This window comes from Macaca thibetana, chromosome 2 (assembly GCF_024542745.1).
Source record: "Macaca thibetana thibetana isolate TM-01 chromosome 2, ASM2454274v1, whole genome shotgun sequence".
In the NCBI taxonomy this organism is placed as follows: Eukaryota; Metazoa; Chordata; class Mammalia; order Primates; family Cercopithecidae; genus Macaca; species Macaca thibetana.
Genome location: NC_065579.1, coordinates 43,557,161 through 43,701,339, shown reverse-complemented (window position 1 = coordinate 43,701,339; position 144,179 = coordinate 43,557,161). Strand labels below are relative to the sequence as shown.

Sequence of the window (144,179 nt, the reverse complement as noted above, 5' to 3'; positions counted from 1 at the left end):
ACTTGGGCAGCACTCAAAACCAGAAGAGGTTCAGAGAGCTCTCCCACAGCAGCATGAGCAACTGGCTTTTACCGGCTGAATGCAAAAGTAACGTGACAAAATTACTTGATTGGCTACAGCTGAGCATTTGCTTTATTTGGGTGTAGTTCAAGGGGAGATCCCTAGCTATGTAACAGGCTGGCTAGTTGGCTGCCTGTGATTGGATAAAGATCAGTTTTGTTGTTGTTGTTGTTTTAAAATGGTTATAAGAAATGCCTCCAAGTTAAGTTTTGGTTTAGCTTTGTAAACGCTCCAGGTATATAGACAACCTTAGGATAATGGTCTCCTTCTTATTTGCTTTAACTATAGTAAGCAGTCAATTATGGCTGGATATTATTTTCAGTTATTATTATTATTGTTGAAATATTTCTTGCACTATTCCTCTTCCTCACCCCCAGTCTTACCAGTCCCTCTGTGTCCCTGTTCAACACTGTGTTTGCTGGTGGAGGTGAGCCTGGTGTGGTCTTGGGTGTCACCAAGCTGGGGCAGCCATGCCTTCCTAGGTGCTGTGTATATACAGAGAAAACAGAGACATTTTTTCATCAGAAGGACCTGGGCCTAGCTCAGCTCCACCATTTGCCGACTCTGAATCTTGACCAAATTTCTAAGCCTCCATTTTATTACATGGGCAGACTCAAAGCCTCCATGTAGAAAAACTGTAACTGTGTATAAAGCGTCTGATTCTTAGTGAGCTCAACAAATAGAAGTCCTTATCACTGGAACACGTGAGGAAACACTAAAGCATCAACAAACCGGGTTTGTTGATGTCCTGCCTGATCTCCTGTAGGAAAGGGTAGCAGGGAAACACTGGATGGGGAAGGAGGCCACAAGCCATCATGCACTGAACCACAGCCTCCGTGGGGCATTTGCACTGGCCAAGACTTGGGCACATCATCTATTTATATGGATTTCCTTCCCCATATTCCATGGGCATATGTACCTACTCTGCACACAAATTCCCATCCCCCAGCACCTCCTGCCCCCTTCCCCTGCTCAGATGCATACACACCATTGCGCTTCCTGGAACCCTGGCCTGGCCAAAGAAGCGGGGAAGTCAATGGACATATTTTCCCAGTTGTCTGGCAAGCAATTAGATTGTTTTAGAAGTTCAGGTTGCAGAGGATTCTGGTTCATTATTGTTCGCGGGTGTCTGCTGGCTCCCAGACCCAGGATTTTCTTAAATGCTGCCAGCACACCCACAGGGCTCTAGACAAGCATGGATTTATTTAAAAATAAAACAACTAGTTGAGAGATTTTAAAGAAAGCTTTTATTGTCATCTTACTCCAGTTCATTCATTTAGTTGCAAGGAAACATGCTTCCAACCTTTGGTAAAAAGAGAAGCCAAAAGAATGTTGAAGAAGTCCAAGAAAGTAAGAGCCAGAATGACAATTCAGTCAGTTATCTGTTACAGATGCTGATGATAATTCACCTCCTTGGATGACAGAGGGAGCTGGGCCTCTCCTCACAAGAGAAGGGTCTTCCTGAATGTGCAAGCTTGAGAATCACCAATACCTCCTGCAGAGGCACTAACCGCTGGATCCTAGCTGCTGCGTTCCCTGCCATCAGGCAGATGCTCTCAAAAGGCAGGGTGGCATGGGGGTTAGAACTAGACCTTTGCTTCACCACTTACCAGCTGTGTGACCTTGGGCATTTTCAGTAGAAAATCTCTCAGGATTTCTATTTCCTCATCTTTAAAATGAGCATAAAGTAGTATTGCTTTCATGGGGATATTGTGAGGATTAAATAAAATAATGTGAAGCATTTAGAGTCATGTTTGGAGTAAAAGTGCTCATCAAATATTATCAATAGATATTAGTATTGCTGTTATCATCATCATCATCGTCATCATCATCTCCCCCTGGATTTCTTGGTCTGACACATAGTTGACGTGAGTTGTGGATAATTGAAGGTGAGCTAAGAGTGGATCCCAAGAAGCTTGAGAATTCATGCATGAGCTGGAAGCACTTAAGGTTTATTGCCACAGACAAAGACCACATCTTCCAACACCTGTCTGGCCCTGAATGCCTGGGACAGGAGCATTTTGGTCATTTTTCAATAATCTTTGTAAATGTAATCCCTCTATATATTGGCTATATTTGAGCTGAAGTGGCCCAAAGAGTTCGTGAGGGAAGCAAGAGGAGCAAGTGAAACATTTTTAGGGAGAGAAGAAATTAGAGAGCTTCTATACTTTTCATGCTCCTGCAGTTTGAGGTGTAGAATAGATATTTGTTATTTTTTGGCCATCCAACAACAGGAGCCTCTTCCTGCTTGTAGGTAATGCTCTGTTGTGTGGTGCTTGGTAGGAGACAGGACTCTGCCTCCATCTTCAGAATGGGTAGTGATTGGCTAACCCTTTTCTACTCCCCTGGAGGCTGGGGTATGAGCCTGTGACCTAGGCTCAGCTAACTGGGTATTCCTGCAAAGAATTCTGAAGTTTGAGGAAGTGAAGGCAAGAGACAGGGATGGGTTAGGCAGGGAGCTGAGTCCAGTGGCAGTGCAGTGGTGTGGTGTGGTATTAATGTTGACTGTGTTAGTGAGTGTTAGTTGAGCTCAACTTAACAAGCAGCTACTGAGGGGACAGAGGTGAATGGAGATCAGTTCCCAGCCAGATGGGAAGACAGACAGGCAAGTGAGGAATTGTGAGAATATGCTCAGTGTTGAGAGAGGTGCACAAATGATGCTGGGGGCAGGATGGGGGGAAGGACATGGGAATGGGGGAGTAGAGAAGACCTCTGGGAGCATGGGCCTCAGCTGTGGGGATGAAGAATAGTAGAGTTTGCAGGGAAGTGTGGGGAACAAAAGCAATTCTTTGTGGCTAGAAGTGCAAGTTGGAGTTTCAGGACATAGAGACATAAGCAAAGGTCAGGTCACAGTGAGCTGTATAAGCAGGATGACTGTGTAATTTATCGTCCAAATCAAGGAATTTTGTGTGTGTGTTTGTTAAATCAAACTTTTAGTTTTGAGATAATTGTAGATCCATATGCAGTTGTAAAAAATAATATAGAGACATCCTATGTACCCTTTACTTGGTTTCCCTCAGTGATAATATCACTGAGCAAAGCTATTGTACAATATCTCAACCAGGAAATTAACATTGATATAGTCAAGGTAGAACATTTGCATCACCACAAGCATCCCTCGGGTTGCCCTTGTGTAGCCACACTCACCTTCCTCCTACTCACCCTCTCCTTAACCCCTCACAACTGTTAATCTGTTCTCTATTTCCACAATTTTGACATTTTAAAAATGTCATATGAATGGAGTCATTACCTCGTGTAACGTTCGGATTGGCTTTTTTCATCTAGAATAATTATTTGGAGATTTATCCAGGTTTTTGCATGTCTCCGTGGTTAATTCCTTTGTATTGCTGGGTAATATTCTATGGTATAGATGTGTGACTGTTAAACCATTCACCATTGGGCATCTGGACTGTTTCTAGGTTTTGGCTGCTATGACTACAGCTACTGTAAATATTTATATATAGAGTTTTGTGTAAACATAAGTCTTCATTTCTGGCATAAATGCTAAGGAGTGAAACTACTATGTCTTATGGTAGTTCTGTGCTTAGTTTTTTGAGAAATTACCAAATCATTTTCCATAGTTCAAGGAACTGTACCATTTTACATTTCCACCACCAACAACAGAGGAGCAATCCAGTTCTTCTGGATCCTCACCAGCATTTGGTATTCTCCCCATTTTGGATTTAACCATTTTGATAGCTGTGTAGCGGTTATCTTAGCCTTGTTTTAATTTGAACTTCTTTGATGGCTAATGATGTTGAACAACTTTTCATGTGCTTTTTGTTTGTTTGTTTGTTTGTTTTTGATGGAGCCTTGCTCTGTCGCCCAGGCTGGAGTGCAGTGGCACGATCTCAGCTCACTGCAAGCTCCGCCTCTCCGGTTCACACCATTCTCCTTCCTCAGCCTCCAGAGTAGCTGGTGCCACAGGTGCCCGCCACCATGCCTGGCTAATTTTTTTGTATCTTTTTAGTAGAGACGGGGTTTCACCGTGTTGGCCAGGATGGTCTCGATCTCCTGACCTCGTGATCTGCCCACCTCGGCCTCCCAAAGTGCTGGGATCACAGGCGTGAGTCACAGAGTCTGGCCAACAATTTTCCTTCTTTCTTTTTTTTTTTTTTTTTTTGAGATGGAGTCTCACTCTGTTACCCAGGCTGGAGTGCAGTGATGGGATCTGGGCTCACTGCAACCTCCGCCTCCAGGGTTCAAGCAATTCTCCTGCCTCAGCCTCCCAAGTAGCTGGGATTACAGGCACACCACCATGCCCGACTAATTTGTGTATTTTTAGTAGAGATGGGGTTTCACCATGTTGGCCAGGCTCAGACTCCTCACTTCAGGTGATCTGCCCACCTCAGTACCCCAAAGTTTTGGGATTACAGGCGTGAGCCACTGCGTCTGGCCCTTAACAATTTTTAAGTGTGCAGTTTGTGTTAAGTATATTCACATTGCTGTGCAACTAATGTTCAGAACTTTTTCTTCTTGGAAAACTGAAACTCTGTATCCATTAAACAGCTCCTTCTCCTTTCCCTTCAACCCCAAGCAAGATGGCTGCATGGTCAGGAGTAATGCTCCCTGGGAGGTAGGCACAGGCACTGGGGGAGCCCTGCCCTAGCCCGCTGCTGCTGCCATCCTTGCTGAGTTGCTCCCATGGGGGCCCATTCCTTCCTTATCATCAGCTTTAGATTTACAGTCTGGCATGGAGGCAGCTGACTCAGGGTGGGGCTCAGGCTGGTCCCTCGCTGCTAGGGAAGCTGGGAGAGAGAGCTCCTCTAGTGGGAGGGCCCAATTCATACAGTGGGGGATTCCCCAAATTCAGTTCATGGGAGCTAGGCACCTAGAAAGAATGATGGCTGTCATATCCCTCTCTAGGTGGGATGAAGTCTGCAATCTCTGAATAACCAATTAGGTTGAAACGCTGAAACTTCTGGGAGGAAGAGCATATGAACTGAAAAGTGTGAGGGACAATAATAATTTTTTATTTCTCTATCTATTAAAAAAGTGTGTAGATATTTATTGAACGTCTACTATGTACAGAGTACTGAGTGGACACGGTCCTGTGTTCATCTTTCCATCTTATCAGGAACTGGCCTTCGAATACCTTTCTGCAATTTTCTTGATGCTTATGACTTTCTCTGCCCCTACATAAATCACTGGAATGATCTCTCTTCAGAAAATAGAAATTTCCCTGGTATCCATGGTCCTGTTGAAATTCTGGTCCAATGTCGATTTACATGCACCAAATTATTAAACTCCGTTTATTCAGATTGCCAGTGGACTCCTGGAACATTTTCCTTCATACAGAGGGGAGAATGGGCTTCCTTTCTGTGAACGTTCTAGCATGGAAATCTTACAACAATCAGAGGACACAGACATACCACAGATGTGCAGGTTTTCTGACTCAGAATCAAAATGGAGTCATTTATGTTACAAACAAACAAACAAACCAAAAACTCTGACAAGTAGAGTTAAAAAGGATATAAAGAGAGGGTTTTTATGCACAAGTGCCTGATAATAAAAAGTATCACAAAAGATTCTACAAAAACCAAAACGTTGCACAGAGGTTATCACAACCTTACACAAAAGATAATTCTGCAGGGATATCTGCCTATCAACTGCCTGTCCAAACTCAGAGTGGTGTCACCATTGTTATTGATCCTTGTAGCCAAGGGTGATCATCTCAAAACAATTATGTAATCCTCCTCATTTTTTCTTTAAAACCATTTGTCTTCCCTTACTTTCCTGAAGACACACATAGTTTACAATGGTATGTGTATTCCCATTGCAATACCTTATTCCCAAATAAATATTATTTTTTTTAGAGAGCTCCTCTCTGTTGGTTATTTAGGTTGACAGAGGTAAAGAGTCTGGAGATGTTGGATGCTTGCAAAGTAACAATAAAAAGGAATGAAGACAGAAATGGAATTTGCTAACAGGTGGTCAGTATAAAAATTTGCAATCTTAATTCAGACATGCAAATATGTACCTTATTTTTTCTTGAGTGACTGATAGACTCCCTTTTCAGAAAAAGAACTAAATGTACTAGTTGAAGCCACCTTAGCAGAACTGATTTTAAATGTGTCAATTGAAGATTTAAACTCATCCAATTCAAGACTATTCCACTTCCTCATCAGTTCCTTCCCTCCCAGTGTTACTGGAAAGGGGTCCTGATCTAGACCCCAAGAGAGGGTTCTTGGATCTCATGCAAGAAAGAATTCGGGGTGAGTCCTTTTTCATTTTAATATATGGTTTCCTTTATTTTATGTGCCTTTTCTGTGTTTTCACATTTTTTTTCCCTTATGGGACACACTTTCAATCTTCATTAGCTTTTATTCTTTATATATAAAATTTTGTATATTCTTTTGGTTGAATTCTTTATCTGTTTTATTCTTGTGGGCCTATTTCGGTTTTGTCCACAGTCCTACCTGTCATTTTTATAGTTAGAGGAATTGTCTTGCAACTTTCTAGGTTCTAAGTGAAAGCAGAAATCCTGGCCAGACACAGTGGTTCAAGTCTATAACCTTAGCACTTTAGGAGGCCAAGGCAGGAGGATTGCTTGAGTCCAAGAGTTAGCTTGAGACCAGCTTGGGCAACATAGTGGGACCCCATCTCTACCAAAAAAAAAAAAAATTAGCCAGGCATTGTTGTGTGTGCCTGTAGTCCCAGCTACTCAGGAGGCTGGGGTGGGAGGATGGCTTAAACCCAGCAGGTTGAAGCTGCTGTGAGCTACGAGTGTGCCACTGCACTCCAGCTAGGGTGACAGAGTGAGACCCTGTCTCAAAAAACAAAAAACAAGAAAACCAAAAGGAAAGAAAAGAAATGTTCCAAATATTAGAGTCTCCTTAATCAACTCTAGGTAGGTATAATTTTTATATAATGAGGTGCATCCACTTAAAGTCTACAGTTTCACTTTTTCAGATGTATACACACCAATAAAGCCAGTGCTGCAATCCAGATACAAAACATTTCTATCACCACCCAAAGTTCCTTCATACCCTTTGCATTCCATCATAGCCTCAGGCAATCAGTGACCTGCATTTTGTTATTATAGATTAGCTTATATTTTCTAGAATTTTACATAAATGGAATGATATAGTATATTCTCTTTTGAATATGATTGTCTTCATTCCGCATAGTATTTTTGAAATTCATCCATGTTGCTACATGTTATCAGTAGTCCACTTGTTTTTATTGCTGAGTAGAATTCCATTCTATAGATACACCATATTTTGCTTATTTATTCACTTACTGATGGACATTTGGGTTATTTCCAGTTTGGGAAAAATTTTAAATAAAGGTGCTATATATATTTATGACATGTCTTTCTGTGACTAGGTTTTAGTTTCTCTTGGGAAATTATCTGGGAGTGGAATGGCTGGATTGTATGGTAAATGAATGTTCAAGTTTTAAACATTCATAAAGAATTTCTTAAAGTGGTTTTACCATTTTACATAGCACCAGCAGAGCATAGGAGTTTCCAATACTTCACATCCTAGCTCATACTGGGTATTGTGAGCATTTTTAATTCGCTTTTTAAATTTTAGCTATTCTCATGGTGGCTTTTATTTGCTTTTCCCCCAGACTAATAATATTTAGCATCTTTTTGCGTGCCTAGAATTGCACCGGCTTACTGCCTTAAGAGAGGCTCCAGGACATGGTGCGAAGAGAACAATCCCGAGTGGAGCCTGGTGGTATCTCTGCTTATTTGTAAGTTGCTGAAGTTTCTTTTCTAATGCTTTGTTCATTTTCATGTTGTTTTGAATAACTTTATATTAAATTGTAAACGTTCTTTATATGCTCTGGATACAAGCACTTTTTCAGATCTAAGAATAGAAAATATTTTCTTTGATTCTGTGACTTGCCTTTTTTTAAGCAGTGTATTTTGGAATAAAAGATTTTTATAAAGTCCAACTTATCAACATTTTGCTTTATGTTTCATGCTTTTCTGGCCCCAAGTAACCTTTGCTTATTCCCAGGTTGCAACAATTTTTTCATGTGTTTTCTAATAGAAATTAGTTTTTGTGTATGGCATGAGATAAGAATTGGTTTTTATATTAATATCAAATCACACTAGTGTTATTTGTTGAAAAATCTTACCTTGCTCTATTGAATTGCCTTGGCAATGTTGTTGAAAATCAATTGATCGCTAATTCTTTCAGAAAAAAACGGAGGGCCAGGGACTGGATTGAACTTCCTCTCTGAACCAAAAAACCCCAAACAAACAGAAAAGTATAGACAAGACATATGAAATAAGACACTGTACATCAGGCAACAAAGGACAATGTTCTCTGGAAGACAGAAGAAATACAAGGTGAGGCCTAGAATTGCACCAGCTTACTGCCTTAAGAGAAACTCCAGGACAAGGTGTAAAGAGAGCAATCCCTGGAGCCTGGTGGTATCTCTGCACTTGAGGACATGGAGCTGATAGTCCAGGGAGGCCAAGGTGGCCAGAGTTCACAGGGCAGAGCACTGAAGAGGAGGGAGTGGCACAGAGAAAGAACCTGGTAATGAACAGGGGGATTTCTCTCAAGTACAGATGTACCTCAGAGATATTGTGGGTTCAGTTCCAGGCCCAGCAATAAGGCACATATCACAATAAAGTGAGTTGTACATTTTTTTTGTCTTTCTAGTGTATACAAATGTTTATACTATACCATAGTCTATTATGGTGAGTCACCAACAGACTATGGTAGACTATAAATGTAACATAGCTAGTCACCAGGCTAGCTCACCCATCATCTATTATGGTAGACTATGGTATAATATAAACATAACATTTACACATACTCCACAAATAGCATTATGTCTAAAAAATGTACATGCCTTAATTTAAATATACTTTATTGCTAAAAACTGCTAATGATCATCTTAGTTTTTAAAGAGTTGTAATCTTTTTCCTGGTGGAAGCTCTTGCCTCAATGTTGTTGACTGTTGACTGGTTAGAGTGGTGGTTACTGAAGGTTGGTATGGCCATGGCAATTTCTTAAAATAAGAAAACGGTGGAGTTTGCTGCATGGGTTGACTTTTCTTTTTATGAAAAGTTTCTCTGTCACATGAAATGTTGGTTGATAGCATTTTACCCACAACAGACTTTCTTTCAAATTTGGAGACAATCCTCTCAAACCCTGGGGCTACTTTATCAACTATGTTTACGTAATATCCTAAATCCTTTGTTATCATTTCAACAATATTCACAGCATCTTCACCGGGAGCAGATTCCATCTTAAGAAACCACTTTCTCTATTCACCTGTAAGAAGCAACTCCTCATCTGCTCAAGTTTTATCATGAGGTTGCAGCAATTCAGTCCCATCTTCAGGCTCCACTTCTAATTCTAGTTCTCTTGCTATTTCCATTATATCTGCAGTTACTTCCTCCACTGAAATCTTGAACCCCTCAAAGTCATCCATGACGGTTCGAATTAACTTCTTTCAAACTCCTGTTAATGTTGATATTTGACCTCTTTCCATGAATCATGAATGTTCTTAATGAAATCTAGAATGGTGAATCCTTTCCAGAAGGTTTTCAATTTGCTTTACTTAGATCAATCAAAGGAATCACTATTTATGGCAGCTACAACCTTATGAAATGTATTTCTTAAATAATAAGACTTGAGAGTTATTACTCCTTGATCAGGGCTGCAGAAAGGATGTTGTGTTAGCAGGCATGAAAACAACATTAATCTCCTTGTACATGTTCATCAGAGCTCTTGGTGACCAAGTGCATTGTCAATGAGCAGTAATATTTTGAAAGGATTTTTTTTTTCCTGAGCAGTAGGTCTCAACAGTGGGCTTAAGATACTCATTCAGTAAACCATGCTGGAAACAGTTGTGCTATCATCCAGAAAGAGTAGATTTACCATAATTTTTGAGGGCTCCAGGGTTTTTGCAATGGTAAATGAGCACTAGCTTCAACTTAAAGTCACCAGCTGCATTACCTCCTAACAAGAGACTCAGCCTGTCCTATGAAGCTTTGAAACCAGGCATTGACTTCTCTCTAGCTACGAAAGTCCTAGATGGCATCTTCTTTTAATAGAAGGCTGTTTTGTCTACATTGAAAGTCTGTTGTTTAGTGTAGCCACCTTCATCAATTATCTTAGCTAAATCTTCTGAATAACTTCTTGTCGCTTCTTCAGCGGCACTTCCTACTTCATCTTACAGTTTTATGTTTGGAGATGGCTTTTTTCCTTAAACTTCAGGGACCAATCTCTGCTAGCCTCCAACTTTTCTTCTGCACCTTCCTCATCTCTCTCAGGCTTCATAAAATTAGGTTAGGGCCTTACTTTGGATTAAACTTTGGCTTAAGGAAATGTGGCTGGTTTGATCTTCTATCCAGACCACTCAGACTTCTCCATATTAGCAATAAGCCTGTTTTGCTCTCTTATCATTCATGCATTCACTGACGTAACACTTTTAACTTTCTTCAAGAACTTTTCATTTGCACTTACCACTTGGCTATTTGGTGAAAAAGGCCTAGATTTTTGCCTGTCTTGGCTTTTAGCACAGCTTCTTCACTAAACTTAATTATTTCTGGCTTTTAAAGTGAGAAATGTTAAACACTTAGAAGCCATTGTAAGGTTAATTGCCCTAATTGCAATATTGTTGTTTCTCAGGGAAGAGGGAGGCCTGAGGAAAGACAGAGAGAGAATGGCTGGTCAGTAGAACCATCAGAACACATACATTTATTGATTAAGTTTGCCATCTTATATGGGTGTGGTTCATGGTGTCTCAAAACAATAGTAACATCAAAGATTACTGATCATAGATCTCCATAACAGGTATTAAATTCAGGCACAGTTGGCGTCACTGATGAAATCTATAAAATATTTAAGAAACAAATAGTATTAAAATTATACACAAACTCTTCCAGAAAATTGAAAAGGAGGGAATACTTGCCAACTCATTTTGAGGCCAATACTACCCTTACATAAAACCAGATAAGAGACATTACAAGAGACATTAACTACAGACTAGCATCCCTCACAAACACAAATACAAACTTTAAAACAAAATGTTAGCAAATTAATAAAAATGTGTAAAAAGAGATAACAAATTATTACCAAGTAGGGTTGATCTCAGGAATGCAAGGTTAGTTTAACATGTCACAATTGATTAATGTGATCTTCCCCATTAATAAGCTAACAACAGCCAGGTGTGGTGGCTCATGCCTGTATTCCCAAAATTTGGGGAGGTGGAAAGGTCGGTTGAAGCCAAGAGTTCAAGACCAGCCTGTGCAACATAGTGAGACTCTAGGTCTACAAAAAAAAACTTAAAAGTAGCTGGATGTGGTGGTATGTACCTGTAGTCCTGGCTACTGGGGTAGCTGAGGTGGGAGGATTGCTTGAGTCCAGGAATCTGAGGCTGCAGTGAGCTATAATCCTGTAACTGCACTCCAGACTAGGCAACAGAATGAGAGCCTGTTTCAATAAATAAATAAATAATAAACAAACTAAAAACCAAACCAAACCATATAATCATCTCAGTAAATGCAGAAAAAACATTTGATAAAATCCAATATCCATTCCAGATCAAAACTCAAAACAAACTAGCGTTTCTTCTAAAGGAAATGTTCTCAACTTGTTAAAAGCCTCTATGAAAAACAGCTAACATCTTAGTTAACAGTGAAAGACTGAATACTTATGTCACTAAAATCAGGTATGAAACAAGAATGTCCTCTCACTGCTTCTATTCAACATTGTACTGGAGGGTCTGGCCAATGCAATAAGGCAAGGAAAGGAAATAAAAGACATCTTGATCGGTAATGAAGAAGTAGAGCTGTCCTTATTTGCAGACACCATGATCGATTATGTATAAAAACTAGTGAAATTTACAAAAAGACAATGGAACTAATAAGTAAAAATTTTCTATTATGGCAATGTTGGCAGGATACAAGATCAATATATAAAAATCAATTGGTTTTCTATATGTCAGCAACCAAGAATCCAAAGTAGAAAAATGTTTAAAAATTTACAATGACATCAACAAATATTAGGCTGGTGCAAAAGTAATTGAAGGTTTTTAAAATGTAATGGCAAAAACCACAATTACTTTTACGCCAATTTAATATTAAATTAATATTAAATATCTAGGGGGTGAATCTATCAAAAGAAGTTCAAGGCTTGTCCACTAAAACTACTAAACATGTTTGGGAGAAATTTAAAAAGACCTAAATAAATGGAAAGGTATATATATTTTTTTCCACAAAGTAGAAGACTCCGTAATGTTAAGATGTCAATTCTGTCCACAACTGATCTATAGATGCAATGCACTTTCTACTGAAATTCAAGTAAGTTTTCCTTTTGGGAGATATTGACAAGCTGATTCTACAGTTTATATGGAAATACAAAAGACTTAGAATAGTCAAAATGACTTTCGTAAAGAAGAACAAGGTTGGAGGATTAATACTATCTGATTTCAAGACCTATTGGAAAGCTACAGTAGTCAAGATAGCATAATATTGGCATCAGGAAAAACAAATAAATCAATGGAACAGAATGAAGAGTCCATAAAAAGATCATACACATGGGGACAACTCAGTTTTTACAAAGATGCAAAGGCAATTGGGTGGAGAAAGGATAGTCTTTTCAACAAATGGTGCTGGAATATTTGGATATACACACTCAATAAAAAGACTTTGATCAATTCCTCTAAGGCAAAATGTGCAAAAATTTCCCAAAGTGGATCAAATACCTAAATATAAAACTTAAAGCTATAAAATTTTGGAAGAAAATACAGATGCAAATCTTTGGAATCACGAGTAAGGCAAAGATTTCTCTAATAAGACACCAAAAACAGTCTATAAAAGAACAAATTAATGATCTGGACCTTATCAAAGTAAAAAATTTCTGTTCTTGAAAGACACGGTTAAGAGAATGAAAAGACAAGTCACACACTGGGAGAAAATAAAGCATGTATCTTATAAAGAATATGCAGTCAGAATATGTAAAGAACTCTCAAAACTTAATTAAAAACAAACCAACCAATTAAAAATGGGAAAAAGATTTGAACAGATATTTCAACAGAAAAATATGTATGAGTGGTAAATAAACATATGAAAAGATGCTCAATCTCATTAGTTATTAAGGATCTGCAAATTAAACACTCAATGAAATACCACTTCATACTTAAAACTACGAAGTCTGATCGTATCAAATGTTGGCAAAGATGTGAAGAAACTAAAACCCTTATACACTGTTGGTGGGAATGTAAAATGACACAACTTTGGAAAGCAGTTTGGCAGTTTCCTAAAAAGTTAAACATACACCTCCCGTATTATTCAGCCGTTCCACTCCTAGGTATTTACCCAAGAGAAAAGAAAGTCTATGTTGGAACATTAATGCTCACAGTTGCCTTATTTGTAATGGCCCCAAACCAGAAGCAACCCAAATGCCATCAATGGTGAGCAGATAAACAAATTGTAGTATATCTATGCAATGAAATACTATTCGGTAATAAAAAGGAATTAACTATTGCTACATGTTAAAAACATGGATAATCATGCTGTTATTTATCTGAAAGAATTCAGGTAAAAAAAGAGTACAGAAGAACCAATATGTTCTTTAGCAATCAAAAATGAAAATAACAAGATATTAAACTCAAAGCTTGGACACCAGTTAGTGAAGAACAATTGAAAGCAGAAAATAATTAGGGACTTGGGTATCAAATCAGGGAATTTTATTTTCATTTTCCAAGCTTGGTGAGAAATGGCACGTTGATTAAATCAGTCAGAATCTCCTTGATTATAAATTCATGTGATCATATGTAAATGCTCAACCTTCCAAATCAATTCACCCGCAGAGAATTCTTGTATTATAATTATTATGGGCAATTTCAAACAAGATTAGAACAAAGAGTATAATAAACTATCATGTTCTCATTACTCAGCTTCAACAATTTTCAATTCATTGATAATTCTGGGTTTGTTTGTTTTTTTTTTCCTAGAGACAGAGTCTTGTTCTGTCACTCAGGCTGGAGTGCAGTGGCATCTCTGCTCACTGCAACCTCCGCCTCCTGGGTTCAAGCCATTCTCCTGCCTCTGCCTCCCGAGCACAGCCGCCTGCCACCACGCCTGGCTAATTTTCATAGATTTAGTAGAGACAGGGTTTCACCATGTTGGTCAGGCTAGGCTGGTCTCAAATTCCTGACCTCAGGTGATACACCTGCCTTGGCCTCCGAAGGGCTGGGATTATAGGTGTGAGCCACTGCACCTGGCCGTGACAATTCTGTCTCATCTTTATATGCCCATCCATTCTCCTTGCCCCAGTTCCAAATATCATGCTATTTCATCTGAAAATATGTGTTTGTTTTTCTACAAGAAAAGGATTTTTTTTTTGTCTCTGTTTTGTATTTCTAATAATTCAAATCCAGTCCTGGCAACTTCATCTGAAAATTTTGGAGGAATTGGTGAGGAATATGGGACTGCCTGCACATTGAGAAAAGTGAATTGATTTACCTGCCAGGAGATTTTTTTTTTCTTTTAAGAAAAGGAAAAAGAAAAGGTTTACCTCCTCTGTTTACAAAAAAAAAAAAAAAAAAAAAAGACTGATTTTTCTCTAGCTAGTGGGCAGTGATATCCTGTTTAGCTCTTTGTGAAAATCCCAGAGGCTGTTGTGTAACATTATCTTCATCCACGAAAAGAATGTGCATTTTAGATAAAAATTTGCAATTCTAGAACCTATGGCCTGTGTGCAGTCGGGCTCCTGAGAGCACCCACACTTGCTTTATAGGAGGTCACTTGATCCAGGGAGTCACTGAACAGATGTTGAACTCCTGTGAGTGCTTCTAGGGCGTTAGCTCTGGGAGTTGTTTTCACTAGACAACAGGATTCTTCCTTCTTCCAGATCTTCCAATCTCTCAGCCCCCCTTTCTTTTTTCTGCCGTGGAACCATTTCTTTGCTCAGATGCAGTTACTGCCAAGGGAAACACTGCATTGAGTCCAAAGAATTTCTAGTGAGAAGGTAGTAACTTTTTAAACACAGAAGTTTGGGGATAGTACTCCTCCCTCCTCCTTAAAAAGAAGCTTAGGTGGGCCGGGTGCGTTGGCTCAAGCCTGTAATCCCAGCACTTTGGGAGGCCGAGGCGGGCGGATCACAAGGTCAGGAGATCGAGACCACGGTGAAACCCCGTCTCTACTAAAAATACAAAAAATTAGCCGGGCGCGGTTGTGGGCGCCTGTAGTCCCAGCTACTCGGGAGACTGAGGCAGGAGAATGGTGTGAACCTGGGAGGCGGAGCTTGCAGTGAGCCGAGATCACGCCACTGCACTCCAGCCTGGGCGACAGAGCGAGACTCCGTCCCAAAACAACAACAACAACAACAACTTAGGTGTACTATACATAAACAAAGTACACAAATCCTAAGTACATAGTTTGATACACTTTTATATATGTATGAATTAATATAATCATCACCCAGATAGAAATGTGAAACTTTTCTAGGACCCCAGCAAGCTCCCTCATTCTCATTCCCAAAATCAATAACATGCCTCTCTCCCTCCAGAGTAGCACTATTTTGACTTCCACGATCATAGATAATGTTCGCCTGTTCTTGAATTCACCTAAGTGGAATCATATAATCTTCCATGTGTAGCTTCTTTTATTCAACATTCCATGAGCTTCATCTATGCGGTGTGTAAGCAGTAGTGTGTTTCTTCTGTTGAAAATTGTTGTATCGTATTCCACTGTATGAATATGCCACTATTTATTTTTGTTTTCTACCAGTGATGCCATTTGGATTGTTTCCAATTTGGGAGTGTTAAGAATACTCTCCTTTATCAATTATGTATATTGCAACTATCTTTTCTCAGACTGTGCCTTGCCTTTCACTCTCTTAATGTGATTCTTAATGAAAAGTAGTTATTAATTTCAATGAAGTTCACAATGTTAGTCTTTTTCTTTATTGTTATTGCATTCAATGTTCTGTTGAAGAAAGCCTTGATCACCCCAAAAACATAAAGTTTTTTTTTCCTATGTATTATTCTAGGAGTTTTTTTGTTGTTGCTGTTTTGCTTTTCATGTTTAGGTTTATAATCACTTTCCATTTAGTTTTTGTCTATGGTGTAAGGAAGGGGTGAAGATTCATGTTTTTTCTATATGGATATCCTATTGATCCAGTCCCATTTGTTGAAAACACCGTCTTTTCCCCCACTGAATTGCAGCATCACGATGGACCATGTAAGTGTGGGTCTGTTTCTGGACTCTGTTCTATTCATTGGTCTATTTGTTTTTATGCTTACCCCAGTATCAAACTATCTTAATTATTTTTTTAGTCCATTTTGTGCAGCTGAAACATAATATCTGAGACTGGGTAACTGGTAAGGAATAGAGATTTATTTCTTCCAGTTCTGGACACTGGGAAGTCCAAGGTCAAGGGGCCTGTATCTGGCAGAGGCCTTATTGCTGGATCATCCTATGGCAGAAGGCAGAAGGGCAAGAGAGCACACACCAGAAAAAGAGAGGGAAGGGGGTCAAACTCATCCTTTTATCAGGAAACCACTCCTATGATAACTCACTCATTCTCAAGGTAACAACATTAATCTATCCATGAGGGCTGCCCTCATGACCTAACCACCTTTTAAGGGCCCCATCTCTCAACATTGTTGCGTTGGGAATTATGTTTCTAATACATGAATTTGGGGGACACATTCAAACCATAGCAATGATCATATCTTCATAGTTTTCTCAGGATCTGGTAATGTAAGTTTCCTATTTTGTTTTTCTTTTCTTCATTATTATTATTTTTTAACTTGTATTTCAGGTTTGGGGGTACATATGAAGGTTACATAGGTAAACACATGTCACAGGGGTTTGCTGTGCATATTATTTGATTACCGAGGCCTTAAGCCCAGTACACAATTGTTATCTTTTCTTCTCCTTTTCCTCCTTCCACCTTCCCTGATCAAGTAGACCCCAGTGTCTGTTGTTTCCTTCTTTGTGTTCATAAGTTCTCATAATTTAGCTCCCACTTTTAAGTTAGAACATGTGGTATTTGGTTTTCTGTTCCTGTGCTAGTTTGCTAAGGATAATAGCCTCCAGCTCCATCCATGTTCCCGCAAAAGGCATGATCTCATTCATTTTTATGGCTGCACAGTATTCCATAGTGTGTATGTACCACATTTTCTTTATCCAGTCTACCAATGATGGGCATTTAAGTTGATTGCTTGTCTTTACTATTGTGAATAGTGCTGCAATGAACATTTGCATTCATGTGTCTTTATGGTAGAATAATTTCTATTCCTCTGGATATATACCCAGTAATGGGATTGCTGGACTGAATGGTAGTTTTGCTTTTAGCTCTTTGAGGCATCCCCACACTGCTTCCCCCATGATTGAACTAATTTACACTCCCACCAGCAGTGTATAAGTGTTCCCTTTTCTCTGCAACCTTGCCAGCATCTGGTATTTTTTAATTTTTTTAAATAGCCATTTTGATTGGTGTGAGATGGTATCTTAATGTGATTTTGATTTGCATTTCTCTAATGATCAGTGATATTGAGCTTTTTTTCATATGATTGTTGGCCACATGTATGTCTTCTTTTGAAATGTGTCTGTTCATGTCCTTTGCCTACTTTTTAATGGGGTTGTTTGGATTTTTTCTTATAAATTTGTCTAAGTTCCTTGTAGATAATAGATACTAGACTTTGTCAGATGCAAAGTTTGCAAATATTTTCTCCCATTCTGTAGGGTTGTTTTTTTAACTTTTTTTTTAACTTTTATTTCAGGTTTGGGGGTACATGTGAAGGTTACATGTGTAAACACATGTCACGGGGGTTTTGCAAATATTTTATCCCATTCTATAGGTTTTTAGCTTTTTTAAAAGTTTCATTTCAGGTTTGGGGGTACATGTGAAAGTTACATAGGTAAACACATGTCACAGGGTTTTGCTGTGCATGTTATTTCATTACCCAGGTATTAAGCCCAGTACCAAATCTGTGCTTACTCTGTTGATAGTTTCTTTTGCTGTGCAGAAGCTCTTGAGTTTAATTAAATCTCATTTGTTAATTTTTGCTTTTGTTGTAATTGCTTTCAATGTCTTTGTCATGAAATCTTTGCCCATTCTTATGTTCTGACTGGTATTGCCTAAGTTGTCTTCCAAGATTTTTATAGGTTCGAGTTTCACATTTAAGTCTTTAATCCATCTCAAGTTGATTTTTGTATATGCTGTAAAAAAAGGGGGTCCAGTTTCAATCTTCTGCATATGGCTAGCCCCTTGTACCAGCACCATTTATTGAACAGGGGGTCTTTTCCCCATTGCTCATTTTTGTCAGCTTTGTCAAAGATCAGATGGGCATAGATGTGTGGCCTTATTTCTGGGCTCTCCATTCTGTTCCATTGGTCTATGTGACTGTTTTTGTACCAGTACCACGCTGTTTTGGTTACTGTAGCCTTGTAGTATAGTTTGAAGTCATGTAATGTGATGCCTCCAGCTTTTTCCTTTTTGCTTAGGATTGCCTTCATTATTTGGGTTCTTCTTTGGTTCTATATGAATTTTAAAATAGTTTTTTCTAGTTTTGTGAAGAATGTTATTGGTAGTTTGATAGGAATAGCAATGAATCTGTAAATTGCTTTGGGCAATATAGCCATTTTAATGATATTGATTTTTCCTATCCATGAACATGGGATGCTTATGTCTTCTCTGATTTTTTTGAGCAGAGTGTTGTAATTCTCATTGTAGAGATCTTTCACTTCCCTGGTTAGCTGTATTCCTAGGTATTTTATTCTTTTTTTTTTTTTAATTTATTTATTATTATAATACTTTAAGTTGTAGGGTACATGTGCATAACGTGCAGGTTTGTTACATATGTATACTTGTGCCATGTTGGTGTGCTGCACCCATCAACTCGTCATTTACATCAGGTATAACTCCCAATGCAATCCCTCTCCCCTCCCCCCTCCCCATGATAGGTCCCGGTGTGTGATGTTCCCCTTCCTGAGTCCAAGTGATCTCATTGTTCAGTTCCCACCTATGAGTGAGAACATGCGGTGTTTGGTTTTCTGTTCTTGTGATAGTTTGCTAAGAATGATGGCTTCCAGCTGCATCCATGTCCCTACAAAGGACACAAACTCATCCTTTTTGATGGCTGCATAGTATTCCATGGTGTATATGTGCCACATTTTCTCAATCCAATCTGTCACTGATGGACATTTGGGTTGATTCCAAGTCTTTGCTATTGTGAATAGTGCCGCAATAAACATACGTGTGCATGTGTCTTTATAGCAGCATAATTTATAATCCTTTGGGTATATACCCAGTAATGGGATGGCTGGGTCATATGGTACATCTAGTTCTAGATCCTTGAGGAATCGCCATACTGTTTTCCATAATGGTTGAACTAGTTTACAATCCCACCAACAGTGTAAAAGTGTTCCTATTTCTCCACATCCTCTCCAGCACCTGTTGTTTCCTGACTTTTTAATGATCGCCATTCTAACTGGTGTGAGATGGTATCTCATTGTGGTTTTGATTTGCATTTCTCTGATGGCCAGTGATGATGAGCATTTTTTCATGTGTCTGTTGGCTGTATGAATGTCTTCTTTTGAGAAATGTCTGTTCATATCCTTTGCCCACTTTTTGATGGGGTTGTTTGTTTTTTTCTTGTAAATTTGTTTGAGTTCTTTATAGGTTCTGGATATTAACCCTTTGTCAGATGAGTAGATTGCAAAAATTTTCTCCCATTCTGTAGGTTGCCTGTTCACTCTGATGGTAGTTTCTTTTGCTGTGCAGAAGCTCTTTAGTTTAATGAGATCCCATTTGTCAATTTTGGCTTTTGCTGCCGTTGCTTTTGGTGTTTTAGACATGAAGTCTTTGCCCATGCCTATGTCCTGAATGGTACTACCTAGGTTTTCCTCTAGGATTTTTATGGTATTAGGTCTAACATTTAAGTCTCTAATCCATCTTGAATTAATTTTCGTATAAGGAGTAAGGAAAGGATCCAGTTTCAGCTTTCTACTTATGGCTAGCCAATTTTCCCAGCACCATTTATTAAATAGGGAATCCTTTCCCCATTTCTTGTTTCTCTCAGGTTTGTCAAAGATCAGATGGCTGTAGATGTGTGGTATTATTTCTGAGGACTCTGTTCTGTTCCATTGGTCTATATCTCTGTTTTGGTACCAGTACCATGCTGTTTTGGTTACTGTAGCCTTGTAGTATAGTTTGAAGTCAGGTAGCGTGATGCCTCCAGCTTTGTTCTTTTGACTTAGGATTGTCTTGGAGATGCGGGCTCTTTTTTGGTTCCATATGAACTTTAAAGCAGTTTTTTCCAATTCTGTGAAGAAACTCATTGGTAGCTTGATGGGGATGGCATTGAATCTATAAATTACCTTGGGCAGTATGGCCATTTTCATGATATTGATTCTTCCTATCCATGAGCATGGTATGTTCTTCCATTTGTTTGTGTCCTCTTTGATTTCACTGAGCAGTGGTTTGTAGTTCTCCTTGAAGAGGTCCTTTACATCCCTTGTAAGTTGGATTCCTAGGTATTTTATTCTCTTTGAAGCAATTGTGAATGGAAGTTCATTCCTGATTTGGCTCTCTGTTTGTCTGTTACTGGTGTATAAGAATGCTTGTGATTTTTGCACATTAATTTTGTATCCTGAGACTTTGCTGAAGTTGCTTATCAGCTTAAGGAGATTTTGGGCTGAGACAATGGGGTTTTCTAAATATACAATCATGTCATCTGCAAACAGGGACAATTTGACTTCTTCTTTTCCTAACTGAATACCCTTGATTTCTTTCTCTTGCCTAATTGCCCTAGCCAGAACTTCCAACACTATGTTGAATAGGAGTGGTGAGAGAGGGCATCCCTGTCTTGTGCCAGTTTTCAAAGGGAATTTTTCCAGTTTTTGCCCATTCAGTATGATATTGGCTGTGGGTTTGTCATAAATAGCTCTTATTATTTTGAGGTACGTTCCATCAATACCGAATTTATTGAGCGTTTTTAGCATGAAGGGCTGTTGAATTTTGTCAAAAGCCTTTTCTGCATCTATTGAGATAATCATGTGGTTCTTGTCTTTGGTTCTGTTTATATGCTGGATTATGTTTATTGATTTGCGAATGTTGAACCAGCCTTGCATCCCAGGGATGAAGCCCACTTGATCATGGTGGATAAGCTTTTTGATGTCTTGCTGAATCCGGTTTGCCAGTATTTTATTGAGGATTTTTGCATCGATGTTCATCAGGGATATTGGTCTAAAATTCTCTTTTTTGGTTGTGTCTCTGCTAGGCTTTGGTATCAGGATGATGTTGGCCTCATAAAATGAGTTAGGGAGGATTCCCTCTTTTTCTATTGCTTGGAATAGTTTCAGAAGGAATGGTACCAACTCCTCCTTGTACCCTGTAGAATTCAGCTGTGAATCCATCTGGTCCTGGACTTTTTTTGGTTGGTAGGCTATTAATTATTGCCTCAATTTCAGAGCCTGCTATTGGTCTATTCAGGGATTCAACTTCTTCCTGGTTTAGTCTTGGAAGAGTGTAAGTGTCCAGGAAATTATCCATTTCTTCTAGATTTTCCAGTTTATTTGCGTAGAGGTGTTTATAGTATTCTCTGATGGTAGTTTGTATTTCTGTGGGGTCGGTGGTGATATCCCCTTTATCATTTTTAATTGCGTCGATTTGATTCTTCTCTCTTTTCTTCTTTATTAGTCTTGCTAGTGGTCTGTCAATTTTGTTGATCTTTTCAAAAAACCAACTCCTGGATTCATTGATTTTTTTGGAGAGTTTTTTGTGTCTCTATCTCCTTCAGTTCTGCTCTGATCTTAGTTATTTCTTGCCTTCTGCTAGCTTTCGAATGTGTTTGCTCTTGCTTCTCTAGTTCTTTTAATTGTGATGTTAGAGTGTCAATTTTAGATCTTTCCTGCTTTCTCTTGTGGGCATTTAGTGCTATAAATTTCCCTCTACACACTGCTTTAAATGTGTCCCAGAGATTCTGGTATGTTGTATCTTTGTTCTCATTGGTTTCAAAGAACATCTTTATTTCTGCCTTCATTTCGTTATGTACCCAGGAGACCACAGTGCAATCAAACTAGAACTCAGGACTAAGAAACTCAATCAAAACCGCTCAACTACATGGTATTTTATTCTTTTTGTGACAATTGTGAATGGGACTGTCATTCTTATTTGGCTCTTGGTTTGGCTGTTGTTAGTATAGGGATGCTAGTCATTTTTGCACATTGATTTTTGTATCCTGCAATTTTGCTGGAGTTGTTTGTCAGCAGGAAAAGCTTCTGAGCTGAGACTATGGGGTTTTCTAGATATAGAATCATGTCTTCTGCAAACAGAGATAGTTCGACTTCCTCTCTTCCTATTTGGATGCCCTTTATTTCTTTCTCTTGACTTTGCTCTGGCTAGCACTTCCGATACTATGTTGAATAGTCTGAAATTAGGATTGGAACTCTTTTTTTTTTTTCTATTTTCCATTTGCTTGGTAGGTTTTCCTCCATCCCTTTATTTTGAGCCCATGAGTGACATTAAGTGTGAGACGGGTCTCTTGAAGACAGCATACCATTAGGTCTTGCTTTTTTTTTTTTTTTTTTTTAATTTGGCTTGGTGGCCCACCCCTTCCTCTGGGAGCACTATCCCAAGAGAATTCAAATCTCTGTCTTTTATGTGGGACATTTAGCCTGTTTACATTCAAGGTTGCCATTGATATGTGTGGATTTGATCCTGTCATTGTGCTGTTAACTGGTTATTATGTTGGCTTGTTTGTGTAGTTGTTTTACAGTGATACTGGTCTCCGTGTTTAAGTGTGTTTTTGTATTAGCTGGTAGTGGTGTATCCCTTCTATATTTAGTGCTCCTTTCAAGATCTCTTGCAAGGCAGATATGGCAGTAATGAGTTCCCTCAATGTTTGCTTATCTGAAAAAGATCTTATTTCTTCTTCACTTAGGAAACTTAGTTTGGCTGGATCTAAAATTCTTGGTTGAAGATGTTTTTCTTTAAGAATATTGAATATTGGCCCCCAACCTCTTCTGGCTTCTAGGGTTTCAGCTGAGAGGTTCACTGTTAGCCTGATGGGTTTCCCTTTGTTGGTGACCTACCTTTTCTCCCTAGCTGCTTTTAACATTTTCCCCTCATTTCGACCTTGGAAAATCTGATGATTATGTATCTTGGGGATGAACTTCTTGTGTAGAATTTTGCAGTTCTCTGTATTTTCTGAATTTGACTGCTGGTCTCTCTAGCAAGGTTGGGGAAGTTTTCATGTATGATATCCTGAAATATGCTTTCCAAGTTGTTTGCTTTCTCCTTATCTCTTTCAGGGATGCTAATGATTCATAGATTTGGCCTCTTTACAGAATCCCATACTCCTCGGAGGTTTTGTTAATTCCTTTTTATTCTTTTTTCTTTATTTTTGTCTGACTGTCTTATTTCAGAGAAACAGTCTTGTATCGTGTTAGTCAGCTCTGTTGGACCTATTAGTTTCTTTTATATAGCAACTATTTTGTCCTTTAGCTCTTGTATTGCTTTATCATGATTTTTATTTTCCTTGAATTGGGTTTTGCCATCCTCCTGAATCTCGATGATCTTTGTTCCTATTTATATTCTGAATTCTGTTTCTGTCATCCCAGCCAGTTTGGCCTGGTTAAGAACTCTTGTTGGAGAACTGGTACTGTTGTTTGAAGGACATGTGACACTCTGGCCATTTGAGTTACCAGAGTTCCTGCATTGGTTCTTTCTCATCTCTGCATGTGGGTATTCCTTTGATTGCAGTGTAGATTGAGTATAGTCAATAGACTTTTATTCTGAATGTTTTCACTGGGTCAAGGCTTTGTGCAGGGTCTTTATTTGATGCTGACTTCTTGTCCGTTATTTCAGAGAGTGGTATGTTAGTGAGATATTTTTGGTGTTGAAGCTTTGGGGTGTGATTCAGCAGGTGGCACTCAGGCATATTGGTCAGTTGGTAGACTCTTGCTTGGTTGTGGGGCTCCCCTATGTTTCCTCACAATGGCAGCCATGTCCCCTCTCAATGCTCTGAAAGTGTGGGTTCCTCTCCCCATTGAGTCCTGATTATAGATCATGACTTGGCACTCTTGGGCTGCTCACTTTAGCTCTGGGGCTCTCTCAGTGTTTATGTTTCTTCCCCAACTTGAAGGCAGCAGAGGAAGAGATCTTAGTAGTGGTTGTGGCCGAGGGTCATTTGCTTGTCTCCTGGGAGCTCCACCCCAGAGAGCTTTGGGTCAGCAATTGCTCAGTGCAATCAGCCCAGGATGGAGGGTATGTTTTGGGCTCAAGCAAGGGATTCCCTGTCTGGTGACAAGCAGTGGGAGGTGTGTGGAACCCCTGGGAGACAGATGGGCTTCCTCTGCTTAGGTCGACCGCAGCTTGTTGGAAGTATGAATAAAGCACTTAGGGTCTTTACACCTTCATTAGTCAGAGGATGGCAGGGCAGTTCCACTGCAGAGGCAGTGGCAGAGAGGCTTTCAGTTGTCCCTGGAGGCTCTGTCCGGGGAATTGCTGAGTTGCTAGTGGCTTGATAGCTCTGGCATAGAGTGGCTGGAGGCCCAGGCCTGGAGGACCTGCCTGGTGAGGAGATACGGGAATAGACACCCATGTAACAATCTGGCCACTTTTTCTGTAGGGTCACTCCAGTCCTTAGTCACCTCACATTTTCCAGTATCTGGAGGTATCACCAGTGAAGGCTGCAAAACAGCAAAGATGGCAGCCTGTTCTGCCCTCAGGAAGCTTCATTCCCAAAACGTACAGGCCTATTGCCAGTTCAAAGGCACCTGTAGGAGGTGGCTGGAAACCCTGGTTGGGAGGCCCTGCCTAGTGAGGAGGAATGAGATTGAGGACTCACTTAAGAAAGCAGTCTGGCCACATTTTGGTAGAGCAGCTGTGCAGTGCTGGGGGATCCCTTCTGCCCCCAGTTGCTCACTCTCCAAAGCCTGAAGACTGGATTGGCTAGGTGGCCCAAACAGGAAAGATGGCATTCCACCCGTTCCTCTGGGAGCACTGTCCCAGGAGAATTCAAATCTCTGTCAGATGGTGAACATGGGCAGGGTGGCTGGATACTCGGTTGGGAGGTCCCACCCAGTGAGGAGGAACAGGATCAGGTATCTGCTTAAAGCAGCAGTTTGGTCATGTTTTGGTAGAGCAACTGTGCTGTGGGGAATCCCTTCTGCCCCCCATTGGCTCAGACACTCCAAAGCTTGAAGGCTGGAATGGGTAAGGTGCCCACACAGCAAAGATGGTGTTCCACCCCTCCCCCTAAGAGCTCCTTCTTATGGAGGTGCAATGCCACTACTGGTGGCTGGCTGGAATTCCAAGCCAGTGGGTCTTATCTTGTGAAGTGCTGTGGAAGTGGAGCCTGCAGGCTGTCACTGCTCAGTCCCGTGCATTCAGTCTCTTTCTTAGGGGTATGTACGGGAGTCTAACCTCCCATTTTGTTGGGCCTGCAGCTACTTTTGCTGGAAAGCCCAAGTACCTAAGCCTCCAGGCTCTCCAAGCATGCCTGAATGGCTGCTCTGCCAAGAGTCCACATAGCTCTGTCTGTCAGACTAAAGGCCCTGGTGGAGTGGGTTCACAAGATCTCCTGACCTGAGGGTTGCAAAGATCCATGGGAGAAGTGTGGTTTCCTGGGGTTTCACATTCACTCACCCTTCCCTGGGCAGGGGAGGGTCTCCCTGGCTCTGTGTTGCTCCCGGGTGGGCCACTGTCCTGTCTTTCTTTTGTTCATTCTCCATGGGTCAAGTTGTTTCCTTGATTAGTCCCAGTGCAAGTGTCTGGATGTTTCAATTGAAGGTGTTGTATTTACTCATGTCTTCTGTTCCTCTCCATGAGAGCCACACATACTAGCTTCTTCTAGTTCACCATCTTGGCCTGACATTGTTTTCTTTTCCAATATTGTTACAGCTATTAAGGTCCTTTGCATTTCCAAATGAATTTAGAATCAACTTGTCAATTCCACAAAAAAACCTCAGAAAATTTGTATTGTTATTGCATTGACTCTACAGATTACTTTGGGTAGAACTGACATTTTTAACAATATTGGATTATCCAATTGACACGGTAGAGCCCTCTATTTCTTTAGTTCTTCCATGTCTTTTCCCAATGTTTTGTAATTTTCAGTGTGGAGGTCTTGCACATTTTTCATTAGATTTTTCTATTTTTGTTACTATAAATGGCATTGTTTTACATTTCATTTTCTAATTGTTTATTGTTAATATGTAGAAATACAACTTCTAAAATATTAACCTTGTATTCATATTTTCTAAATTCCCTTATGAATTCTCATAGTTTCCTATATTTTTTCCTATGCATACAATGATGTCATTTGCAAATGATGGTGATTTTCTTTCTTTCCTTCTGATTTTTACACCTTCTAATTTCTTATTTTTGTCTTATTAAACTGCCTAGGGTTTCCAATACAATATTGTGTAGAAGTGGTAATAATGGACAACTTTTCTTGCTACTTATCTCAAAAGGAGGCATTCAATAATTTTTCATTAAATATGGTATTAACTGTAGGTGTTTCATAGATATCCTTTACTAGTTTCAGTAAGTGTATCTCTTCCTAGTTTTATGAAAATTTTTTTCAGAATCATAAACAGGTATTGAATTTTAGCAAATAATTTTTCTACCTCTATTGAGATGGTAATTTTTAAAATTTGGACAATACGATTATATCACTTTTTGATTATTAAGCCAAACTCGTACTCATAAAATAAATCCACTTTGGTCATGATGAAGAGATATATATACTCCTCGGTTTGATTTGCTAACATTTTAAGATCTTTGCATCTCTCTTTTGAACTAGTGTCTCTGGTAATGTTGTGTGCATGCTGGGTGCCCAGGAATAGTTAGAGGTATAAACTCTCATACATGGGTCAGACTCTGTGTAGGTCATTGCTGTGAAAGCTTCATTGAGGCTTGGTTTCCCTCACTCCCATCTACTCTAAGCCAGCTTATCTTCATCACTAATCAAGGGGCATGTCAGAAAAGGGACCATTGTAATGTTAGGCCGAGTGAAATGTGCTCACACTTGGTAGAGTACCCAAACAAGGTCAGAATTAATATGGGATAATCCCAATGTCAGCAGCATAGTAGTATCCTGGAGCCAGCTCATACTGGCTTGCAAACGCTGATGGTTAAAACTTTGGAAATCTTTCAAACTGGCTAGTGATTACAGTCATTATTAAAAATTAAATTATATAAGTGCACAATTAAATAAATTACATTAAAAACAAATACTGAAAACTCATCACTTTTTAATTATGTTACTACATTTCATTATTATCTTTGCTCTTCAGATCATTTACATCTACCATATCTGTATGATTGGAAACACTCTGTGTTGGTTGGCTACTGATCATCTTTTCCCAATCTGCATTCAGTGGCATCACGTTGGAGCTTAAAATTGGCTGTGGTGGGAGTATTTACATTATGGAAAACAGCAAACACTACAAATCAGGGCTTTTTACTTATCCCCAGAGAGATGGTTGTTAAACATTTACAAGCACACCACTGTGGCAGCGCAGCCATCTGCTCTCTCTACTCCTCTTCCCGGCTTAGCATGCATGTGGGATACTTTACATTTACCCGGTTACCTGTCTATGTACCTTTCCTACTAGAGTATAAGCTCTCCAAGGGTGCAGATTTTATATTTGTTTTCTTCATTGTAGTGTCCTCTGCATCAACAGCAGTGCCTCACACATAGCAGGCCCTGAATAAACGTATTGAGAACAAGTGAGTGAATGGTTTGCGAGTGTCCTCACTTCTTTTCTTGCTGGAGTCCTGCATGCACCAAGTCACTAATATCTGTGGACTTGGCCTGTTTGCACCAGCTCTCTTTCCCAGCCCCTACTCCCATGGCCTTCATTTAGGCCCTCCTTCTCTCCCTAGAACCAACAGCCTTTCCCTCAATTTCCCCACCTGTACTCTTGTCTCTGTTTTTTTTTTTTTTTTTTTTAAGATGGAGTCTTGCTCCATCACCCTGGCTGGAGTGCAGTGGCACAATCTTGGCTCACTGCAACCTCTGACTCCCAGGTTCAAGCAATTCTCCTGACTCACCCTCCCAAGTAGCTGGGGTTACAGGTAAGGGCCACCACACCCAGCTACTTTTTGTATTTTTAGTAGAGACAGGGTTTCTCCATGTTGGCCAGGCTGGTCTTGAACTCCTGACCTCAAGTGATCTGCCTGCCTTGGCCTTGCAAAGTGCTGAGATTACAGGCATGAGCCACCATGACCGCTACCCACCTCTACTCCCGCTGACTTGCTAAGCCCCCATCCAAAGACCCTGCATTCCTGCAAAAACACAAACCATACAAAAACGCAAACTGGACCTCATAATTCCCACTTCAAATCCTCTGTCGCTCTTGCAACAGCATTTACAAAATCTAATTCTAGGCTCTGGACCTGCCTCTTTGTGTCACACATTTGGGTTGTACTTTGGAAGAATGTAATTTTGATACTAACCTAAGGCTCTTTGGAGATGCTTCAGATGTTTAGCATCTGATGTTAGGGTGGCAGAGGAGTTCAAAATCCCCCACCCACATTTGAAACAAATTAGCTTTTATCTATTTATGCACTCAAGTTTTGCATATTTGCAATTTTGTTTGTTTATCCTATAGATAAAGTCTGGTGCATATATTCTTCTCTTGACATTCATCCACTCTCCCTCCTCCTCTGTCCTGCTCTGTGGGTAGAAAGCTGACCTCTGTGGATGACACCAATCAGGTTCCCTTGTCTGCTGTGCTCCTGAGTTTCAGCCAGTGGGAGGCACAGACAGGAGATGAGAGGAAGAATAAGAGCAAGTGAGAATATTTATGCCCTGCGTCCTCCTTGCCAGGCTTTGGTTGGCAGTGGCTGTGGCTGTGTTCCTCCATCTAACCTTGCATCTCCTGTTGGGTGGCTCTCTCTTGTAGCTATGGTTTTTTCTTTTCCCAGTTACTGCTCCCTTTTCTTGGCCCTTTGAGCCAAGGGATGCTAATGGTTTTCCCTCCCAGTGTTGCCAGCGCAGGGTTCCTCACACTCAGCTGCTGGTTTCCCTGAACTCTGCCCATACCTCTGTAAATAGTCCCTTTCTTATTGAACTCTCTCTTCAGTCTACCATTTCAGTGTGCTAGCTGTTTCCTCCTAGAACGCTGACCCATACTGTTACGGACTGACTATTTGTGTCCCTCCAAAATTCATGTGTTGAAATCCTAACCCTCAACATAATGGTACTAGGAGGTGGGACCTAATTAGGTTGTGAGAGTGGAGCCTTATGAATAGGATTAGTGCCCTTATAAAAGAGGCCCCAGGGAGCTCTCTTGCTCTCTGCCACGTGAGGACACAATGAGAAGTCAGCAGTCAGCAACCCGCAATGGGGCCCTCACCAGAAACTGACCACGCTGGTACCCTGATCTTGGACTTCCAGCCTCTAAAACTGTGGGGAATATTTACATTCCTGTTGTTTACAAGCTCTGCAGTCTGTGGTACTTTGTCATAGCAATACGAACTTACTAAGACACATCCCAACCCCTTATTCCTGAGTGTGACTTGCAAGGCCCCACCCTTCATCACTGTGTGCCCTCCTCCACTACCCTGTGTAGCTTCTCCTCTGTTGTTTGGGATTCCTCAACACTCCCCACCACACTCTAGGCTTTCCACGCTCCAGCACTTGCTTCTGTTGTGCCTTCTCTCCACTGGCCCTGTTGCCCACCCTGTCAGCAGGCAGTTGACACCTGTTTGCCTGTTGGTCTCCCTGAGGTGTAGGGGCACTCTCGGGCAGCAGGAATGTTCTTGAGCTTGCACAGAACTTGGTACAGAGCCATTTGTTGAATCAGGCAAGTAACAGGCAACTCTTTTTTTTAAATGCCATCACTGTGCAGTAAATCATCAACATATTATCTCCCTTGGATGGAAATCCCCAGGCATAGGAGCAGTGTTACCGAGGCCCCTGGGGCTGGTTGGAGGAAGGGAAATGACTTACCTTGATCCTCCTCCATGGGCTGACGGGGCTGCACTCACCCGGTACCAGGCCTCCTCCCAGGAAAAGAGCCCTGCTTGCTGAAGAGGCAGAGCAGCTGGGGACACTAACACTGCCACCAAGCCAGGCTTGGCTTGTTCATGGCTCATTTTACTCTAAAACCTAGAAGTGCGTGTGCAAAGGGCACAATTTTATAATTATAGCTATATAATGTATAAATACAAATATAAATTACAAATATAATTATAATTATAAGCATATAATTAACTATAATTTATTATTTATTATTGGCCAAATGTGTTACCTGGCCTTAAGAAAGCGAGGTTTGGAAATGCTAGGAACCAAACCACTCACTATCTCGAATTCTCATAATCTCAAATTTTTCTATTCAAAATAGCACATTGAAGACCAAGCCATTCTCAGTCTGCTCTTCACTTCTGATTCTAAGGTTATTCTGATTGCTCAGGACAATGCTGTCCGGAAGATCGCCCCCCAGCACGGGCCTCACAAGTCAGGGAGTGGGTGGGGCTGGAGTCAATTTGTCAAGAATTGTGCAGCATCAGGGCAGGTGTGGCTGGTCCTTTCTCCCCCACGCTCAAGAGCAACCAGCTCAGCATCACTGGAAAGGGGGAAGAAGGGCTGGGAGGGACTCCCTGCCTTTGGACCTGGCCACACTGGGGACTCCCACCACTCAGCATCCCATTGGCTCTGGGAATGCAGGGAGCCTGGGCCAGCATTTTCTGGTCTTGATGTGCATTCTCAAAAACATCAATCACCTCTTCAAGGAGATGACTTAATTAAGCACCTTATCCAGTGGTTCTCAGCCCTAGTTGAGCATAGAACCATCTAGGGAGCTCTAAAAACTGCCATGGCCCAGCCCTACCCCCAGAGGTCCTGATTTAATTGGACTGAAGAAGGGCCTGTGCACTGGGACTTTTTACAAAGTTCCTCAAGGAATTCTAATGTGCAGCCAGACTGTCTAATCACGTCACCCAGCTCATTACAAATAGGCCCTGAGAATTCTTGTCCTTGTCCTCTAGGAGTTCACCATCTAGCCAGGAACACCTGGGTTTCTCTGGTGTCTGAGTAAAGATCCTGGGTGTCTGTGAGCTCCTTGAATATCAGTGGCTGAGGCTGGAGAGACTGCAAGGTCAAATGCAGAGCCAGCAGACTCTCCCCTCCTGTGCCCTCCCTCGCTCGGGGGTGTGTGTGTGTGCACGCGTGTGTGTATGTATGTGTGTGCACGCCTATGTGTGGGTACTTACTACCCACTGATGTATCTTATACCAATAGTCCAGAGAAGCAAACTCAGAAGCCTTAGCGCAGACGCAGGGAGTGAACGGCCTTCAGGCAGGTGGCGGTGAGAGGTCCCAGTGCTGTGTTGTGGGAGGGCTGGACCACAGAGCAGAGGCCTCTTCTCAAGGGACTGGCACTACTCAGCCTTGGCCAACCTCACTATGAAGGAATGTGGGCCTGGCTTTAACACATCTCCCCGGTTTTCAAGAGAAATCTGAAATCTGGATTTTTCTGTTAAATTACTTGATTTTTCTTTGCTAGTCTCAATTTTATTAAAACACACACACACACACACACAAAGTATAACAAAACAAATCTGTAGGCTGGAATGAGATCCAAGCACCCAGAGCTAGAGGCAAGAGTGCACCAATTTTCTTGTGTTCTGGACTAAAACTGGGCATTTCCACTCCTTGTTAGGGACCTGAAGTGTAATGCTGTGTGGTTCCCTGTTCCTCTGTCTTGGCAAATATGTGACCCCTGTTCAGAGGCTGTGGCTGGGACCAAGGCCCTGGGGACAGAGACAGCTGCCCTGGCACACATCAACTGCCATACAATGGGGTTACTTGCTACCTGCTGCCACTTCTGTAACACTGTGAGATGAAATATTTGTTTCCTAGTGAAAGATAACCCACACAGGAGCCAGCTGCTAGTGTAGATGACAGAGGAGGAAAGCAAGGGAAAAAGGGTGGCTTTACTCAGAAGATGGGAATGTCAGATGGGGTAGAGCGAGCTAGGGTCCTCGTGGGGATCATCAGATCTGTGGGGGACGGTGCCACCATACGCTCTATTCGTAGACAATTACAAAGTGACTAGCAGGACTGGTTTGGCAAGTGCCCCTGCTGGAAATGGGTCATGGAGAGGCCAAACTTTAGAGAATGTGCCAAGCATGGAGGGGGCTGGATCCGGGTTATAATGTACTCTGGCACTAGGGGGCGAGCTCCCAGGATGTCTACTGGGGACAGGCCCTTGGTCGTGTGTGTGTCTGTGTGTGGGCGCACTTGCACACCTGCAGGGAGCACAATTGCGCGAGCAAGCCCGGAGGTATGTGGGGCTCACATACACGGGGACGCTGAGCTGCAGTTTGGGTGGGAGTGGCGGCACAGGGGCCTCCTTTCCTCAGCTCAACTCACTGGGCTTGGGAGTTCCCACTTTGAGTAGGCTGGGAGAGCCAGAAGTTCCCCTCGACCTGGAGATCCAAGCCCTTTCAGGTATTTGGCTCCCTCTCATTTCTTCAGTACTCAGCATCTTCCCAGAGGACACCCCCCAATCACCCTCAATTATTGGGTCCCTTCTGCTCCCCCGCTGTAGCCCACCCGCTGCTCATCTCCACCCTCTGACGTCATCTGTTTCTTTGCTTGTGTGTCCTGTCTCTCCCTTAGAATGTGAGCTCTGATATGGCAGGGCCAGATTTCCTTATTCATGTCCTCGTAATAGTGCTGGGTGCATGAAAAATGCCTCATAAATACCTGGGAAAAGGTGAGGGAATGAAAGGGCAAGAGATCCGGGAGGCCCCAAGGCCAGGTTCTTGGCTCTGGGAGGATCCTCCCCTCCCTGCTCCTCCTTGCAGTTTCCCATGGTCATCCCAGCTGCTGAGGCACCTCCACCCACCCCTCCATCTTCGCTGAGCCCATGTGTCTGCTCTGGGCTGTGTGGGAAGGAGCAGGCAGAGGCCCCACCCGTCAAACGTCCATAGATCCCTGGGCAGGTGAGACCACAGGGCAGAGGATCTCAAGTCCCAGTACTCAGGAGAGGGTCCTGGGCCCCGGGAGTGGCATCCTCAGGCCAGGACATGAAGAGCTGAATTCTCAGAGGAGGCAGAGATGGGGGGAGTGGTTAAAGAGGGCTTCCTGGAGGGCCACTGTAAGCCAGATCCTGGAGAGGGTAAAGACGGGGAGGACATTGTTGGGGTGAGGGAAACCACATAAGTGAGGCTTGGAAGCCAAGATAAGGCAGATGCATCTAAGCTGGAAAGCGGGTGCTGAGATGGGGACTCCGTGAGCTGGGAGAGGAAGAGTCCCCAGTTACTGGCTACCTGGCTCAGCCAGCATAGTGTGCACAGAAGGAAGTGACTTCCCCAAGGTCACAGCACAAAAACGATGAAGCTGGGACTCAAACCCAGGCTTCCTACACACAAAGCCACAAAGCCTTAATGCCACAGCCACAGGAAGCTGCCCCTGGCAAACAAAATGACTGAAAGCTGCCTGATGCAGAGCCCAGCCCTGAGGTCAGAGCTGGGAACATTGCCCCTGGGGGCAGGTGCAAGTTTGGTCTCTTGGTGGTCCTCAGGAAGGTTGTCTGCCCTTAAAAGTCTGGAGAGTGCCTCTTCCTCCAGGAAGCCTTCCCTTCATACTCTACTCTCATCCACCCCGCTTCATGAGCTCCTTCTCACTTTATTATGCTGTACTACACGTCTCTGGGGATGAGACATATCAGCCTGGGGGCTGGGTCCCTGGAAATTGGCATAGTGCGTGCTGTTGGCTGGTACTGCTGAGTGAATGCTATGCCAGTCCTTACCCAGACCCCATACTGACTCTAACTCCTGAACTGCTACCAGCCCAGAGCCTGGCCTTACTTCACACTCACCTTCAGCAATTGGCACTGCTCCTTGATGACAATATACGTTCATCACAGTCACATCCAGCCCCACCTCCAGTCCACTTGGAAACTGGTGTTCCATTGGGTTTGCCCTCCCTGACCCTAAGCCCCTTTGCAGGGCCACCCCTTGGCTCTGGCAACAGGAGGCTGAGTTGTTTTTCCACCATTAAGGTCAGCTTTGCATGGACCCAGGACACAGGCACATTCTCTTGTCCAGGGCAGGCCTTTGCAAAATAGCTGCAGTTTGGGCTCAAGCAGGGACCACAAGTCAGACGAGACAAGAAATGTGTAAAGAGGGAGTCACGTGCCTGGCTTCTATGGGTCTGCGGAAGGACCAGGCAGGCTGATGGAAGAAGCTCTCAGGGTCCCTCCCCAGACAACATTTAATACGCAGCTGAAGGACTGAATGACAAACTTTATTAGAAACGCTCCTCATTCATCAGTCAAATTCACATTAAGATGGGGGAAGTGGGGGGGTGGGTAGGGAGAGGCAGTGCTGTCTGGAGCTCTGATATCCCACCGCTGTGATGATTTCCAGTTAAAAATGAGTCTGGGCAGAGAGTGTCTGAAACATATAAGAGGTGGCGGCGGAGGCAGCAGCAGCATTCCTGCGAGAGGACCAGGCTCGGAGCGGGTGGAGAATGTGTCTCCCATATCCACCCTTCCAGTCACAAGGCCGCCCCCACAGACCTCAGCTGATAAATAAACAGCACATCACACACACATTTGAAACAGGAAACAGACTCGTACAAGTCTCCTGAAGTGAAAAAATAATTTCCTCAAATAAAGCTTTGTGACAGCCATGCTGTGCCCTGAATGGACGATGCCCAGAGACCCTGACACTCCAGGAAGGCCCCCCAACCCAGGACACATCAGACTTGGGTGTCACCATGCCCCCGGTTCCCCCGTTCCCCTGTTAGCACCTTTGGACTAAGTACTGTCCTCTCCGCATTCCTCTTTTAAAATGCAAATGCTACTTAAAATAATGGTAAGGATATGCTCTTCCCTGGGGCGAACCAGTCAGACTCCTCTTCCCTGAAGAGAGGTGTCTGGGCATCCAGAGAACTGTGAGTCAGTGGCTGGGAAGCGGGGCACGTGGAAAGGGGTAGGTAAACAACGTTCAAAGAGGTAAGCCGGAGGGTGTCTCCACACTGCACTGTCCACTTGCCAGGTCTGCGGTTGGGCCTCCTGGGAACAGTCCCTCAAAGTGGCACAAAGTCCTAAAATTGCATGACAATCCTGCTGCCCTGGCAAGGGGTGTGGGCCAGGAGGGGCACAGCGTCAGGCTGCTTTCATCATTCATTATTCAGAGGCAATTTTCTCCCTGCACTGGCTAATTTCTCCCTGGCCCTGTCTGCAACAGGGTAAGCAATAGAAAGTCTCCTGCCTAAATGTTTTATTCATTCTCTTGAATAAGGAAACAGGCTCTCTGATCAATACAGTGGCTGCTGTGTCCTGGTTGGTGGCAGGATTTCCAGCAGGTGCAGACTCCAGGCTCTCTGTGGCTCCGAAGGAGGTGTCTGACTCGGGAGGGCTGCCTCGAGGGCAGTAGATACTGTTGGCAACAGACCTTTCGTTTCCAAAGTTGATACCACATCCTGGTCTTTGAAAGAACTGAGTGTCCTGGGGAGCCGGAGGAAGGGTGGATCCTTTCCCCTATGTGCCACGGGACTGTGAATGACAGGCGGGCCGGGCCCTGCGTTGTGTGTCTGTGCTGCCTGTCAGGCCCGGCTCACTGGTACTGCAGATAGTTTTTGAGAGACTGAGGCAAGGGCAGGGAGCTGATGTCCCGCAGGCGCTGGCGGCCCAGGGCCGAGCGGACGGATCTCCGGCACAGGTCCATCAGTGGCAGGGGCTCCGCTGCAACGAGAGGGAAGCAGTTAGAATGTGCCCCGCGCCGTCCTGGCACCTTCTCATCCCAGCCCCCGCTGCACGACGCCTCCTGCCCGCTCCTCTGAACTGACCTTCAGGGCCGATGGCTTCTCCTCTGAGAAGATTTCTCTGGTTACATAAGCTGAAAGCGTAGAGCAGTGTTCATCAGACCGTGGAATGCAACCAGTGAGACTAAAGAGTCACAAAATCAATTCAGTGGGTGGTGACCAGCAATAATTTTTTTTTTTAAAAAAAGAGAAAATGGGAGCAATACCCATAGAAAGGATAAATGTTGTTTCATGAAAGCCTTGTCTCTGATGTAGGTGTTTAGTGTGTCTTAATGTGAAAAGGACTTCTCACTGCAGGCCATGATGGAAAATGTTTAAAAGCTGCTGGCCTTGGGTGGATCTGCAGAGGGGTTTCCTCTACAAACCAGTTAGATTCTGAGAGGCTGGCTGCCTGGAATGCCTGTGAACCCTGAAACTTCCCCTATAGCTTTCCTTGATGGTCAGCAGCAGGTTGCATTTTCTTCCAGCACCTAGCTCTGGAAAAATTTGTAAGTTAAAATCCATAAATAATGGAACCCCGGGACATAGGACCAGTTAAACCAAGTTTAACTAGGTCTATTGCAGACACCTTTAGTAAGATCTTATTCTGGTCCAAGCCCTATGATTAGCCCTGGGGAAACAGGGATAACTAAGCTAACACCAGAGGCAGCTCTGAAAGAGGGTGGGGGTGGAGTGGGAGGTGGAGGCTCATGATCTGGGATTTTAAATACGTGAATCATTTTAATAGAGTATAATATATGCAATAATTCCTAAATATACAGGTACAGAAACTGGGAATTTCTTACATAGAAGAGCTGTTTGAAAGCTTCAAAGAGAAGACATATGATGGGGTTTTGAAGAGTGAATAGGAGTGTTAAAGACACATGAGGGTGGAGAAGGTATCCTAGGCAGAGAGAACAGGCAAAGGCAAAAGAGGAATACAACAGGACAGGCTGGAAGTTTGTGGGGAGAGGAACAGCGCTGATCAGTTAGTACCAGCTGGAAGGAAGATGATGATGGTGGTCACATGGCATCTGGTATGGTTTATACAGGCCTGGTTTCCCCAATCCTACAGGCTGGAAGCCTGAACCTGCATCTTAATACTTTTTTTGGTAATAGAACAAATGATATTTCATAAATGTCCTATAATATACTAAGATACAATAAAACTGTTGAGTGGTGAATACTAACACAAGAACTGTGATAGGAATAGTACCACAGAGAAAGGCCCTCTACAGATCCACCCGAGGCCTGCAGCTTTCAAACATTTTTTATCACGACCTGCAGTGAGAAGTACTTTTTACATGGGAATGTAGTCAAGAGTCAAGAATATGTTTTACAGGAATTTTTATTTACCTGAGCTGCACAGTTAATAAAGGGAGCCATTAAAATGAAAGTGGGGCTCGGGGCACATGCTTTGGAAGCTGTGCACAAGAGTACATCCAGCTCTCCTTCACTTGAGGCCAGATCCCAAGGCTATCTGCAGGGAGCACTAGTGGCTTCAAACACTCACCTCTGTATCCTCTTTCTAAAACAATTATTTATTATTTTTATTGTATAATTCCACTTGTACAAAACCTCCAGAACAGTCAAATATGGAGACAGTATATTGATCCTCATAGAAAACGAGGCTGGACAGGGGAAGCCCAGCCATGCCCTATTTTCCAGGCCCAGAAGGCTGATTGCTCACCTCCAGTCACCCAATCACTGTGCCTAGGCCAACATTTGACAACCCTCCCTCAGGGTGTCCCCATCTCTCCTCCAGCAACACCCTTGTACCCAGTTCTCCCACTCCCTGTCCCCCATCTGGCATCAGGAAAACTGAGCTGTTAAAATTTCAAAATCATTGGCAGACCTTAAGAGATTTTCTTATCACTTTAACACCCTAGGCACATAAAGTCCAAAATGCTTAGCCTTGTCAGCAAACCCAACTCCTTGTGTGTTGCCTGCCCAATTAGGGGCTGAAGAGGACAGATGCCTTTTATCTTCATCTCTCTGCAGTCATTGAAATCAATCTAGAGTCTAAATTCCAAAGGGAGAAAGAAAAGGAGTTCAGAGTACGTTGCTAGCTCTAAATGTGAAATATAAATCATCTCTCCTCACTTCTGAGGGGAGAGTAAACTGACAATCCCAAAGTGCACAGAGAAAGTCCTTGAGTTCCTGCCCCCACTGTGGAACGTTAAGAGCTCAGAGAATGCCCAGCATTGGCTGTGCCCATTCCCTTGGCTCTTCTTTCTCACCTCCCCTGGCTTTGAGGCTTTTCTTAGAACTACCAAATGTCAAAGCTTGGAAATAATCACCTAGATAGGAAGTGAAGCACAGAATTTTCCAGTATGGGAACTATTCTTAGAACTATTTTTTGACCAAAGTTAAAACTGAAAAAGAATCACTATTCACAAAGGTGAATATCCAAATGGCCGATAAACATATGTAAAAGTGCTTAACTTCATGAATCATCAGGAAAGTAGAAATTAATACCATAATATGACTCTGCTACATACCAACAAGGAAGACTAAAATGATGATTTCCTCTTTCCTGTGATGCCTGAGACTGAAGTCTGGAGTGATGAAGACCTCTGATAGGATCTGCTTAGAAGTTGTCAAATATTTAGCCAAAATTCATACCCAGAGTTAACTGCACAGCCTGTCCTCCAATCCAAGTTTGCTCAAACAGCTGTGATGATTCCAAGATTGTCTATGCAGACTCAACTGATGAACAAATAAATGTCCCTGACACTGTTAGGAGCTATTAATTTGGTCTTTTCTAAAAATAGGCTTTTCTTCTACTTTTTATTGTCTACTTATATTTAATTTATATATTAATGTAAAAATGAGGACTCATATGTTTGTCTATTTCTAAATTTGTATTCAGTCTGTAACCCTCAGATGTAATTAACCTAATGAAAAGAAGTGGCAAGCCACTGCAAATTCTGTGAGACAGGAAAAGAACTCTGGTGCTCTCTTGAAAGCGCCACCTCCTGGCTGGAGGCCAACCAACTCAGGACATTACAGCAACTCACGACAGAACAACCTTGCTCCATGGAAGAAGAAAACAGGAGTTAATTCCACTGCCTGCCAAATCCTGGCTAACCATTGGTTCCCAAGTCTGTCCATATTACAACCTCACTGCTAGCATAACCAGCATTAGAGAAAGCCAGTACGCTAAACATATCTATAACCAAAGACTCTCACAGAGTCTACTTCACTCCCCTGCCGCCTCCACCAGAGCAGGTGCTGGTATCCATGGCTGGGAGACCTGAAGACAGATCACATCACAGGACTCCTTGCAAACATTTCCCAGCACCAGCCCAGAGCCTGGTAGCCCCGCTGCATGGTTAGACCCAGAAGAGCAATAACAATCTTTGCAGTCCAGCTCTCAGGTAGTCCCATCCCTAGGGGAAGCAGGAGAGCACCACATTAAGGTGGATAAAAATCCACCAAACAAGTATCTGCTGTCTTCAAGAGACTCACCTAGCACATAAGGACTCACATAAACTCAAGGTAAAGGGGGGAAAGAGATATTCCATGCAAATGGAAACCAAAAGCAAGCAGGAGTAGCTATTCTTATATCAGACAAAACAGGCTTTAAAGCAACAACAGTTTAAAAAGACAAAGATGGGGCTGGGCGCGGTGGCTCGGGCCTGTAATCCCAGCACTTTGGGAGGCCAAGGCTGGTGGATCCCAAGGTCAGGAGATCAAGACCATCCTGGCTAACATGGTGAAACCCCGTCTCTACTAAAAATACAAAAAATTAGCCGGGTGTGGTGGTGGGCACCTGTAGTACCAGCTACTCGGGAGGCTGAGGCAGGAGAATGGCGTGAACCCAGGAGGTGGAGCTTGCAGTGAGCCGAGATCACGCCACTGCTCTCCAGCCTGGGTGACAGAGTGAGACTCTGTCCCCCCCCCAAAAAAAAACACAAAGAGGGACATTATATCATAATAAAAGGATCAGTCCAAGAGGAGAATATCACAATCCTAAATATACAGGCACCTGACACAGGAGCTCCCAAATTTATAAAACAATTATGACTAGACATAAGAAATGAGATAGACAACTACACAACAATAGTGGGGGACTTCAGTGCTCCACTGACAGCACTAGACAGTTCACCAAGACAGAGTCAACAAAGGAACAATATAGTTCAACTATACCCTAGAACAAATGGACTTAACAAATATTTACAGAACATTCTACCCAACAACTGCAGAATATACATTCTTTTCTTCAGCACATGGAACATTCTCCAAGATAGACCATATGATAGGTCACAAAACAAGTCTCAATAAATTTAAGAAAATCGAAATTATATCAAGTATCCTCTCAGACCACAGTGGAATAAAATTGGAAATTAACTCCAAAAGGAACCCTCAAAACTATACAAATACATGAAAATTAAATAATCTGCTCCTGAATGATCTTTGGGTCAACAATGAAATCAAGATGGAAATGTAAAAATTCTTTGAATTGAACAATAATAGTGACACAACTTATAAAAACCTCTGGGATACAGTCAAAGCAGTGCTAAGAGGAAAGTTCATAGCATTAAATGCCTACATCAAAAAGCTGAAAGAACATGAATAGACAATCTAAGGTCACACCTCAAGGAACTAGAGAAACAAGAACAAACTAAACTCAAACTCAGCAGAAGAAAATAAATAACAAAGATCAGAGCAGACCTAAATGAAATTGAAACAAAAAAATACAAAAGATAAATAAAACAAAAAGCAGGTTCTTTGAAAAGATAAACAAAACTGATAGACCATTAATGAGAATAACCAAGAAAAGACAAGAGAAGATCCAAATAAGTTCAATTAGAAACAAAACAGGAGATATTACAACTGATACCACAGAATACAAAAGAGCATTCAAGGGGATTATTTACACCTTTACACACACAAACTAGAAAATTTAAAGGAGATAGATAAATTTCTTCAAATATACAACCTTCCTAGATTAAATCAGGAAGAAATAGAAATTCCAAACAGACCAGTAACAAGTAGTGAAATTGAAATGGAAATTTAAAAAATGCCACCAAAAAAAGTCAAGGACCAGATGGATTCACAGCTGAATTCTATCAGGTATTCAAAGAATTGGTACTAATCTTTCTGAAACTATTCCAAAGGGTAGAGAAAGAGGGAATCCTCCTTAAATTATTCTATGAAGCCAGCATCACTAATTATCAGGGAAATGCAAATTAAAACCATAATGAAATACTCCTGCAAGAATGACCATAATTTAAGAAATAACAGATGTCAAAAAATAGCAGATGTTTGTGTGGATGTGGTGAAAAGGGAACACCTTACACTGCTGATGGGAATGTAAACCAGTACAACCATTTTGGAAAACAGTACGGAGATTCCTTAAAGAACTAAAAGTAGAACTACTGCTTGATCTGGCAATCTCACTGCTAGGTATCTACCCAGAAGAAAATAAGTTATTGTATGAACAAGACACTTGCACATGCATGTTTATAGCAGCACAATTCACAATTGTAAAAATATGGAAACAACCTAAATGCCCACCAACGAATTAGTGGATAAACAAAATGTGTGTGTATATATATATGTGTACACACACACATACACACACACACACACACCTTGGAACACTACTCAGCCATAAAAAGGAATGAAATAATGGCATTCACAGCAACCTGGATGAAGAAGTTGGAGACCATTATTTTAAAAGAAGTAACTCAGGAATGGAAAACCAAACATCTATGTTCTCAGTTTTAAATGGGAGCTAAGGTAGGAGGATGCAAAGTCGTAAGAATGATATAATGAGGCTGGGCACGGTGGCTCACACCTGCAATCTCAGCACTTTGGGAGGATGAGGTGGGCGGATCACGAGGTCAGGAGTTTGAGATCAGTCTGGCCAACATGGTGAAACCCCGTCTCTACTAAAAATAAAAAAATTAGCCGGGTATGGTGGTGCTTGCCTGTAGTCCCAGCTACTCGGGAAGCTGAGGCAGAAGAATCGCTTGAACCTGGGAGGCGGAGGTTGCAGTGAGCCGAGATTGTGCCACTGCATTCCAGCCAGGGCGACAGAGCTAGACTCCATCTCAAAAATAAGTAAATAAATAAATAAATACATACATAAGTATTTAAAAAATAAAAAATGATAAAATGAACTTTAGGGACTTGGGGGAAAGGGTGGGAGGGGATTGAGGGATAAAAGACTACACATTGAGTAGGACATCAAAATTTCAGAAACCACCACTAAAGACTTTTTCCTTGAAACCAAAAACCACCTGTTCCCCCAAAACTATTGAAATTAAGAAAGTAAAAAAAAAGAATGACTGAAATGAAAAAGATAGTATTAAGTGCTGATGAGGATGTAGAGCAACCAGAATGCTCACAATGCTTTCAGTGGGAATGTGAACTGCACAACCACTTTGGAAAGCTAGGCACATTGACTAAAACTGCTGAATCTCCTGGGCAAATGCCTAACAGAAAAGCATATGCATGTTTACCAAAATGTACATTCACAAATGCTCATAGGAGCATTATTTGTAACAGCACCAAACTGGAAGCAACACTTCTACTGTCCATCAACAGTGGAATGTAAAAATAAATTGTGTAACTTCATATAGAACACTAATCAGCCACAAGAATGAAGGAACCACAATTATATGTAAAAGCATGGAGGAATCTTTCGACATAGTTTTGAGTGAAAAAAAGTACATTTTGTGTGACATCTTCTGTATAAAAGCAAAAGCAAGGTGATGAAGTTAGGCAGAGGTGACCTTAAGGGAGTAGTTAGTGATGGGGAGGAGGCATGAGGGATTTCTTGGGGGCGGGGGGGTTGGTATTTTCTACTGCTTGAATTGAGTTCTGGTTCTACTAGCCTGTTGTTTGTAAACATCATCAAGCAGCACCCTTAAGATTTGTGTGCTGTCTACATATATCTTATACTTCAAAAACAAATTTACATTAAAGAAAAAAATCACTGACAGAAGTACTTGGTGAGAGGCAACACAAGTGAAGCATTTGCCTGCCTGCCCTAATGGGAAAAAGTAGGGGGAAGGAGCTGGCTTGGAATCCTAGCTTCTGTTCCCACCACCCATTTATTAGAGGAGAAAAATGTGGGTCCACATTTTTATCATCTGTAAAATGGAGATAGCAACACCTCCATCTATGGGCTGTTGTGATGATGGTATGACATAACAGGCCCCTTGCCTTAAAGGTGTTTTCTCTCTAAAGTGTGTCTTATTTCAGGCCATCAGCCCAAGAAGCACCCTTAAAAATAGTCATAATTTACTTATTGTGGCTCTACAGATGCCTCAGTACATCATCCTAATTGACAACAATGTTCTGCTCTTGAAGAAGATTTCCTGGAGCCAGGGATGGATGTCTGGTTTTGTGCTAAAAATATGACAAGGTAATCATTTCAAAAGTTCTCCAGTGACCTGAATATTGCTTAACTTTCCATCACTAACCATTGGACTTGGACTAGATGAACCATTGGACTTCCCAGGGACTCTGTTTAGCTATCAATAAAATGGGGAAAGTTTCTGCATCCGGTTATGATGGTCTGTTTCTGTGACGCAAATGGGTGGAGATCTTGGCACAGAGATTGGTGGCTTAAGCTGCTTCCCTGGGCCCTTTGAAGTCTTCTCTGCCTGTGGTGAGAACATGCCAAGACACAAGTCACTACCCTATCCCAATCCTGTATTTATATTTGAAAAAAAATCAACATCTTAGGGTCAAGAGGTGAAATTATCTTGTGGTAATTTTAGACAATGGTCAGCCGACGGTGGAGGGTTTGAGCGACAGTCCTGAAAGCTGAACTCAAATAGACCTGGGCACTGCTTGTTTTCAGGGAATGAAACGAGGAGGAGCCACATACATGTGCAAGCACACACACACTCTGTGGCAGACACTGTGCCCATCAGTTATCCACAGAATATGGTTTTGGTGTCCGAAGCCTCAGAATTGCTTTCATGCCCCTGAGACTCCCCTCATGCTGCTCCTTTTGCCTAGAACACTATTCCTTGTACTTCCTGCCAGGAGCATGCTTCATCTTTCCAGACTCAAATCAAGTGTCACCTCTTCCTCAATGACTTGGAAATCCTCTGCCCTCAGGGTCTGCACCTGTTAGGTGTCAATCCACTTACTTAATCATGCAAATTGTCAAGTGTATCATTACCTGTAGTAATGATACTTCTAAAATATGGCATCCCTGTATCGACTGGCCCTGTCATGGGCAACAGAGACCTCAGCTCCCGTCTAGGAAGCATTTGGAATTTGGAGAGTTTTCTGTTGACAAGCTTCACTGTTTCCCCAGTAAAAAGGGTTGTGACTACAGCTGGGACACAAGCAGCATCTTCAAATGAACTCTGTGCCAACAAGCGTCATCCACACAGATGGTCCCCACAGTCCAGGTGGGGCCCTCATTTTTCCCTGGGATAGGGAGCTATCAAGTTACTTCTTGTGCACAGAGGAGTGTTGCACAGGAAAATAGTCCTAAATAATGCATGGCCTTCCCTAGCAACGCTGCAAAGCAAGGATGTGAGAAACCTCCAAAGGGGACAACTCAGAACAGGGAGTGCTTGAAAAATTCCATTCAAATGTTCCAGCTGAACTGCATGGGGCTGTTCAAAGGACGAAGGCAGGGTGCTCAAGGGGGCAGCCTGGGCCCACACACTGCACCCCTCCCACCCAGCGTCTCTCTGAAATGACAGAAGATTCGCTCATGTGTGCATGCGTGTGCACAAGAGACAGGATAAGGGTGCTGGAAAACAAGAAAGGCCATCAGCAGCCAGACATTATGGTAAATTCCAGGAAGACAGGAAGCAGGTGCGACAGGATGGTGGAGAAATCAAGCAGCGAGACCAGTAGCCTTGTGTACCAGGGGTGCACAGGGCTCTCACCAAAAGAGTCCCAGAGAAATCCCAAGCTCCAAGGAGTAAATATAGGGTAATCCTCAAAGAACTGTAATCCCAACATCTGGGACAGTTGTGTTCCTGTCTGCCCCAGTTGCAGAGCCTGATCCAGCTCTGTTTGAGCAGGGCAGCCTTTGGGAGAGGCTCCTGGAGGTGTCAGGGTCCAATAGAGAAGCTGAATAAAGCATGGGCAAAACCTCCACAACAGAGGTGGGCAGGATTTGTGGGAAAGACACCTCCACTTCGATGAAGAACTCAAGGGTCTGGCCTTCCCGTCAGCTCCCTGACTCAGTACTGACAGAAGAGTGTGTCTGGCAAAATATTTTCACCCAGACTCCTCACTCTCCCAGGCTAAGGGGAGCTACACTGTTGCAGAGCAAACAGCAGCTTCCTTTTTGGATGTGTGCAGTGGCTCTGAAAGAAGAGCTTCTATCCCCCTAGTCTGAAAGTTACTCAAGGAGGCATTCCAGAAAAACGAAAAAGGAGCCCTAGAAACAGGATGGTACCCACCTCCGGAAAAAGAGGAGGGTGAATGTAACCCTGAAGTGAAGGAAGGTAGAATGGAACAATTTGAAGTTCTGTTGGATCCTGATGCTTAGTAGAACCTCTTTCTAGCAGCTGACTTTGCTAAAGAGCCATCCCCCGATGATGCTCTGTCCCCCTCACCTCTGACTCCAGCCCTCAGCTTCCCCACCACTCAGATCTTCCACTGCACCCTTTGGAACTGCCACTCCACATAATGAAAACTGCAACCCCAGCTTCTTCTCTGTGAGCTCCCCTCCACTGCCTTAACTGGACCAAGCATCTGTCCCGGCACCCCGCTGCCCTTCCACCTTCTCTGGGGGCTGTGTACTCACTCAGGCCTGGAGGCAGGGCACGGCCCCTCCTGGCTCCTCTGCCACATACAAAGCTCCACACCCACCTTCTGGTTGTGAGAAATCCCCCTTCCTGTGTGGTTCACACCACTTGGCTCAGTCCTCTCTCCACTCCTTGATGCTGTCATCCACTGACCGCTGGCCCCACGTTTGTCAGGGCTTTGGCCTGGCCTCCCACACCCTCTCTCCACCCATACCTGCCACCCCTTGATGATTCCTCCACAGGGATCACTTTCTCATCACTTAGGCTCCTGATTCTTGACTGCCAGATCCTCAGGGACCCTCTCCTCCACCCAGCCACTATTACCTGGGCCACCATGAACCTCAGCATCACCCCTAAACCCATTCTTGCACCCCAGTCTCTGACCAATGAATCGCCACACTCCACCTCCCTCCCCACTGACCATAACCATTATTTCCCCTCAGGGAAACCTGGAGGCCACAGGGCCATCTCTTAAGATCTGCTCAACCCACCAGCCTTCTTTTTCTTCCCCTCCCCTCCTCATCCAGTTGAACAATTTACTATTGCCAGGAACCAAGGGTATGGGGCCAGGCAGGCCAATGGGGTAGCCAGTGAGGGGCTGTGGGAGGGGCAGGGCCAGGGACTAGGAAACGCACTGGGAACAAGGAACATCTGGAATTCTGTTTGGTTCTCAGTTCTTAGACCTCAGTTCCGCTGCAGGGCCTAAGAGAGGATTTGTCCTCCTTTCCCTGACCTGCCATGCAGCTGGGCAACTGGGAGCCCTGGGTGCCTGGCCAGTCTCAGCCACCAGCTGGCAGAGTAGCCTCGCCTTCCTTCTCCAGCTTGTGTCTCCATCAGAGTGGGAAATGGCTTGGCATGATGGCTGAGGCGCCTCTGCACTGGTTGACGTTTGGCAGAACAGAAATCACATTTAATCCTGGCAGTGAAAGGGCCTTGACTGTACCAAATCAAATTAGATTTGATAGAAAAAAAAATGCACATGAAAAAGTGAATGGCAAGGCAAGTGATGTCTGTGAGATAAATGTTAGAAGAGCCTTGCAGACCTGGGGATGTGGCTTCTGAGCTCTAGACAGAGGCCAGGCAGGTTTCCTCGGGGAGGTGGGGCTGAACAAGGCCCAAAGGCAGGTTCAAGCTGCTGTTCTTATCAAAGGCAGGACTGGCTGAACTGAGGCCTCACTCAGCTTTACAGGTGAGGCTCATTTTAGCCATGGGCTCACACTAGCACTGTCAAAGGAACAAGGGGTCTAGAGACCTGAACCCCTCTCTGGGCCTTCCTTCCACAGGCCTCTGCCTTCCTGGCCAAGAGCTCAGCAGCGCTCAGCTGTCTGTCCACTGCTGGCTTGCTGCTGCACCCCAGCCCTGCTGAGCCACATGGGTGTTCACTATCGACCCCCTCCCAGCTGTGAGGAAGAATGACTGGCTCCAGGAAGGCGCTGGAGACTTGGGTCCTCCTGGGGGTTTGTGTCCAGGACCACTGTTAGGTCTTCTTGACCTCGAAGCATACACATCTTGGAGAAACCTCTGTGTTTGGGTTGGGCAGGGAGTGAAGAGGTGGAAAAAGGTCCCATCCCTTGCCCAGGCTTTGAGAGCCTGGGCTGGGACATGGGGGGCTGTATTGGAGATGAATCCTAGCTCAGCCTCCACCCTCGTGCAAGGCCCATGCCAGACTCTTTCAGTAGCCTCTTACCATCGAAAGCAGAGGCAGATCCACCACTAATCTATCCATGGAAGGGGTCGGAGTGGGCTCTATTTTCACAGAGGAATTCAAGTTCTATTCCAGCCAAGGTCCTAGCAAACTCAGCTCGTGGACCCGTCTCTGATGGTGCTTGTGTGAATTAAAGGAGGTAACCTATGGAAAGGATTAAAGCATGGTCTGACATACGCTCAGATGCCATTGATGTTTGGTTTGCTGTTGTTATTTGGTCTCCCTGGGTCTGTGGAAGAAGATCCTCTGGGGTAGATAAAATGGGCAGATGGTGTCCCTAGAGAAATGTCACCCTTGGGATGTTGGTAGCAAGCCTGGAACCCTGGTTGGAAATTGAAGGAAAGTGGGAGAAAAACAGAGGACTGGACTGGGGTCCAGGAGCCTTGATCTCTATGGATGTGGACTTGGGATCAGCTTCCATTCCAACAGGCTGCTCCATCTTCTCTCTTCAGGATTGAGTCTGAGATCTCCTGAGCCCAGGGCCTCAGGGATGAAAGGCTGGCTGGGACCTGGGCTGCTGCAGTGAATGCCACTCCTCAGGTCAAGGAAGGCAGGGAGGTGGAGGCAGAGGTGACTGGGTTCAGGAGACAGGGGTTTGAATCTCAGTTCCACCATTAACCCCTTGGGACGCTACAACGTTCCTTCCCTCTCTGAGCTTCTCTTTCCTGTCTGAGGCCACTGAACGAGATTTTCTCTAAGCATCTGGTCAGTTCTGAAATGCTGGGGCTCACTCTCTTGTGGGGAATCATAAAACCCCACAGCCTTGGGGAGCATTTGGTGGGGTGGCAAGGATGTAACCAGAACCCCTTTCTCAGGCAGGTCTTTCAAAGCTGTCTGCATGGGGCACCCATAAGCTTGACTGGCCTTCCCACAAAATCTCCACGAGCAGGGGAAAGGCCAGGATCCAATATGATTCTCCTCTGTCTCCACACCTCTTAGAAGAGAAGCCTTGGACCAGGAGAATGATATTTCTATAGTAATATTTATTTAAAACTCCCAAAGAAAACCAAGTCACAAAATCAACTGTTTTTTTTTTTTTTTTTTTTTGTTTTTTTTGTTTTTGGTGTCATTAAAGTTCAAAATAAGCCTAATATACAGGAGCCGAATTGCAACCCTTCCCTGAATATGAGCGGAGGGAAGAGGGGTCTGCAGAGACAACCCTGGGGCAGGACGCAGCTTCCTGATTCTCAGAGGAACCACATACATCCCCCTGCACCCTGGGCCTGTGCCTGAAATTCCTTCACTGCTTATTTCTGCAGGCAGACTGTGGTCTCAGAATGAGACTGACCCCTGGCAGGGGGCACATGTTGACTTCAATTCATACTAATGGACATGCCTGAGAACACCTGAGTCCAGGTATCATGAGGAGGAGGCATGGGAGTCCTGGTCTCTAGCGTTCTGAACCTTCTGATTCTTCCCCTGTCATGATGTGATGAAGGCACAGAGCTGCCCTGACTCTAATATTACCGCAACATCAGCCACTTCCTGTCTGAGTGCAGATCCTGTCACCTTGTGCTGGTGAGAGCATGGGTGAAACGCAGAGAAGGAGCTAACCTCATCAGAAAATTCAGTTCCGAAGAGGCAGAAAGAAAAAAATGGCTCTGTTCAACTGCTTACAACCAAAGTCATACCTGTGAAAGTTACAGGAATCATTTCTTCATATGAAAAAAATAATATAAAGGCACATCTCCCCTTCCATTTTTGCATTCCTGGATTTTGATCAGGATGATCGATAATGGTTTTCCTGGAAGTTGAGACATTTTTCTTGTGGGGAGAAGTGAAAAATGACACTACATACCTCAATTCAACATGTACTTATCCAAATTAGGGACATTGTCACACGTGATCTCTGCCCAGTCCTTGTCTGGGACCCTCGTTAGCCTGGCTATGTGGTCTGTGGACTGGTAGCACCGGTGTCACCTGGGAGCCTGTTGAAAATGCAGGATCTCGTACTCCACCCTGACCTACGGCATCATAAGCAACAATTTAACATGATCTGAGTGATTCTGATACACTGGTCCACACGCCCTGTCCGTGACCTCACAGACATGAAAATGCTCTGCAGTGAAACCAAGTTCCTTGCCCTTCCTTCTTACTGCTGTACTTCTCTAGCGGGAGCCCTGTCTTTGTAGCCGTGTTACCAGGCTGAGGCCTTCAGACACACTCATGATGTCCCTCCTCTGCTCTCCAAGCCCAACCTACCCCCAAGTGCTTTCATGTCCACCTCCTAAACATCTCAGTGCTCCATCCTTTCTATCTTCTTGACTCCATCAGGAACGCAGCCTCCCTCGGTCTCCGTGCCCTTCTCTGCCCCCATCCAACACAGCTCACACCTGCTGCTGTGAGCCCTTCTCCACACCCTCATCAGACTCTCCCAGGCAGAGGCCTGTGAATGGTTCTCATCATTATGGTGACGAAACCTGAGAGTTTTATGAGACGATCCTAGTTTGAAATATTCTGTCCTGCTGCCAGACCTCATTGTCCTAATTTGGGGTTTGGGAAATGTGGTCTCCCTGCCCTCAAACTTCAGGAAATCCCTGACTACCCTAGATCGCTGTAGAACCATTCCCTGTTGCTGGAGCTGTCCTCACCCCTATGGGCTCCCACAGGCAGGGCTGGGTCTCATGCTAACTGTCCAGCCCTTACCGCTCTGCTTTGGATATTGTGGGTGCTGGGTCAATAAGAATGAGAAACTTGGTGTTCAGAAGAGAGGAGGCAGCTGAAATTAGCCTGCATCTCTACAAAGGAAAATGCAGCCCAGGTCTTCTGATGCAGGTAATGAATGAAAAGTAGCTCTTTCATACTGCCCTGAGTCCACTGAAGAACCCCAGCAAGGCCCTGCAGGCAGACAGAATTAGTAACACTGCACCAGTTCCTCGGTCTGGTAGAGGATACTCCTAACTCAGCTTAAAATTGTCCCAGAAAATCTGACTGTGTTTAACTTGGAGCCTGCCCCGGGGAGCTGCACAATGGTTGGACGTGCTGGCCTCGGATGGGACATCCCTTGTCACATGGGGAGAGTGTCAGGTGGGGGTGCCTCTGGGTTGGCATGCACCCTGCTCCACGGATCTTCCCAACCTCTGCAGTGTTCTCTGTCACTGCAGCACTAGAACCACCCAGCCGCCCCTACAGGTACTGAAAGAAACACATCCAACATGGGAGAGCAGGCAGGGGAAGCAGAAGGGTGCTTGCAGAGACAGCTAGTGCTAATTTCATCCAGGGCAGGGTGAAGTCCTCAGGAATGAGTCCCCAGTTCCCTGTGGCATCTCCTTCTAAAAAGGAAGGAGGAATGTGGGGACAGCAGGACTTACCTACCAGATATCAGGCTATTTAACGCTGTAGCAATGACACTGAGTGGTACTGGTATAGGAGTAAGTAATTTAGGAAGTTGCAGAACAACTAAAATGAAACAAGGCATTATTGAGGTACACATGTATGCACAAAAAATCTATAAGGAAAAGAGCAAAGGAATAATAAGCACAAAATTCTAAGAGTGGTTGCCTGCAGCAAGGGTGCAGATTGGCAGAGATGACACGAGGGACATAAAGGTGCTTGATTATCAATGTTCTAGGCACTGGGTTGGGTGGTGGATTCTTGGGTGTGCATTACATTATAAAGGGGTAAATACATAAACAAGGAAATTAGAATTAAAGAGGGCTATGCAAGGGACCAAAGATGACAGTGTATTACAACTAAGGATTATGTTTAATCCAATTCTGTATATCAGAAGTTCAGTTAAAAACAAAGAGAGAGGATTTAGGCCCAGCTTCCAAGATGGCCAAATAGGAACAGCTTCGATCTGCAGCTCCCAGCGAGATTGACGCAGAAGACAGGTGATTTCTGCATTTCCAACTGAAGTACCTGGTTCATCTCATTGGGACTGGTTGGACAGTGGGTGCAGCCCATGGAGGGTGAGCCAAAGCAGGGCAGGGCATCGCCTCACCCAGGAAGTGCAAGGGGTTGGGGGATTTCCCTTTTCTAGCCAAGGGAAGCCATGACAGTCTGTACCTGGAGGAACGGTACACTCCTGCCCAAATACTGCACTTTTCTCACAGTCTTCGCAACAGGCAGACCAGGAAATTCCCTCCCGTGCCTGGTTTGGCAGGTCCCATGCCCACAGAGCCTTGCTCACTGCTAGCACAGCAGTCTGAGATTGACCTGCGATGCTGCAGCGTGGTGAGGGGAGGGTCGTCCACTGTTGCTGAGGCTTGAGTAGGTGGTTTTGTGCTCACAGTATAAACAAAGAGGCTGGGAAGCTCAAACTGGGCAGAGCCCACTGCAGTTCATCAAGGCCTACTGCCTTGCTGTAGATTCCACCTCTGTGAGCAGGGCATATCAGAACAAAAGACAGCAGATAGCTTCAGCAGACCTAAATGTCCCTGTCTGACAGCTCTGAAGAGAGCAGTGGTTCTCCCAGCACGGTGTTCGACCTCTGAGAATGGACAGACTGCCTCCTCAAGTGGGTCCCTGACCTCCGTGTAGCCTGACTGGGAGACACCTCCCAGTAGGGGCCGACAGACACCTCATACAGGCAGGTGACCCTCTGGGATGAAGCTTCCAGAGGAAGGATCAGGCAGCAATATTTGCTGTTCTGCAGCCTATGCTGGTGATACCCAGGCAAATAGAGTCTGGAGTGAACCTCCAGCAAATTCCAACAGACCTGCAGCTGAGGGCCCCAACTGTTAGAAGGAAAACTAACAAACAGAAAGGAATAGCATCAACATGAACAAAAAGCACATCCACACCAAAACCCCATCTGTAGGGGTCACTCACATCAAAGACCAAACGTAGATAAAACCACAAAGAATGGGAGAAACCAGAGCAGAAAAGCTGAAAATTCCAAAAACCATAGTGCCTCTTCTCCTCCAAAGGATTGCAGCTCCTCACCAGCAAAGGAACAAAACTGGACAGAGAATGAGTTTAACAAGTTGACAGAAGTAGGCTTCAGAAGGTTGGTAATAACAAACTTCTCCGAGCTAAAGCAGAATGTTCTAACCCATTGCAAGGAAGCTAAAACCCTGGAAGAAAGGTTAGAAGAATGGATAACTAGAATAAACAGTGTAGAGAAGACCTTAAATGACCTGATGGAGCTGAAAATCACAGCACAAGAACTTCGCGACGCATGCACAAGCTTCAATAACCGATTCAATCAAGTGGAAGAAAGGATATCAGTGATTGATGATCAAATTAATGAAATAAAGTGAGAAGACAAGATTAGAGCAAAAAGAGTGAAAAGAAACAAACAAAGCCTCCAAGAAATATGGAACTATGTGAAAAGACCACATCTATGTTTGATTAGTGTTCCTGAAAGTGATGGGGAGAATGGATCCAAGTTAGAAAATACTCTTCAGGATATTATCCAGGAGAACTTCCCCAACCTAGCAAGGCAGGCCAACATTCAAATTCAGGAAACACAGAGAACACCACAAAGATACTCCTCGAGAAGAGCAACCCCAAGACACATAATTGTCAGATTCTCCAAGGTTGAAGTGAAGGAAAAAATGTTAAGGGCAGCCAGAGAGAAAGGTCAGGTTACTCACAAAGGGAAGCCCATCAAACTAACAGTGAATCTCTCGGCTGAAACCCTACAAGCCAGAAGAGAGTGAGGGCCAATATTCAACATTCTTAAAGAAAAGAATTTCCAACCCAGAATTTCATATCCAGCCAAACTAAGCTTCATAAGTGAAGGAGAAATAAAATCCTTTACAGACAAGCAAATGCTGAGAGATTTTGTCCCCATCAGGCCTGCCTTACAAGAGCTCCTGAAGGAAGCACTAAACATGGAAAGGAACAACTGGTACCAGCCACCGCAAAAACATGCCAAATTGTAAAGACCATTGATGCTATGAAGAAACTGCATCAATTAACGGGCATAAAAACCAGCTAACATCATAATGACAGGATCAAATTCACACATAACAATATTAACATTAAATGTAAATGGGCTAAATGCCCCAATTAAAAGAAACAGACTGGCAAATTGGATACAGTCAAGACCCATGGGCGTGCTGTATTCCAGAGACCCATCTCACATGCAAAGACACACATAGGCTCAAAATAAAGGGATGGAGGAAGACCTACCAAGCAAATGGAAAGCAAAAAATAAAAAAACAAAATTTAAAAAGCAGGGGTTGCAATCCTAGTCTCTGATAAAACAGACTTTAAACCAACAAAGATCAAAAGAGACAAAGAAGGCCATTACATAATGGTAAAGGGATCAATTCAACAGGAAGAGCTAACTATCCTAAACATATAAGCACCCAATACAGGAGCACACAGATTCATAAAGGAAGTCCTTAGAGACCTACAAAGAGACTTAGACTCTCACACAATAATAATGGGAGACTTTAACACCCCATTGTCAACATTAGACAGATCAACGAGACAGAAGGTTAACAAGGATATCCAGGAATTGAACTCAGCTCTGGACCAAGTGGACCTAATAGACATCTACAGAGCTCTCCACCCCAAATCAACAGAATATACATTCTTCTCAGCACCACATCGCACTTATTCTAAAATTGACCACATAATTGGAAGTAAAGCACTCCTCAGCAAATGCAAAAGAACAGAAATCACAACAATCTGTCTCTAAGACCACAGTGCAATCAAACTAGAACTCAGGATTAAGAAACTCACTCAAGGCCAGTGGAGCGTGGTGGCTCATGCCTGTAATTGCAGCACTTTGGGAGGCCGAGGTGGGCAGATCACGAGGTCAAGAGATCGAGACCATTCTGGCTAACACAGTGAAACCCCGTCTTTACTAAAAAAAATACAAAAAGATTAGCCAGGTGTGGTGGCAGGCGCCTGTAGTCCCAGCTACTCAGGAGGCTGAGGCAGGAGAATGGCATGAACCTGGGAGGCGGAGCTTGCAGTGAGCCGAGATCACACCACTGCACTTCAGCCTGGGCGACAGAGCGAGACTCCATAACAACAACAACAACAACAACAACAACAACAACAAGAAACTCACTCAAAACCACACAACTACATGGAAACTGAACAACCTGCTCCTGAATGACTACTGGATAAATAATGAAATGAAGGCAGAAATAAATAAGCTCTTTGAAACCAATGAGAACAAAGACACAATGTACCAGAATCTCTGGGACACATTTAAAGCAGTGTGTAGAGGGAAATTATAGCACTAAATGCCCACTAGAGGAAGCAGGAAAGATCTAAAATCGACACCCTAAAATCACAATGAAAAGAACTAGAGAGGCAAGGGCAAACAAATTCAAAAGCTAGCAGAAGTCAAGAAATAACTGAGATCACAGCAGAACTGAAGGAGATACAGACACAAAAAACACTTCAATAAAAATTAATGAATTCAGGAGCTGGTTTTTTGAAAAAAATCAACAAAATGCATAGACTGCTAGCAAGACTAATAAAGAAGAAATGAGAGAAGAATCAAATAGATGCAATAAAAAATGATAAAGGGGATATCACTACTGATCCCACAGAAATAGAAACCATCATCAGAGAATACTATAAACACCTCTACACAAATAAACTAGAAAATCTAGAAGAAATGGATAAATTCCTGGACACATATACCGTCCCAAGACTAAACCAGGAAGAAGTTGAATCTCTGAATAGACCAATAACAGGTTCTGAAATTGAGGCCATAATTAATAGCCTACTAACCAAAAAAAGTCCAGGACCAGACAGATTCACAGACGAATTCTACCAGAGGCACAAAGTGGAGCTGGTACCATTCCTTCTGAAACTATTCCAATCAACAGAAAAAGAAGGAATCCTCCCTAACTCATTTTATGAGGCCAGCATCATCCCGATACTGAAGCCTGGCAGAGACGCAACAAAAAGAGAATTTTAGGCCAATATCCCTGATGAATATTGATACAAAAATCCTCAATAGAATACTGGCAAACTGAATCCAGCAGCACATCAAAAAGTTTATCCAACATGATCAAGTTGACTTCATCCCTGGGATGCAAGGCTGGTTCAACATATGCAAACCAATAAACGTAATCCATCATATAGACAGAACCAATGACAAAAACCACATGATTATCTCAATAGACGCAGAAAAGGCCATTGACAGAATTCAACAGCTCTTCATGCTGAAAACTCTCAATAAACTAGGCATTGATGGAACATATCTCAAAATAATAAGAGCTATTTATGACAAGCCCACAGCCATATCATACTGAATGGGCAAAAACTGGAAGCATTTCCTTTTAAAACTGGCACAAGACAAGGATGCCCGCTCTCACCACTGCTATTCAAAATAGTGTTGGAAGTTCTGGCAAGGGCAATCAGGCAAGAGAAAGAAATAAAGTGTATTCAATAAGGAAAAGAGGAAATTAAATTGTCTCTGTCTGCAGAGGACATGACTGTATATTTAGAAAACCCCATCATCTCAGCCCCAAATCTCCTTAAGTTGATAAGCAACTTCAGCAAAGTCTCAGGATACAAAATCAATGTGCAAAAATCGCAAGTATTCCTATACACCAATAACAGACAAACTGAGCCAAATCATGAGTGAAATCCCATTCACAATTACTACAAAGATAATAAAATACCTAGGAATACAACTTACAAGGGATGTGAAGGACTTCTTCAAGGAGAACTACAAACCACGGCTCAACGAAATAAAAGAGGACATAAACAAATGGAAGAACATTCCATGCTCATGGATAGGAAGAATCAATATCGTGAAAATGGCCATACTGCCCAAGGTAATTTATAGATTCAATGCCATCCCTATCAAACTACCAATGACTTTCTTCACAGAATTGGAAAAAAACTACTTTAAAGTGCATATGGAACCAAAAAAGAGCCCGCATAGCCAAGACAATCCCAAGCAAAAAGAACAAAGCTGAAGGCATCAGGCTACCTGATTTCAAACTATACTACAAGGCTAGAGTAACCAAAACAGCATGGTACTGGTACCAAAACAGATATATAGACCATTGGAACAGAACAGAGGCCTCAGAAATAACACTATACATCTGCAACCATCTGATCTTTGACAAACCTGACAAAAACAAGAAATGGGGAAAGGAGTCCCTATTTAATAAGTGGTGCTGGGAAAACTGGCTAGCCATATGTAGAAAGCTGAAACTGGATCCCTTCCTTACACCTTATACAAAAATTAACTCAAGATGGATTAAAGACCTAAATGTAAGACCTAAAACCATAAAAACCCTAGAGGAAAATCTAGGCAGTACCATTCAGGACATAGGCATGAGCAAAGACTTCATGACTAAAACACCAAAAGCAATGGCAACAAAAGTCAAAATAGACAAATCGGACTAATTCAACTAAAGAGCTTCTGCACAGCAAAAGAAACTATCATCAGAGTGAAAAGTCAACCTGCAGAATGGGAGAAAATGTTTGCAATCTACTCATCTGACAAAGGGCTAATATCCAGAATCTACAAATAACTTAAACAAATTTACAAGAAAAAAACAAACAACCCCGTCAAAAAGTGGGCAAAGGATATGAATAGACACTTCTCAAAAGAAGACATTAATGCAGCCAACAGACACATGAAAAAATGCTCGTCATCACTGGTCATCAGAGAAATGCAAATCAAAACCACAATGAGATACCATCTCACGCCAGTTAGAATGGTGATCACTAAAAAGTCAGGAACGAACAGATGCTGGAGAGGATGTGGAGAAATAGGAACACTTTTATACTGTTGGTGGGAGTGTAAATTAGTTCAACCATTGTGGAAGACAGTGTGGAGATTCTTCAAGGATCTAGAACTAGAAATACCATTTGACCCAGCAATCCCATTACTGGGTATATACCCAAAGGATTATAAATCACGCTACAATAAAGACACGTGCACATGTATGGTTATTGCAGCACTATCCACAATAGCCAAGACTTGGAACCAATCCAAATGTCCATCAATGATAGACTGGATTAAGAAAATGTGGCACATATACACCATGGAATACTATGCAGCCATAAAAAAGGATGAGTTAATGTCCTTTGCAGGGACTTGGTTGAATTGGAAACCATCATTCTCAGCAAACTATCACAAGGACAGAAAACCAAACACCATACGTTCTTACTCATAAGTGGGAGTTGAACAGTGAGAACACATGGACACAAGGCGGGGAACATCACACACTGGGGCCTGTTGGGGGGTGGGGGGCTATAGGAGGGATAGTATTAGGAGAAATACCTAATGTAGATGACAAGTTGATGGGTGCGGCAAACCAACGTGGCACAAGTATACCTATGTAACAAACCTGCACATTGTACACATGTGCCCTAGAACTTAAATAAAAATAAAAATAAACAGAGAGAGAGAACAGAAGTGAATGAGAAAGTTATGAGGTGGCCCCAACGAAACTCAAAGAGCTTGGCCAGAAGATGAATTATAAATTCTAGCTAAGGAGTAATAATGCCTGCTTAGAACTTAGCGTGGCTGGACAAAGGCAGAGCTGGAAGGAAACAGCAGCCCAGGCCTGGACTTAGAAGACCTAGAGTCAAGTTCTGGCTTTACAGGGCAGGCCGCTTCTTCTGTAAAATGGGAACATCACCTGCATCATGGGGAGTGCTGGGAGGATTAGAAGAGGGACAGAGTCCAGGTACCCAGCATAGGCCCTGTCTTTTGTGGGCAATGAATCAATGACAGCTATTATTAATATTTCAGAGAAGTTAGTGTTCTTTGGGACAAGGTGAAAAATAGACAGCTGGTGTAGGGAGCTGAGGACTGGACACCTAGGTAGGATGCCTCTACATCAATAACCACAGATAATTCCAAACAGAGGCCTGCACAGGACACAGCATCTGATGCATCCGCGAGCTGGGGCTCAGAGCCAGCTCCGTGTGACCCACGGCTCCCGCTGCACCCATCAGCCTGCTCCACTCTTCAGGATCCTCCTTCTAATCTTCTCATCAGAAGCAGAGGCCTTGGGAAACTCATGAGTGTTGACATATTTTCAAAGTCCATCTGCGTGCTCTTACTGGACTCTTCAACTGATTTTTTGGCAATAATAATAGTAATATTATAGTTGTAGTAAGTGGTAGCTTACATAGTACTTCCTATGTCATGAGACGTTCTAAGCACTTTCTTTGTCTTACTGTATTTAATCCTCATAACAACCCAATGAGGTAGTTACCATTATGAATGCACAGCTACAGACTGGAGGAAATGGAGGCAGTTGAGGGGATAGGCGCTTGCTCAAGGCCACAGTTAAGTGGTGAGAATGGGATTGGAACTGGGGCAACATGCTCTGGGATGCACTCTCTGTTGCCAACTCCCCTGAAGAAGTGGGATGACGGTCACTGCAAAGGAAACCTCTTCACCAACCCTATTAGTTCTGTTCCTGAGTCCCAGGGGCCCCATGGCCCTGACCCTCAGCCCTGCTTCATGTGGTGGTGCCAGTTGGTTTTCCAAGCTCAGCCAGAGTGAGGGACTCTGTCTAGTGCGGGGCAGCAACTAACGGGTTCAATCCACTTAATTCCAACTGGGATTTGGCCTGAAGAATTTGGAAAGGGAAAGGGAGCTGACACGGACTCCACAAGGGGGTGTTCTCCCCTCCAGACCCAGCCACCAGAACCACCACCATCAAGTCCCCTTCCTGAAGCAGCCTGGGGCTATGCTCCTCACAACCGCTGAGACTACCTGGCACAGTTGACTCCTGTTTTCTAGCAAACAGCGATGCTTGAGCAAACTTCCTCTACTTGGGAAATGTCATCCCTTAGCCTCTTGCTAAATAGTATAAGCCCCAGGGGCTTAATATGAAGGCCTTCTAATGGATTTATGGTGTTTATTTGACCTTTCCAAGTGTGAGCTCAGAAAGAGGCCCAGAGGAGGATGGTGGAAGCTTGTTTTTCTTAAGTTAAGCAAAACTGATGAGTAAACTGAATTCTTGGAAGGAGTCTGCCCAGTTTTCTCACCAGAGCTCCCCTCCTCCTTTAGTCAAATGATCCAATTAGGCCCAAGAGGAACTCAGTATTTATGAGATACTCCAGAAGAGGAAAATTGTGTCTAAGAAGAAGTGGTAAATGATGAAGTCTGAAAAAAATATTTTCAGTTTATAAACAGCCATGATACAAAATAATAGTTGGCCAATTTAAAAACAGCTACTTCCACTTCTGGTTTCAAGGCAAATGATTTTTTGTTTTAGATACATTTTTAAAAAGTTAATGATCAGTGCATCAATGAAAACTATGTCAGGTGCCACAAATACATTTGCAATTTAGATCAAAGGCTGCAAACTCCAGTGTCCATGGTGCCAGGCAAGTAACCTAAGTGAATAGTGGGGAGCAGGTGTAAGCTATGGGCAGGGGGCATTTCCTGCTCTTTCCAGAAAACTCCAAAATTCAGGTTTTTATGTGACATTTCTATGTTGTTTTAATTTAGTATGGCCAAACAAAATATTTCTAGGCCCAGATCCAGCCCTGAGCTGACAGTATCACTTCTATTGCAAAATAAGGCTCATCCACCATTAAGGATGTCAGTACCTGCCAACACCACCAGGGGACAGCTGATCCCTCAGTAAACTGCCAGAGACTGGATCCAACCACAGAGGCCCAAATGCAGTTGCATCCAGGAATCTGATCATTGTTCTTCCATACCTCAACCAACTCTAGCTATGATGTCCGTAACTACGTAAAAAACCAGAATTGCTTTTAAACCCCATTTAGTGTCTGAGTGTCCAGATTGGGAAGTTCACTTTGCGCTGATGCTGGCTGAGCACCTGACCTGCAGTAACTTACTCAGTCCTCCTCACACCCTATGAGGGAACTCAGGCACAGAGAGGTCACATGATTTCCAAGGTCACGCAGGCAGCATCGGCAGGGCTGCTGGGCTCACGAGACTCTTGTGTTCCTCACAAGACACTGGTCAATGCCCAGAACATTCACACATTTGATGTACAATGCCTACGATATCTACTTTTTCCATAAAACCAGACACTTTCTTTCTTATTTTACCATAGACAAGGCGTAGCAGACATTAGAGGGGTAGCAGACATTAGAGGTTTATGGACAAAAATGTATTGGTAGAGAAAAATGACAAAGAAAATGAACTTTTTTTGAATTGGGACAAGGCAGAAAAATATCTTAGTTCAGGTACTGGCAAAAGCAGTTTCTCGAAAGACCACAGACCAAGATGCCCTTGACCATGGATAACAATGATAACCACTTAAGACAAGCAGCAGATGCCCTTTGCAGAGCCCTGCCAATGCGCCCAGCCTGGCCATGGTGGTTTAGATGCATCCCGTTGCTGGGCCAGCATAGTGGGTCTAGACTCGGCCTCATTGTCCCATGTTACTTCACAGTGAGGAAAACTAAGTGCTGAGATTAAGCTTCTAGCACAATATTGCAAAGCCAGCGAGTGGAGGACAGGTACCTGTGCATTCACTGTGTTTCGTCAATTACCCACAGGAGTTAGTTCCAAATCTCTTAAGAATTTGTCTTGTGCCAGATCAGGTGCAGGGGAGCTGGAAATGAGTAAGATGCCCTCAGCTGAAGGAGTGCACAGTTTCCTGGGCTCATGGGGAATGAAGGGTGCTCCCCCAGGGCCGTGCTCAGGGCGACTGACTGAGTTCACCCCTGATATTTTCCACAAGAACACAACTGACCTGTTGACTGAATTCTGATGGTAACTTCTTGCACTGAATTTATTTATAATTGTTTAATTGAGGTGAAGTTTACATAACATGAAATTAATAATTTATTTTGTGTTTGAGATGGAGTCTTACTCTGTCACTCAGGCTGGAGTGCCGTGGTGTGATCATAATTCACTGTAACCTCAAATTCCTGGGCTCAAGGAATCCTCCCACCTCAGCCTCTTGAGTAGCCAGGACCACAGGCATGCGCCACCATGTCTGGCTAATGTTTTGTAGAGACGGGGTTTCACCATGTTGACCAGGCAGGTCTCAAACTCCTGGACTCAAGCGATCTGCCTGCCTTGGCCTACCAAAATGCTGGATTACAGTCATGAGCCACTATGCTCAGCCAAAATTAACCATTTTAAAGTATACAATTCAGTGGCGTTTAATACATTCACAGTGTTATTCAACAATCACTTCTGTCAAGTTCCAAACCATTTATATCACTTCCAAAGGAAACCCTGTGCCCATTAAGCAGTCGTGTCCCATCCTCCATTCCCCAGCCACTGGAAACCACTAATCTACCCTCTGTCTCTATGAATTTACCTACTCTGGATATTCCATACCCAGAATATGAATACAGAATATTATATGATTGTATGGAATCATATAATATGAGACCTTTTGTATCAGGCTTCTTTCACTTAGCACAATGTTTTCAAAGTTCATCCATGTTGTATCTGAATATCATTCCTTTTCATGGCTAAATAATATTCCATTATATCAATATGCCACATTTTGTTTGCCCATTAATCCACTGGTGGACACTTTGGGCTGTTTGCACATTTTGGCTATTGTGAATGGTGCTGCTATATTCATGCATAAGTATTTGTTTGAATACCTACCTGTTTTCATTCCTCTTGGGTATATACCTAGGAAAGGAATTGCTGGGTCATATGGTGATTCTATGTTTAGCTTTTTGAGGAACTGCCAAACTGTTCTCCACAGCAGCTGCATCGTTTTACATTGTCACCAGGAATTCCTCCAAATCTTCCTCATTTGTTATTTTCTGTTCTGCTTGTTTGCTTTTTAATTATAACCCTCCTAGTGGGTATGAAGTGGCATCTCACTGTGGTTTGGATCCTTGCACTGAATTTAAAGCACTGCTTCCTGACCTTTTGCTCAGCATGAGATACAAAGAAGATAGGAGAACAGCTGGGGTAACCTGGAGGGGCTCTGTCCAGGCCTCTGTCCAAGACATGGTCAAACAATTCATTTGCCCATTGTCCTAGCTACCTAAAGGGGCCTCATAGGCCGCTGTCAGAACCCCTCTACGTGGGCCACTTGCTGAGAGGCCCTGGAAAGCTCCTTGAGGCCAGAAGTGGTCCGTCCACGGGCTCTGCTGCCCCATGCCTTGCCTGGCCACTCCGAGGACTGAGAGGAGCAGGGTCTGGCATCCAATAACCCACCTAAGGTCATGACGGGACGGCCCAGTCAGCAGGCAGAGGGCAAATCCATGAATTTAGTTGAACAAGATTCCTTCTCTCTTTTGATAGAAGGCCCAAGTACTGGCTCTACCACAAACTCGCATGAGAAAATATTAATAATAGCCAGCATCACCAGTACGTCTACTGCACCAGGCACTGTTGTAACAACTTTCTGCAAATTAGCTCATTGAATCCTCATAACGACCTTTGACATCTTCATTTAGAGATGAGGAAAGTGAATCACAGGGGGGTCACCACCTGCCTAAGGGCATCTTGGAGCCAGTGAGTGATCAGTGGGGATCCCACCACAGTCCTAGCCCAGGTTCTGACTGCCACGCATGGTGCCTCCCCGGGCTGCAGTTCTCCAGCTGCGAGGAGAAGGGCGAGTTTTCTCCCAACAGCAGAACACTCTGCCAAATGAAATTTACGCGGAATCCAGTCTATTTAGCAGAGAGACGGGAAGCTGCTCAGAGTGGAGGATGGGGTCTCGGGTTCTAACCGTGAGGCAGGGCTTTGAGGTCTTCCCAGGAACAAGGTTTTGGGTTCCACGATTCTGAGAAATGAACATGACAAAGCCCTAGACTCTTGCCCGATGATAAGGGCACATCACATTTAATAAGTGTGAAAACAATACCTTATACTTACAAAGCACTTTGTCTTTTTCCGAGGACCCAAACACTCCATTTGCTCTCAGAGTGAATCATTCCAAAAATACCCTAGAGGATTAATGGGGCCCTAAAGAACCTCTATTTTCTAGGACAGAACACTCAGGAAACTGAGAGACCCGCTGATGTGGGTTCTGTGCAAACTGGAGTGTTCCCACTCTTTTCTTGCTGTGGTTTCAGCTTGTATGGCAGTCTCTCGCAGCCCAGGCCTCTTCCTGCCTCGACAGTTCAATCTAGGGACCAAAAATAACCACCAAGCATGGAGCACTCACTATGTGCTGGGCCCTTGCTCAGAATTTTTGACAAATCATTTCCTTTATGATGAACCTATTAGGGAGGTACTACAGGACCACTGTCCCTCATCCAAAAAAAAAAGAGAAAGTTTCCAGGGTTTAGTAATTAGGTTGCATATGCCATGTATGGTATAGCATCCCCAGTGGCCTGCAATCAAACACTTTAATATTTCTACAGTGAAACCTATGAATATTCACACCAAGTGGAATAAGGAATGATAGAAATAGTCTCACTCAGTTCAAGTTGAGTCTGGCTGCCACATGAGTTTGCCCTAAACTTATGAAAAAAGTTTTGGTTTTCAGAACATAGTCCTGCACTAGTGTCTTCATTTAACAAATAAATGAGGCTCTGAGAGGTTAAATGACTGGCCTAATGAGGATAACCTAGCTGGTGAATACTGGAGATAGAGTTCAAGCCAGAAGTATGACGTTAGAGCCCAAGTCTATAACCACTTTGTTATATGCACAGGTTTCTGGGGGAAACAGCTGACAGTTCAAATCCCTGCTCTGCCACTTTGAAGCCGTGGCATCTGGGCAAATCACTTCACCTCTGGGACTCTCAGCTTCTGGGGAGGTCATTGCAGTTGTTCTCAAATATTCTGGCTCTTGCCCTCTGAGCAATGATCAGCTTACCCTTCCTTACTCACTTGAAGTTAGGTGTGGCCATAAGACTTGCTAAGGAAATGGCAGCAGAAGTGATATGTGTTACTTTTGCTTGGAAGCTTTAGGAGCCAGGGTGAATTTTGCTGCCTTCACTTTTCCATTAGTCACCATTAGGGGCTGTTCCTTCTGCCTTGGACCTGAAGTGAGGACATACTTTGTGGAATAAAGCCTCCTGTTGAACAGCAATGAGCACACAGTATGGGCAAAAACAAACCTTTGTTGTTTGAAGTCAATGAGGTTTGGGGACTGTCTGTTACTGCAGCGAAACCTGGGCCATCCTGACTGGTATAGGTTTCTTCTCTATAAAACAAGTTGTGTGAAGATTGAATGAGATGGTACACATAAATCTCCACGGCAGTGTGTGGCAATGGGTATCTGTTAATTCCCTCTCACATTCTCAGCCTCAATTTCCCCAACTGTAAGAAACAGTTAACTTGCTCTCTTTTAATGAGTGAAACTGCTTGTTAACCTATGAGATGTTAATGGAAAGAATTTTTGGAGTATCTGTAAAAACCTGGATATATTGTCTTACATGTCCCTCTTACCACTCTGGTTTGATGGGGAGGCTGAGAAAAGGTGGTGGGAGGTTGCGGACAGAATTCCAGCCCCGGGACAGGCAGCCTCCTGAGGCCTCTGGGTTCCTGACAGAAGCATCCGCTATGGACCAAATATCCCCAAAGGCAGGGCTGCAAAGGGCCGGAGCATGTCAGGAGGAGGTCAGAAGGGCCAAGCGGCCTGCTGAGAGCTGCTGAGCACAGAGTAGGCGCCATTTCTCCCTCAGGCCAACAGATGGAGGGGGTGAGGCTGTGGGGCGGAGATTCTCTGTGATGAAAATGTGCAGTTGCCACAGGACTTGCGTTAAGACCCATTTAGCAACGCGGATTAAGGAGCTATAAATAGCACCTGAGCTCTCTCACAGGCCATAAAACACTGTTCTCTGCACTGCTCCCAGCCTGTGTCCTGCCCTGCTTAATTGGGGCTCAAAATAAAATACCTGGAAGGCCGCTTTTTGATGGAAGGCCCTTGTTGCCATGGTGACCAGTTGCTGGGACCGGGATGGGGCAGAGGCTTGATACAAGGCTGCTAAGATTTAAGGTAGGGAGGAAGAGGAGGAGGAAGACGAGAGAGAAAGGGAAAGTAAGAAAACATTGATAAAGATTACTGTGGAAGTCTAAAATCCACATCACGAGGCCGATGGAAACACCAGCTTCTGCCCATAATGGCTACGAAAAATGGCAGCCTCACCCAGCTGATGGGCTAGCAAATGAGGACCGCCGGCAAGGAAGTGGATCTGGCTGGCCCAGGGTGGGTATGGAAGGCAGAGGAGGGCGTTTCAGGCCTGGCTCAGTCTCTGAACAGCAGGTGAGCTGGAGCTGCTCCCCACCTTCTCTGGGCCTTTCCACTGTACGACGAGGGGTGGAATGAGAAGGTCTCTAAGCTAGGACTAACAACTGAGCTCCCACCATTGTCAAGGAGAAGGCGGAAGCTCCAGGTGCTGAATCACCTCCAAGATATATGAAGTGACGGAAGCAAGGTGCACGGCAGGGTGTGAGCGGACTGCTGCTGCTTGTGTATTTGTGCGAAACACCTTAGAATACACAAGAATCTGACAGCATTGGTTGCCTCTGGGGAGGGTGGCTGAAAACAGGGGTGGGTCGAAGACTGGTCACTGTCATGTTTTGATAAAACCTTATAAAGGTATTCAAAATAAATAAAATCTAAATTTAAAAAACTGGACTCCAAAAGGCCCAGGTTTTGATGAATGAATGAATACCAGTTAGAGCAGTGAGGTCACCCTCCATGGTCTGGTCTCTTTGCTGACTGCTCCTTGGACTTCTCACAACCTCCTGAGCGCTGCTGTGCAATTTAAAGCCACTGTGCCTTCGCACGTGCTATACCCTCCCCTGAAATGCCGTTTTCAGTCTTCTCCATCTAGGGAAAGGGATACTTGAGTCTTTAAATCTCAACTCAATTATTCCTCCTCTGTCTGCACTTCCTCGATGCCACAGCTGACCCAAACACCTGATATTCTCCCTCTCCTCCACACCTCCTGCACAACCCAGAGCCCTTTATGAATGCTCATCTCACAGAATTATCATGATTGTTACTTGTGTGGCTACCTGATAAACTAGGGGCTCTTTGAGGCAGAGCCTGGGTCTGATCCTAGGGAGTACCCCAGGACCTAGCACAGAATGCTGCTCAGTAAATATTCTGCGTCTCTGAGAGATCACACACACACACACACAGAACATCTATCCCAGGTGGTCTGTCCACTAAAAATTAAGTCTTTTCTCTCATTCCACCTCCCGCTTTGGCCTCATCTGAATGCTGGGAAAGTTAATTTTTAACATTAGTTTGAGCAAAATACAATTAGGAAGGCAAGCCCTGCAGCAAGAAGTGATCTCAGTACACATGCCCAGCGGCACACAGTGAAGGGCCGGCCTGCTGCTCTGCCCATTGCGGTAACTGATTTTGTGGGTTATTCATAGCAAAGGTGTCATCTGGGCCTTCACCTTGGCTGCCTCTCCGTCTGCCTGCTTGGGAACCCAGTGGTAACGAGACACCCATCAGAAGGGGTTGCCAGGCAGAGGCTCCTGAGCTTAGTGATTTAACTAGCTCAGTGATTTAACTAGCTCTGAGAACTCAGTAAGACCCTGACCCTCGCTGGCCCCCATTCATAGCAGAAGGGGCTTGCACCAGAGTCCCTAAGGCCCTGCCCACTTGGACACTCTATCTGGAATTTTAAACATTAGCCCAAGCAGGACAGAACAGTGAAAGAGGCCACTGCAGACAAATAAAAATCTTTTTTTTTTTTTTTTTTTTTTTTTTGAGACGGAGTCTTGCTCTGTTGCCCGGGCTGGAGTGCAGCGGTGTGATCTCGGTTCACTGCAACCTCCGCCTCCTAGGTTCAAGCAATTCCCGTGCCTCAGCCTCCCGAGTAGCTGGGATTACAGGCACGCGCCATCATGCCCAGCTAATTTTGTACTTTTAGTGGAGACGGGGTTTCACCATGTTGCCCAGGCTGGTCTTGAACTCCTAACCTCAGGCGATCCACCCGTCTTGGCCTCTCAAAGTACTGGGATTACAGGCCTGAGCCACTGTGCCCGGGCACAAATAAAAATCTTCAAATCAACATTAGAGACTAGCAGAGGGGATGTAAGGCTGTCCCACTAGTTACAGGATGATATTCACATGCAAGACAGACTCCCCGAGGGAAACTCAGAAACCTAAGGGACTACCTCTCTTCTTCAGGGCTGAGTTGAAGGCACTGTTGAAACATGTCTTCACCAATACTGTCCTTGCCGTTGCCCTGGATGGAAGCGTAGTGGGGACAAGACAGAGGCCAGGCCCAACTCAGTTTTCTCTGTCGTTGAACAGACTTTTCTCTTTTCTTATTTATTTTTTCCTAAGCCTTTTGCATTCCTAGGAACATGCCTTTTCAGTGAATGAAGGCACATTACCATGAAGATAGTCTTATCATTCTGATTTACTCAAAAGATAAATCATTTATGAACTTCCATTCTACTAACCTTTATGTTAGTTACTAATGGATTTCTGATGGTTTTGCCTCCAGCATCCTCCACCTGCCCTTCAGGTAAAACACTTCAGATCCCTTGGGGAGTGTGTTTTTCCTGAGGCTTTGCCCCATCCCAACCCCAGGCTTGGAGCCTCTGACCAGGCTGAGCCAATCAGCACATGCCAGTCCAGTGGCCGCCGTGATTGGTTCAGGGGTGAGCCTGAGATCCCAGTGGAGCCCATAAGAATGGATTCCAGGACTTATGCTGGGCATGGCCTGCAATAAGAAGGGCCTCCTTGAAATCATTTGGGGACCTGAGAAAGATGACCCCGTAGAGGGGCCTCTAGAATGTGTATGTAGGAGGGGCTCAGAAGTGGTGGTCTGTGAGATGGGAGATCTAGGAAACACTGTCTACTTAGATCGTGTTATTTCGGGTAGGTTGAGGGTGTGGGGCCTAAAGCCCCATAAGACACCCCTAAGGTGCCACTAGACACGTAGGAAGAAGAGCTGAGAAATGGAGAGAGAGATGCCAGACCCTGCCAATGGTGTTTGAACCTGGGATACAGGTGAGGCTGAAACAACTACAACTACTCAGTGATAAAAGCACATATATTCCTTTTATTAACGTAAGGAAGTTTGGGGTCAGGTCTTCTGTTCCTTGTAAAAGAATACAACTAATAAACTACTTCTGCTGTGCTAAGTCCATCCTAGACCCTGAACATGGTTTCTTGAATTATGATTGGAGGTAATTCCTGATGGATACCCTAGGGTGTGGTAGAGGGTCTCTGGTCTGGTGAAGAAAGGCATAGGGTGAGAACTGCCCTTAAAAGGACTGCAGTCAGAGCAGATCCCAGGGAGGGTGAGAAGCCATAATGGGATGCCTGAGGCCAGGCCAAGGTGCACACTTAAAGGAGGAGGTGCTACTCCAGAAAGCCTTGCCCCACCTTGTCTCCCCAACTGGTACCTCAAAACCCACCTGAGCATTTTTCTTTGAGTTCAATGCAACATAAGAGGACAACAAAGAGTCAGGGAATGTCCAAGTTAAAAGGGAGTCTCCAGGGGCACCAGCCCACACAGGAACTGCAAAAAAAGGATCTGCCACCTAGAGGGCTGGAGTGGCTGACTCAGTGCCACCGTGGCCAGTCTAGGCAGACCACAGACTAGAACCTCTGAATTCTCACTTCCAGATCGTAGTCCCTTCCAAAGGCCCATAGCTGTTGTCTTTGCTCTTGATTTACATCCCGTTATGCAAAATCTCTACCACCAGGTGGCGATGTAGAGTTACCGCATGTAGTGTGGAATTTTAAGTGGCCATCGCGGATTCGCTTTTATGAAAGTGTATCTTTATTTCATCTAAAAGATAATGGAAAGGGAGATGGAAAAGAAAATTTTTTTTAAAAAGGTAGTAGGCATTTAAAACTTTGATCAGTTTTATTATAACTTCGAAGGCAAAGAAAAGAATTCTGATTACTTACATTGTGTCTTCTTTAATAATTACTTGCCTCTTCCTAACCCTGTCAATGAGGGAGTGGAGAGAAGCCATACCTTGAAGTCAGACCCGCCTGGCTTTGAAATCCAACTCTGCCATGTATTAGCTGTATGTCTTTGGCAAGTCACTCCTCTTTGAGCTCAAATGATCCATCTGTAACAAGGGATTCAATACTACGACAGATAGGGCTGCTGCATCCTCGGGGGATAGCATATAGTAGGTGTTCGATAAATCTCAGCTGAATGAATGAATGAGGTACCTACTGGAATGCTTGGCATAATATAGCAAGTACCCAAGAAATGACACTTATTACTAGAGGCAAAAGAGAAGCAGATCTACCAATGAAATTATAGGCCGTGGGCAGTAAGAAATGGGGCTTTGTAGGGGATGTGGGAACTCAGTGGGAGGCCAGGAATCACAGTGCAATGGTGGCTGCCCACTGGCTTACTGCACAAGGCGGATGCTTTTCAACTTCAGTGTGTAACATCCCGTTTCACCACGCACCTCAGTCTCAAAGCCCTTCTGGAATCCTTTCTGCCTTGTGGTGAAGTTCTGAAAGAGAATTCCCAGCCACCCTTTTCTCTGAGCCTCTCTGGCCTCACCTGTGAAAAAGAGGCTGAAATGGTTCCTGAATGTGTGGTGCTAAAGATGTGTAAGGAACTCAGTCTCCTCACTCGTCTGACGCCATCCGCCTTGTGGGCTGAAGACTTTCCAGACTCAGGGCCTCATTCTCTACGTCTGCAAAACCCTCAGGCGGCTTGGATGGTACCCATCCCTTCCAGAGGTGGGATCTTGAGTATACTGCTCCCCCTCAGGCTGACAGGCCTTCCCAGGGGCACAGAATTCTTTTAAAAGGAGCATTGGTTCACTTCAAACCTCCTCAACTCTAACGGCGCAAATTATGTGACGCTTTATTTTTCCCAGCTTGAATGGGTAGAGCTAGCACCTCGTAAAGTGACAGGGAAAATATTTGGCTGGTTTCGTAAACCGGGGCCACAAAGGCTCACTTGTGATGGGCCGGCCGCGCAGCCTGTGCCGGCTCCCAGGACGCCCTGGCAGGCCCTGCCCAGGTCTGGGCAGCGAAGTCTGCAGACACCACTGCCTGCCTGACACCGGCCACCTGTGTGCAGGCCATGAGGCCTGGCAGCCTTTCAGTCCCGCTTGGCCATCTCCTCCCACAGACTTCCAGAATCTAAGCTGCCAAAAACAACCCCAGCCATCTGCCATGCTGAGGAGATCCTTGGGGGTGTGTCTGGGAGGCCCTCAAAGCAGCTTCTGTGGCTGGTCAGTGGCAGCCACCCGGGAGGTGTCTGCAGTGTGTCCGGGTCACAGTCTGGCCCCAGCAGGCTCTCCTCAAGGAATCTACCCACAAACTTCCCACTTGCCAGGCTCATGTACTGTCTCCCCCTTCCCCAAGAAACGAAGCACATTCCAGCCCCTCGCCTTTGCTCCTGCCATTCCCACCGCCTGGAGTGCTTTTCCCCTGCCCTCTCCCTCCAGCCCATTCCTGCCCCATTTCAGTGTGGCACAAGGTCCTCCTCTCAGTCCAGTCCCTCTGTCATTCTGCACCCACAGGGACCCGCAGGCACTCATTGTCTGTACCCCTCACTAGATAATCATACCTTCTTGGGGCTGCTTTATTGTTTAATGCTGGGATTACTTATTTCACGGCTGAGATCATTTCACTGACACCTCATTTATTAGAAACTGTTGGGGAAAGCTTTCTCAACATGAGTGAATTTGTCTGATCAATGGTCCTTTTAAATGACCAACCTACTTTGAGCATGATCTCTTTGGGTGGGAATTTTTCTAAGACCCATTATTCCCTCATCTTAAACAATCACCCTAAACATAACTGAATTCATTTTGGAGGATTCAGAATTAGAAAAAACAAACAAACAAAAAAAGCAAAGTCATTTTTGGTATTGCAACCTTGCTCTGCCTGGCTCCTGAGGGCTGGGCCTCATGCCCCTTTGCTGAATGGCTCTGGATAGTTGCACTTTAAGAGTTCTTGTTTGCTGTGGCTGTTCTGTGTCCCACGTGTGGGTATGCAGTTGGCTACTGGCGGGCTGCGGCTGGTGTGCCTGTCTCTGGCCTTACCTATCCCTCATGCTCATTTGTGGTTTGTTGTGCGGAGGGAATGGGAGGCAGGTAACCAGGCAGGTGTAAATGAACTGCAAGCAAGTAGCACCTGAGAAGACCTTTCTTTAACATACTCAGGACAAAAGCTGATTCCTTCCCAGGCACCAAGTGAGTCTTTTCCGTTCATTTTCAGGGTCAGGACTGTGTAGAGCTGATGGCATCAAAGGTGTGTGCTGTTCTGATGCTGCCATTTCCTTGGGTTGATGAGTGAGCCGGATGGGAAGCCCTTTGTTCCCTGTCGCGGGGCCCCTCTGTGTCCACACTGTGCCTGACCTGGAGTAGCTCAGTAACAAGTCCCAGTTGACTTGCCTTGGAGGATGTGACCTACCCCAGGGTTCACTGTTATCAGCTCCTGCTTTAGAATTAATTGCGTCTTGAAAGGGCATGCTAGGTCTGAAAATGGAGCCAGCTCAGAGAGGGCCATGGCTCCAGGCCAGGGTAGGCTGCTGCCTTCAGAGGCTGCCCCTTTGCCGCCGGGATTCCTAAAGCCTTGTTGCTAACCATCAGGTATTGGGAAAACGGAGATGTCAAACAGCTTTATGCAGCACACAGGACAGGCACGGCCACTTGGGAGCCATTCCTTTTTTCGTAAGTGACCATATCTGGTTTGGGCTGCAGGAAATCCTCTTTTAGGGTCTGGGAACAGAGAGGAGTCCCTGGAGTCCAAGTATGAGGTAGAGGCAGAGATGTGGCCTCTTCCTCATGAGCGGGGTGAAGCTTGGCTGCCCTAGGGCTTGATGAATTCTGCCAAGCAGTGTTCTCCTCTTGGCCATGCTTTCTTTGAGCAACCGCGTTGAACTCCAGGCATCTCAAAGGGGCCACTTACCTGTTAGTAAGTCTGCAATTTTGCCTATACCCCAACTTACCTTACTAAAAATTTTCATATACACAAAGTTTCCATTCCTGCTTGGCTCCTTTATCCTCTGTAAGACCCTGCCTGCTTCTCCAGCTTTTTTTCCTGCCATGCTCCCTGCATGCCACCTGCCACCTGAGTTCCTAAATTGTGCCAGGTTCCCTCTTGCCACAGGGCCTTTGCACATGCTGCTGCTGCTGCCTACAATACCTTTTTATTCATCCCTCACCCCCAAACAGGCACCTCGCCTGTTAATTCCTCCTCTAAGCTTAGCGGTTCCTTAGATTAGCCTTGTCTGGCTTCAAGACAGACCAGACACCACTCATACACTCTCCCAGGGCTGTCTACCTTCCCAACATGCCACCCTGCACACTAGTAACCACAGGCTAATTTCTGTAATCGGTTGTATGTTTTCCTTGTTAATTGTACGTTCCATGGGGTAGGATCCCTGGCTGCCTGTTCACTGCCTTATCTTCAGTACCTAGCACAGGGCCTGGCCACAGTACCCGTTCTGTATATATTACTCAGTTACTCAGTGGCTACACCCTTCACTCTGGCTTTAGCCCCAGTGAGCTGCCCCAGACCCTGAGCCCTCTCATAACTCCGATTTCTTGCTCTTTCTGCCTGGATACACCTTTCTTGCCTGAGTAATTCCTACTCTTTGATGAAGGAATGAATGAATCAATGAAAGCATGAATAAACAAACTATTAGAACTTTTGGTGACTTATGTGAGAATCCACTGCACAACTGGAAATGCATGAAATGTGGGGCTGGGGCATTCCCAGAAGAAAAGGCCGCTGAGAAGGAGTACTGCCTTCAGGGAAGCACGATGACTTTACAAGCATCTCTCTAAATGCTTCAGGGAAACCTACAGGTCTCCAGTGAGCAAGGGCTGGTGCGTGGAAATGAATAGTGCAGAACCTATTATGACTAATTTAAGATGGGCAATGTGTTATCGGTGCATCTTCTATTTAGTGTGCTGTCAGTTGTTTAGCTTAAGGGAAGGTAAAAACATTAATACGTGGGAAAGAACTTAGGTGTCCATCATTTGGGGAATATTACATGGGTAATAATAAAAGCCATCTGATGGTGATCACCTCTGTGTGCCAGCAGCGTCCTGGGCAGTTTATACCCATTCTATTATTTAATCCTTAGGAGAACTTTGCGAGGTGGGGATTATTGTCTCCATTTTACGGATGGGAAGACAGAGGCTTGAAGAGGTTGAGTAACTCAGCTGTGGTTCCAGAACTAGCTTGGGGCACAGCTGGGCTTTCCCCCTGGCAGCTGGACTCCTACGTCTCTGCCCCAGTTGCGGAGTGAGGAGCTAGGCAGGGGCTCCTCACCAGGCAGGTGTCCCTAGGCTGAAGACAAAAGTGCTGTCATGGAAAGAAGGTTCCCAGCCCCTGGTCCTGCCAGGTCTGTCTCTCCTGACCTCCCAGCCTTAGTGCAATGCCAAGGGGAGGTGCAAAGGGTAGGCCCTCAGATCACTCTGGCCAGGTCACTACAGCATGGCAGTGTCAACCTGGTGGAGCTGTGGCAGTGTCCAAGGGGACAAGAGTTGGGCTCTAAGCTCCGCCCACCATTCTCCTCAGGGGGCTCCTTCACTGCCAGCTTCAGAAGGTCCAGGTGGCATTTTCTGGGCCAGTGCCATTCACCCATGACAACTTGTACTGCATCCTTCCACATTCACAGAGCTGCAGGTGTCAGGGGGACCCAGCCCTCTGCTGTCTGGAAGTTTCCATTCCCTTCTTGGCCATCACGCATCCCCACCACCAGAGGGGCAGCTGTCTGTCTTGGGTCCTGGAAAAGAGACCTCCAACCACTTCACAGGGACCCTTTGTTGAGTTTATAAAACAAGCATTCACCAAAGGGCTACGATGTGGGTACCAGGGTGCCCTCCCTTCTCTCCCTAGGCCCCTGCCCATACCCAGGGCTACCACACCCCAGGACTCAGGGAACCCACTCCACAGGCTTTCTCTCCTCTCTCCTCCTGCCCCCTCCCCATCCTTGGCCTCACCTGTTCAAGCCACCACGACAAGTCATTCCTGAGCAGTGGAGAACCTTTGCTTCACACTGGCTGAGGAGATGCACCCTAACCCTGGGTATCAGTTTCCTGGGGCTGCCGTAACAAAGTGCCGTGGACTGTGTAACTTCACAGAAATTTATTGCCTCACAGTTCTGGAGGCTGGAAGTCCAAGATCAAGGTGTCTACAGGGTTGGTTTCTTCTGAGGAGTGTGAGAGAGAATCTGTTCCATGCTTCTCCCCTAGCTTCTGGTGGTTTACCGGCAATCTTTGACTTTCCTTGGCTTATAGATGCATCTCCCTGGTCTCTGCCTTCATGCTCACAGAGCATTCTTCTCGTGTGCACATCTATGTCCAAATTTCCCTTTTCCATAAGGACACCAGTCACAGCAGATTTAGGCCCACCCTGATGACCTCATCTTAACTTATTACATCTGCAATGACCTCATTTCCCAATGAGGTCACTTTCTGGGGTGCTGGGGGTTAGGACATCAACATATGAATTTGCGGGGGACACAATCAACTCATAACACTTCTGTCTACTTTCTGCAAGGGAAAACAAGAGCTGCCAGGGAAGAACAAGGCACAGCCCAGCAGCTGACTACAGGGCAGTTGGGTTGACTACCAGAGAGCAATGAGAGAGAATGAGTGAGAGTGAGACACTTGTTCAAAGTCAGCACAGAGGGCAGAGCCATGGGGAGCCAGAGGAGGAGGCCACATGGCTGCTGTATGGCTGATGAGAGCCACTGTCATGAACTTGTGGCTTCTTGGGCTTGGACAAGACCAGTCAAGACCATACTAGGGCATGTGTCTGATGGTTGCATGGTTTATAGCAGTCCTTAATGGAAGGGGATTCTCAGAAAGAGGTAAACAGAGGCTTTGTTTGATTGACCTCAGGTTAGGGGGGATGGCCTCAGTAGCAGCACATTCTGGTGCCACAATGTCTTGTTCTTAACTAAATCTAAGCTCACAATAAAACACCTTCCCAACAAGACTAACATACAAGCTCACACAACATAAATTCCCTTCTCAGGAAATGCCCCCACAATCCTAAGACTCTGCAAGGCACTAACCAACATCTGAAGCTTTGAAGTATACACTTTGGTTAACAAAGAAATCTTTTCTGAGAAATCAGATGGCATTCAGCATCAGCAATGTCAAAAACAATTTTATTCCATGACTCATCATTTTTACTCCTAACAATCTACCACATGGATATAAATAACATGGGTGGTAAATGTATAAGCAAAAGCATTCCCCGCAGTATTACTTAATCAATTATAAACAATCTATACATACAAAATCAAGGACATTAATTGGATTATGGTATAACCAAATGGTGACACATTATTTAGTCATTAAAAGTCATATTATCCCATTACTATGGTTTAACTGTCCCCCTAAAACTCATGTCGATATTTAACTGCCATTGTAACCGTATTAAGAGATCAGACCTTCAGGAGGTAAGACGTCCTGAGGGGTCCACGCTCTGAAATATGTTAGTGCTGTTACTACAGGACTGGGCTAGTATCTTGGGAGGGGCCTCCTGACAGAAGGATGTCTGGCCCCCATCTGGTCTCTTTCTCATGTGCTCGCTTCCACCTTCTGCCATGGGATGACCCTCGCCGGATGCCAACGCCATGCTCTTGGACTTCCCAACCTCCAGGACCGTGAGACAAATAAACTTCTGTCTTTATAAATTACCCAGTCTTTGGAATTCTATTTTAGCAGCAGAAAATGAACTAAGACACCCACCAACACCACTATTACCTTTCACTGTTCTGGACGTATTAGCCAAATAATTACATTAACAAAGAAGGCAAAATTGTCGTTATCTGCAGATGACTTGATGGTATGCCTAGAATACCCTAGAGAATCAAAAGAGAATCTACTAGAGGAACTTAGAATTCAGTGAGGCAGATAATTACAAAGTTGGTAACAAAAAATCATCAGCTTCCTTCTAGACAAATAACAAGTTAGGAAATATAATGAAAGATAGGCTTCTTTCATAATAAAAACAATTTAGTATCCCTAAATACTTAGGGATAAACATGACAAGAATTATGTAAGACTTGTAAGAAAAAATTAAATATACTAAAAGATATAACAAAAGCTGAATAAATGGAAAGACATTTATGTTTGGATTGGCATACCTAACAATTAAAAAATATCATTTATCTCTTAAAATAATCTATAAATGCCATATAATCTCAATAAAAATACCAATAGAATTTGTGGGGACCATACTAAAATAATTAACTAAAATTCTTCAAAAAAACAAACACAAAAGAAGAAACAGAAAAATATCTAAAACAAAGAGGAGTGAGGTGGGAGTGGTCCTATCAGCTATTAAAACAGATTTTTAACCATAGCATTACAGTAATCAAAACCACTTGGTACCGGTGAAGGACTAGATGGATCAGTGGAACACTGCATTTCTCTAGAAACTGGCAAATAGTTGCTGGTTAGTAAGAAAATGGTTTAGTGAAGAAGAAAGGGCATGAATTTGAGAACCAGACAGGCCTGAGCTGTCCTCCCAGCCCATGTGACCTTAGATGTCTCTGGTATTTGCTCTGAGCCTGTTTTTGTTTCATGTGAATATTGTGGGAATTAAGTAAGGTAATGTATGTAAAGTGCTCAGACTAGGAACTCCAATACAACGGCTACTCATTAAAGGGTCACTATTATTATCAATAATTTTCTTATTATTGGTTATTACATTTTCTTTTAAAATTATTTCAGTTATTAAATATTATCAATCTGCCACCCAATCAGAGGCTCACTGACCTTTTGCTCTGTGAGAGCAGCCACATCTCAGTTCCCTGTCAGGTCCTCCCTCCCAAATACAGCTACCTGCGGATCCCAGAGACCATTCCTCCTCACTGAACAGGAGGGAGGCCAGTCTCTCTCCTCTATAAGAGACAAGCAGAAAGTTAAAGTGAAGAGGCATTAGGAGATAGTTCTCAGAGAGCGTCAAGAATATGGGAAATTTGTGGCTGAGCGCAGTGGCTCACGCCTGTAATCCCAGCACTTCAGGAGGCCGAGGTGGATGGATCACCTGAGGTCAGGAGTTCAAGACCAGCCTGGCCAACATGGGGAAACCGTGTCTCAAAAAACAAACAAACAAACAAAAAAGAATATGGGTGTCTTTGGAGAAAAACATGGGCAGTCTCAGAAACAGTTTCTGTAGTTTGAAAGCCTTGGTTGAAATACCATCCCTGGGTCTAGGATGGTATTGGTGAAGCTCTTCCCATTCTGAGTCTAGGTAAGAGCAGGAACAATGGGGGAAATGAAGGAATCAGCATGGCGGGTCCAAGGGCCAACAAAGGCCCTGGCCAGACTACAGCAATGGCCTATGTAAGGGCAGAGGGACATTGGGTCACATGGGGGCTGGGAGCTCCTGATGGAGAGCCCCCATGCAGGCTGAGTGGCATGGCCTGGTTCCAGTCACCATCACAAGACTGTCAAGAAAGGGTGAAAATGGAAAGAACGGGTATTTCAGGGTGATGAATTTAGAAGCCATGCACAAAGACGATAGATTGAGGACGAGGAACCAGAGACAGGAAGGTTGGCTGGGATGCTCATTCAGCTGACCAGGACACCGGGAAGAAGGCGATGGGCCCGTTTCAACCATGGGGTACTCATTCCAGGCACAGGGCTCTGGACTACATGTTTTTCAAGGGCTTTAAAAAATGTTTGAGACATGTGGTGAACTTATTGGTTCAAAAACTACTGAAAGTTAAAATGAATATGTTTTAATTAAACACCTACCAAAAAAAAAAGCATTATGTCAAGAAGTCACATGCAACTTGGATCCTAGTTACACATCCATTATGTTTAATGTAGGATGCTATATACTTTAATATGTTTACTATGATGTTAACAAATACGTGAGCAGCACATGCTGGAAAAAGAGAGAGAGCACAAAGAATATGGAATTAGAAACCCAAATGGTCTCCATACTCTAGGAAATCTGTCATAGTGCAGTTAGATGGAACCCATTAGGAATTCCTGTAAAGTCCTGTTTTTAGGCCTTGGAGATCAATCCAGCTGCCAGGACAGGGAGAGCTGGCCTGGCAATATGTTCCATGAAAGAGAGTCACAAGTTCTCTGAGACAGGGCAATATGAGCTGGCTGTTCAATTAGCTAAGACTAACAGAGGCTGCATCAAAAGAAGTATAAGGTCCAGATGATGGGAGGTGAGGGTCCTACTACAACCTGTGTTTTAGGAGGTCCCAAGTGTCTAACACGTCATGTACCTCCTTTGGTCACTACATTCATGTGCCATGTTATTCAGCTATTTAGATGTTTCCCCTTGTGCTCCTGGGTGGTTGTCACATTCTAGGTTTGGCTCCTTTTCTACAAGGAAGCATAAAAAAGGCTTTCGGCTGAGGCAGAAGGTACCTCCGGTTTTTCTGCCTCAGGCATTATTCCTACCTCTGTTCTTCCCCCACTTATCTACCTAGACCCTTCCTGGCTCCCCTGAGAGTTTTCTGGGACTTGGTGTTGTCAAAAGTCATATAAACCCTAATGTCATCTGGTTCTGTTGTTCCCCACGGCCACAGACATCAGGCAGAAGAAGGAAGTTTTTACGTTTAGCTGTAAGAAGGATGGATGAGGAAGACCTGTGCTCTTCTTGCCCAAATCCAGGCCTTGGGTCCCAATCCAGACTTGCTCTCAGGAGTCTCCTGGCTCTCCACTGAGTCTGGATCCAAGATCTCCAATAATCTCTGCCACATCTCCTCCCTGGGCCTCCCTCATCCTGGGAGAGTACCTCTGCCCACAGTGCCAGCTCCACCCCGGTTAGCCCCAGGCCCAGCCTCATAAGCAGAAAGCACTGGGATAGATTTTCCAGAATGTTCCGAGGGGACAGGACACAATGGGTCCAGGTCCTGGCAGCTTCCCAGGAAGTTTGGGTGGGCACAGGCCCTCCTCATCCATCCTTCTCACAGAGAGAAGCAAAAAATCCCTTCTGCTGCCTGATGTCTGGGGCAGTGGGGGACAACAGAGCCAGATGACATTAGGATTTATATGACTTTTGACAACACCAAGTCCCAGCAAAGTCTCAGGGGAGGCGGGAAGGGAGCAGGTGGGTGAGTGGGGAATGAATAAGTCTGTTCTGCGCCCCAGGACAGCCTCTTCCATTATGCATTTGTATTCATTCCGTAGCCATGGTGCTCCAGGCAGCGACCCAAACAATACAGAGGACACAGCTGTTGAGGAGCTTATAGTCTCAAATTTTCCGCCTCAGAGTAGCCCGGAAATCCCTTCCTGAACATGCCCTCCGCAGTCTCGGCAGCACAGCAACTCTCCGGGGACTGCGCAGGGCTGCGGCATCACCCTCACACCTAGCACACAGGCATACTGCTGCACGGTGGCTAAAGCGGTCTTCACCCCTACCCCTGGCCTGCCTCGGCCTCTTCCCCACCTTTAACCCAAATACGGACGGACGAGACACACCCCGTTTGGCAGCAGAATACGCCGCCAGCCAGTGGAGGCTTTTCTCTCACATGATACAATGCATCCCTAGTGGCCTCTAAGGTACTTCCAAATCTCCCATGATCTCTGGGAGGAGCAGTGCAGCCACAGAGAAAATGGATGAGGTCTTGGAGACAAGGGAAGCACAGGCAGGATAGTGGGAAAGTGACATCGGGAAGGCTTGTCCTCAGCCAGCTACAGGGTGAGCCAACACAAGGGGTAGCGTGAGGGGGCTGGAGAATGTGTACACCAACCCTCCAGACAGTGATTGAGGGCCGCTCCCAGGGGGCACAGGTGGGGGGCTGTGGGGGACTGGGGGGGGAGCGGGCAGGGCACAAGGGAAAACCTTCAGGCCAAGAAATAAGCCAGCGTCTCAGTCTAGCAGGCAACCAGCTTCCTCCTCAGGGTGCAATAAGGCGGTTTTCACTTGAGAGCATTTTGTTACAGGACTTTTGGGGGTGGTTAAAAAAAAGGCCCAGGAGTAAACACAATATCCAACCCATGTTTTCTTCAGGGCATCGTTAAAAAATTACCTCCTCTAAGAGGCCTTCCCTGAGTCTCTCACCAGCCATTCTCTGGGTTCAGGGCACAGAAGCGCATGCAACAAGCTGTCCAGCTCAGCTCCCTCCGAGGCGACTGACAGAGATAAGGAGCTGCCTCATCTCCCCATGGTCACCTGGAGAGGGCAGGAGCGGAGACTCTCCCCCGGATGTCCCATGGCAGCCAGTGCAGATCTGGAAACAGCCAGACACAAATGCAATGACTCATTCATTCACCAGGTTCCCATCCACCTGCTCTGCGCCGGCCCAGTGCTGGAGGCCAGAGGTGCACAGACCAACCAGGCTCACAGTCAGGTGAGGAGGGCCATGGCGGGAGAGGACTGGGAGCTGGAGGAGGAAGAGAAGGTGGCCATGAGAAGTGTCAGCCTCAGGGCAAACCATTGAGCCCCAGCTGACCCCAGGCAGCAAGGCTGCAGCAAACTGCTCTAGACATACAGCAAGCATGCCCGGCTGCCATCAACTACAGGGAACCTGGCCAGGCCGGGGGAGAGTTTGCCTGCCAGGACCTGGCTGGCTTTGTTTTTACAGACATCTCATGGGGCTGGTGCTGCTAGCTCCCACTTCCCAGAGGTGGAAACAGAGGCTCAGAACACAGCAGTGACCAGAACAAGGTCACATGGGAGATCTGTGTGGTATTAGAAGAGGGGGCTAAGGCACGGCTCAGGCTGGAGTTCAGCAAGGCACAGCTCAGGCTCTGGAGGGCCGGAGGAGTGGGCACAGGGCTCTTCATGCCCAGCTGGTGAGGACCCTTGGCTTCTGGTCTGAGCCTGCTGCAGAGGTTGGACTGCTCATTAGTCTATGTGTGTGATTAATATGCATGTGGGACGATGGGAGGGAGGCACAGCTGAGCCTTGGCAGCCGGCATGGCCCTTCTCCAGCGCCGCAGGGTGGGAAGGTGGCTCTGGAGAACCGGAAGCTTCACTGGCTGTGACTAATCCACCATGGATCTCAAGCCCGGCTTAACCTCTCTGGGCCTCCTCTGTGTCATCTAAGCTCAAACACTGTGATGAATTACACCTCGGTATGGCCGAATGAGTAAGGTTTTGGAATGAGACAGACCCAGGTTTGGATCCCGGCTCTGTCACTTATTAGTTGGGTGACCTTGGGCAAGTTATGTGACCCCTCTGAGCCATTAAGTGCAAAAGAAACTAAGGCCTACTCTGCAGATTTGCTGGGAAGATTTACAATATGAAAAGTGCTTACCGCAATGTATGGCATTACTAGATATTTTATTATTGTTGTTGTCATCATATTCAGCTGGCATTTTTAGGTTTAAGTTCCAAGAAGCTTTGATTTTCTTCTCTACAGACTCTTATGAAAGAGAACCATTTCATCTCCCTGCACTCCCTCTGCAAATGTTCCCACATCCCTGCAGCTGCCCCATCTTCCACCACCTCTTCCCATCCCATCCAGGTATAGGGCTCCTGACACCTTTTCCTGTGAGGCGGTCTCAGCCCCACTGCCACCCCCTTCCCAGAGCCACCCTGAAGCCTGTACTGCAGGCCAGCAACCATGGTGTGACCACAGCCTCCTCTGAGCCAGGCCTGGGGAGGGATAAAGCAGGCAGAGGAAAAAGAGCAGAGCCCAAGCACCAGACTAGCCTGAAAACAGCTGTGTGGTCTTGGGCATGTCACTTCCCCTCTCTGAGCCTCATCAAATGGGAGAGCAGTCCGTCCCTGCAGCAGTGCAGGTGTGAGGAAGTGGATAAGACTGTGAGTGTGCACTGCCACATAGGAAGATTCCCTGTCTGTGCAGGGAATGTTGCCTCCTCGTTCCCTGCCTTGGGACAGTGCACAGGCTGCTCACCTGGCCTCAGCAGCAGTAAACCCCACAGCAAGAGTCTAAGCCCGCATGCCAATCAAGCCTCTAAAGGGCCAGCTGGTGGGGCAGTGCAGGAAGGGGTGTCTGGGCAAAGGCGGTAGCTGCCTGAGCAGGCCCCAGCTGCCCGGAGTTGTTCTGGCAGAGTCCAGCTCCATCCCAGTCTCAAGGCGCACTCCTGGTGCACAGGGGCACATGGAGATATTAGTTGTGTCAACAACAATGGCCCTACGTGTAGTCGGCTCTAATGAATGCTTCTTGACTGATCATTTGTTGACAGTCGAGAATGGTAGATGTGGTTAGTGAAGGAGGAGGGCTTTGGTTGAATGTAGGTTGATTTCACCCTGGAGGTCTTTCTTTTGCTAATATGCTAATGCTAATAATAATATCTACTATTTAGCAGGCCTTGTTTGTGCCTCTCACTCTACATTGTTATTTCTAATCCTTAAACAATGCTGAGAAGCAAGGGTTACCCTCCCATCTTGCAGAAGAGAAAGCCGAAGCTCGGAGAGGTAAAATGACTTGCACCAGGTCTCCCAGCTCAGGATAAAGGAAGCTGAAATTTGAACCCAGCTCCATCTGAATCAAAACTGACATTCTGCTTCCCACAAACCCAGACCTTGACTGTCCCCATGCTGCTAGCTCTGGGTTCATAGCTTCCTCCAGAGTTTGCTCCCTGCTGTGTTCGATGCTACATTGACTACTGAGAAAAGCAGCATCTGGGGTGAGCAGGCTCTAGAGACACAGGCTTTGCTGAAGGGAGCTGGTAGGGAATGAGCTCTGCCTGCTCGTCTACCTTCCAAAAGGAAACTGTCTGACAAAAGGAAGTCTCTCTGCCCTGTCGCCACCTCTGTGGGTTGTAGCCTGTGTTCCCTGGCCATTTTTAGCATGAACCTGGGTCCCTGGTACCACCTGTGGTGGGCAGTGCCACTGGGTTGTCCTGAGCAGTCAGCATCCACATTATTACTGGCAAACGGCACCTGCACCACTTTAATTAAGTCATTTGTCAGCAGTAACAGGCCGTGGCAGAGAGATCAGAGGAGCAGGAGTCTGGGGTTTCCACGACAGCCCTGGCTCTGTCACCAACATGTGGTGGAGATCTGGGCACTTCCCTTACACTCTCTGAACTCAGAGTTCTCACTTGTCAGATGGGAAGAATTATGTCCTGCTTTATTGCTCAGGACAGTTTTGTTGGTCAAAAATAATAGGAAACAGATTCAAAAGTTGAAAAGCACTTATAAGTAGACAGCATTATGCTCGTTGAAACAATAATTTCTGTCATTAATAGAAACTCATGTTTCTGTTACTCTTACTCTATGCACTTTATTATAAGCACTGTCTCACTAATCTCCATGACAACCCTCATGAGGTGGTTATGGCTTTTATCCCTATTTTACAGAAGCGGAAACTGAGCCTTGGTTTCTAAGCATTACAGTGCCCAAGGGCTTGGTGCTGGGACCTCTTCTCTTCGGTAGCCACCCTCCTTAGCCAGGGGATTTCATGCTACATCATGACTGTTTTAAAAATCTGGATGCTTGACCTCTGTCCACACAGAACCTCCTCTTGGATGTCTGATGGGCATCTCAACCATAGCATGTCCAAATCTGAGCCCCTGCTGGCCACTCCCCAACCTACAGTCTTCCCCGTCTTGGTGAATGGCCCCTTCATCCTTCCAGTTGCTTGGGCCCAAAGCTTTGGGGTTTTCCTTGACTCTTTTCTTATCCCTTACAGCAAATTATGTTGGCTTCACTTTCAAAATAAATCCAGCATCCAACCACTTCTCACCATCTTCATTGCTGCCATCCCGATCCAAGCCACCAGCATCTCTTACTTTTATTGAAATAGCCTCCTTCCTAGCTGGCCTCCTTATTTCTGCCCTGGCCCCTCTACAGTCTAATTTCAAGACTGCAGTTAAAGTGATCCCTCTAAAACCTAAGGCAAATCATGCCACCCCTCTTCTCAAAAGTCTGTAGTGACTCCCTGTCTCACTCAGAAAAAGTCAAACATCATCCTTGATCTGCTAACCTCTGTGCCTGGTTTCTCTCTGGTCTCAGCCCCTGCTCCTCTCTCCCTCGCCCTTGGGCTCCAATACATGTGCCACAGGGCCTTTGTACACGCTGTTTCTGCTGCCTGGATAGCCCTCCCCAGAGATACCCACATTGCTCACTCCCTCCCCTCTTTCACGTTTTTCTTGCTTAAATGTCACTTTCTCCACGGGTTTCTCAACCATCTTATTTAAAATTGCAAACCCTAGCCTCCTCTGACACACTCCAGCCCCTTACATATTTTATTTTTCTCTACAGCACTTATAGTTAGCTAACACTTTACTGTTCATGTATTGACTGATTTTCTGTCTCCACCTACTAAAATATAAGCTTCATGATGACAGAGACTTTTGTCTGTTTTGCCCCTGCTGTTTTGTATCATCAGTGCCTGGAATAGTGCTTGGCACATAGTAGGTACTCAATATGTGCAGATTCAGTGAATTTAAAAATGGACTTTCTCAGGGACACATGGTGGTAGAGTTGGGAGTTTAAATTCTGGGCTAATGCCAACATATTAATACATTCCCAATCTGGGAAGCAGGAGAAGAGGGGGAGAGGAGGGGATGGGAAAGAACTGTTCTGTTTAGCATCTCCCTTCATTCATACGCAGTCTGGAAGGGAGGCAGGAGCAAGAACACAAGGGATGGGGGAGGGAGGGAGTGGCCAACACCAACCAAGACAAGTGTTCATGGACCTCCCCACCCCACTGCAAGCTTTCACCAGCTGCTTTCAAAACAACAAAAAGAGCAATTTCTCAAAGCAGGACCTAGAGTGACTTTCCCAAGGTCACCCTAGCTGATTAATGGCAGAGCTGTCAACACCCAAACATTGTGAAATGATTTCTGTGAAATCCCTGAAAATTGGTTTTGCAAAGATAACTGGCTTTTGACAAATTCCCCCAAAGAATAAGGCAAGAGGTTCTGTCCAAATGTGTCCATCATCTCATCTGGTTCCCAACCCTGAGGCTGCCGGCACAGGCCTGGCTGTGAAAGTCTGTGATAAAAGACTTCATTGCCATCCAGGAAAACTACAGGCTTAAGACATTGGAAACACCACCTCTGCTCACTGTCTTACCTGCCCCACACCCACCTCCTCCCCCACCTTTGCTCAAGCTGGCCCCTGGCCTGCCTTGCCTTCCCGCTAGGCCCCTCCTTCTCCTCCAGGCTCTACCCCACTAGGCAAATACACAGATTCCAGGACTCAGAGTGTCACCTCCTCTGCACAGCCCTCCCTTCACTCCCTGACTCCTCTGTGTCCTGTGTCTCCTTTCTGAGGTCTGTGGGCACCTGGGGTCCTTACTGAACTGTTTACTCCTGCTGGACGTACGGGCTGGAACCGTGTTGGCCAATCTTTGTGGCTGCAACTCCCCGTCCTGGTCTGGCCTCCTGGCGCAGGTGGGGAAGGTCAGCCAGTGTTTAGACACTCATCCATCTGAAGAGAACAAAAACTTGTCACACACACCCTTCCTTAAGGACCAGTAGCCTCTGGCTTGGGTTGGTCCCAACCTTGGGGGTTGGGGGTGACCCCCTAAGCAGGATTGAGGCTGCCAGGAAGCGCTGCTTGGCCTGAAATTCCTCCTGCAATATTTCATTGAATCATGAAGGAAGTGAGTTGCACACTGGTGAGTTCAGTGTGGTCCCGTTTATACTCTGTGAAAAAGAAAGTGTGTATGTCAGTGTTTGGATATGGACACACATGCGCATATACATGCCTAGAATATGTCTGTGGAGCTCTATGAGAAATTGGTCAGAGTGGGCCTTGGTTTGGGTTCCTGAGACAAAGATGTGGGCGCAGATGGCTTTGTGGGACAATCTCAGGAGATGAAAATGAGAGAGGGAGAAAGCGAGACAGAGAAGGGAGGAAGACTAGAGGGAATGTGTCAATGAGCCGCATACTACTGTGCGCATCCTGGGCTCATTCACTAGGATGCTCTGAGCCCCTGTGTAGGATGAACTTCAGAACCGTGCCCCTGGAGGCTGGGGAGCTGGGGGCACTTATCCATGGACTCCTGTCTCTGAGTCATTGAGGGGTGTCTCCAAGGGTGTTAACTCCCCTGCACACCCCGGTGCTGCCTGCATCCTGCTGAGTGGCTACCTGCAGCTCAGGAGAAAGCAAAGCTGGCTGACATCCACAGCAGTACTTAACCAGGTGAGCTGAGAGGATGTGGTGGGGGCACCCCAAGAGTCTGCTAGGAAGTGGGGATACAGGCACTTTAGAATTTTCACAATTATATCCTTTTGTATGTGTTGATTTGAAGTACATAAAAGCACAAAGAGGCAGGCAAATTCACCTCTTATCCTGCCACCTAGAAGTAATCGCCAAGAGCCTGTTTGGAATATACCTCCCAGCATTATTTTTTGTAGCATGGATGTATGCAGTACATTTAACTGTGTGCCCTTTTCTGTGACCCTGTGTACCGCTGGCAACAACTTCCCTTGAAACCAGCACTAACAGCGTCTGCAGTCCAGGGGAAGGGGTGGGCAGCTCCTGGGTCCTTTTCCAAGAGAGCCCTGGGGGAAGGAGTTTCAGGACCAGATGGAACTCAGAGAGCAGGGAGACCCCCTTGGGCCATTCCCCACCCCACAGCACACTGCGGATTTATCACCCTGATGCTGTGTCTCAGCTATTAAACACGGTGCTGCCTAAATGGCCAACAGGGCTTTAAATCTCCGCTCAAGGGTCACTTCCATTTTCCTGCTCATTGAGCCCAACCAAACTTTTGCTTCCTAAAGAAAAGTCTATCATTTAAGGTTGTGGAGTACAGAAGCATCTCACCACTCCCCACCTCTACCACAGACAAGGCCAGAACGCATCCGGCAGCAACGCCTCACAGGCGACTAGAGATACTTGCCATCACCTCTCCCATTCCTCCTCTCCCCTGCCCGCATTTGCCTTGGCGGGCACGTGGGGAATGCAGGACTCTGCGGCTTGGTATGCAGCCCTGGGCTCTGGTCCAGCTCTGCCACTCCCTGGCCTTGCAACCTCAAGCCGCCACTTGACCTTCCGAGGCTCTGTTTGCTCATCTGGAAAATGGGTACATCACACACACTTCCCAGGACTATTTGAGGATCAAATGAGGTCATGGATGTAAAGCAGCTGCCACAGTGCCTGATGTCATTGGGGTCCTACAACTGGGGGCTCCCTGAGCATACGCTGGACATTTTACCCCATACTGGGACCCTCTTCCTGGGTTACCTCGCTGTGTGGCCTGCCTCCCTCCACCTTCTTCAGTTTTGTCTGTCCAAGGCCCCCTGGTGCTTCGTACCACATTACTAAAGGAAAATCCTAACACGTGGCTTTCATCATGCGCCGCCAGCCTGTCCCCTGGCTCCCACTGCCTACAGGCAGTCTAAATTCTGCAGCCGCATGCTCCAGGCCTCCTGGAGGTCTCCTCCTGGCCTGTCAACCTACTGCGGCCATACTGCTGTCCACACTGCCTGCTATGCCAGCCGCAGGAAGACAGCCCCCCCTCAAGATAGGCTCAGAGAGCTCATCCTCCTAAATAAGCGTCAGGGTCCTGCATGCAAATCTGACTGTGAAGGCTCAGAAGCCCTAGTCCTCTGTGCTGTGTGCACGTCATCTTCCAGGCAGCTGGTCCTGAAGCTCTGGGCCACCTTTCTCCCCTTCCTTCTGCTCTTAAACCCAGGGCCTGCTCCTCTGCAGAATCAGTGTTCCCAAGCAGGATAGCACAGGCTCTGGGTCAGCTGACCCAGGAAATCAACTCTCAGCTTCCTTTCTCACCAGCTACATGACCTTGGGCAAGCCTCTATGCCTCAGTTTCCCCAAGAGGAATGTTCACACCACCTGCCTCTATAATGTCCTTACGAGGTAAAAGAGGTGACACATATAAAGTGCTGATAACAGAGCCTGGGACACGGTTTCATTAGTTTGTAATCTCCACCATAGTTCTAACTTATTGCTTATGTCCTATGTGTCAGGACTTTAAAGTTATTCTGTCAGTAATCCTCACTCTGCAAGGCAAGTCGTATTATCCTTGTTTCAAAAAAAGAAACTGGGGCTTAGAGGAGTAGTTTACCCAGGATCATAGCCCAGACCTGTTGGATCCAAATACTGTATCATGACCAAAGGAGCCATTACCACTTACACATCCACACTGTGTGCCAGGTCTTAAGATGATTATGTATATGTCACATGTACAGGCCTCAAAACAGCCCCATAAGGTGGGTACTATTATCATCATCTCCATTTTACAGGCAAAGAAACTGAAGCACAGAGAGGTTAAGTAACAGATGCAGGATCACACAGCAAGCAAGCAGAAAAGCTAAGACTGGAACCCAGACAGTTTGAACACAACCTCTGCACCCAATTGCTACCCTCTGTGTCTCTCACCTGCTTTGCCCTCTTTTATTTTGTGTGATCCTCTTAAAAACCCTTCAAGGAAGGTAGTATTACCCCCTTTCACAGCTAAGGAAACTGGGCTGTGACACACAGCAGGAGTGAAATTAAACCAAACACAGTGCATTTCCAGGTGTGAAAATAAAATGGCTCAGAACTTCCCTCAAATTCTTTTGGTATTATTGCATTCTGGAAAACCTCTCACCAGGAGATGAGACTGCAGCTACATTAGTGACATCGTATTTCCTTCTCTTCCTCCTAATTCATGCTCCAACCACACAGAGCATTCTGCAGACTTAAGCCCTGCTGAAGGTCAATGGATGCCTTAAGGAGGCTGCAGATCAGAAATAAAATCAGACTGCAGAGCACCAAGAAACCCTTCACTTAAATTCTGCTCTGCTTTGGGGCTTTGGGGGATGGTGGGCCTTGTGCCAGCTCTGTTTGCAGGAGCTGCACCAAGCCTTGGGAATCCCTAGGGAGAGGACCTTCTGGCAGAAGACCAGCAAGACACATGCTATTGGCTCCACACCCACACCAAAGGGAGGCATCATTAATTGATCACAGTGTTCTTTCCCACAGAAGTAAGATTGGGCTGCAGAATCCTTTGCAGAACAGTGCTCTGCGTAGCACCTACTGATCCGAACTGTATCTCTCAGCTTCCTTGCACTAAAAGTGGTCATGTGATAATGTTCTGGCCATTGGGCTGTGCACAGAAGCATAGTAAGGCATTTCAGACAAATATTTTAAAAGATGAGTCATGTGCCCTCCTTTAGCTCTTCCATGCCGCTGCTGCCTGGAATGTGGGTGCAATGGCTGAAGCTCTAGCAGCCATTCTGGTCAATGAGGTACCTATGGGAATGGAAGCCACGAGGTAGGAAGGTGGGGCAGCAGGTACAAGGAGCCAGGGGCAGTGACCATGGAGCCCCCAATATCCTTGCACTGCCTGCTTCCAGACTTCTCTTCCATGAGAAGTAAATTCTTGTTTAAGTCCATAGTATTAGGCATTCTTGGTTGCAAACAAGCAGACCTAATTCTCACTGATACAGTTCCAACTCCTCATTTTCTCCCCTAGTTGTACTTCCAGCATGCTGTCCAGCTTGCAGGTCCCTGAATCCATCAAGCTGGTTCCCATCCTGTGCCTGCACCTTCCTTCCACATGCTGTTCCCTCTGTCTGAAGCACCCTTCTGCCACCCTATCTGTTTGGCAAACGCCAACTCATCCTTCAAGACTCAGCTCAAGTGCTGCTCTCTGGAAAGCTGTCCTGGATTCTCACACTGCAGTGCATCCATCTTGAGTTCCCACAGTACCCTGGCCTTCCTGCTCAGTTACAGCCCCTATCACCGATTCCTACAATTCTGTATCCATAGCTGTCTTTGGGACTGACTGGCACAAGGGCAGCGTTCTGATCTTCCCCATAGGCCCAGGCAGATGAAGCACAGTAAATGTTTGCAGAAAGAATGAACAAGGTATGAATGAGCATCTGGAGGGGTCAGACATTCTGAGCTATAGAAGCTCCAGCAGCTGCCGTGGTGCCGAAAAGCTTCTTGGAGGAGGAGGGAGAGATAGCGGCACAGGGAATGCCAGCTTGGTCTGTTGGTCCAGGTTAATGCCTGTGCCATAACAAGTAGACACCACAGACCCTCCAGAGATCTTTATATGGCTTAATGGAATATCTCCAAGATGGTCCCTGATGTCTTGGAGAGGTCACAGCCCCCAGCTGCTGCCCGGGCCTGGATCACCAAGTGTTTGTGATTGACAGGGCAGCTGCCTAAAAAGTTCCAAGCCCCAGGGCAGGCAGGGGGAGGGGGGCCAAGCATTGTTGGAAGCTAAGCTTACTCTGCGCTGGCATAGTACAGCCATCTGGTTTGGGTCAAAGGTCTCCAGGGACCCGTTTGATTTATAGGCCAGTTCAGCCACCCGGGCGGCATGAGGGTGAGGGCACGGAGAGGCCAGGAGAGGGGTTTGGGGGGAGGTGGAGGGAAGGGACGGTTAGAGGCCCCTTCAGAGGCTGAGCAAGCCTGTGCTTCTGCTCCAGACCATAGAGTGCCTTAGGTTGCTTTTAAAAGAAACATCACAAAAGAAAGTATTAGAAAAGTCAAGAAGTATTTATTGTGTGCCCACTGTCTCCCTGGGTCTGCATTGGATGCTGTTACTCTCTGGAGAGGAAGTAAATTCACAGGAGCTCTATCCAGCGACGCCGGGCTTTCCACACTGCAGCCTCATCCACCTCTCTCTGCCTTTATTAACCACATTCTGCAGATGATGACGCCAAAGAGCAGAGTCCCACAGCCTGCAGTGGCAGAGCTGGGAGTCAAACCCAGGCTTTCTGCCCAGCTGCAGAGTCCTTCTCCTTTACCCTGCAGGGCTTCCAGAGGATTCTGGAATTCAGAGGAGAGGGAGGTAAGCAGGGGCCAGAGTCAAACGAGGAGTCTCAGAGAAAGGCTTGTGAGGATTGCTCACTAAGAAGGGGGCCGTGCCTTATAAAGACCCCTCAGACTCCCTTCACCACCGCAAATGTGCTCCAGCAGCACAGAACAGAGTGGGCAATAGGGACTAAGGTCGTTAAAGAGGACTTTAAAAACCAAGATGGCCTTGCTCGGAGCCTTCAGAAAGGATAGCTGAGAAGTGGGCTGGCATCAAGCAGGGAGCACAGCACAAGCGGAAGCGTGGAGGCAGAGACTTGCCCACCAGGGGATGTGGAGGCTGCACTGAGGGCTGGGAGGTCACACTCCTCTGCTGGGGGAGGTGGAGAAGCAGGCTGTGGTGCTGGGTTTCACACACAAGGGTCATCTCCCTGGCCCTGCCCAGAGAAAGCAGCAGGCCTAAGCCCCAAGTGGGGCTGGGGCCCTTCTCATATCTTCTGCTGGACACGCCCTGGGACCATGAGGGGCACCACCCAGGGCTCTACAGAGGGTGGAGTGTGGCAGTGTGGAGACAACAGTGATAGTCTCTTTGGAAAAGTCACAGTACACAGTCCCCATGGGCCCTCCAAACCAGCCGGGGAAGCCATGCACGTGGCACTCCAGCCCTCCATCTCCTCCATCAAATAAGCCAGCCAGGCACCCCCACTCTAGTGAGGGCACCTGGGGGGTCTGTGGTGGACACAGGTCACACAGCTTAGCAAAACCTGGCCTTAAACCCACATCTAAGGAAGCCCAGATCGCCATGTTGAGGCCAAACACAGAATGCAGAGACGGCGTAGAGCGTTTCAGATACTTAGAAAGCCTGGTGCAGCTCATCATGGTCTGGGGGGGTCTGTGGTGGACGCAGGTCACACAGCTCACCAAAACCTGGCCTTAAACCCAAATCTGAGGAAGCCCAGATCACCACGCTGAGGCCAAACAAAGAAAGCAGGGATGGTGTAGAGCATTTCAGATACTTAGAAAGCCTGGTGCAGCTCACCATGGTCAGAGTGAAGACAGCAGGGAAGAAAGGAGCCCTCAGGACATCCCAAAAGGGAGGCTTTGAGCCTGAAATCAGGCAGACTAGAGTCCAAATTCTAGTTCCAGCCCTGAGACCTTTCAGCCTCTCACAACCTCAGTTTCCCCATCTGTGAAATGGGGATATTATTAACACTCCCCACATAGGGCTAAAGGATTTAATGGAAATATGGATAGATAGATAGATAGCATCTGGGTTGGGGCAAGGAGATAATCATCAAATGGTTACTTTGGCTTTTCTTCACTGCCAATATTGTTGGGAAGCACAGCAGCTCTGTGACAGCAAAAGTTTATCTGGCAGGGTTCAAACTCCTCTCTATGTTATGCATGTCTGTGGTGTGGACCTCATGAAAAGCCAAACCAGATCTGAGCAATGAACCCACTCAGGGCTAGAGTGTAGCAGACAATCAGTCAGCTGGAAATGCCACCTCCCAACCACGGATGTGGATGAGAGCCTGGCCCAGCCTGGGGAGGGGCCGCCTGATGCAGCCTGGCACTGGGCTACTTCCCGCCAGGCGCACTCCCTGGGAGACCTGGCAAAGCCCAACTCTGGCCTTTGACCTCTGCCCCTGAATTGTTTTCACAAGGTGGGGAGCTGGGGTCAGAGCTCAGGATGGGCCATGGGTTCAGCAAATGACAACCAGACCCAGCCAGATCCACACATGTGTCCGGGACAAGGAACGTGTTCAACAAGTCTTGGGGCAGGAATATGGCCTGGTGAAAGGCCACCAGGTCAGGAGGAAAAGAGAAAGACGTGGGCTCCCCACGCAGCGGCCACCAGCGCTGTTCATGGCTGTCGGGGATACAAGAGGGACATGGCTGGCCTCCTTCTCTAAACGGTCTAGAGTCCCATCAGAAAGACAGGATGGACACCCCAGAACCTTAAAATCATAACTGAGGACGGTCTAGGATTACTGTAGCAGGAAGAGCTGCAGGCAAAACCAGCTTTATTACAAGCTGAGATAAATAATAGCGCCATATGAAGTAGCCCCTAACACCGTCCAGGCCTTTGCCATTTACAAAGGGCTTTCACAGGTTTTGCTTTATTTCATCTCCATAACAGCCCTCTTTCTTATTTTTCCCATTTCACCCACAAAGAAATGGAGGCTCAGCAGGCTCAGGGACGTCCCCAAGGACACGGAGTTAGCAAGAGGCCTGCTGCAGAACTGCTGCTGTGTTCTGCACAGCGCCCCTCCCCCCGCAGAGCTCCTGGCCCCTGCTGTCCCCCAGGCCCTCCTCAGCATTCCTGGCATACCTCCTGTCAGTGGCCACCCCCCACCACCCAGGACCTTTGACATTCTCCTAAGGTTTTCTGGTCCTGCAGCCTGACACTCGTTGGCCGGTATCTGGGCTAAATCTTTCTCCTACACCCGCCCCCACTTGAACTCGCTCCTTGGGCCCTGGAGCCACTCGGCAGACCACTGGCCCAGAAGTCCCATGGCAGAAACAGAGGCCTGTGCTCTCTCTCTCTCTGGGGCTCCCCAGCCCTCTGCAGTGGCTCTAAAGCAGCCACATCCGCTAGAATTTTGAGCCGTGGTGGGAATGGTTTACATGGGCTCATCCAGTAGGGCAGCCACCAGCCATGAGTGTCTGTGGAGCGTTCGGATGTGGCTGGCACAACCAAGTAACTGAACATTTAACTTTATTTAATTTGAATGAAACGGCCACATATGGTTAGGGCTAGTGGCTCCCACATTGGATAGGGCAGACGTGGAGCCGCTGTAGCACCACAGGGTAGTGTTTGTCAACCAAAAATTCGAGATGCGCAGTCCCTCAATCTCAGAGACTGCAGAATGATGGAGACCACTTGAGGTCATCTTACCCAGTCCCCTCCTTGCAATGGAGAAACTGAGGCACAAAGAGAGGAGCTGACTTCCCCGAGGTCACAGAGCTAGTGGGCAAGCTGGAGCCCGCTGGGCCAGGTTTCCTGACTCCCAGACAAGTGCTCTTTCCAGGACCTGTCTGCCTCCTGCCTCTTTTATAATCCCACACCAGACTCTGAGTACATCAACTCAGTTCAGGGTGAGTATGCTTTTTTAACTTTCACATATCTGAACAGTCCACTCTGGCAGAACATCTTAAATATCCAAGGAAGGTTGCCCATGTCAGCCAAAAAGGAAATACAAGCCCTCACTTCGCTCCAGGGTGGCTTGCCCAGCCTGGCAGTGACAAGCGCCCAGGCCAGCTTGAGCTCCACCATCCCAGGTGACAGAAGGGGAAGGCAGAGCTCACCCAAGCAGAGCCCTGCCCTGGTGCTGCCTTCCCAGGGTCCAGCCAAGAATGTGGAGAGGTTGCAGCATGATGGACAAGGCGGGGGACCTATGTCACAGCTACAGAGGTCGGGATGGGCTCCAAGCCCTGGGTCACTCGCTTGCCCCAGGTAGGGAAGACTGAAACCCAAATGCCCTGCCCCAGAACAGGCCAGAGTTGAGACTTACTGAGGCTCACACTGAGTTCACTGCTTTACAGAGGCCCCTTTTTATGGCTGGACTGCCAGATGGTTCTTAGTAGACTCAGGGAACTCTACACTTTCTTAAAAAGCCTAGAATTCAGTTTCTGGAACAGTGGCAAGATGGAAAAGCACAAGATGGGGGTTCAAATCAGCTCTACCACTCATGGAGCAACCCTGGGCCTCAATCAACTTGTCTATAAAATGCGAATGGCCATATCCACTTCAACCAAAGGCCACCCTGACCAAAATTCCAACAATGCGCCATTTTGCAGCACCAGGGGAGACCTGTCCGAGTGAAAAAGACACTGGTAGTAAGAATTGCTTCTTTCAAATGAGATTGTGTATAACTTTTTAAAAAGTAGTGGAATGACTGGAGTCTGAAGGATGAAAAGACATGCTGGTGTCTCCCTGCTGCTGACCCCTGAGCCTCACCACCCCCACTCTACCCTCCACGATCCCCAGCCTTGCCAGCCACAGGCTTGCCTGTTGGTCGCCAGTGACTCGCTCTTCTCCTAGATCTTCACATGGCTCCCTCCGCCCCATCATTTAGGTCTCACTCAAATGCCCCTCCCTCAAAGGGGGCCACTGCAGCAGCTGACCTCCCTCCCTTATCATATTCTCCAACTTTGTTCTGTATCTGGATTTTCATAAGCATTTATGAATTTTCATAAGCATTTATTCTTGTTTTTTTCTGTTTCCTCCATGAGAGTAGGAACTGGACCTGACTTGCCCACTACTGCTGCCTGGCTCCCGGCTGAGGGTCAGCACACCACAGGCCCTTCACAAACACCAGTGCAGGGATAGATGACCGGGTGTCACTGCCCTCCCCACGCGGCTCAGCTGATTGATCTAGCAGGACTGCGTGTGATTGAGGAAACAGCGATGGCTTCTTTACACTCATATCAAATTAAGTAGCGACGGGCAGGGTGCAATGAATTTCAATTGACTATTAGTAGCTAATTGGAAATTTCTCAGGATTCCCTTCTCCAAAATTTCAGTGAGAAGCTTGTCTATACTCTTTCTGTTTCGTGGGATGCTGTGGGAAGCAGGCACTCTTTCCCTGCCTCTGCTGCCAACCAAATGTGCTTTTCATCCCACAGTGTGGCATGTGAGTGATGCAGCAGCTCATTTAACAGACACACACAGAACCCACTACATGTCAGGACAAATAGGACAGCCCCCTGCTGTCGGGAGAGGGGCAGCGACTGGGAGGACTTGAGACTGTACTGCACAATCTTGAGGGTGCAGAAGTGGCACCCACGAGAGCACCGCACCTCCCGGAACTGCAGCAGAGGGCCTGGCTTTCGGCAGAGTGCTTCCATGCACTGGCGCTTAACCCAGAGGCCCCTCAGGAGGCCCCAGCAAGAAACAGTGAAATGAAGCTGCTTTTTCAAATCAGAGCACCTACCACTGGAACAGTGGCAAGATGGAAACATTTTCCCTTTGGAGAGGAAAGCCACTGAATTCTGCTAAACACACCTTTCCTTGGTGGCGGAGTCGACGGAAAGGATCTTCAGGTCCCCCAAGCTTGTTCCAGCCAATACGGAGAGCCCGACCCTTGCTTCTGCCCCAGACCGAGCTCCCCGACCCTGGGAATCTGGAGCATTGCGGCTCCCTCTACCATACCCTGCCCCTAAGGACCTTGCACTCCCCACACTCTCCTTCCGGCCAGGCATTCCAGGCAGCTGACTTCTGGCCAGTGCTGGGACAGATGGCACAAGTCAGCTGGGAAGCTTGTGACACACACGTTCCAAGTCCCACTACAAGGGTTTCTGATTTGGTAGGTGAGAGACAGCAGAGATCTGTGTCTTCCACATGCCCTGAAGGATGCTGAGGTCCAGGCAAGTATGCTAAGGGCCAAGCTCTTCCACAGCTGAAGAAGCAGCAGCTAGGCCCATCCCAACCAAAGGGCTGGTAGGAGCCTCTGCCTGCACCTGAGGAGAAGCACCGGGCCCATCAGACACTCACAGGATTTTAAACCAAGATCTGGGAACACAGCATGCCAGCTAGCACATTATTAAAGTTGCCAGGGCCACAGTGAGCCAAAGCCAAGGGGCACCCCAAATTATGAGGGAACAGAAAAGATAGAGGAGAGGTTGGGAGTGGTGGGGAGACCAGGGCAGACGTGCAGTTGATGCAGCGATGGGGTGCCTAAAGGCTTTCTCATTCCTGGACCACCTGCTGCCTCCCACAATCCACATGCAGCCTTATGCTCACCACGTCCCTGAGGCAATTTGTGAGTTCTGGGCTTCCAAAGGAGGCCCCACTAAACAGCCCACTCCCACTCTTGGCACCTGGCCTGGCCTCTGCATAAGCACTGTGAGTGGCCCTCAGTTGTGACCCCTCACCCTTAAGAGATGAACGGGATCTCCCATGCTCCTCCTTGTGAGGCTCAAACATCAGGCAGAGAGCTGTCCTCTACCCCAGAACATGCCAGAAGCAAACATGCTCTCACCCTGGGACCTCCTCATGAATTGCATTTTGAGGGAGAAACATCAACAAAGAGGGCAAGATCTGGAAGTCAGCTGTGGCTCCCTGGGTTGACTCAGAAGCATCTACTTAAATGACTTCAAAGCTGGGACAATGACGAGGTCTTTGCTGGCAGTTCCAGCCCCCTGCTGCTCACTAGTGAGATCATGGGCATGGGAGACAGGAGGGATGGGGGACACCAGGTGCCCCCTGGGGCTCCCAGCAGGCGGGTCATGAAGCAGGACTCACGGCTCTATAGAAAGCAGCCGCTGTGAAGGATGAAGAACCGGGGAGAGCCTGCACGGCAGTATTTTCCAAGCTCACGCTGTCTTGGCTTAATTTCATCCCAAGCAAATAAATCATTAAGGAGGCACTGAGTCCTGGAAGATCTGACGAAGACGGGCCATTAAGCGGCACAGCCTTTGCTTGAATTATGGAAGGCCTCAGACAAGCAGCCTTATTAGTGTCTGGGCGAGGCCGTAACTCACGCTAACCGCCCCCTTGCCTTAACCAAAGGACGAGACTGGGCAAATCAGCTGGCTCCCGACCCTGTAAATGAAGGCTGCCGCCAGCCTGGCAGGCGGTTGGCTCTCCCCGCTCACTTACACCCCACCCCCACCCCGGCAAATTTGCTTCCTCCATTCAATGCTTTCCCAGCACCACCCACTCAGAATCATCAGCAAGTCAGAAGAGTTCAGAGTGAATGCAGTTTGCTGTACTGTATTTAAGGGTATCTAAGCGCTGTGATACTGGGGGCTGCCAACGCTGGCTTCAGCAAACTCTTGTTAAGCACAGTCAACCCAAGGCCTGGGACCACCTGCAAAACCACTGAAGACTCAAAGTGACCCTGAGTAGCACAGAGGTTACAGGTGTGGGCACTGGAGTAGGCCCGGACTCAAGTTCGGGACAGATACCTCCCAAGCAAGTGCTGGCTCTTCATCTCTCTCAGGCCCAATATCCACACGTGCAGACTGTGATAGCCGCACTTCTCCTCACCCGTGGATTAAATGAGCTACCCCGTGTAGGGTGCTGACGAGCCTTTGTGTGGGGCAGTGGAGCTGGGCAGTGTCTGGCCTTTTGTGAGTGCTCAATCAATGACTGTTTAACAAAGAGCTGTTTCCATTTGCAGTAATCCCTTGCCAAACAAAGTCACCCTCACAGGAACATTCATGGATAAGAGTGTGGATTTACTTGTGTACACTGCATTGGCAACTATAAGAATTTGGGTTCCAGGGCACATAAATGGAATCACTTGGTAGCTGGGGAGGGAAGTAAGGCCGGACGTGAAAAGGAGGAAATGCGGAAGGCATAGCTGCCTTGTCAGGAGCAGGGCCAAGGAAGGCCTGAGACTGGCCTGGAGTCAGCCAGGTGGCAAGGATGAGGGCAGAGCAGGCTCGGCAACCCCAGGCTGAGCTGGCATCAGGGAAGTGGGCCATTTCCAACAAAGAGGGCAACACAGACCAAGGCACAGAGGAATATGCATTTTATTTTATCTTATTTATTTATTTTTATTGTTTGAGACACAGTTTCATTCTCTTGCCCAGGCTGGAGTGCAGCGGCTTGATCTCGGCTCACTGCAACCTCCACCTTTGGGTTCAAATGATTCTTGTGCCTCAGCCTCCCAAGTAGCTGGGATTACAGGCATGTCCCACCACACCTGGCTATTTTTTTTTTTTTTTTTTTTTTTTGCATTTTTAGTAGAGACAGGGTTTCATCATGTTGGCCAGGGTGGTCTCGAACTCCTGACCTCAAGTGATCCGCCTGCCTCGGCCTCCCAAAGTGCTGGGATTACAAGTGTGAGCCACAACGCCCGGCTGGAATATGCATTTTAGCTTGGCTGCCAGATCATTCAGCATGGGGGTAGACGAGTGGATGGTGGGGCATGGGGACAAGCTGTGATTGGGGTCCCTTGCTCTGTGTCACACTCTTCAGCAGCATCATCCAGGAGCTTGTTAGAGATGCAGAATCTTGGGCCCGACCCAGTCCTACTAAGTCAGAATCGGCATTTTAATAAGGTCACCAGGTGGCTTGAATGCACACTGAGGTTTGAGCAGCATTGCTGACAACTCTACGGGTAAGTACCATCACTATATCCACTTTACAGGTGAGGATACCGAGGAACTGCAAAGTCAGGAAACGTATGCCCAGGTCACGCAGGTACTAAACAGACAGACCAGTTCTTACCTGGGTATCTGTGACTGTGCTGACCCCCTGGTTGTATGGTCTGAGCGGTGGCCAGGGCAGGGTCTCTGACATGCAGGAGGCACTGAGAAGCCATGGAGGATCTTCATCTGCGTGTGTTGTGGGGAGACGCTGGTCTAAACTCTGCCCAGGCTCCAAGGCCTCCCCTGCGAAAGTCCCTCTGACCCATCAGCGTCATACCCGGCCCTAATCACTCTCCTCTCCTCCTAAGCACCTACATCCTCCCACAGCTGTGTTTTCCAATACAGACTCATAAACGGCATTGAATTCTCACTCCCTTGTTTCTGACGGGGAACATTTTCAAGGGGGATTGGAGGCCTGGGTTTTAGTTCAGGTTCTGCCACTAACTGGCAGGTAACCTTGGGCAAAGCCTCCCAGCTCTCTGGTCCAGTCAGCTCCTACCTGTAAAATGTGGGTCTTGCATTGGCTGCCAGATATCATCTCTTCTATCCCTGTGTCTGGGGCCTTGCCTTCACCCTTCTGCCAGGGCCTGAAAAGGTGAGACCCTTTACCTCTTCCCCTTCCCTTTTTCCCAAAGGTCCAATAATGGCCAGCCCACAACTAGACCAAGTCACTATTTTTGCAGAGGTGGACGCTGGCCCTCAGGGCCGCCACCTTGGCAGCTCATCTCTGCTGAATGTCTGCCTGCACACAGCTGGTGAAGGTGCTGCTTGTTTGGGTATCCTTGTGAACACATGTCCACCAGGCAAGTCACCACTGGAAGCTGCGGCCTTTTAGAGAACCGCTTGAATAAGACATGCAGCCAGAAACAGTTGAAACCGCTCACAGGGAAGGCTAAACACTCCTAGTTCATTTGCAACAAACTCACAATGGCCTCTGAACCTCAGGTAGCATTTCCATCATGTATCTTAGAAACGAGACCAAGACCGTCCAAACCGTCACAAATTCCCTCGTGTGAAATCCTTCAGTTTCACGGTGTGGACCAAAATTTAATAACCAGAATTATTTCTATATTTAATAACAGTAATTTTACCAATTTATGAGAGCAGTAATAGTCATAATTAGCCATTTTTAAACCTACCACTTTTTCAGTAGCTATGTTCTAGGCACTAGATCAGTCACTTTCTATATAGTAATCCATGATCCTGACACCTCATGACAAAGTAAGTTTCTATTTTTCAGATGAGAAAATGAAGGCTTGGGCGTGAAATGACTTGTTCAGGGTCACAGCTAATTAGAAGCCAAGCCAGTGCTGGAAGACCCCTGAACCCTGCGCTTCCCACAAGACCATGCTGTGGCCCACGGTGATGCTTGTCCTGATTAAGCCTGATTTCAAATGCTGTCACCTGCATTTCAAGCCACCTTTCTGCAAGCCAGACTTCCATGAACCTAATTATGACTATGTTAATGTGAAAACCTCCTTCAAAGAAGGGCCACAGCATCTGATCGAGGCCTTTTCTCAAATGGGAGACTGTTCCTTTCAAACAAAGGGTAGGGGGAGTTTCTGAATGTCAGGATCCTGAATTAACATGCCTGGCCTGCGTGCGGGGACAGATGTGCTGTACACAGGACACAATGAGAGGTGGGAAAAGGGTCACTCAGGGGCCAGGCTTCAAGTGGGGGGGGCAGCTCATAGCCAGCCCCTCTGCTCCAGCCAACTGTGACTCAAGTCCCCCTGTGGCAGAGGAAAGAAAAGCTTATTCAGGTGGTGGGAGGCCAGGACATTAATATGCATTTACTGAGCACGTACTATGTACTCTGTTGCAAGGGCTGCTATAGGGTGGTTGAAAAGGCCAAGATGCAGTTGCCACAGCAAAGAGCCACCACTTTCAGCATTAGCAGCAGCAGCAATAACAGAAAAGCAAAACACACACATTATGGGCCTATTCTGTGAAGTAAGGGGCTAGGTGTCTTATGTTGACTATACACTATGTAAGGACCGGCTGAATTAGACACCTCAAATAATCTTAATCCAACAATGTGTCTGAAGCCTCCTTAATATCAAATTAATAAATTTTAAAAAGAGAAAAAATTAATGTGATTCTACTGTATTTTAAACTAGAAACAAAGTCATTCATGAGCCTTCATCAGGTGCGCAAGATGAGCTCAGCATCGCAATCAGAAATTCAGGATACGCATATCAATATTAACCTACTGAGACCCACGTGCTGGACCATGCTTCATTTCTGCATCACTTCTAATACAGCAACTCTGCAAGGTACATATAATTATTCCCACCGCACAGATGGGAGAACTGAGACTTGGGGATGTTAATTAGCCAGAGGGGGCAGAAAGGAAATTTCAATTGGGATCAAAAGTTTATGTTCAAAGATTGGAAACTGCCTAAATGTCCAAATATGGGGATCTGAAGAATTAGATTATAACACAACTATATCATGGCCTCATGCGACTGTTAAGAAAGAATGAAGCAGCTCTGCATTAACTGATATTAGATAACTGCCAAGGTCCATTGAAGGGAGAAAACAAGATATAGGGGAATGTTTTCAGTATGATCTAAAAATTATCTGTCACGAATATCTCTGGAAAGACAAGAAACTGCTAATAGTGGCTGCCAGCAGGAGGGGACGGCGGCCGAGCTACAGAGGAGGGGTTACTTCACCATATACCCTTTGGTAGTATTCAAATCTGTTGCCACACGTACAGCTTTCCTTTCAAGAGCAATGTTTTAGTCTGTCTGGTGTCACTATAAAGAAATATCTGAGGCTGGGTAATTTATAAAGAAACGAGGTTTATTTGGCTCAGCGCTCTGCAGGTTGGACAAACATGGCACGGCTCCGCTGAGGGCCTCAGGAAGCTTTTACTCATGACGAAAGGCAAAGGGAATGTAGGTGTGTCACATGATGAGAGAGGGAGGAAGAGAGATGCCAGGCTCTTTCAAACAACCAGCTCTCACACGAACTAATAGTGAGAACTCACTCATTACCACGAGGAGGGCGCCAAGCCATTCATGTTAGATCTGCCCCCGTGGCCCAATCACCTCCCACCAACCCTCACCTCCAACATGGGGGATCTCATTTCAACCCAAGATTTGGAAGAAACAAATATCCAAGCGATATCAAGTAAATAGGCACATATGACGTCCCTAATCTTCCCAGTTCACCATGCGTGCCTCCTGGGTCTCCATCCCTGCCCTGAGGAACTTCATAACCACTTGGGGAAAGAAGGCCTATGCATGGGTGGAAAAATGAGTGAACCCTGCAGATGTAGGAGAAGTCAGCGCTAAACTCCCGGTGCAGAGACGGAGTCCTCAGCTGAGGCCTGGGGGTGAGCTGGAGTCAGGACAGATTGATAAGGGATGGGGGCAAAGGGGCGACCAGGCCCAGAGGAGCCAAGTCCAGATGTCCCGGAGGTTAGGAGGACCAAACTACCCCGTGAGACGCACGGGAGTCTAGCGAGAAGATCTGGAGTGCAGCTCTGGCAAGGAGATGGTGTCCTTGTAGTCATCGGGAGAGTAAACTCTCTCTGGCCTTCATCAATACCAGAAGCCTTGGCTAGCTGCCAGCCTCCTCTGCTCAGCCATTGAGCCAATAAATACTTGTTGGCAGATCAATTAAACCATCTAGGAAAGACGTCTGGAAATACAGCTTCCTTGGCTCCATGCAGGGGGAAAGCCCTCTCAGCCAGTTAGGCCCAAGATACCTGCATTTCCACGCCCCACCCTGTGAAAGTCAGCCCTGACACTGGTGTCCACTCTGTGGGGTCGGGCCACGCTCGGCGGTAGGCAGGCTTGGGCAGGTTGGCCCAGGCATAGGAGGCAGAGCTGGGTATAAGCACAGCTGTGTCATTTGCTAGCTGTGTGGCCTTGGCAAATTCGTTACCTTTCCAAGACATTTTCCTCATCTACAAAATGGGGCTAACAGTCATACTGCCTCATGGCTTATTGCGATGAAAAGAAAAAAAATACGAGTAAAACCCTAAGCCCAGGGTACAGAACAGAACATGGATGGGAGCCAATAAAAGTGTCATCAATACCCCCAAATCAAAGCTGCCTGGGACCCCAAGGCTGCTTATCTCTGTCTGAGACTCCCCTCCGCTTCCGGTGTCACTCACACACCACTCACCACCCAGGAACTCCGAGATGTGAGACAGAGCCATTCTGTCAGCCCTCCCGCCGCCAGCATGTGGAGAGAGGAGCTGGGGAGCCATGGAGCAATTCCAGAAAGCAGCCCAGAGCAGATTCCAAAGGCCTGGCCCACCCCAGGGGCCCACACCTCACAGTAGTTGAGACATTTACAATGACATTCCCCTGTTAGTGATCAAGAATGCCTGATCCATGGCCACTGCTGGGGATGCCTTTGTACAACAGAACACCCTGCAGAGTTCCATGCTGAGCCAAGAGCTTTGAGAGCTGGAGGTAAAGCCAGTCAGAGGAGGAAAAATGACAGGGACAGCATTTCTGGGACTCGCCCAAACTCACTGCTAAAGGCAAGGACCTGGCCCTGGGCTGCACGGTCACCAGCCAGATGGAGTAGATGCTCCTGCGCATTCTCTCCCTGCCTTGAGGGTAAATGTCTCCACAAGGTGCCTGTGTGCGCCTCCATTTGAATCCAGGCTCTCTTAGTTACTCATAGTGTCCCCTTCAGCAACTTACTCAAGCTCTCTGTGCCTCAATTTCTTCATCACACACTGAAAATGATAATATAGACAGTACTAGTGCAAAGAGTCATTACAAAAATTAAATGAGTTAAAATTTGCAAAATGGCTGGGTGAGGTGTCTCACGCCTGTAATCCCAGTGCTTTGGGAGGCAGAGGTGGAAGGATTGCTTGAGGCCAGGAATTCAAGACCAGCCTGGGTGACATAGTGAGAGCATTGTCTCTATAAAAAAAATAAAATAAAATAAATTAGCCATTACCTCCTGAGCCAGTTTCATTCATATTTATATACATGCTAGGAGTGGTGGCATATCCTTGTAGTCCCAGCTACTCAGGAGGCTGAGGGGAGGATCATTTGAGCCCAGGAGTGAGAGGTTACAGTGAGCTACGATTGCACCGCTGCACTGCAGCCTGGGTGACAGTGTGAGATTCTGTCTCTAAAAAACAAACAAAACCAAAAAAAAAAAAGAAAAGAAAAGAAAAGAAATTGCAAAGTGTTTAGAATACTACCCCCCTTACCCACTTAGACTAAACACTACATAAGTATTAGTTGTTGCTGTTATTGCTATTATTATTATTATTATTTGTGCCCTGGACAACCTGGGACAGCTTCTCCATTTGCCTGGCCTCGGCTCCATGCTTCTCAGTTCACTTAAATGGCAGGGCCCCCGTGCATCCTGCAGCTCTTTGTAGTTAGCTTTGAGATGCTAAGCCATTTCACTCCACAGTGCAGCAAAACAATTCCACTTGCAGAAGGTTTGACAATGTTATGCATTTGCAATAGGAAATCACACCTCCAGGAATTCTTGCCCTCAACAAACACATGCTTCCAGAGTTAAATGTAGTGAGCCCTTTCTAAGTCTTGCTTTTACCGTAATAAAAATTCAAAAACTGAGAAAGTGATATCCATTACCTTACTTTCATCATGTCAGAGGAAAAGCCTCTATTAAGGCCATTTTGCTTTAAGCCACAGATGAACCCCAGAGTTTGCCTCAGCTCACCTAGTTCATCAACGCAGGGGCACCAATTGCTATGTGTTTGCTCTGTGCCGGTGAGCTTTATCATCCTCGTCCTTTTTCAAAGGAGAACACTGAGGTTCAGAAAGAGGAAGCAATCGCCAACAGCCATTTGTTGTGTGCTGGGGCCCGGGTCTGACCCGGCTCTGTGAGGGGCCCCGGGCAGAGTTCTCTCCTATGATCCTGTGGGGAAGCAACTCCAGAGAGCTGGCCTGCCTTTTGCTTCCAAGCATGTCTTTGACTCTGGTCCCTCACACCCCAATCATGTCTGAGTTTGGGGACCTGCCACCATGTCCACAACCGACATTAACTCAGAATCCTTTCCATCCACAGAATCCACCTTGGGTCACCTTCCCTGCTCAGGGACTCCCTAGAGCCAAAGTAGTCCCAAACCCGGGGATTCATGGTAGACTTCAGCCCAGGACACAGGCTATAGGCATCACACAGTCCCTTCCCAACTATCCCTGCGAGACTCCACTGCAGCTTCTCCTACGGCCCGCTCTGGAGATTGTCCCAGGCTGGCCATGAATAGACCTTTCAAAACCAGAGAAGCTGAGCTTCCCTTTTCTGCAATCACACTCCTGTCTGAGAGAGAGAACATTACCCCTATCTAGAGAACACACTAGTGCCATAGCAGATAAGCCAACTCTATCACTGAACGGAAGATGCCCCAGGCTTGCATCCCATGACATCTGGCCTCTCTTGCCTCCTAGATTCAATATTCCAGATTCAGCCAACCTGAATATTCACTACCAGTAAGGAAGAGGATAGAACACTTCACATTTTAGTTCCACCAAACTTTTTCAACCACCTGAAGAACCCATAAGCTTAAAATACCCCAAACACAACTGCCCTTCCCCACCCAACCTCCCTGAGGTAGGTCCTTGCTCCTGATCCCAACATGCATAGCCCCACGGGCTGGAACCTTGTTAGCACCTTGGCTTTGTACCTGAAAACCAGGCACCCAATAAAACCCAAGTGTGAATTAATAGCCAAGAGGAAGCCTACAGCAGGAGTATAACCGTTGGCTCTGATAGCTCCCACTGGGTGTCAATGTCAGGCCTTAAATCTCAGCTACCATATTATTGGTGCTACCACACAAGAGCTTACAGCAGCAAAAAGGGGACCTGATACTATCCCATTTTACAGATGAGTAAAATGAGTCTTAAGGAGTAAGAGTGACTCACCAAAGACAGAAAACCACTGAACACTTGGAAATAAGTCACATCAGACTCCAGAGCCTTGGTACACCGAGGCCACTCTTCTAGTCCAGTGATTAATTCCAGCAAATAAATTTTCCAATTGCATTAAATAAAGATTGTTTGTTGTTTCTGTTGGTTTTCTCACCACTGGGATTTGCCTGGTCACTATGTCTCAGAAGGCTCCAGACACTTTCCACAAGGCACCGTGATGACTAAATTTGCCCTTCTCAGGGACATAATCATCAGTTCCTAGATTTAACCCATTAAACAGAGAAAATGGAACAACATTTTGCCATTCAATGGCAATTGTAGGCAACGATCATGGAAATAAAATAGGAGCAAGAACGTTGACAATTATACCAGAGCACTGAGCGTACCAGCCACTTTTCCGTTAGCCTGCCACCCTTGGAAACCATCAAATGTCCCCTTCCCGGGCTCCAGTAAATGTAAATTTTGCTTGAGTAAAATCTCGTCCTTGACTTCTTTTCTGGAGAAGTGTTACTCTTTTCTGGGGTGTTACTCTCAGTCCCTCATCTAAAGGGGAGAACACAGGGAAAGAGTGCACTTCAGGGCCATCAGAACTCGGGGAACCCTGATTCTGGCTCTCTGTAGCTCTGCTCTTAAGTTTCCTTATTTCTAAAAGGAGGATCTGCCTCAGGGGCTGGTAATTACATCTCCTATTTAGAATGAATAACTGGAAATTCTACCTTTCAGCATCGCCTCTGAGAGCTTCATTAGGGGTGTGGCAGGAAGTCTGGATGGGTGGTGGTGGGCTGATGTTGGGGAGTGTGCAAGCCCACAAGTGCCTGGCTCCTGGCCCCTCAGCTGGGATTCAGCTCAGGACAGGCAGCCACGTGTGCCTCGGTCCAGAGGCCACCCTGTCTTCCTGAGTGACTCCCTCCCGAAACCAATAACCGTCTTTGTTCCTATACTTTTTATCTTGCTGGATGGTTGTGTATATTAAATGAGAGCAAGCTGTAGAGTTGTCAGGGGTCAATCCCAGCAGCCTGTGGGATGGTTTGTAGCCTGCAAGGGTATTTTGTTTGCCCATAGAGAGTTTTCAGCAGCTGTCAACTTTAAAAATTGGAATAGTTCACACAATCTAGATTTCTGAGCTCTCCTGGAAAAAGTCACAAGATTCCACAACCCAGGGTTTTCATTCCCATGAGATGACAGTCGGCTGGAGATGACAGGCAGCTGCCCCCCTTAGCAGATGGCCCGTAAGCACTAGAATTGGGGTATTCAGCCTCTCGAATACAGTAGGTGGCCAATAAAGGACGGTTGTCATTACTTATTACTTACCAATAACTTGAGTACATGGCATTTAAGTGCAGGGACTGGGGACTTGTCAGTATCCTCCCATTGTGACTAGCTTGGGTCATTTGGTACAACCTTTGTACAGACTAGAAGACTGGTAATTGGCATCAATACTCAAAGCCCCTATTAGGTGCCAGTCACTGTTCTGAGCACTTCACACATGTGATCTTATTTGATCTTCACAGCTGTGAGCTAGATTACTATCACAGTGATGCTTTTGCCGATGGGAGAACTAAGGCACAGCCCCAAATCACCAGACCAGCAAAGGAGAGAGTCAGGATTGAAACCCAGGTCCCGACTATTCCTCCACACTGCAGGATCCTCCCAACTGGCGATGGAGGCGTGGCCTGCCCTGCTTTCCCAGGGCCTGGCACAACTGAAAGCCCTGCCCCCCAGTCCGGCACAACTTACGGTCAAGGCCGTTGATGTAGCGCATGGTGACTTCGCAGTGGCCCCACACGGCACTCACCACCGGGTACAGCTTCTTGCCCTTGAGACCTCGGAAGGCCACCCCCAGGTACTGGCCGTCCACGATGAAGCTGAGTGTGCCTTCATCCATGTCCAGCACCACGAGCAGCGAGTCGGGCAGCGCGAAGGCCTCGTCGGGCCCCAGGAAGGCCGGGTAGGCCACGCCGGGCTGGTTCTTGCCGTCGTGGTAGAGGCGGCTGCGGCCCAGGTCCCAGCCCCACGACTCAGCGTCACTGCCCACCAGCGCAGTGTAGCCCACGGAGTGCAGGGGAGCACGGGCCGTGGCCACACCAACTACAGCGTGGGTGCCGCGCTGCCGAGCTGGCCAGTTGATCTGCCAGGCGTGCAGGCCGCGGGCGTGGCCCACCTTGCCGCGGATGCCGTCGGTGCTCTGGGCCACGGGGTGCCGGTGGAAGGTGAGCCGGTCGTCATCCTTGACGAAGACGTTGAGCGAGCGGTCCTCGGGGTTCCACGCATGCCGTAGCTGCACAGCTAGCCCCGCCGCTGGCATGTCCAACAGCTGGTCCAGCCGCGCCGGCCGCCCGGGCTCTGCACCCCGCAGCTCCCGCTTGGCCGGCCGCAGCGCGGGCTCTCGCACCTCCACCGACTTGAGGCTCCCTGAGAGCTTCTGGCCCATGCTTCACTGCCGGGAGGGGACCGCTGCAGGCCACCGCTACCTCGTGGGAGCCTCCACTCCCCGTAGCCAGGAATGGGCCACGGGGCTGGGAACCAGGCTTCCGGACGGTAGACCTCCACAGCCTCTACCGGGCTGTGGCAGGGGCCCAAGCTCCTGGAAGGAAGCAAAGGGCACGGGTTATAGCAGCAGCAGCAGCAGCCAGTTGCCAATCCCTTCATTTATGTCCATGCCTTGGCTGAGCCCTGTGCATGCACAATAATAGTACTAATTCGTACACTCGTATCTGGCACTAATCTAGCACTTGCCATATGCCAGTGTTCTAAATGATTTATGTTTATTAGTTCGTTTAAACCTTAACACCTCCCTATAAGAGATATACATTATTATTCACCATTTACAGATGAGAACACCGAAGTGCAGAGAGAAGTTAAGTGATTAGCCAAAGTCCCACTGCAAATAGGTGACTGAGCCAAGATTCAAACCAAGGTCATCTGGCTTCAGGATCTGTGTTCCAGACGTAGAACAATCATAGGGAGTCTGATTTTAGAAATAAGGCATGAGCCCAGAGCAGTTGTGACTTGCTCAAGATCAGAGCCTGGATGAGAACCCAGGTGCATTTGATCCCAGGGACAAGCCCTGTGCCAAGGCTGCGGGGGCACACAGCTGCTCAAGACACAGGGCTGTAGGGTGTGGCCCATTGGTTCCCAACCCTGGAGTCCTGGGGAGCCTAAATAACCTCCTAAAATGTAGCCAGGCTTGAGAGGGAAGACACAGAACAAGGGTGCAGCAGGGTCACCAGGGACATGGACATCAGGCAGTGTGGGAAGATGGAGTGAGGGCTCCATGGGCAGGTGAATGGAGGTAAATAGAGGTGAGGAGGAAGGATAAGGGAGCCGGTGTCCAGGCTCTGTAGCCAGACAGAACTGCATCCAAATCCCTCTCTCCATCTCTTACTGTGGGTCCACAGGAAAGCCTCCTAGCCTCTTGGATACTCCAGATACCTTGCCAGTAAAATGAGGATAAAACACCTCCCTCTGGTGATGGGGGAACTTAAGAGACCATAATATAAAGGGTCCTGGAACTCGGCCAACAGGTTTTCCTCTCTGGCTCTGTTTTCTGGGCATCCCATGTGGATCCCCTCCCTTTGGATGGGTGAGCTCTTTCTTCAGCCATGTAAACACCATTAACAGCATTGACCCCAGATTGCCTTCCCTGAGGCAGGATCCTGGTTTTCATGGAAAAGGAATTGGCCACCATTACCAGGAAACCAGCCAGAACCTAAGGACCTTGGACTACTTGGACGGGCCCTGGGTATGGGGAGAGATGGAGAGCCAAGCCCTGTCCAGAGCAGAGGCATGTGCCCTCCCCTCCCTGGCCTGAGAGCTGCTGGGCCCAGAACAACTTCTCCTGAGTCAGATGAGGAGATGGATGGGTGTTTTTCATGCCCTGCCTTCCCCGACCTCAACCTCCCACCCAGACAGTGGTGCACCCCTAGCCAAAGTCCAGGTAGGGAAGGAAAGAAGTCTGCTGCCACACAGCACAGACGAGTATCCTGTGGGTTTTTCACCATTCCATTTTATTCTTAACTCTCATATTCTTTCGTTTCTATTGTCAGATCCCAGCTTCAGCAGATGTTGACCCTATTCCGAGAGCTCTGGCTAATGTTCAATCTGAGGGAATACCAGAACACATAACAATTTGCAACACTAGACAGTTTTAAGATAGCAGAATAAAGTTACTCCTTTTCATATCTGAAATCACCCAAAATCAAGGAGAAAAAAAGAAATGCAAACTCCTTCTTCAGCAAACTAGAACACATTTGTAACCTGAACCACAACTTATAAGGAAAGGCTGCCAAAAACAGGCAAGGGCTGCCAAAAGCAGTGAAGATAAAAAATACTGTGAGAAAACACCTAGAGAAGACACCTGTGGTGGCAGATCTCAGACAAAGCTGGCACAGCCACCAGGAGCTGGCATTCCCTGAAGGAAAAAACTAATGATCCCTTATCAGAAACAATGGGAACAGGGCATGTGGTCTGGTAGTGGGAGCTGCCTTCTACGCCTTGGAGGAAGAGGAGGGCAGGGCCAACAGAGGAAACCACAGACCCGCCATTTTCACAGGAAGCAGTGTGTTGGTGAGGCAGAGTGAGAGCAGGGCTCTGAATTGGGAAAAGCCCACAGCTGCGGAACTCTGCTGACTGAGTAGAAGCAAAGACTAAAGGAAATCACTAAGACAACCCTGTGAACAAAGTTCCTGGGAACCAGGGAGCAATCCTACCCTCTTCCTGGTACCTCCTCCACATGCGTCTCCTGCAAAATGCTGATCCAAGAAGGTTCACCTCTTTCAAAGAGGAACCAGCACAGGATATAGTCAAAGATGCTATAGAAGAAAGAAAGGAATAAACGAAAAGGACAAAACACGGCAAACCAAGCAAACTCACCTGAAAAAAAGCTGTCACAAAGCAGATAAAAATGGGAACCAAAGTTGTAAACTAATTTTATAATTGATTATTTCAGAAGGGAGACAACTAGCATGGGCTCAACAAAAGATTAAATCCATTTTCCCTAGTTATAAAGGTAATCTCCAGAACTAAAAATAAAAATACACATCTTGCAAATACAAACCTTGAACACAATACAAAATAAAACAGACCATGTACTGAAAGATTTTGTTTGAAAGCAAGAGAGGCATGAAAGCATGAAATATGATAGTAAAACTAAGACCAAAATATTAACCATGTCATTAAATGGCTGTAGTAAACTGCTAAAAAAAGATTCTAAGACTGGGGAACAACACAAAACCCCCAACCATATGCTACATATGAGAGACATTCCCCAAAGCAAAGTGATTTAACAATTTTGAAAATAAAGGAAAGGCAAACACATAACAGGGAAGTGTGAACTCAAACTAAGCAGGCACTGTAATCTTAATATTAGGCAACTAAAGTTGATTTCAGGACAAAAGGCTTTAAGTGAGACAAGAACACTTAATAATAATAAAGAATAAGATCCACAGTTGAAGACTGAACTCACCAAATAGCCCCAAAATTCAGAGCAAAAGCAAGAGGAAATATAAGGAGGGACCTTAGACAGATACACATCAGAGGCATATAATTTTAATTTCCCTCTTCTAGCTCATGATGGACCAATGGACCAAAATTAAGTAAAGACATAGAAAAACTAAATTACATAATTAATAAGACAGATCTAATTAGTGTATTCATCAAATTCTATACCTTGAAAACAAAGAATGCATGTTCTTTTCAAGTGTTCATGGAACCGTCAAAAAAATTTTCTGGTATATTAGGTCACAAATGAAACTTCCAAAAAAGCAAAAATAATACAGTATCTGATAACACAGAAGGAAAACTAGAAATTAATCATAAAATTAGAGATCACAAAATCCTATCACTTGGGCATTTTAAAAAATTCTTTAAACAACTTGACTCCGACTCAGATCAAAAAGGAAATCCATACAGAAATTGCAGAATATCTGCAATACAACAATAACAAAAAGCATTCCATATACTAGAGCCTGCGGGATGCCTCTACAGCCGTTCTCAGAGGAAATCATGGCTGGTATATTTATGATATTAAATTTTTAAAAATGAATGGAGCATAATAAAATAGGGAAATAATAGAACTAAGCAAAAACTCAAGAGCTGGTTCTACCACAAAAAACCAAACCAATAAAACATATAAACTATTAAAGCTAATCATGTAATGTATCATATTATATTATTATATTACTATTATATTAATCTATCATGTTGATAGTATGTACCCTTGATACGATATAATGAAATAGCACTTTACCTCTATGGGCATCTTCCCCAAAACTCATAACCTCACTCTAATCATGAGAAAAACAAAGGACAAATTCCATTTGGAGGCCATCCCACAAAATACCTGACCTAACCAGCAAGGTCATCAGAACCAAAGTCTGAGAAATCATCATAGTGAAGACGGCCCTAAGGATACCTAACAATTCCACGTAATGTGGTATCCCAGATGGGATCTGGAACAGAAGAAGGATATTAGGAGCCAGGATTGGTGGCTCACACCTGGAATCCCAGCACTTTGGGAGGCCAAGGCAGGTGGATCATCTGAGGTCAAGAGTTCAAGACCAGCCAGGCCCAACATGGTGAAACCCCATCTCTACTAAAAATACAAAAAAAAAAAAAAATAGCCAGGTGTGGTGGCACACGCCTGTAATCCCAGCTACTTGGGAGGCTGAGGCGGGAGGACTACTTTAACCCTGGAGGTGGAGGTTGCAGTGAGCCAAGATTGTGCCACTGTGCTCCAGCCTGGACAACAGAGGGAGACTCCATCTCAAAAAAAAAAAAAAAAGAAAAAGAAAGAAAAGAAAAAGGATATTAGGCAAAAACTGAAATCTGAGGAAAAAAGGAAATCTGAAAAAATATGTTAATAATACTAATAACTTAACTATAATATTAATTATTAAAAGAAGTTAATAATTATTAATACTGGTTCATTAGTTGTGAAAAATATACAATACTAATGTAAGATGCTAATAATTGGGGAAACTAGGGTGGTAAATGGCGTGACCATATGGGAACTCTCTGTACTATCTGTTTAGTTTTTCTTTAAATCTAAAACTATTCTGAAGAAATAAAGCCCATTAATTAGAAAAGCTTACATAAATGTCTAAATTTTAGGGAATACAAAAAAAGGGCAAAAACTAGAATTCACCTCTTTCTCCTACTCATTAACCAGATATAAACATTGTCATCTTTCGGAGGAATTTTGCTTTATTCTCTTTTATTTTGTTGTTGTCTACAAATTATAGTAAATTTTATTTTTAAAAATTGGTATAATGGACCTTTATTTAGATTATTACACCTAAAAATTATGTAATTAGCATTTTAACATATTACTAAATATACTTTAAATGCATGACTTAAGTAACTAAATTTTTAAAAACACATAAAACATAAACCATTTAATCATTTAATGGGGGAGAAGACAGAAATCTGTAAAATAATAAATGAATATGGGAAATAACAAAACGGTGTAGCTAAAAGCACTTGTAAAAGAAGTTAGACTTGTTTGTTGTTTTAACATAGGAAAAAATTTGCAACACACCAACAAATATATGACACACTCCTACAAATGAATACAAGTACAAAATGTGAAAAGATATCAACAGTTTACACAGAAACAAATGGTTTCTTTGAAAAGATACTCAATGTATACTGAAAAAGAAATGAGTTAGAACTCCATTGAAATGCCATTTTTGTCTATCAGATTATCAAAGGTCAAAAAAATGGATAACGCATGCTTGGAGAATGTGTGGAACAAAAGACAGACTCATACATTACTAAAATGGATATAAACTGGTTTAGCCTCAGCAAATGGCAAATTAACACCGTCTTTCAGAATTGCAAATGTGCAAACCCTTTGACCTAGCAACTCTACTTCCAGCATGTATTCAGATGTGTTCTCAAATGCACAAAACTACCTATGTACACAGCACATGCATACATACGCAGCACTGTTTCTAATAGCAGCCTGGGCTCAGAGAGGTTGCATAACTTGCATAACCTGGGGTCACACAGCCAGGAAGTGGCAGGACTGGGATCAATCCCAGAGTCACCATATGACAAGCCTGTGCTCTTATGGCTTCCTCCATGTTGTTTAGAATAATGCCTTCTCCACGGCAATGACTATAACCAGCTCTGTGTGGCCCACACAGAACATTTCTAAGGAAAACTGCTTTATCTTTGCACACAACCATGCCAACTTTGGAGTTGCTGTTGTTGAAAAGACACTTACACGTGTTTGAAAGCAACAGCCAAACAGCAGCCCCAGGGGAGACCTCTTACTAGTACTTGGCTTGGCCCATACTGGGTCACTGAGAGCACAGTGCTCTCCTTTGCAATCATAGTCTCAAAGTCTCTGTCTCTACCAGAGGCAGGCAGAGATCCTGAAGGGCGCTCACACTGTGGTGTGACAAGGTGGGCATGTAAATAGACAGCCCCTTTGCTGCTCCCCCAGTACAGGGCACACCGCAGAGTGCTCACGTCCATGAATGGCAAGCCGTTAAGGGAAACTAGCAGCTGGGCAATCTAATGAAGGACAGACCTGGATGTGAATCCGCACCTGTCTGTTGGGCCCTAGGCCAGGCCTTAACCTCTCTGAGACTAGTTGGAAGTACTGCTAACTATGTGCTAACCTTGCCTGCCTTGGCAAGTATCAGAGCAGACACCTGTAAAGTCTGGCACATCACAGGGCTTCCAGTAAGTGGTGAGTGCTCTTTTAAATTGTGGACGTCCTCCAACATTGCCATCTCACCACTTGAATGTGCCTTGCTATGAACTGATTGTGTCCTCCCCAAATTCACATGTTGAAGCCCGATATAGGTTGGATATTTGTCCCTGCCCAAATCTCATGTTGAGTTGTAATCCCCAGTGCTGGAGGTGAGGCCTGGTGGGAGCTGTCTGGGTCATGGGGGCGAGTCTGTCAAGGCTTGGTGCTGTCTTAGGGATAGTGACTGAGTTCTGGAGAGAGATCTGCTCATTTAAAAGTGCGTGACACCTCCCCACCCTCGCCTCTTGCTCCTGTTTTCACCATGTGACATGACTTCTCCCCCTTCACGTTCTGCCATGATTGTAAGCTTCCTGAGGCCTCTCTAGGAGCCAGGCAGACGCCAGCACCATGCTTCCTGTAAAGCCTGCAGAACCTTGAGCCAACTAAACTTCTTTTCGATATAAATTGCTCAGTCTTAGGTATTTCTTTATAGCGATGCAAAAATGGCCTAACACAAAGCCCCAGTGTGACAGTATTTGGAGGTAGAGTCTTCGAGAGATAATTAGTCCATGAGAGTGAGTTCCACCTCCTCTAGGAAGCCTGCCCGGATCCAGTAGGCCTCCAGGGGCCTGCCCTGTACCTCTGTCCACCCTTGCATCAGTCAGGGGGGACATCTTTCAGGCCTTACTGATCTGCTTTTCTCTACCTTGAGGGCATTCCTCTGATGGCAGGAAGCTTTCACCAGCACTTCTGTGCTCCCAGCCACTGTCCCACTCCCTCCATGCAAGACACAAGCCTGGTACTTTGAACATGGGGCAGAGCACACAGAGGGACTGTGGAGAGGTTGTGCTGGGCTTCAGGGAGGGCTCATGCTCTGTTCTTTTTCAGAGGATGAAGCAGAGAAAGTGCCAGGGCTAAAGTCAGGATATGGGGACATGAAGCCCAGTAATGCCACTATCACAGTTGGACTCCCACTCCTGAGCAGCTGACTCTTGGCTATATCCAGTCTGCTCCTTTATTAGCTACTGCTTTGCATCCTTCCCTGCTTCCAACCCTCATTTATTTGTTCAAAAAATGCTTAGTGAACACAGTGCCAGGCACTGTGCAGCTGAGAGCGAGGGGCATAGCAGTGGCCAACTCAGGCTCATCCCTGCCTTCTCTCTCCAGCCAGAGGGAGTGGCCACTTAGCACATTTCTCCTCTCCTCTTCTCCACCACAGCACACAGCACTGGGCCAGGCACATGGGACATACAATAGAATCCACCTTCCTGATAGGAATACCATCATCTCTCAACCCCGTAAGCAGCCAGCATCCTGAAGAATGCCAAAGGGTGCCTCCGTCACTTTCCCCCAAAACCAAACTTAATTTCCTACATCATGCTTGGATGGGGATGCTTAATGACATTATCCGGAAGGATCTGCTCTGGGGCTTCAATCACGGCTGATCAAGAAAACAAAAACTCTAATTTGCTAATTGCCATTCCCAGGACCCTAGCAGATGTTCCTACCTGACAGGGGAATGAGGAGACACGAAGTGGCAATGCCACACTGTTTAAGGAACCTCATTAGTTTGAAAAATATGATGCACAGTCTTCAGAGGCCTGGGACCCAAAATCACAGCCACAGAGGCCTGTCTGGCTGAGTTCAACAGGCACGAGGTCTGCAAGAAGACATGACTGCTGTGGGGATTGGTAGTGACTGCGTGAAATGCCCTTCTCTCTATGTGGCCTCTGGCTTTGGACTTGCCGGAGCCAGAGGTGGGGGCAAGTCTCCTTCTTTCATCTAGCCAGCAGTAATGATGCTGGTCTGGGGATCTCAGGCTGCTGAAAAGCATAAGACTCAACCACTTTCCCTTAGGGAGACAGCCTACACCGAAGGGGTCAGACTCCGCCACAGATCTGAATAATGACAAAGACTGTAAAAAGAAATCCACTTAGATACCACTGGAATTCCTTTATAGACTGCACATACCTTTCAAATATATACTACAGCACTTGTAAAAGTACAAAGTTGATCTAATCACGCTCCTGCTCAAAATCCTCCACAGGTTCTCTGAGGCTTTCAGGATATTAGATATTAGTGACTCTGGGGAGCTCCCCAGCCCCCTGTGCTCTCACAGCCCTTATACTTGTGCCCACCACAGCACTTATCACAAGGGGACATGATGTCTGTTTGGCTGCCTCCCTCCCATCGGACTGGGGCCACTGGGGAGCAGGGGCCGGGTCTCTCTCATCAGAGTCCCCATGGGCCTGGCTTAGAGAAAGTGGTGGGTGAATGTCTATGGAATGCACAAGGATGAACAAATGAAGAAAAGCAATACACTGCCTTAGAAAGAACCAACACGTAAGAATGAACTGGGAATGCAGAGCACTATGAGCTCAGACTATTTATTTCCTGTCTTTATTTTTCAATTTTTAGCTCTGTGCAAAGGTACCAATGATAGGTGCCTGACCTTAGTTTAACTGGAATGTTTTTAAGATTTTTCTTGTGCAAATATTAAGTAGGGAGGCTGTTTTATTAAAGATGCTCATTCAGAATGAACCCACCAACAATGAATGAACTAAAGAACCCCCAAGGTTCTGTTCATAGGTGTTCATTAGCTTTTCCCTGCTATACACACATGGAGCTCAGGCTACAACTGGCTGGGCAAGCCCTTTCTTCCCCAAGAGCTCACAAAGAGAGCCATCTGTCCAGTTCCAGGTGGAATCATCTCACGCCTGTCTTCCTGTAGTGAGAATCAATGAGGTTTCCCTGAGCCTCTCCTTCTCCTGGGGTTTCCATGGGAATCCTCCCACGCGTGACTGAGCCAGGGGCCCCCAAGGTGCAAGCTGGGCTGTCAGCCAGCAAGGAGAGCAGCGGATGGGATGAAGGAGGTTTGCTAGGCTGTGACCAGGGCAGCAAGCTCTGCAAGGTCATTTGAAAGAGACGTACCACTGAGCCAGCGAGGCCACGTGCAGTTCCGGCCAGCCTGGTCACTGCAGCTGCCCCTGTGCCCAGAGGCCTGCCCCAGGCACATTTGGAGGTTGTTTGCAGGGCAGCTGGCCTCCCTGAGGCCCAGCATGTCTGGGCTGGGTCAAAGCATGAAGGGAGAAGATGGGGAGGGTGCCATTTAATGAAGCCCTCTGGGGAAAACGATGATGAAAACATGATAAGGTTTGCGTCCAACCCCTCATTTACCTCCCAAGATGAACTTTCCCCACTTGGTATCACTCTTGTCTGGAAACAGAATGCCTAAAAGAAAAGCAGAACTATTCATGCCTCTGGCTTGAGCTAGGTCATAACAGGGACCTGCTGGGATTTCTGAAGATCCCTCTGTTAAGCCTACAGTATCTCTCGGGGCATTTTTGAGATACTAAGGAGGAAAGTAGAGAGCATGAGAGGAAGAGAGGAGAAAGGGAGCAGGATCGGGGAGGGAGCTGCTCCAGCCCCAGGAATCTGTACAACTTGCGCATTTCATAGAATGCAGATAACAGGTGGATATCTCCTAAAGGTAGACAACAGGTGCAATGTCTCTGTGGCCCGCAAACCGGGCCCAGGCCCACTCGCTTCTGGAGAAAGCAGAGCTCCAGTTCACCGCACATGACATTTCACAAGTTTAAAGCTCAGATGGATGACTTTGGCACTGCTCCAGCATCTCCCACCACACATATGAGCACACTGAAGTGTAGAGCGTACCACAGCAGCTTTCCTGTGTCCTCCTGGCTCCAGGGTCTTCCTGCCTACCCCATCAATGGGGCACCCCCAAGTCCATAGCTTCAACTTCAGTTTCTGCTTCTCACTCTCTCTCTCCATGCATCTTCTCTTATGACCTGCATCTCCAGCGCCCTGCAGACACTCTCAAGCCGGGTCTCCAGTGCTGCCTTCACTCTCCTCAGCACAAGACCCACCTACTAGAAGCCACTGGCCAGCCCTGCCTGGGTGTTCTTTCAAATGACCTTGTAAGGCCAGCTGACCTCTTTCCATCGTAAGCCTCCTACCATGGACACACCCACACTCTCAGCCCTGTGGGACATCTGTGGTCCATGGGCACCTCGGAATCTGTAGGTCCTGGGCTGAGCCTGGCCTCTTCCCTCTCTCACATACCAGGTTCCTCTCCATGTCACTGTTCCTTCCATGGATCCCGTCTCTCAGTTCCCACTACCCAACCCTCTCACCTTTCCCCTAGTTCAGACCTTGCCTGGATTACTTCACTGGTCTCTTAGCGGGTTTCCCTGACTCCAGTGTTTGCCCGCCAGCCCCCTCTCCATGCTGCCAACGGGTAAATTTGACCAAGACACCCACCAATCTCTTCATTCAACCCTCCAGGTGGTTTCTTCGGAGAGAAGCTGCACCTTTTTGCTTGGAACCCAGGGGCCCTCCAGGCTGCTCTTATTTCTCCCACACTGTCTGTCATCACTGCCCACCTCAGACCCATCATGCCAGACTCTCCTCGTCAGCACATCCTGGGACCCTTCCCATCTTCTCTGACCTGGCTGACATTCTCTCACTCCCCCGCCCCTTCTAGCAGAAGCAGAACAAGACACCCCTCCATGGCAGCCCCCCAGCCCACTGCATCCTCTTCCCTCTGCCCCATTATGTCCTATTCCCTATGTCCCACTGCACCCTCTGCCCTCCATCCCACTTTGTCTTCATCTTAGCTGTTGATTCCTGCCGCTATCTCTTGCACCACATCTGCATTTCTTGGTGGAGCCAGCACCCAACCAGCCTTTATCTCCAATACTCATACACAGCCTTGTACCTGTTACCTCTGGTTACATTAAGAAGTGCTTGTCAGACTGAAGAAGGACTAGCCACTCTACACCTCCAGCATGGTTTGCCTTTTTTTTTTTTTTTTTTTTTTTGAGATGGAGTCTCCCTCTGTCACCCAGGCTGGAGTGCTGTGGTGTGATCTTGGCTCTCTGCAAGCTCTACTTCCCGGGTTCACACCATTCTCCTGCCTCAGCCTCCCCAGCAGCTGGGACTACAGGCGCACACCGCCAGGCCTGGCTAATTTTTTGTATTTTTAGTAGAGATGGGGTTTCACCATGTTAGCCAGGATGGTCTCGATCTCCTGACCTTGAGATCCGCCCGCCTTGGCCTCCCAAAGTGCTGGGATTACAGGCATGAGCCACCAGGTGTATACGTTTTAAATGGAGTAAGTTCTGAACTCAATGTGTAAAGCAAAAATCACACGCAATCTGCACTGCTTAGGAAAGTTCTTCTCAAGTTCCACAAAGTTCATGATAACTGGTTTGAGGTATACCACTGTCTTTCCCAAAGGACACGCTACCCACAACTGTTTTTCCTATAGCCTCAAAACAAATCCCTATTTCTTGAACTGATCAGCAGCAAATAAATTAGTTGGCTTATGGAGGAGCCATGTTTGATTAAAAATGTGTTGCTGGATTTTAAATTTTTTATAGTTGATCTTTTCTTGCCACAGATGGTCATGTTCACATAAATCAAGAGTATGTACTATGTTCTTATATAGTACATATATAGGCAGAGACTTCTGGTGACCTCGGTCTAGGGCCTGGCACCCCCTGATTTTCATGCCCGAGACCCTTCACTCCTGTATCAACAGAGAAAAAACTTTTTGAGAGCATGGATGTGTGACAACAGGTTGGGCAGCTCAGGGGAAATCAAGTAACTCCCGTATGGTGAGTTGTACTAGGTCTTTCCCCAAAAGGGCAAGGAATTCTGCACTGGCCACTGCTGCTTGGCCACTTTCTGGGATAGAAATGAAGCCCTTCCAAGGACAGGTCTATATAAATGATGAGGAAGTTTCAGTTGTATGAAAAACTAGGAGGAAAAATATTCTAGGCAGGGGGAACAGCAAGTGAATGAGCCTTTGGAGTGTTGGAGTAGAACCAAGAAGGCTAGGAGAGTGGGTGGCGGGGGAGAGGAAAATGGTGATGAAGAGGTGGAGGAGGGCAGCACCAGACCTGAGGATCCCTGGGATCATCTAGATTTTACTCTGTGGCAGCCTTAAGGAGGTCTTGAGCTAGGGAGAAATGTGATCAACATTTTTAAAAGATGCTTCTGATAAATGGTTATGATTACTTGCTAATTTGATACATTAAAAACAAAATCTTTTAATTTTAACTTGCATTTTTCTTATTGAGATAACGCATCTTGTCATATGTTTCAGTATCATTTCTATTTTATTTTGCGTATATAAATTGTGTCTTTGCTCATTTGATCTTTTGTTTGTTGGCCTCAGGAATCTTTTACATATTTAAAGAGATGAGCCTGTTGTGATAGGAGTGGCATATGTCATATGTGACAGTTTGTCATATATCTTTTGACTGTTTCTGGTGATTTCTTTTCACTGTAGATTTTATTTTTATATCATTAAACGTATCTTTAAAATAAACAAGAAATACAAACTGGAGAGCTACTTGGGTAGAATGACCAGTAAGTTGAATTTTGTTTGTGGTTTGCCAGAGGTGGCTTAAATTCTTTTCATTACAATTTTTAAAGAATGTTTTAAAAATGGAATAAATTAGAGGGTATGTGTCTCAGAGGAATATGCCCTTGGGTAAAGGATGTTTATATCATGCTTTTACACATTTCACGTCTTCCAGACTTAAGCTCATCAAATTGCGGGGGTGGGGGGCGGGGCGGGGGCAGAAAGTGGGTGGGAGGATAGAGGGCTCAGAGTCTGAGATAAGTGAACTCCGATCTTCATCCCCCAACCCCTCAAGGAGGAGGGTGGGGCGCAGACCAGGAAACCAAGCTGGGGGAGGTTAGAGAACTTGCCCAAGGTCACACCACCAGCTGGTGGTGAAGACAGATTTGAACACAAGCCTGACTCCAGAACTGAGAGCTCTCCACCTTCTCGCGACAGCGGTACAGAAGTGCCCTCCTCTCCTTCCTATCGGCAGCAGCCTGCGCTTGGCCAGGGGCCGGCGGGAGCAGCCACTCCCCCGGTTCTCCCGCCAGTCAGAGGTCGGGGGCTCGACGTCCCCTCCTGGCTTGGAGCCCCTGGCACTTACAGAGCGACCAGGGCGGACACATTTGCCGCGCTCAAGGCTCTGGCCCCCTACCTCCTTCCCAGAGCCCGGCGCCCAGGGTTTCCTGAGCTCCCAGCCCCCTCCCTTCCCGAGCATAGACAAGTTTGTCTTCAAGCAAGGCCAGGAACTGGTCCCCGAGTCGCTCTCGGGTCAGGGGACCAGCCTTACTGCCCCAGCGTTAGGAATAAACGGTAACAACAGCCACCGGTGCTTATTGCGTGACCCGTGCTTTACTTCTACCTCTCCGAATACCCCGGACGAACAGACAGGACAATAATCCCCAGGAATTATTGTCCCCATTACACGGACGAGGGAACTGCTGCAGCTCCGGAAAGTTGGATAACAAGCTTGGGCTCGCAAAGCTAATAATACTACTAGCTAACATATGATTGAGTGCTTCCTGTGTGCCCGGCACATGCCTACCTACGAGCACCATCCCATAGATCTTTCCAATACCCCTATAAAACATGCACAATTATTCCCATCCTACGGATGAGGAAACAGAGGTTTGTCGCCCTGTCCAAGGTCACCCAGCCAGTGAGTGACGGATCCTGGATCCAAACCCAAGCGGGTGAATCGGGTGGCAGTTTTTTGTGCGTTGTCCACTACGCAGAGAAGCAAAGGGCTTAGAGAACCCATGATACCAAGGGCCGGGCCCCAAACGCCCCAGGGCTGAGCGCAAATCAACCTTCTCGAACTGCCACAACCTGCAGAGAGGAATTCTCGGGGACTGGGACGCCAGGAGCGCCAGCTGTGTCGAGCGCTCACCCGCACAAAGTCCGTGCAGCCGGATCTAGGCTCCCGGCCCCCGCGCGCCCCTCACCAGGAGCTGGAGAGTACTCACCATAAACGAGAGGGCAAGCGCCTCTTCGGGAAGAATCCCCAGCGCTGGCAGGTCCTGGACTCCCGGGAGAGGAGTCTGCTGCCGCCGCCGCTGCCCACTCAGGGGCGCCCGAGCGACCCGCGAATGCCCGCTCTCTCCCCACGGCCAGGGGCGCGTCCTCACGGCTGATGCCCGGCAGCAGCGCCCCCTCTGCGCTGCAGGATGGCCTGGAGTTAGGAGCGTTCTTCGCGAAGTTGGAGCTCAGGCGCCGGGGGTCGGGCCTGGAGTGGGGAAGCGTCTTACTGAGGCGATCCTGGGGGCGCTCCAAGGCCCGCGCTTTAGCCGCTTGGAAGCTTGGCGCCTGACCCGGAGGGCGACGAGTCCCGCGCTCAGGGCGCACGGGCCGCGCCTCGGCCGCCGGCCCCGGGCGCGCCGGGCGTCTTCCCCAGCGTCCTGAGCGCACGCAGCGGAAGCAGCAGCTGGGGCCCGGGCGCGGAATGTGGTGTGTTCATCGCCCTCCCCTGGGGCTGGGCGCCTTTGTGCGCGGGGCGCGCCGGCAGCCACGGCCAGCTCTGGATGCTGCAGCCGCCGCCGCCTCCCCCTCCTCCTCCGCCGCCGCCCGCTCCCCGCCTTCCCGGCCGGCCCGGAGGCTGCAGCTGAAAGCCGATCTGGCTGAGCTCATCCCTGAAGGCCACTAATCCAATAGCCGCGGAAGGCGCGGTCGCTGGGAACGCCCCTTCCCCCACCATCCCGCGCCCCAGCCGTCCCAGCCCGGGCCGCTGCCGGCGCCGCCACCTTCTCGAGGCCACCAGCTGGCGGGAGAGGGAAGTGGAGCCCGCGCCCGCGCCCCTGTTCCGAGGCGGCGGCGCGGTCGCCATTCACTCACCCGACCGCTCGCGCGCTCACTCTCTAGCTCTCGCACTCATTCATGCGCGCGGGTCCTCCCGGATTCATTCAAGCGCGCCTGGAGCGCCAGGGTGGGTGCCCCTGACGGGGAGTAGACACCCAGTCGCTAGGCAGCTTTGGTGCCTTTACTCAACGCACGTGGGAAATAGCAGCCGGGAGGAAAAGAGGGTGGTTTAATATCCACCTTCCTCGGACACACACATGTCCACACTTTATTTTTGAGATCAGGCTCCAACTCATCTCTTAAAGTCCAATTTCATACCGCACCTGCTCCAGGAGCGTTCCTCGCCCACTCGAGGCGCAGAAAATCGGTCTCTTTGCTCTACCAGCGCTGATGGTGGGCTGCGTCTTTGGGAGCCTGAACTGAGCGTTGAGGAAAAGGGCGTGGCCAAAACAGAAGCCGCCAGGGAGCTTCTGGTATCTGCGCTTCCTTGGGGAAATTGAAAGTTCTTGTCTTGGTGGCTCTCGTCTGCCTCCCAGAATTGACTTCAGGTCCATTACGCAGTCATTTGCTGACCCAATCCCTCTCTGTGCCAGGTAAGAGGCAAAGAGTAGATGCAGAGTGCCCATTTCATCAAGGACACGGAAAACAAGTAAAGACAATCCAACTCTGTGAAGGAAACGTTTTGAGAGAGGTTCTGGGGCGAATTTGTCAGACTGGAAAAGGCAACTGGGAATGTTTCCTAGTAAATGTGTCTACATGAATTAGCTCCTGGAGGCAGGGGTACAACATGGTCACCTGGAGAGCTACCTATCACAGCACAGAGCCTGTGCTATGAGCAGAGGGAGTATGATGGAGCTGTAGGGATGGATGGTGTCTAGGGTCTTGGGTGGGGACTGTATCAAGAGCTTGACCTTCCCCATCACTTGGGGAGGCCTTTAACCAGGGTAGTGATGTTGTCGGATTTGCATTCCAGAAAGACCTCTTAGCAGCCAAGTGGATGGGTGGATGGAGGAAATCAGGTTGGCAGCTATTGTAATAGTCTAAGCATAAGATGATGCTTTATGAACTAAGATAACCATGATGAGGTGACAAAAGTATGTATTGACATGTATGCATTGTACTTATTCTAACGTTTCATCATTGTTTGCATGTCTGCCCCTCCTAAAACTGTGAGCCCCCCCTGGAGGGCAAGTATAGGTACCTCACACATCTCTGGATGGCCTGCACCAGCACAGGATAGATGCTGAGGACAGTGAATGTCATTTGAACTGCCCTAAGTGACAGTGCTAATCTACATCCACACTTGGTGTCTTTCCTTCCTACCTCCTATTGACAAGCTCCTGGAGCACCTCTGCTGTGAGCTACTGTGGGGGTTATGGATGTGGCTGGGGAGCAAGAAAAGAAAATTTGTGGAAAGAAGCTCAGAAGCAAAGGAAAGTTTAAAGAAGATGTTCATGCTGATGGTTTCTCTACCAATCTGGTTAACAGGCTGGGTGTGTGTGTGCAGGATGCCTGTTGCTTCCACAGTTTGCTGGGAAGCATCACAGTAGCTTCAAGGACAAGGGAGGGAGGGAGCAGTGGCCATAATTTGAGAAAACAACTCCCCTCTCCCTTAGGGGCTCCAGTTAGGTTCACCACACTGGCCTTTCCCAATGGGATGATGCCCCAGGCACAAAAGAGTGGTCCAAAACAGGGCCCTCTTGTGTCCCTGTAGACCCCCAAATCCTCCAGCCTCTGGATAACAAGGGAAACAACTTGCTATTTGGGGAGAAGCCAGGATAGCCTGGTTACTAAAATTCTTTAGATTGCGATCAGCAGCTTCTACATGGCCCCCAGTGATCCCTCCTGGTATGTACTCCCTTGTGTAAACCCTTTCCCTTAAAGTGTGGGCTGGACTTACTGATTTGCTTCTCACTAACAGAATACAGCAGAGGTAATGGGATGTTCCTTCCAATATTAGGTTATAAGAAGACTGTGGCTTCTGTTTTGAGCATGCACTCTTGCTCTCTTTTGGGATCACCCCCCTGGAGAACCCAGCTGCCATATCCTGCAGCGGCACTGTGGAGAGAGGCCCTATGGTGAGTGACTGAGACCTGCCGATAACCACACGAGTGAACTTGGGAGCAGATCTCTGCCCCCCCAGCTGAGCCTTCATAGGAAACTACAGCCCTGTGTGATGCCTTGACTGCAACTTTATGGGAGATCGTGAATCACCGAAACCAACTACCTGTGCTCAGATTTCTGATGCATGGAAACTGTAAGATAATAAATGTTTGTTGTTTTCATCAGTTAAATGTTGGAGCAATTTGTTATTCAGCAGTAGATAACTAATACAAGATGTTCTTAACTGTCCAAGAGTGAGTCTAACTCCACCTGTGAAAAACTAGCCACAGTATTGCTCTAAAGAATGTGCAGTATTGCATCCGCATAGTCAGACAGCTCTGGGCTTAAATCTCAGTTCCAAGCCTTTGGGTCCTAGCTTTCTCATTTGTAAACAGGAACAGAAGAATGTCTCCAGAGTACAATTGTGGGTTGTAGCTTGTCGTGTAGTAGGTGCACAATAAATCTTTTTCCTTCTACTTCTCAGGAGTAGACCAAGCTCTGTAGCATTTGTGGGATTCTTGGACTAAGGCGGAGTAATGCCTGGGGCAGAAGGTGCAGTAGGGAGCTGCTGGAGTCAGGAGTCCAGAACCCCTTGGATAAAGCAAGGCTGTGACCCTCACTCCTCCTGCCTTTCTCCCACAAGACATGGTATACAGTCTACTTCCCAGTTTTTAGCTATTGAAATCTTGGACTCCTTCTCTGTCTTGCAAAAGTACTTACCTTGGTTTTATAGAAGTTGGAGGAAAAACTTTCAGTTCTGAGAAATTTTGGAGCTTGAAGCTTGCTCCAAGGAGGTCTGTGGCAACATAAAACTGTGTTGTGTGAGGTCTGAATGTCCTCTGCCCACCCCTCAGGAGCAATCGTGTTTGAGCCCAGTCTGCCATGCGGCATTGCCCATCAGGTGCTCAGCTCTCAAATTCTGTTCCTCTCTACAACCCAAACATCACCATCTCTTTCCCCAGCAGCGAAAGCAGCCCCCTCACCTCTACTCTACTGCTCGGCTCTCTTCATAAAGGAAAAACCACCCTTGCCACTCCCTTCAGAGGTACCCCATGGCCCACAGGATAATGGTCACGCTTTTTCATGGAATCTGGCTCCCTGCCTACTCATCTAGTTTCACCTCCTCTCGTTTGCACTCTGGGCCAGGCCACACTGGGGCCCCCTTCATGCTCTTTCTTCCTGCCACAGGCCATTGTACATGCTTACCTTTCTTTCTGGTACAGACTTTCCAGGTAACTAACTCATACTTTGTCTCTCTGCCTATATACATGTTATCTCCTCCAGGAAGCCTTCCTAACACCGCAGGCACAGCACGGTGCCCTCCTATGTGCATCTCAAGACTGTGCTTGCCTCTCTCACAACCCCAAGTCCCACTGTTGTGGCCTCCTTTCTTGTCCCTCACCCCAAGATATGAGCTCTTCCAGGGCAAGGCTGTCTTTTTCATTTTTATACCTGTTACACCCCCAACCACATTTTCTTCTTGCTAATTTGTCAAAGCAGAAAGCTCCACAGTCTTCCCAAATAGCCCAGGCTGGGTTAAGGGCCCCTTCTGTAAGCCCTACCACACTTTGTTGCTTTACATTTGTCATAGCACCTTGAAAACCTTTGAGGAATTGTCAGACTCTCGCATTGCATGGTGACTCTTTGGGGCAGGATTGTGTCTGATTCATCCCAGTGTTCCTAGTTCTCAGCCTGGCACAGTGTATACAGTCAACAGACAGTAGATGTTTGTGGAATAATTAAAGGTAAAGGAGAAGAAAAGAAAGACAGGCAGGTGGGGAGGAAGGGAGGGAGGAAAAAAGGAAGGAAGGCTAACTGCCTAGTTCTGTCTTCTCTCTCTCTAGTTCTGTCTTCCATTTAAGGTATTGAATGATCAGAATTGAATTAATCATAGTCCTTGATCATGACACATTGTCAACATTAGCCCAAGTATGGCACTTATTAATTTATGTATTTATTCATAACATAATGAACACACATGAACCCACTATTGAACCCAAGACCTGGAACATTTCCAACACCTACATCTTCCTGTGTGCTCCTTTCCTAGCCCATCTTTCTGCCTCCCCTTCACACAAAAACACTATCCTGCACTTTGGGAGGCCAAGGTGGGAGGATCACGAGGTCAGGAGATGGAGACCATCCTGGCTAACACAGTGAAACCCCGTCTCTACTGAAAATACAAAAAATTAGCTGGGCGTGGTGGTGGGCACCTGTAGTCCCAGCTACTCAGGAGGCTGAGGCAGGAGAATGGCGTGAACTGCAGGGGGCATGCAGTGAGCCGAGATTGCACCACTGCACTCCAGTCTGGGCGACAGAGGGAGACTCCATCTCAAAAAAACCAGAAAAACAAAAAACACTATCATTATTATTATTATTATTTTTTTATGGAGTCCTGCTCTGTCGCCCAGACTGGAGTGCAGTGGCACCATCTCAGCTCACTGCAACCTCCACCTCCCAGGTTCAAGCAATTATCTGCCTCAGCCTCCCGGATAGCTGGGATTACAGGTACACGCCACCATTCCCAGCTAATTTTTTGTATTTTTAGTAGAGATGGGGTTTCACCATTTTGGCCAGGCTGGTCTTGAACTCCTGACCTCTTGATCCACCCACCTCAGCCTCCCAAAGTGTTGGGATTACAGGCATGAGCCACCACGCCTGGCCACTATCCTGATTTTTATGGTTTATCATTTCCTTGGATTTAAAAATACATGTAACATGAATTTATTTAGCTTTACTTGATTTTTGAACTTTATTAAAAGATACTGTATTATATATCATTTTCTAGGAATTGCCATTTGGACTTAACAAGATTCATCCATGTTGATACATGTAACAGTATCTCATTCATTTTCATGGCTCTATAATAGTTCATTGAGTGAACATACACAATTAATTTTTCCATTTTCCTTCCATAGGTGTTCAGATTGATTTTATTTTGCAGCTACTATAAACCGTGCTGCTATTAACATTTCTGAACAGGTTCCCTGGTGCATCTGTGCTACTGTTTTCTTGGGTCTATTCGTAGGAGTGGAATCATTGTGTCTTGTTGTCCTCTTCATCACTGTCTAGCATGGGTCAGCCTATTCAAATGAAGGGCTAAAAACTTTTTCAATCTAGCCACAAAACAAGGAGGGTTGTATGTACCAAAAGTAATTTACATCATTCACAGGAGACAAAAATGTTTGCACAAGGGATACCCAGCTCCATTTCCTTGGAATTATTTGCATGCAAGTAAGTTATTTGCATACTGACAGAGCTTCTGATTCCAGGCCATTCCATTCCCTGCCCCATTTCCCTTTACTTCTTAGATAATTAGACCTACTGGGGCCCAGAAGTCTCAGCCTCCCAGGAGAACTCTGGAAAAGACATGAGTTAGTCTGTAGTAGGAAAGAAGACAGGTGAGGCTCAGTGACAGATACGCAAATATATCCAGTGATCACTGAATTTTGTGTAGGACAAGATATTAAGGACATACACACACACGCACGGAGACCTGGAGAGTTCTGCTATAAAATGACTTGGTACCCTGGAAGGAAGCGTCGGGGTGGGCGTGGCAGATTATGGCAGGGTTACATGTACCACAGGATCTTTAGCTTTTAATTAGTTTCTATAATCCTCATTTTTCTCTTACATGAAATGGGGGCAATAACACCTACCACATAAAATTGTGAAGATGAAAGGAGGTTATGCATATGAGGGCTTGGCGAATGTTTGTTCTTTGGGCTGTGGTCTTACACAAGTTGCTAAATGTCTAGGAAATTTCTGTTTCCAATTTGTAAAATGGAACTAATAAAAGTACTTTCCTCTATTGGCATTTGTTACTTTTTGGACCTTGAGCAGCTGAACTCCCCTGCCTAAGCTGGGAAATTCCCTGCCACATTACTCTAAGTAGGAAGCAGAGTCACTTCGCAGTAATGTCCAAAAAGCCCAGCATTCAGTCATGACATGATGCTCACAATCTTTTGAAAACCCTCTTCACAATTTGTTTTTGGTAAAATCAAATAAACAGAAGTCTTTCATTTCCTAGCCTCCCTTGCACTGGATGTGTCAGAGGCGTTTGAACCAGAGCAACTGGCAACTATCTTGGATAGGGGCTGGGTAAAATGAGAATGAGACTTGTGGGGCTGCATTTCCAGGAGCTTAGGCATTTTCAGACCAGGATGAGATAGAAGGTTGGCACAAGATACAGGTCACAAAGACCCTGTTGATAAAACAGGATGCAGCAGGCCGGTCGCGCTGGCTCACTCCTGTAATCCCAGCACTTTGGGAGGCGGAGGTGGGCGGATCACGAAGTCAAGAGATGGAGACCATCCTGGCTAACACGGTGAAACCCCGTCTCTACTAAAAATACGAAAAATTAGCCGGGCGTGGTGGCGGGCGCCTGTAGTCCCAACTTTGTGGGAGGCTGAGGCAGGAGAACGGCGTGAATCCGGGAGGTGGAGCTTGCGGTGAGCCGAGATTGCGCCACTGCACTCCAGCCTGGGCGACAGAGTGAGACTCCGTCTCAAACAAACAAACAAACAAAACAGGATGCACTAAAGACGCTGGCCAAAACCCACCAAATCTAAGATGGTGATGAAAGTGACCTCCAGTCATCCTCGCTGATCAGTATACACTGATTATAATGCATTAGCATACTAAAAGTCACTCCCACCAGTGCCATGACAGTTTACAAATGCCATGGCAATGTCCAGAAGTTACCCTATATGGTCTAAGAAAGAGAGAGGAACCCACAGTTCCAGGAAATCCCCACCCCTTTTCCAGAAAACTCATGAATAATCCACTCCTTGTTTAGCATATGATCAAGAAACAGCCATAAAAATAGTCAACCAGGCCGGGCACAGCGGCTCACGCCTGTAATTCTTGCACTTTGGGGTGTTGAGATGGGCGGATCACGAGGTCAGGAGATCGAGACCATCCTGGCTAACACGGTGAAACCCCGTCTCTACTAAAACTACAAAACATTAGCCGGACGTGATGGCGGGCGCCTGTAGTCCCAGCTACTTGGGAGGCTGAGGCAGGAGAATGGCATGATCCTGAGAGGCGGAGCTTGCAGAGAGCCGAGATCGCACCACTGCACTCCAGCCTGGGCTACAGAGCGAGACTCCATCTCAAAAAAAAAAAAAAAAAAAAGTCAACCAGCAGTCCTCAAGGCTGGTCTGCCTATGAAGTAGTCATTCTTTTGTTTCTTTACTTCTCTAATAAACTTGCTTTCACTATACTTGCCCCAAATTTTTTCTTGCCCAAGATCCAAGAACCCTCTCTTGGAATCTGGATCAAGACTCCTTTCTAGTAATCTATGCAGATGTCATCTAGATTCTGCGAACGGACACACTGATCTGACTCAGAAGTGAACTACTTGAAGAAACTCTCTAGGGCTAGAGCATTCATTCTGGCTGCTGTGAGGAAGATGCAACTCTTGTTTGGAGTCAGTGGTAGGAGTAGCAATTTCCTACTCTTGGCTATGGCAGAAGCTCCCTTACCGCGTCAGTTCTGCAGCGTAATGACAGGTATGTTCCTGAAAACTCCGTTCAGAACCTACGTTTCAACAATCACAATGATTCTGTGAGCTAGTCAATCTTTTAAACTAAGTCCCTATCTGAATGTAGTAGTTAGAGTGAATTCTGTTGTTAGCAACTAAGACCCCTTGTTGGTTCCTTACTATTCCGCCTTCCTGACGGTTCGGCCAATCAAAACCTCCCTCTTAGGTTTTTGAAGCTGGGACCAGCCATTCAAAAAAGCAAGGATGGAGAATTTTTTCTGTTGGGGGCAGGGTTGGCAGAAGAGCCCATGGGCAATGTTAGCTTTGGTGGTCACCTCTATATCCAGTGATCAGTGCTGGGAGTGGCAGTAGTGGGCCTCACGAGATTGGGTTTGAGGCAAGATTTCCTCCGTGGTGGTTCTGCTGCCTAGAATTTGTCGTTGTTGTTCCTGTCTGTTTTTGTTTGTTTGTTTATTTGTTTTCTGGATCTGGTTTTCCATCCTTCCCCGTCCACTCTGTGAGTTTCCCAATTTCCTTTCAGTTTGAGTCTCTTCATACAGAAAATTGCATTAATTGAATTTTGAATGCGAAACTAGCTTTGCAATCCTGAACTAAATCCCACTTAGTCATAACGTATTTGTCTTTTTAATATATTGTTGGATTCAATTTGCGTCTGTGCTCATGAGGGATATTGGTCTGTGTTTGTCTTTTCTTGTGACATCTTTGTCTGGCTATGGCAACAAACTAATACTGACCTTAATTAGTTAAGATGTGTTGTTTTTTCTTCTATTTTCTGAAACAATTTGTATAGAATTGGAGTTATTTAGTCCTTAAGTGTGTCATAGAATTTACCAGTGAGGTAATAGGGCCTTGGAGTTTTCTTTGTGGAGAGGTTTTTAAGTGGAAATTCAATATCTTTAATAGATACAGAGCTCTTCAGGTTATCTCTTTTTTAGTGAATTATAGTAGTTAACACCTTTCAAGAAATCTGTCCATTTCATCTAATTATAGGATATATTGACATTAAGTTGTGCATCCTATTTCTTTCTAATCTTTTAAATACCCGCATAATCTATAATGATGTCACCTCTCTCATTTCTGATATTGTTAATTTGGGTCTCTCTCTGGATCTCCCCCAAACCCCCAGCTCTCGTTCTCACTTTTTTTTTTTTTTGTCTGTTCAGTCTCATTAGCAATTTATCAATCCTCTCAAAGAAACAGCTTTTGGTATTATTTATTTTCTCTGTGTTTTTCTGGTTTCTATTTTATTGAGTTTTTTCACTCTGATCTTTAGTATTTCCTTTATGCTGCCTACGGTGAGATCCATCTGCTCTTCTTTTTCTGTCTTGTTAAGGTGAAAACTGAGATCATTTATTTAAGACCATTTTTCTTGTCTAATATAGGCATTTAGGGCTATACATTTCCTTCTAAGCACTGTTTCAGATACCTCTCACATATTTTGCTATATTGTGTTTGTATTTTCCTCAAATTCAGAATACTGTGTAATTTTAAAAATTTCTTCTTTGACTCATAAGTTACTTAGAATTGTGTTATTTTTTGCAAACATTTGGAGATTTTTAGACAGCATGCTGGAATTGATTGCTAATTTGGTTCTATTGTGATCAGACAGCACTCTTTGCATGATTTGAATAGCTTTAAATTTATTTAAATGTATTTTCAGCTCAAAATACAGTTGATCTTTATGTTTCAGATGCACTTGGAATAAATGTGTATTCTGCCATTGGTGGGTGGAGTGCTTTGGAAATGGCAAATAAGTCAAGTTGGTTGTGTTATTCAAGTCTCCTATATCCTTAATGACTTTCTGTCTATCTGTTCTGTCCATTACTGAGAGAAGGATATTGAAATCTATGAATGTACTTATGGATTGTCTGCTACTTCTTGTAGTTCTATCCATTTTTGTTTCAGGTATTTTGAAGCTTTGTTTTACATGCATATATTTTTGGTTTGTTATGTCCCTTTATGAAATTACCTTGTTTAAGCTTGCTAATACCACTTTGAAATCTACCGTTTGATATTAATATAACTATGCTAGACTCTTTTAAAAATTAGCATTAACATGATATATCTTTTCCCATCTTTTAGCTTTTAACACACACGTGTCCTTATATTTCAAAAGGTTTTCTTATAGACAGCATGTAGTTGTGATTTGATTTTGTTATCTGATTGGGTAATCTCTGCCTTTTGATTGGGATATTTAGACTATTATATTTAATGTGATTATTGATATGGTTGGGTTTAAATCTAATATCTTGCTATTTGTTTTGTATTTTCTCCATTTGTTCTTTGCTGCTTTTTCCTGTCTTTTTTTCTGCCTTCTTTTTGATTATTTTCTATAAATCCTTTTTATTTCCTTCGTTGGTTCATGGCTGTAAGTTACTGTGTTATTTTGGTGGTTGCTTTAGAATTTATATTAATAGGATACATATTAACTTGCCATAGTCTACCTTCAAGTAATATTATACCATTTCATGTATAGTATAAGAACTTTACAAAACTTTTATTTCCATTTTTACCCTTTTTTGTATGCTTTTATGTATAGTTGTCATACATTTTACTCCTAGATACGTTATAAACCCCTTAATATATTGTTATTTTTGCCCCAAATGGTTATCTTTTAAAGAGATTTAGGTATTTTAAAGTTGTTATGTTTATCCACATAGTTGCCATTTCAAATACTTTTCATTCCAATGTATAGATTCACATTGCCATCTGGTATAATTTGCCTTCTGCCTAGAGGATTTCCTTTTAGCATTTCTTATGGTGCAGGTCTGATTGTGATAAATTCTTTCAGCTTTTGCATGTATGGAAAAGTCTTATTTTGCCTTAATTTTTGAGTGATATTTTCCCTTAGTAAAGAATTTTGGACTGATTAATTTTTTTTCTTCTTTTAGACTTTAAAGATGTTGCTTCTTTGTCCTTTAGCTTACATTGTTTCTGACGAAAAATCTAAGGCCATTCTCCTCTTTGTTTTTCTGTAATATGTCCTGCTTCCTCCAGGCTACTTTTAATGTTTTTTCTTAATCAATGGTTTTAATAAAGGGAAGTATGATGTGTCCTGTGGCGGTTTCCTTATATTTCTTGTACTTGGGTTTCATTTAGCTTTTGGATCTGTTGGTTTACAGTTTTTATCACATTGGGAAATTTTTTAGCGATTATTTTTACAAATACTTTTCTTCCCCCTTCATTTTCTTCAAAGACTCCATTACACATGTATAGGCTGCCTAAAGTTGTCCTGTTATTCTGAACATTCTTTCATCCTTTTTCTCTGTGTGCTTAATTTTCAGTAGCTTCTATTTTTACGTCTTCAAGTTCACCACTCCTTTCTGCAATGTAGAATCTGCTATTAGTCCCTTTCAGCATATTTTTTTATCTCAGACCTTGTAGTTGTATCTCTAAAAATTCAAGTTGGGACTTTATTATGTCATCTATACCTTTAACTTAACATGTTTAGTTTTTCCTTTAGCTTCTTGAACATATAAAATAGAGTCATAATACTTTTAAAAATGTCTTTGTCTACTAATTCTATTATCCGTGTCATTTTTAGGCCAGTTTCAAGTGATGGATTTTTCTCCAAATTTAGGATTGTATATACCTGCTTCTTTGTATGCCTGCTAGTTTTTTCCAACTATGGAGCAAGATCCCTCTAAGGGACTGAACTCAGTGGCTCTCACCTTTAATCTCAGCACTTTGGGAAGTCAAGGTGGAAGGATCACTTGAGCCCAGGAGTTCCAGACCAATTCTGGCAACATAGTGAGACCCCCATCTCTATAAAAAATTAAAAACTTAGCCAGGCATGGTGGCATGTGCCTGTCGCTCCAGTTATTTGGGTGACTGAGGTGGGAGGATTACCTGAGCCTGGGAGACGGAGGCTGCAGTGGTCGAGCCAGAATCGCGCCACTGCACTCCAGCCTGGGCAACAGAATGAGACTCTGTCTCAAAAAAAAAAAAAAAAAAAAAAATTCTGCGTGAGTATTCCACCCAAAGTCCACTCTGCCTGGTAAGACTAGCACTATTCTGAGTCCTGTGTGAGCTCTACTAATTGTTCCCTCTCTTTGGTTGTTTTTTTCCAGGTCTTGAATAGTTTCCTCTCATGTGTGTGCTGATCTGTACTCAGCTAAATCCTCAAGGGGGAACTCTATGTAAATCTCAATGTTCCTCTCTATGTAGCTTTTTCCTTTCTAGAATTCTGCCCCACAAATCTTAGTCCCCTTGGCCTCCCTTCTCTCAGCTCCATATTCCCAAATCAAGGAGACTGCCAAGCTCTGCCTGGCCTCTTCTGTTTTGCACCATGGCCTGGAAACTCTATCCAGGTAGTCAGCTGAGTCAATTTGCAGTGTTCGTTATGTTTGTTTGTCATCTCTCAGAAATCAGTCTCCCATATTGCCTGTTGTCTAATATCTTGAGAACCATTGTTTCACATGTTTTTTCTGCCTTTTTAGTTCTTTCAGATGGGAAGGTACATCCAGATTCTGTTGTTCTATCGTGGCTGGAAACAGAAGTCTTTTTGAACACAGCCAGAGTAGTTTTCTGGTGTTTACACTGGAGAACCCTGGCTGAAACACTACATTACATGATTAATGCGAGGATTAATGAGAGGACACATGTTAAATGCTTAGGACAATGCCAGCACAGAGCAAGTGTTTAATTACTGTTGATGAATTAGTCAGCTTTTGCTGTGGCAACAAACAACCTCCACGTTTCAGTGGCTTGCAATAACATTTCTAGCTCCTGGGTCTGCCGGTCTATTGGTCTGCTTAACTCTGTCTGTCATAGCTCAGCTCTGCTTGGCTCACCTTGAGCACAAGGCTTTCTCATTCTGAGACCCAGGCTGATAGTAGAATCATCTGAGATGTGGTGCTGTTCTCATGGTAGAGACAAGAGGATGATACCAAATGAACTTATATTAGGCACTTGATATTTCTTACAGAAGAGGAACTTGATAATTGGGAACAACAATGTAATTTACCACAGCTGATTTTTTTTTTTTTTTTTTTTTTTTTTGGGATGGAGTCTCACTCTGTCACCTAGGCTGGAGTGCAATGTCACAATCTTGGCTCAGTGAAACCTCTGCCTCCCAGGTTCAAGCAATTCTCCTGCCTGAGCTTCCCGAGGAGCTGGGATTACAGGCGTGAGCCACCACACCTGGCTAATTTTTGTATTTTTTGTAGAGATGGGATTTTGCCATGTTGCCCAGGCTGGTCTTGAACTCCTGACCTCAGGTGATCCACCTGCCTCAGCCTCCTAAATTGCTGGGATTACAGGCGTGAGCCGCTGTGCCCAGTCTGATCATTGTTATTAAAAGCCTCTTCTGCAGGTAAATTTCCCTGTATATTTTTGTTAAAAGCAACATACGTTTTTGTTAAAAGCTATACTTTCTCAGGAATCTCAAGGTGAACGCATCTCTGTCCATTCACATTTCCTTTATCCCCGGCATATCTCTGCCCTCCACTCGGCTTTTGATTGCTCGGTGAACTCTGGTTACTCACACTGCAGGAAGTGGGATGCTTCATTCATAATAGGCTAGAAGGCCATTGAGGCAGGTGGATGGTAAAAGCACAGTTTGAGGGCAAACAGTATCAGTGGTCTAAGCACTGAGAGAATACCTGAATTACTTTCTCAGTCTTCAATGTATCAGTTGGATACTCAAGTCTTTATTTCTTACCAATAGTGCAGAGCAACGGCTTAGGGCCAAGACTCCCATGATTCATCAGAGAAAATCAGCCCATCGTGAAATGCCAGTCACTTTTCTTCTTTTTCCAGGAATTTACCCCACCTACCTCAGTCTGAATGGTCCTGGCCTTCACTGAACTCCAAGAGCCTTTATTTCAGGGCATTTTACTTGGTAATGAATTATAAGTTATCTTGTAATAGATTTTCTGCTTTATTATTTAACTAATATATGGTTTGAGGATGATGGAATTCAGATTTTTTTCAAATGCCTACTCTGCACCAGGTCCCTTACATGTAGTGCAATTTTAAACCTCGTGACAACTTAATGAATGATATAGGAGGCCACAGAGCTAGTAAGTGGCAGAGGTTGGATTTAAACCCAGGTCTGTCTACTTTGCATTGTGCTTATTTGGGCTCCTTTGGGGCATTTTAAGCCCCTTGAAAGCAGGGACCATATCATATACTTCTTTGAATCATCTAAAAAATCTAATACAGAGTCAGGACACTGGGTGGCTGTTCAAAAACATTTATTTATTTTTCTTTACAAAGAGAGAAGCAGGTGGCTCAGTGCTCCTAGGGTCTTGAAAGAAATACTGGGTATAGAGTTGTAAAAATTATTATTCCTTTTGGCTCTCATTCCTCTGGTGGTCTAATCCTCATAGCTGGTTGATGGTGTATTAGGCTGAGACTACTTTGGGGCTGAGAAGATAGATAAGTAGGGCTTTGTCAAGGCACAAAAGTAAAGCCATGGAAGTCACAGAGAGACAGAAAGGAACTCACGTTTACAGGGTGCCTGTTAGCCAGGCTTTCATCATTCATTATTTCAGCCAAGGCACATAATATCTTCTGGGGAGAGGATTTCTTACCCTCATTTAACAGCTCAGCATCACACAGCAGTAAATAACAGAGCTGGAATTTAAATACGGGTCTAACTGACTCTAAAGCCCTGATTGCTGCTGTTACACCCCACGACTAGCCTGAATAGCACAAGCCCTATTGAGAGGAAACCAGTTCAAGCCATCAGTGAGGACGGCTGGTCTCAAGCACTTGCGGAATTAATAACCAGGAATATATTCCACCACACAACTGAAAGTTACCCATTCCACACTGCCCAATCTACTGCCACTTGAGACTTGTAAGCTATTACCTGTGTGGTAGTCAAGCATTTTATCTTTTTCACTGAATTATCTTATGTTTTGACATAGTTGCTCATTCTCTCCAAAAATAAAGTGATTTATGAAGAAAACTGCAATTACAATGCCATCTATTAAAAGAATCTGAGATTCCTGTAGAGTTAAAAGGAATATGTAATTGCCAATTAAAGAAAAGCATGCCATTGGCCAAAATTGTTGATTAGAAGTAAATCTGGAAAAATTCTCTGAGCAGCATTACAGACAGACTCATTTCCTTTCTCCTAGAGCTGAAGTGACCTGTGAAAAGTTGATTTCATGGGCAACATGAAATTGCCCATGATTTCACAGGCGATCATGAAGTTAAAAGTTGATTTCCTAGGCAACATGAAATCAACTTTTTTCTGATTTCTGGATTTTATTATTTCTCCCCTGGGCTTTGGCAGTCGAGTCTCCTCTCCCTGTCCTCACTCCTTTCCCCACCATCTTCTCAAAATAACACCCATGGTGATGTGGCAATCACTATTGATTGCATGCCGAAAAACCTTCCCCATCCCTTTTACATCAACAGAACAATAGTTTTAAATTTGGTCCAGTGGCAATATATTCAGCCTCAGGAGAGGAATCCTGATAGGTCTCAGTCCTTCCTGGCAACCACATTTTATTTTACCAGTGATTGATCTAGGATTAGGCAAGTGAACTAATTCTGGTTAATGAAACTTAAGGGGAAGTCTACTGGGACTCTCTGGGGAAGGTTTTTCTCCCTTAATAGAAGGTCCATCTTGAGCAAAGGAGAAAATTCCACTTGTTGTTGCTTCTTCCTTCTAGCTTCAGACATTACCCTGTAAGAAAATGATGCATGAAGCTGTAGACACCTCTCAACCATGAAGATAAGACTAAGAGAATCATAGAGATGCCAGCCCAGCATTCCAATGTTGTTGAGTCACTAAACCAACTGGGAACCACGACCCCATGACTACATTCATATATTCAACAAACATTTATTAAGCACCACTGTGTGCCAGGCACTGTTTCTGGCATTAAAGATATATCAAGGAACAGCAATGATTTTTAACCTTGTGGTTTTTAGATGGGGGCGGGGGTGGAGAGGTGGAAGTCAGACAATAAACAGCACACATAGAAAATATAGAATATTTAAGAGGGTGATGAGTATATAGGAAAATAAAGAACAGAAGAGAGGAAAGGTGATTGCAAGTACTGGGGCATCATGGAAACAGTGAGATTGGAGCAAAGTCCCAAGGAGGTGAGTGAGTGAGCCATGCATGTAACTGGGGAAAGAAATTCCCAGGCACCTAGTGCAAAGGCCCTAAATAGGGAATTGCATATTGTGTTCAAGAACAGCAAAGAGACTAGTATGACTATGCCCTCCACTGGGATATTGAAAATAGGGGGACAAGGACAGGAGCAAAATTAGGAGGCCATTGAAGTAGTATTTTCGTTATTGCAGCTTCTTGTTATAAAATAGATAATTACACATTTTTCTCTACTTGAGCCATTGACAGTAGTCCATTGTTTGCAGTCAAAATGATTCCTAATCATTATCATAATCTTGCTAGTACATCATCTAGTCATAGTACTGCCTTGTAATTGGGGGAAGACTTAAACAGAATACAAACAGATAAATGAAGTCAACTGTATCTCAAAAGAATATCCACAGTGAAGGGGAAAAAAAGAATGAACTTAAGTAATTTTTCAGCACAATCCTTGACTGACTTCCCATTGAATAAAATACAGACTTCTTGACTTGACATAAAGGTCCTCCATGAATAAATGAATTTCCTAGCCCCTGAATTAGCTCCTTTTCTCAGTTCTCTTGAATCTCAAGTGAATAGGTTTTCCTGCCTATATACAAACAGAATTTGGCTATGAAGAAAACTTGATAGCCTGGGTAATATGGCAAAACCTCATCTCTACTAAAATTTAAAAAAACAATAAAAGAAAAATCAGGTGTGGTGGTATGCATATGTAGTCTCAACTACTCAGGAGGTTGAGGTGGGAGAATCACCTAAGCCCGGGAAGTTGAGGCTAAAGTAAGTTGTGCTCGTACACTACTGCACTCCAGCCTGGGCAACAGGGAGAAACCCTGTGTTGAAAGAAAAAAAAAAAAAAAAGAAAACTTGTTGGCCAGGCACGGTGGCTCACAGCTGCAATCCCAGTGCTGTGGGAGGCTGAGGCAGGAGGCTCACTTGAGCCCAGGAGTTTGAGGCTACATTGAGCTACAATTGTACCACTGTACTCTAGCCTGGGTGACAGAGCAAGACTCTGTCTCTACAAAACATAAAAAAGAAAAAGAAAACTTGTCAAAATTATTTTATGTTTTGTTTTGTTTTAGAGATGGAGTTTCACCTTTGTTGCCCAGGCTGGAGTGCAGTGGTGTGATCTCAGGCTCTCTGCAACCTCTGCCTCCTTAGTTCAAGTGATCCTCCTGCCTTAGCCTCCTGAGTAGCTGGGATTACAGGCACCTGCCACCACGCCTGCCTAATTTTTTGTATTTTTAGTAGAGATGGGGTTTCACCATGTTGGCCAGACTGGTCTTGAACTCTTGACTTCAGTTGATCCACCTGCCTCGGCCACCCAAAGTGCTGGGATTACAGGCGTGAGCCACTGCGCCTGGCCTCAAAATTATTTTAAATAAGAATGAGAGTTGAAAAGTTAGGACCATTACTTTCATACGTTGCTGCTGGTGGGAATGCAAAGTAGTACTGCCACATGAGGAGAAATTGACATCTAACAAAATGTCATAAGCATTTACCCTTCGATCCAGAAAATCCTTCTTTTAGAATTTACCCTGAAGATACACCTCAAATAATATGAAAATACATCTGCACGAGGTTATTTATTGCAGCATTATTTTGTATTATAAATTATGAGACACCACCAAAATGTTAAGAAATGGATTGAATAAGGCCGGGCATGGTGGCTCATGCCTGTAATCCCAGCACTTTGGGAGGTCGAGAAGGGCGAATTACGAGGTCAGGAGATCAAGACCATCCTGGCTAACATGGTGAGACCCCATCTCGACTAAAAATACAAAAAATTAGCTGTGCATGGTGGCGGGTGCCTGTAGTCCCAGCTGCTTGGGAGGCTGAGGCAGGAGAATGGTGTGAACCCGGGAGACGGAGTTTGCAGTGAGCCGATATCGCGCCACTGCACTCCAGCCTGGGTGACTAAGCGAGACTCCATCTCCAAAAAAAAAAAGAAAGAAAGAAATCGTTGGATAAACTGTGATGCTTTCACACAATAGAGCATCATGCAGCTGTAAAGAAAAAATGCAGAAGATCTTGAATTCATGGCTGAGTGTGGTAGCTTATGTCCGTAATCCCAGCACTTTGGGAGGCTGAAGTGGGAGGATCACTTGGGGCCAGGAGTTCGAGACCAGCCTGGGCAACATAGTGAAGCAGTCACTGTCTCTACAAAAAATATTTTTTTAATTAGCCAGGGATGGTGGCATGTTTCTGTAGTCCCAGCTACTAAGGAGGCTGAAGCAAGAAGACTGCTTGAGCCCAGGAGTTCAAGACTACAGTGAGCTGTGATCACACAACTCACCTCCAGCCTGGGTGACATGACAGAGCGAGATCATCTCTAAACAGACAAACAAAAAAGATCTTTATGAACTCATATGGGGGAGTTCCATGATACACTGTCAAGAGAAAAAAAGCAAAGTACAAAAGAATATGCAACCTTTCATGTAAGAAAAAGTGTAAATAAGAAAATACACACGTAACTGTTCATTGTTTAAAAATGCAATACAGGAATAAAAACTAGAAACCACTGAAGTTTGTTGCTTAGACAGGTGGGCAGGAAGGAAGAGAAAAGGACGGGGAGAAGGAATAACATTTCACTGAGTTTAATCTTTTGCATAGTTTTGGATATTGGAAGTGTGCTAGCGTTTTGCATATTCAAACTAATCTAAAGTAATTGGGGGAAGACTAAAATGGAATACAAACAGATAAATGAACCCAATTGTATCTCAAAAGAATATCCACAGTGAAGGGGAATAAAGAATGAATTTAAGTAATTTTTCAGCACAGTATTTTGACTATAAACCTTCAGTTTATCAACAAAAAGAAGTGCATAGATAAACAAATAAATCTTATATTCAACTTAATAGATCTGGTTTTCTGTAGAAGTGTAAGAATTCTGAAACTATTTTCTATGATTTCCAGATCTGAACAAATAAGCAAATACGCTAATGTTGTTGGTAACCAGAGTTCTTACTGTGGAAGTTAAGGAGACATAACTACGAAACCAGCAAGGCAAGCACAACCTTACAGAGGGGGCTTGGAATTAGAGATGATTAGTATTTCTGGCTTTGTCCAGCCAAAGGCCCAAAGCGCTGACATTCTAGTGGAATGAGCATGCTCTAACACACAATTCTTGGTTTCTGAAAAACAGAAAAACATTTTCTTCTGCTCAAGAGAACCAGAAATTCTTGAAGAAACAGTTGATTCAAGGACTAGGGCAGGAAAAGTGTAAGATAAATCTGGAACATGATGCTATAACAGAAATTAAGAAATAATGGCACCATATCAAAAGTATGCAAGACACACCTGAAGGCACTAAGTATCCAAATATAAAGCAGTAATAGATTATAAGCAAATGAATATAATAAGAATTCATAAATTTGTACAAATGCATACATACATACATACATAAAGAACAGCTCTTCCTTACTGTAGAATGCCAACTAATAAATGCAGAACAAATAACACTGTTAGAAAATCACCATTTTGCTACCATTCTAGTAATAGACACAGGCCATAATTATCAAGAAATGCTAAAACATGTGGGTGAAAGTTTGATGAGGATCAAGATATTTGCAGTCCCAACAAAGCTCTCCACAAACATAATTATTAATTTGAAAAGGAAAACTAGAAACTCAGTAAGCACCACTTTAGCAAGAGGAATGAAAGTCATCACCACTATGGAACAAATCTGCATCATGTGCTTTCTAGTATGATGCACTGACAAGAATACATCACTTCTGTGGTATTCTAGCCAAAAGTATATAATCTAAATCTAACAATGTGGACATATCAGACAAGCCCAAATAGAGGGATATTCTGTAAAACAATTGGCCTGACTATACCGTTCAGAATATCAAGGTCGTAAAAGAAAAAGAAGGAGGAATTGTTCCAGGTTAAAGGAGAATAAAAAGACCGGATGATCAAATGCAATATGTGATGCTGGATTTGATCCTGGCCTAGAAAAAACTTCGCTATAAATGATATTATTTGGATGATTGGTAAAATTGGAATATGGACTATAGATAACAGTGGTTATCAGTGTTAAATTCCTGCTATATTGTGGATATGTAAGAGAATTCTTTGTTTTAAGAAATGACAAATATTTCAGATGGTACAAATGCTAATTACTTCAATCTGATCACTATACATTATATGTACGGAAACACCACTATGTGCCCCGTGAATAAGTACAATTGTTATTTGTCAATTAAAAAATAAAATTAAAAAGAATTGTTTTTAGAGTGTATATAAGGAAGTATCTAGAAGTAAAGGAGCATAATGTATGTAACCTACTCTCAACGAGCCCAGATGAAGAATGATAAAGCAAATGTGGCAAATGTTAACAATTGGTTAGTTGTTGTATAATAAAGGTGGTCACTAGTTTTTTGCTACTCCTCTGATTGAAAGATGGAGTCCAATTTCCCACCTTTAAATCTGAGCTGGCTTCTTTTTTTTTTTTTTGAGATGGAGTCTCACTCTGTTGCCTAGGCTGGAGTGCAGTGGCACGATCTTGGTTCAGTGCAACCTCCACCACCCAGGTTCAAGCAATTCTCCTGCCTCTGCCTCCCAAGTAGCTGGGACTACAGGCACCCGCCACCATGCCTGGCTAATTTTTGTATTTTTAGTAGAGACAGGGTTTCGCTATGTTGGGCAGGCTGGTCTTGAACTCCTGGCCTCAGGTGATGCCCCCGCCTCAGCCTCCCAAGTGCTGGGATTACAGGCGTGAGCCACTGTGCCCGGCTGGAGCTGGCTTTAGTGACTTGTTTGAATAACAGAATGTGGGGGAACTGATGCTTTGCAACTTGCAGGACTGTCATGAGAAACTTTACGCCTTCAACCTGGGGCTCTTGGAACACGTTGTCTGGGAACCTTGAACTGCTATAAGACATCCAACTCCCTGACACCACCGCACTGAAAGTGTCTTGTGTAGGTGTTCCTGTCAATAGTTCCCATTGGACCCAGCCTTCCAGCCATCCTCAGCAAGGTGCCAGAAGCTCTTTTGGATTCTCCAGACCCATCCATCCACTTGCCAAATACTATCCTATGACTTCTGTGAACACCACATTGAACGTAAATCACTAAACTGAGCTCTGCCCAAATTCTTGTCATAGAAAAGAATAATATATACTTATAATGGTGCTTGTTTTAAGCCATCAGGTTTTGAAGTAGATCTTTATACAGAAATTGATAACTAGCACTAGGTGACTGATAAAAACGGTATTCTTTGTATTGTTTTTGCAACTTTTCTGAACATTTGATATTATTCTTAAATTAAAAGAAAAAAAGTTAGAGCCAGAAATGAATGGCTAAAATGAGTATGTATTTCTGTTTAAACCAATGGCCCTTTCTCCCAGCGGGAAAATCATTCAGCAGTTTCTTAAATCTGTGCCAATCTCTGGATCCAAGTTGAGCTCTCTGAGTGAAACATTATGAATCGAAACCATGAAGGGGTTCGTTGAGCTTAGATCCTCAATGTGGAACTAAGATTCATCCAAATGGAAACATCCTATCAAAAGAGCTTGCTTCTCTGGTATTCCCACGGTTCTTCTGCTTTTCCACTGGGTATCTCAGCGATATTGCAACTCAGCATAACCTAAATCAGACCCACATTTTCACCTCCTTGAGAGCCGACCCCCAT

The 144,179-nt window shown here is 45.6% G+C and overlaps 1 protein-coding gene across 2 annotated transcripts; it reads right to left on the bottom strand.

Moving 5' to 3' along the window:
• Positions 1-34,238: 34,238 nt before the first annotated feature.
• Positions 34,239-122,684, bottom strand: SPSB4 (splA/ryanodine receptor domain and SOCS box containing 4). 2 transcript variants are annotated; one of them, XM_050779723.1, is made up of 3 exons: positions 122,036-122,684; positions 107,233-108,079; positions 34,239-35,703 (listed from the first exon to the last, which is right to left on the bottom strand). In XM_050779723.1, the coding sequence occupies exons 2-3, from the start codon at positions 107,924-107,926 to the stop codon at positions 35,576-35,578; spliced, it is 822 nt and encodes a 273-aa protein (XP_050635680.1). In that variant the 5' UTR covers positions 107,927-108,079; positions 122,036-122,684; the 3' UTR covers positions 34,239-35,575. The 2 variants fall into 2 exon arrangements, 1 of the variants encoding a protein (XP_050635680.1); XR_007723357.1 differs by lacking the exons at positions 107,233-108,079; positions 122,036-122,684 and adding an exon at positions 35,808-35,885 and having other exon boundaries at positions 35,630-35,703.
• Positions 122,685-144,179: the final 21,495 nt, after the last annotated feature.

Bases quoted from the DNA above. Each gene is read 5' to 3' on its own strand.
- SPSB4 (XM_050779723.1), bottom strand. From the start codon at position 107,926: ATGGGCCAGAAGCTCTCAGGGAGCCTCAAGTCGGTGGAGGTGCGAGAG. The intron at 35,704-107,232 runs GTAAGTTGTGCC...CTCTCGTTGCAG, and splicing joins CTACATCAACGGCCTTGACC to CGGAGCCCCTGCCACTGATG.